This window comes from Cibotium barometz, chromosome 12 (genome assembly GCF_041138505.1).
Source record: "Cibotium barometz isolate CiBa-2024 chromosome 12, ASM4113850v1, whole genome shotgun sequence".
In the NCBI taxonomy this organism is placed as follows: Eukaryota; Viridiplantae; Streptophyta; class Polypodiopsida; order Cyatheales; family Cibotiaceae; genus Cibotium; species Cibotium barometz.
Genome location: NC_141057.1, coordinates 20,981,279 through 21,125,457, shown reverse-complemented (window position 1 = coordinate 21,125,457; position 144,179 = coordinate 20,981,279). Strand labels below are relative to the sequence as shown.

The 144,179-nt window shown below is 37.8% G+C and overlaps 1 protein-coding gene across 1 annotated transcript; it reads left to right on the top strand.

Annotated features, from left to right (window-relative positions):
- Window positions 1-45,900: 45,900 nt before the first annotated feature.
- Window positions 45,901-139,528, top strand: LOC147633166 (MADS-box transcription factor 23-like). Its single transcript, XM_086805696.1, has 5 exons — window positions 45,901-46,394; window positions 126,970-127,045; window positions 139,051-139,112; window positions 139,269-139,368; window positions 139,448-139,528. The coding sequence occupies exons 1-5, from the start codon at window positions 46,024-46,026 to the stop codon at window positions 139,526-139,528; spliced, it is 690 nt and encodes a 229-aa protein (XP_086661822.1). The 5' UTR covers window positions 45,901-46,023.
- Window positions 139,529-144,179: the final 4,651 nt, after the last annotated feature.

The following is a 144,179-nucleotide window of genomic DNA, read 5'->3' as shown; positions in this document are numbered from 1 at the left end:
GTCTACATAAATTAGTCCTAAATCAAAAATGAGGGAAACCTATGCAAGTGGAATTAGCCAGTGGGAAGATTCTTTTCACTCACCTTGAGACTGACCTTATTTAGTTTAGCCTAGATGGGAACGTAATAGAGTGCCTGCTCAAAGTCCTACCCCTTGTAATATATGATGGAATCCTTGGAACGGATTGGCTCCAAAAGAATCAAGCTGACATTCATTGTCACAAAGGAACCATCTCTTTCCTTGACCTTCACGGGAGTAAAGTTCAAGGAATTGGAATTTCCGGATCCCCAATGCTACAATTAGTCAAGGCTTCCAAATTATTAAAAGGGCTCAGAAAGAGGCAAGCTGTGTATGTCGTTAAAATGAATCCAGTAGACATACAATGCAAGGCTAAAGAACCAGGGTGGTTAAGTGAGTATGCAGATGTGTTTCTTGAAGAGCTGACTGAGATGCCTCCATCTCGTGAAGTAGATCATGAGATCGAATTAATCCTCATAGCTCAGCCAGTAGCCCAGCATGCATACAAAATGCCAGTCCTCCCTGAAGCCATAGAACTTAAGGAGCAGTTAAGACACCTATTAGAACATGGATTTGTCAGACCCAGTGTCTCACCTTGGGGTGCGCCCGTTCTCTTTCAAAGAAGAGAGATGGATCTGGATCGGTTAAGTGGGACCCAAATGTTCACAAAGATAAATCTCAAATCTGGGTACTACCAGATTAGAATCAAGGAGTAGGACATCCCAAAGACAGCATTCAATACTCGTATGGGCATTAGGAGTTCACAGTCATGCTCTTTGGATTGACTAATGCCCCAGGGACATTCAATCGTCTTATGCAAGATATTCTCAGAGAATACTTGGATGATTTTGTTCTTGTCTTATTTGATGCTATCTTGGTATATTCAAAGAATGCTGCATACCATGGTGCACAAGGTTCTGGAAATCCTAAGGAAAGACCAACTCTTTGCAAAGAAGAGAAAATGTTCTTTCTCTATTGACCAAGTGGAATACTTGGTCAATAGAGAATACTTGGTCAATAGAGAATCCCATCCTTTGACACTATGAATCCCAAGTGGAATACTTGGGATTCGTAGTGTCAAAGGATGGGATTTCTCCTGATCCCGCAAAGATCCAAGCAGTCGTAGAATGGCCAGAACCCAAGTCAGTAAAGGAAGTCAGAGGATTCCTAGGGTTAACCGGCGGATGGTATAGAATCTTTATACCTAGGTATACTTAGATAGCATCTCCCTTAACTAACCTTCTCAAGAAGTGTACACTTTTTCAATGGACTGCAATGTGTCAAAGTGCCTTTGATAAGCTAAAGACAGCCTTACTAACAAACCCTATCCTTAAATTGCCAGATTTTACCAAACCCTTTAAGGTAGTTACTGATGCCAGTGGGTTTGCCTTAGGCGGTGCTCTGATGCAGGAAGGTCTTGCAGTGGCCTATGAATCCAGAAAACTCAGAACACATGAGAGAATTTATGTCATCCATGACTTGGAGTTACTCTCAGTAGTGTATGAAGTTGTGGAGACATTATCTTTTGGGACAAAGGTTCACCTTGATGACAGATCATCAAAAACTGAAGTGGATCTTCACCCAAAGGGATCTCAACATGCATCAAAGGAGATGGATGCAAACCCTGTAGGAATTTGATTTTGAAATAAAGTATCGCCCGGGGAAAGAAAATGTGGTTGCAAATGCGCTCAGCAGAAAAGCCTCCTTGCTTTGCTGAAAGATCCTTGCCCCCTCCGCGCAACGGATTTGGGGATGCTAGCAGCGGAAGTAGCACTTCTTGTGCAGGGCAGGATCCCTCACTCGGGGCCTCGCCTATGGATATCCGGACAAGAGACTAATCCCTTGGTTCTTCAAAAATTGAACCCGGAAAGACTTCCCCCTACCGGAAAGCACTGGCGATTCTTCTAGATATTTTTACTCTAATGTAGTCAGGGTCATTAGTGACCAAACTAATCTGACTGAACCTGTGAGTCACTTGGTCAGATCAAGGAAGAAAATTGCACTTGGATCATAGAAACCAATGCTTTCTTCCCCATCGAGAGGCACAGCTGTTGATTCTTTTTCCATAGAACAATTACTATCCAGGATTTACTTCATCTATCATACTATAGCAGAATTGAGTCTCATTTTACGGATCCATTAGTCAATCCCATGGGTTAGCCAACTTCCCACTGTAGTGATGGGATCCAATTAGGAATTTGGTTAGGTTTTGTCCCGGGTAGTACCAGGGAAAAGAGTTCCCAGGCCCCCTAGCCAGATATTCATGCAAATTTAAAACTAGTCACACCACTTACACACCTAATATGAAATTACTTTTTTCACAGATTTGAAACAACTGTCTTTAAAATAATCATTTAATGAAACCATAGTGTCACTAATCATAATCCTCCAAAATATCCGGTTGAATCCTAATTTCCAATCATTCCTTCATCGGTGTACCTATGGCATCATTGGCAACCAAAACGCTCACCACCTCTCCCTCATGGGCTTTTTCGATAATTCCTAGCTCATAGTACCCGACAATATATTCACTTATAAAAATCAAAATGGAATCTCCATTAAGGATTAGCAAGATTAACTAATAGATCCATATAAAAGATCCATGCACTCATCCGTTGAGGACCATCAAGGTCAATCAACTAGATCCATGCTCGGTTTCAGAAAATAACTCTTACTCCTTGTTCCAATATCTTCCATGACGCACGTGTGGGTATCTTTACGGTGACCTCGAGCCCGAGCACCGTATGGTAAGCACCCTCTAGAATCCTTCGCAGGTCACCTAGAGCTTCACTCATAGGCCGCCTCCTTGGTCCCTCATCCACCGTACAGGAAGCTCACCATTTAAATCGAATCGGGGCTGGTCAAGATCTCCACTGACCTTGCTAGGCAAGACGTCCTCCATTGACTCTCCATCAACTGTTGCAAGTTTATCAATTAGGTCTCTACGAACTCATTCTCAAGATGGTCAAAATACTTCCCCAGCATTATTGACATAAAACAGTCATTTAAAAACCAGTCCATAAATACAGTTTCTATAATGAACTCTCGTCTTTTACATTGTTCCACATCTGTCCACATTACTTAATCCATATCCAATTCATATGTATTCCTTTCTAATTCATATGTATTCATATTCTCATCCAGTCACATCATTTTTCATCTCATCACATATTTTCTCATTTATCCTCATCACATCTTATCCACTCGCATCCATCTACCCATATTCACATCCCATCACACCTCATTCATTTACATCACATATCATTCATTCACATCTATCTCAATTTACATCACATTCATTTCACATCTCATCTCATTCATTCTTATCCCGCTTCACATCACATCACATCTCATCCATTCACATCCCATATCATTCATTTACATCCAATTCACATGACATCACATCTCATTCATTCACATCATGATTCACATCACATTACATCTCATCCATTCACTCACATTGACATCACATCCTTTCGCATACACATCCACATCCATTCTTTCACATACACATCCACATCTATTCTTCCACATACACATCCACATCCATTCTCCCACATACACATCCACATCCATTCTTTCACATACACACCCACATCCATTTCCATTATATCACATCTTATCACATTCTATTGTCATAAAATGAATTACTAGAAATTTCTCTTTTTTCTAATTAACTATCTATGCATAAACATAAAATCAAAATTTCTATGATTATAATGAGAATCATTCAATTAATCTAGGATGATTAATCCTAGAACATGGTAGGAAGTCCTAGAATATTGTAGTAGGAAGTCCTCTTTCATCTTATGAATGAAAATGATTAATTTTTTTAAAAATTTACCATAGCTTCACTGCTATTACTGATAATTCTCATTAATTTCAAAAATATAAAGTTTAGTAATATCATATGATAGAATATCATTAATTAGATCACTATCCAATTATGGACTTGATTCCTAATTTTTTCATAAATTAAATAGCATAGAAGCATTAAAAAGCCACTTATTTGGCCTCAATTTGACAAGCATAGAAATTACTTTTAGATTAGAGAATTGCTTCATGAGAAGCTTCATTTGAATTTAGAATAGGTCATAGGAATGACCATTCTTTGGGGGAGAGAGAGACATGCTTTAAAACAAACATTTAGTTTAAGCATAAATGGAAATTTATGTGTTTTATCACTACAAATAATTAAAGAACTTCAATTATATTAAAAAGCCATTCAATTGAATGCTTCTCAAGCTTGAGAGGGGTTGAGAAGAGAGCAACTTTTAAAAATTAAAAAAATAGACCATAAACCACACTTTACCTCCTAGATTTCTTGATTCTTTAATCAAAGTAGAGGCCCACAACCAATCAATTGGTTTGGTATGTTGATGAAGACTCCAAGGAAGATTGAAGAGAGAGAGAAACTCCAATCTCTCCAATTTGTAGAGGATTTTTTGAGGATAATAGAAAATATCATTATTTCAATATAATACTGGTCTCATTTTTTTTTATAAATGGCTAAGGATCGATTTATAGGTAAGGTCCAACTAGTTTCTAGAATTTTTTGGGTTCAGTCTGGTTGAATTTGGACAAGATTTGGACCTAGTTTAGCTCCCTTTTGATTTGGTTTGATCTAGGAGAGAGGAGAGATAAAAATATTACAATATTTTTGAGTTTAAAACTCCACCACACATGTGAAATAGGTGCCTCCTTGATGATCCCCCTTCTCCTTTACCAAGGTGTCAAAATTTAATCATTATACCCAAAATATCTCATTTTTTAGTAATATTTATAGTTTCTTACTAATAAACCTTGTACGTAGTCAACTCTTCATCTTAAGTGGGCATTTATCCATTTTTGGGTATTTTTCTTTTATAAATTAGATTTATCTCCTCTCCCCACACTCGGATTGATCCTATTGGCCCATAGGAACCTTAATTGGACTATAATCTCAAATTTTTTGAAAATCTAGACCCTTAGGCTAAGGTCCTTTCTACTTATTTTCAATTAATTCCAAATCTCAATTTTGGATTATCTCTCTCTAGACATTTTCTCTCTCTAAGTCAAAACAGGGTAAAACAGCCTCAAGAGACCTGGCGTACTCTTCGTTGGGTCAAATGAGTGTCCGTTTGTCTTAATTAGCTTAGACGTTACACGCACTTGAACGACCCTAGGGATATTTTTTCGAAAAAAGTGCATGCTAATAACTTTCCATATTGAAGAGGAGATTCTAATACCTATTTTCCATTACTGTCTCAAGATGAAAAAAAAATCAAGAATTTTTTCCTTCTTTCGTAGTACGTTTTTTAGGGTGATCCGAAAGGAATTTGGAGAAACTCTATATGACAGAGTTGTAGCATTTTTGGAGTACTACAACTTTCTCTCTGAGTTATTCGTGATTTTATCGTTTAGACCCTCAAAAAGTAGTCCAAATATGGTTCGAAGTCATTTTCGTGCTGTTTTTTTACGATTTTGTGTTTTTCGAGCTATTTTTTGTCTTGATTTCTAGGTCAAATTTTGAGGTTCTTAGAGGCCAAAACATTTGATTTTGACTTTGGATGATGAAGACCAAATTTAAAGAGCTTGATGTCGGTTTTTCGATGAACATTAGAGCATCTTCATCAAATTCATGGTTTAAGAGATATGAGTCTCCAAATGAGGGTTTTTTTTATCGACGGATCTCCTTTCACATCGTGAACTAGCAGGGTGCAGTTCACGATGTGAAGTGGATTTCACGGATTTTATCAATTTTAATAATTTTATTTATTTTTGGGAGCGGATCCCTAGGCTGTGAAACCTTAAGGCATGAGTGTAAAAAATGGTTCATGTGTGTTTGATTTTTTTTGGGTGTAGATTCCTAGGTCGTGAGATCTTAAGGCGTGAATGCAGAAAATGGATCACGTGAATCATTTTTTATATTTTTGTTTTGAGTCTAGTTGGAAATTCAAATTTCCTTGTTTGGAGGGAATATTTTTTAAATTTTAAATTAAGGAGATATGGGTATTTTTTTCAAAAATGTAAGTGGGAATAAAAAAAGATAACTTTTTTATGACACTCCTTTACATCCTTCATACATGAGTCCCAAAATGGACAATTTGATAACTCATGAGCATATCTACTCATTGAATGCTCCATTAGTCTTAATGAGTTACGTAAAAAAGTGATTAAGAAGTAATCAAAGATTATAACTTTCACTAATCTTTACCTCTTTTACACTAATTAAAAACTCTAATTAACTATTAATCTTTAATTAATTTACACAATTGAGCACATAATTGGATAGAGCAAAAGAAAGCTAAGCTATGTGCATCAAAAAATGTGTAAATTAATCTAAAATAGGAGATTAATTGGACTTGTAATTTTGGTATCTTCTTTTAAGGTAAAATTAAGCAAAAGAGAGTCAAATTTTTTGAATTGATGAAGAAATTAATGTAATTAGGTGTTTTGAAGCATGCATATGTTCTCAAAACACTCAAAAACATTAATTTTAACTACTTACATGATCAATTTGGATCCCAATGAACAAAAAAATTACCTCTTGAACAATATTAATCACCCTTACTGACAAAAATCCTTAGACTTTTTTGAAAGATTAAGTTGCTCTTAATGCTTGCTAACACTCTAATGTAAACGATTTTAACAAAAAAACATACAAATTAAGCTAAAATTAATGATTTTAGTTTTATATTTAACACTAAATAGAGCTAACATTTACTAAAAAATGCATTTTAATGCATTGTTTGATGCAATGGATAAAAACTAAGCCTAATAGACTGTATGTGAAAGGTCTAAGAACATGAAAAATCACATTAACAATAACAAAAAATAACAAATTAAGTAAAAATTAAGTAAAAAAGCATTCTTTATAAAACAAAAAAGATAGCTATTTTCACAAAATCACACACAAATCTCTATCAAATCCATATCTTTTTTCATGGCAAATCATTAATCAAGATAATGGGCAATGGGTAATCCATATATTACAGGAAAAACGATGGAAAAAGTCAAGGGATGGCTCTCCGGCAATGGTGTCAAAAATGTTATGGCTCGTTTTAACCCTCCTTGAAACACATTCAAAAAGAGATTACCTTGTGAACCGTGATTGTCGTGAGGACTTTTCCAATAGTCGAGCTCATAAACCTTGAGGTCTACAACTCTTTGAGATGCAATTTCACCGTGCCTCCTGTGAGCGTTGTCACACCGTCGCGTCGCACTACATGTACTCATCCCTCCTCTCACCTCACTTCACTCAAACACTCACCACTAGCATGTATTAGGAAGAGATTAGCAAGAGAAAGACTCAATTGCACAGTGGGAGAGTATGTTGTATTATGAGATAAATTTACTTATATACATGGCCATAAGTGTTGACACTCACTTAAACTATGGTCGGCCTGCACTTTAGGTCCATAAGAGGCCTAATGCTATTACAATGAATAATCTCATAATATATCCATGAAGTACATCACTTGGGACTTCATCCTACATGCTACCACACGCTCTTGAAGTGGGAATTGCCTTAAGTATTTCTTCGAACTATTACGGGCGCCCATCCAAGTTGTAGCTTTGGACATCATTAGGAACTCAATGGAGTCTTCTTGGGCCCTTTTATTTGGCAGTTTAAGGGAGTCAAACCTTTTCTCTTAAGAAGAAACGTTTTCTAATTTGAAGCTTCAAAACGGCTACTTTATTCGAATTTGAATTTTGGGGAAAAAATGGAATTTAAAATCTAGCGGATAAAACCATATCATGTAACATATCTATGGAAAGCTCTTGATGCGTAGATCACAGATCTGTAATCTCCGCTCAAATCGGAGCTTGTATGTAGAAGTTATGGAGGTCCGAAAATTGTAAAATTGCTCCCTCCCCTTTTTGGGGAAAAAAGTGCACCCTTTGACCACTCTTACACCTCTCTTACAAACCATTGGTTTTTGCTTACATGGCGGGCTCCTATTTGTCAAAAAGTTAAACGTTTCCATAACCTCATGGCAAATTAAAGGGCCCAAAAAGACTCCATTGAGTTCCTAATGCATTGTTTCATATCTTGAATGTATGAACTTTTTGTATATCTACCTTGACTTATTGATATAAGATAATGTTAGTAGTTCTTGCTAACCCTAGGAATGTGTTAACACACATTTACATAGGCAATATATCCAAAAAAATTTGAGATGCTCAATATCTGGCCTAAAACTTGTCATCCTCATCTCAGGAGTACTCTCATGTATGGCAGTTATAGGTGTCTTATTCAAAATGTACAATGTTGTGGCACATGCTTTTGTCCTAAAATACAAAGGTATACTCCTCCCATTCATAAGTGCTCTTGCCACTTCACCTATCACATGATTCTCTTAGAAACTCCATTTTGTTGAGTGTACTTGCATGTAAGTTGCCTTCTAATGCCATGGTCTCTCAAGAAGGCATCAAATGCATGTGAGACATACGCATCATCACCATCTGTCCTCAAGCACTTAATCCAATGACCATATTACTTCTCCACAAGTGCTTTGAACTCTTTGAACTTGTCCAAGGCTTCACTTTTCTCTTTCAGAAAATAGATCCATGTCAACTTGCTAAAATCATTAATAAATGTTTTATAGTGTAGACTCCCATTTATTGATTGGGTTTGCATGGGATCCCATATATCACTGTGCACAACCTCAAGTGGCCTTTTACACATTTGACTATCCCTGGGAAATGGCAACCTTTCTTGTTTCCCAGATTGGCATGCATCACACGTTTGTACTCCCATCATATTGGAATCTAGGTAGACCACCAACATTTCCTTTTATTTGCATAGATTTCATCTTTTTAATGTTTACATGACCAATCCTTTTATGCCACATATCAATGTCTAGTACTATCCTACAACTATGAGAAAACATGGCTATAATAATCCCCAAGGCCATCTTGTTCTTTACCACTTGCATTTTCAGCCACCTGCATTTTCAACACATCCTGCTCATTCTCAGCATCCTGTAGCATTATTCTAACCCTTGCAAGCTCCTCTTCCTGCTTCCTTGCCAACAACATATATTGACTTTCTGCTTCAGTCTGGTTCTGCCTATTTTGAACTTACGATTTCAGGTCTTCCACACCTGGCTATTTTGCCAAACCAAATATTTATGTACTTCGTTTAAAGACCATAGAATACCCTAAAGATCCCTGCATGATGGTTCCATCAGCTTTGCACTATGCTACACTTCCTTATTAGCAATGTCAAGGACTCTTCACCTGTTTTTTCAAACTCCATCCTCTTCTTTACACTATTCAGGTCTTCTTTCTCAACTATGCCCTTCCTTTTCTTGCTGATGCTAAATTGTACCCCTAATTTGCTAGGTGTTTCCAGAGGTTCCAAGTTATCAACAGCTCCTTTCAGCATATCAAGGCCATCTAGGGCATCAAGTGATATTAGCACCTTCTTGGCCTCTTCCCTGGTGTACCTTGCTTTCAACAGAAGAGTATACTTTTCCATCTTGTCCTTCTGGTTCTCAAACCTTATCGGTGAGATCGGTCTGTTGCGTTCCACAGCACTCTCCTCTTTATTTACGGATCTGGCCATCTAAAGAACCCACTAGCTTCTTCTTGTCTTCTTTCACTACTGACAGGGTAGGGTCATCATCCATCATGATTTTTACTCTTGCAAAGATGGCTGCCAAAAAGGCACTCAACCTTGATTTCACTTGTGATTTCCTCTTATCTTTATTCTCTATCTCTTGGATAATTATTTCATGTAAGATTGATGCCCAACTCATCTTTCGTTTTTTCTCTGCATATACTAACAATGCAAAGTTCTCTTTGGACATATAGTCCACCTTGACCAGCTGACATATTCTTTCCAAATACCATTTAAGCTGCTGTCCCCGATTGCTCTGCAAATTCTTCAGTGCATAATACTGTCTGGCTCCCTGTGGGGACCCAAACTCTTTCTTCATTATCAGCTCTGAGCACTTGGCCACCACTGCGTTCTCATCATAATGTAAGAAGAATATGTCTGCTACCAACTGTGGCGTTAGCTTGACATTGGACAACACATGCCCATCCATTTTTCTGATTATCTCCATCTATGTCTTTGCAAAACAATTATTCCTCCATTGCTCCCATGGCAGGCATGCAAAGTCCCACATTCCTATTTCTTTCAACCATTTTTCATTCTCCTCTAATGACTGATCAAGGTCTATCTTAAAATCGGCAAATGGGTCCATCAATGCCCGAAGAGCTTCATAGTTTATTAACTTACCCAAATCAAGAGATACCTCTTCTCTCCAAGGTCGATGACGTTCATTTCCTCTGTAGTCATAGTGTCTGAAATCTCCTTAGATGCTATGGCATAGTGGCAAGGTGTTCTTCTTACGAGCATGCCTTTGTCCCCCACTTTTGAACTGGCACCCTTGCTACGCCCCATCGCTATGACTTGCTGGGAAAAGGGCGTTAAGCTTCTGAAGAGCCTCAAAGCTACTCATGCAGACTCGCAGAAAAACGCAAACCTAAAATTTTTGCCACACCTTTTGATTGAAGTGACCACCAAGTGTGTGGGTGTCATTTTTATAAACCCCAAGTGCTAGAAAATATTATGTCGTACTATTCGACACGTCAATTCTCATAACTTGCACTTATTTTAAAAGTCCGACCGTTGGTGGATTTCTTATGAAGTTCTTTAGTCGCGGAACCCATTAATTGGTTTTTTCACCTCTATTCCAAACATGTCTGCCAATTTAAATGTCCCTTGACCATAGTCCCTCATCATTCTATATGGTCCAATCATCACATAACATTAATCAAAAATAAGTAAAACAATGGAACTTGAGGGAAGACTCTGATTATATTCAATAGCATTATGCTTGACCCAAAACATGTGACTACAAAAGATCTCTATCTATCTATCTATCTATATCCTAAACATCCGAGTACGTCTCCATATATGCTCTAAGCATGGCGTCTTCCCATATCACATGACATTCACATGACTTATAGCCGCTTTTACATCATACATGCCACTATCGGACATTCAACCTAGTCGGATATTGCACTTAATATCGGGTATTCCACCTAGTGCCTAAAGACTGATCTATTAAGGTCCAACAAGTCATTGGCCAAAGGCAAGAAAGAAGGCAAATTATTTAAATTGGATGCTAGGATTCTTGAGTTGAAATCGGCTATGTTCTTTAAAAGCCAAAATGTGGTACAAGACATTAAAATGTGGCATAAAAGAATTGGACATGTGAACATACAAAAGTTAAAGAACATGCAAGCAAGAGGCATTGTTGGTGGACTGCCTAGATTCAAGTACGATGGGAATATGCATGTATGTGATGCTTGTCAATTTGGAAAGCAAGCAAGGTTGCCATTTCCTAAAGAAGGCAACATGAGTAGCAGGACACTTGAGATTGTTCATAATGATGTATGGGGTCCTGCACAAAACCCATCCATTAAAGGCAGCATGTATTATGTGACATTCATGATTATTTCAGCAGAATGACTTAGATTTACTTTCTCAAAGAGAAGAGTGAAGTGTTGGGAAAGTTTATGGACTTCAAAGCTTTTGTAGAGAAGCAGTATGGCTGTTGGATAAAATGTTTGAGGATAGATGGAGGTGGTGAATACACCTCACATGCTTTTGAGAACTTCTTGAGAAAGAATGGCATAAGAAGCTAGCTAACTTGCAGGTACACACCTCAGCAAAATGGTGTTGCTGAGAGGAAAAATAGAGTCATTGGTGATGGGGCTAGGGCAATGCTCAATGAAAAGAGCATGCCAGACTATTATTGGGCAAAAGCGTGTGCCACAATGGTGTATGTACTTAATAAGACACCCACATCTGCCATACATGGAAGTATGCCATAGATGCGTCTTACAGGTTTTAGGCTGGACATTGGACACCTCAAAGTGTTTGGTAGCATAGCTTATGTGCATGTGCCAAATGAGAGAAGGAAGAAGCTAGATCCTAAGGTAGAAAAGTGCATTTTTGTTGGGTATGCACAAGATCGCAAGGCATACAAATGTTACAATCCACAAACTAGGCAAGTGCTTATTTCACGAGATGTGGTGTTTGATGAACTTGCTAGTTGGTACAAGGCAATTGGTACAAGGCAAAGGATGAGGGTTTCATTGATTCCATTGATGCTGATGTGCATGTGCACTTGCCACAAACAAGTTCTATTTCTATGGTTGGGCCAACAGAGTCTGAGAGTAGCACTATACGTCCATGGTCGGGATGCTTAAGACATGAGAGTGTGAGCACTGGGAGTATTGTTGTGGATAAAGAGAAAAATAATCAATTTTGGAATGCTTGCATCTAGCTTGAAGAATATTCCTTTTTTTAACCTTTGACAATCAATTTGTAGCCATGCTTGAAATCCTTAACAAAGCAACCATGTTCATTAAATCTCACTTGCAATCCTTGTTCAACCATTTGTTCCATTGATGCCAAACTCTTTGTAATCGACGGCATATATAACATCTTAGACATACTTTTCACCCTGCAATCATGCATCCTCAATGGCACACTACCAACATGTGTAATAGGATGCTAGAGTATTATCACATGTAGCAACATAACCCTAATTTTATGTTGGCATCATATTATCAAACCTCTCACCATGACATGTCATGTGGTTTGATGCTCCTTAATCCATGTACCATGTTTCATTGCTCTCTTTGGAAGATGTCATAGTATCCATCATATGTTTCATGGTAAACAAATGATCTATATGTTCTTCATTGTTAGATGATGCATAATTTCCATGTTGTGCTCTACCACCACACATATCATTTTTCTTTTTGTAGCAATCTCTAGCCATGTGTCCAAATTTGCCACAATAATAGCACTTAATGTCATCCATATTTTGCTATTGTGGCTGGCATCGACCTCTACCACGAGATCCAAACCTCCCTCTAGCATGATGGCTGTGAATCTTGTTGTGGTTGCCTATCATGGCAACTAAATCCACCTGTACGTCCTCTTGGATTAGCTCTCCCTCTACCTCTAGCACGTTTGTGAGTGTAGAATTCTTGGTCCCTTTCATGTCCAGTTGTGCTAGATAAAGCACCAACAGCAAGTTTCATCTCCTCCATAATAAGCAACGAAATCATCTCATCAAGATTTGGGGAGTCTCCACCTATAACCTTGATAAAGGTTTCAAATGCTTTGTAATCCTTTCCGAAACCATTCAATGCAATGGAAACCAAGTCATCATCTTCCATATGAGCACCAATAGAAGCAAGTGCATCAACGTCTTTGATCTCGTGCACATAACCATTTATACTTATGTTATTTGGAACCACACCATGTATCTTTTGCGTCAATTGCATCTTCTTTGGTTGTGTAGTCGTATCCTACAGCTTCATCGATGTATTCCATGCATCCTTGGGATTCTGTGTGTCCTGAATATGGCATAACATGGTATTTGTTACATAAATCGAGAAATAATGCAACACTTTGGCCCTGTCTATCCAATTCCTATGTGCTATAAGCTTGGTGGGTGTTGCATTCATTGAGGGAACTCTTGGCTCCATCTCCTTGCTTATCACCAAGTTCCATAGTCCTTTGCCTTTAAGGAAGTTTGTCATCAGGTACTTCCAGATCCAAAAGTTGTCTGTCAAGCTTTTTCCCAACAATATTATCTAAACTGTCACTCATTTTTCTATGCACAGTGTTCACTAAGTGTTTCAACCAATCAACTCAAACACATACATACATGTACTTCTTCACTAATGTTGTCTGCATATTTCACAATTTTTATGGTGACAAAATCCAAGACTCCAAACCATTGTTTGCATAAGCTGAAAATAACTTGGCGCTGCTCACAAAATATGAGAAATTCATCCAAAATAGTCCTCCACTTTTCGAAACACTCCAATGAGCTCACACTCTAAGTAGCATTTGAGGTCAACTATGTATGAACAACCCACTATGCCCTGTTGTGATGGGTTTTGCCAAGCCTTCCAATCCTTCAAATCACTTAGAAATGATCAAATAAATTTTAGAATACATATTTTTACATCCATACATTCTCCATGTTGCATATGGGAATCATCCGAGCTCATTACATGCCAAAAACTTGCCAAAGACTAGTGATAAGCTCACAGTGAAATAACCTAAGTCTAATCTCCACACACTTGGCTAGCTGGATGTGGCCATTATTGTCCACACACACACTACTAGACTGGTTTCCACATGCTATCGCTATCCACCATATCTCGATGAGCTTGCATTCTCAACAATTCTCGCTCGGTTCGTTTCTTACATTCTTGTCCAAAATTAGGTCACTATGTCCTTGTCCTCTTGTGTAATTGTGCTTGTGCACTGTTGTTTTTGGCATATGGACAATGAAAACATGGAACTATCCTCTTCAATTTAAATATTTTGTGGAGTAAAAGTTTCTCCTTAAGACCTTGCATGATCTTTCTATGTTTAGGTTTTGAGACGTTGATGCATCAGAATTCAATAGCATCACTAGTGCGTTTCTTAGAGAAGCCAACTAGGCTGGTATCAGAGGCATCTATGGTAGTCTTTACATACCCTGTATTAACAGCTTCTAGTATTTGTTAGGAATTAGAGTGTAAGTTGGTTGAGGAGTCGGACTAATGTTTTCCTTGGAAAAGGGAGAATGTGATGTAGTGCAATGTCCATAATATTAACTTCATTAGTTTGCAGAGCTACAATATTGTTGTTTATGTGTCACTAATAAAGAGCAATCTTGGCCTCATCATCAAACACTCCTTTATTTTGTTGTTTTGGCTGCAAATTGTGCACCAAACTATATCTCTCTATGGGAATTGATGTGAGTATCCAGCTTATGGAACTAGCTTAGGTCAATCTTATGGGGGTGGGGTTGTTTCCCTTAGGCTAAACTATTGGCTTGAACAATTGAGAGGATTTTTTGCCAACTCATCTATGCTAATGTTAAAAGCTTATTTTGGCTCCTTTTGATGATAACAACTGATGAAGACACTTTGGATGATAAATTCCCTATCCCTTGGTTTGGGTGGAGGACTTCTACATCACTATCTTGTAGATTATCACAACTTGTCTACTACCTCACATCAACACTCATTATTGTGCCCTGACCTATGGAAATGTCATAAAGCCTCTTTCTTTTTAAATCAACCCTGAATCAATCAACACTCATTATTTTTCCCCGACCTATGGAAATGTCATAAAGCCTCTTTCTTTTTAAATCAACCCTGAATCAATCAATGATCCATGTATTCTTCTACATCCCTATCTTGTAGATTATCATAATTTGTCTACTACCTCACATCAACACTCATTATTTTGCCCCGACCTATGGAGATGTCATAAAGCCTCTTTCTTTTTAGATCAATCTTGAATCAATCAATGATTCATCTAGTCTTTTTTTAAGATAAAACCTAAATAAATCATCAATGATCTAGCTCGTACTAAGTGTGCTTGAACCTTAATCAAGGATTATGAGACCAGCAAGAATAGAGAAAGCTAGATTAAGGATGCCACAAATGTAGTAAGAGAATGCTATAGTTAATGATGATTAGAAACGTGAAAGGATATCCAACGATGTGGAAAGATATTTCTATTATAGACTAGTATGAATATTGATGATGTGGCAAGATATTTCTACTATAGACTAGTATGAATATTGATGATGCTCAGGATATAATAAATTTCCTCTACTACTAGTTCATCTATCCTTAAAACCCTACAAAATAAGACTAGGAAGGATGATGGTGTGGTCTATGAAGCACTCATTTGTAGCATACATAGTAGCATAAACATGGTTAAGTAGACGAGGTCCTTAGAGGAGTTATTTGTGATAAGGTATATCATGTTAATGCTTATGAATGATGCAATTATTGACTCATCAATTCATCTTAAAAGTGCCTAATGTTAGTAGACGAAACATGTATAAGGTAAGAAATTGACTGGACCTTGGTGTCAAGGATGCTCAATTATCCTTGGAGAATGGTAGACGGAAGAAATGCACAAGTCCAACTATAGATGAAGTGAAGGAATTTAATTTTCCCCCTTGGTCTACACAAATTCGTGTGTCACCAAACAAGAAAGATGTTTGCAAGAATTAGAAAAACATGGATGGAACCCCCCTTGCATCTTATTTGCGATCTTCCTTCGGTGAGAACCTAATTTGGCATTGTCTCTATTTTCAAGACCACTATGCATGACACTAACTAGTAAGTGATCACTATGGTGGTCATTGGTTAACACTGTGTATGGCACTAAGTTGTAAATTTCTTTACTATGACCATCACCAATAATGTGTGTGGTACTAAATTGTTTGTCATTACTATCCTAATCATCACTAGTTAGCATAATGTTTAATACTAACTAGTATGGGATCACTGTATAAATGATCTAGTAGTTAGCACTCTATATGCTAGTAGCTAGTATGTCATTACTATCACTATCACCATTTGGTACTGTGTTTGGTACTAACTAGCATGGGATCACTGTAACTAGTATGGGATCATTGTGTAAATGATCTAGTAGTTAACACTCTATATGTTAGTAGGTAGTATGTCATTACTATCACTATCACTAGTTAGGACTATGTTTGGTACTAACTAGCATGGGATCACGAACTTTGACACTAACTAGCATACTAAATTTGACACTAACTAGCATGGGACCATATAGGAAGCCGCTAGTTAGCACTATCTATGCCACTAGTCAGTGTATCATGACTATGTGACTAGTACTAACTAGTAAGGGACCACTGCATGACATTCACACTAGTTAGCACTCTTGATGCCACTAGCCAGTGTATCATTACTATGTAACTAGTACTAACAAGTAAGGGATCCTTGTGATAATCACTAGTTAGCACTAACTATATTCCACTAGCTAGCTAGTACTCTATATTCAACTCATCCTAGATAGTATGTGAATGTTATCACTAGTATGGAGATAATTTTGACATTCACTCTTTATGCCACTAGCTAGTACAGAGATAATTGTGACATTCACTCTTTATGCCACTAGCTAGGACGGAGATAATTGTGACATTCACTCTTTATGCCACTAGCTAGTTTGGAGATAATTTTGACATTCACTCTTTATGCCACTAGCTAGTATTGTTACCTAGCTAGTACTAACTAGTATGGGACCATAGTGACAGTCACTAGATAGCACTATATATGTCACTTATTTTTAAAAAACATTCCTTGATGTTTGGATGCAATAATGCTCATTCAAGCATCTGAATCCATTTCTTTATGCACAAGTTGAAAGACAAATATACATGTTGTTATGTTAGACATATTCAGATGTTTTTTTAAGAGATGCAATTAATCAAATGATGCATGCTAGATCATGGTTTCATGGGGAAAATTGCATTTGCAATTGTAAGACATGTGCAAGTGTATTGGTGACAATTTTATAGTGAATTTTGAAGCACATAATGATGAAAGTGTAGATTTCTACATTATGCAATGCACTACCATAAAGCAGCATGTTATAAAGATGACAAAGGATGCATGGGGAACCATTATCAAGCCAAACACATGTGTCATTAAGGGATTATACTACCAATAAATGGATGGGTTCTTTTTTCCTTTGCTTGATACTGAGCTAGAGGTTATTCTATAGTCACACTTGGTGCGATCCATCAAGATTCCAATAAAACTTACTAATAAAGCTACAAAACTATATACTAAATGTCTCTAGAAGTATACGAGTCAATGTATAATAGCATGCCTCTTGAGATTTTGAGTTGTACTTAATACTTGTCAAAATGCACTACTATGTTGACTTTTCCATTGTCTTTGTATTTAGGTGAGTATATATGTGTTGAATATATGATATATGACTGGCTATTTAGTTGAGTATATATGGAATGACTGAATATAATTGAGTTTATGGATAAGTACACATCTGTGTGGCTGAATAGTTGCAAGATGCCCTAGACTTTCATGTTTCCACCTGGCTTACATGAAGCTATGTACTTCCTTTTGTATGTGTATCGATTTGCACTAGTTTTTACTATTCATATATTAACAATCACCATTAGTTAGTGATATCCATGTTAATGAGAAACTCTCTCTTCCCTCTCTCTCTCTCTCTCTCTCTCTCTCTACAGTAATTATTTTTACCCATGTTAACACTGAGCACTAGTTAGTCCTAGATAAGTTAGTTAACCTATGCTAGGACTAACTAGTGCTCTATCTCTCCTTCTCTTCTTCTCTCTCTATACTAATTAGTGTTACCCATGTTAACACTCAGCATTAGTTAGTCCTAGATAAGTTTGTTAACCTATGCTAGGACTAACTCAATTCTCTTGAGAAATAACTAGTGCTCTCTCTCTCTCTCTCTCTCTCTCTCTCTCTCTCTCTCTCTCTCTTTATGCAAGTTCTAAGTAGTTCTACTTAGCACAAACTAGTTGCTATCCATGTAAATAATCAACACTAGTTAGTCCTTGCTATGGCTAGAGTATCTACTGTTCAACAGCTTTAACTAGTGCTATCCATGTTAGCAAATAACACTAGTTTAGTGATATTCATGTAAACAATCACCACACTAATTATTCCTAGCTTAGCTAGAAAAGCTATGTTAGTAAACATATGCTAAGACTAAGTAAACCATACAAAGTTAAAATTACAAAATCTGAGGAAATGTTTCATTATACAGGGGGCTAGGCTCTAATGTATGAATAGGGAAATCATTGTATTATATTATAATTATAAAAAAGATTAGATTTTCAATGTAAAAGGTGGTAGCTTGTTTCATTGTAAAAGGGGGAAGTAAAAAAACTATGGCAATATAAAAGTGAATTATAAAGTCATCATTGATGATGAGATTGATGTTGCAATGGTGGACCATTCTCTATTGAGAGCATACTTGATCACTCTGTGTGTCCATATGCACAATGTCATTGGACATGTAATAGAAAATGCAAGGTGGTCTTGATGGTAAAAGGATTTTGGGACTGTGTTGAAAGGGACAATGAGGAGACTTCAAAATGCTACTCCAAATAAAGGCATTTTGAGGTTTGGGGAATTTTCTTCTTTGTCTCGTTGAGAGCACACACAAGCTCGAATCAACAACTATTATGCTATAACTAGGTCACATAAATGGGCTCGTTGTGCGTCACTCACCTCGGATTGCTTGTATTTGAGATTCACGCAAGAATCTCGGTCATTAAGAGCACTCGGGAGTTTGATCCATCGTCCTTGCCTCCACATGCTCCTTGTAGCTCCATCCTCTCACTCACGCACTTCCTCAAAAAACAATATGCGAGCACACAAGAGCTCAAGCACAAGACACAAGGATGTAAGAAAGTAGAGAAGAGCACACTGTATAAAACATAAAAGAATGAGTGGTGAGAGTTACATTTTAGGTTTTGTAGGTGATGTCTAGGGTTAACACTCATGAGTGGCCAAAGTTAAAAGTCTAGTCCTCAGGATTATTTGGCCACCCTAGCTAGTGTAAGCACCTATTCTAAAGCTAGCACTCTCAACCTAGGATCTAGTGGTGCACCTTTATAGACAAGCGATGGTCGCAAATGCATAATAATACATCACAAGATACTTTGATGTGACAATTGGCATTTTCGATGACATCGACCAACTTGGTTCAAAGTTGTAGAACCGCCAACATAGGCTGTGTAGACGTCTCTAGTAGTAGAACGGCCAACATAGACTGTGTAGACGTCTCTAGTAGTAGTTCTTAACATACCCCACTTCTTGATGCAGATTTTGTCCTCAAAATATATTCATGAAGATGATTCAATGCCATATACAAGAAGGTATATTACAATACTTTCATAAAACACAAGTCAACAAGTAAAAGATGTCTTGTAAAAACAAAGAAGGAATGGAAAGAAAAGGATGTGCATGCATGTAGATTGTTTCTTTTTTGGTTATAATTGGTCTAATGTTAATCATGTGCCATAAAGAGGAAAGTTAAGGCCAATGTAACTTAGAGGTCTATAATAAGTCGATCGATACTTGAACTGATCTTAGTCATATACCTATTGTTATGGTTTAGTCTCAAGGTACTCTGACTTTACAAAGTTAGAAGGTATATGATGCTAAGGCTATTGGTAAGATGAAATATGATTAGATTTTATTGAGGTGATTTTTCTTTTTTAATATTATAAATATATAAGAATTAGGTACCAATCCATGGAGACGAATGCAAAGGTCCATAGACCTCCGCCAAGAGTATCAAAGGATCACTAGGAATCTCTAGATTATGGCATTGACATAGCCTCTTATATTAGCTTATTTTTAACACAAGGTCCTATCCCATGAGGACCAAGGCATCGGCCTCAAGGTACTGTGAGGAGCCAAGAGTCTTACTAGGATCCTACATGGCGATCGTTATCATCTTTGTCACTTTTTTTTTGTTTTGTTTTGGTTTCTCTCTCTCTCTCTCTCTCTCTCTCTCTCTCTCTCTCTCTCTCTCTCTCTCTCTCTCTCTCTTTTCCTCATTACTATTGATCTAAAGGATTATAATATACCTAAAGACTTCACTAAATGTTGAGTGGGAGTAGCACATGGCATACTTTATCGGTGTGTTTCTAAGGTCAATCCAGGGAAAGATGGGTTTATTACTAAATCTAAGAAATAGTAGGCCTTAGGGTTCCTCTAAGCTTCAAACATAAGAGACTTTAAAAAATGCATAATTGCACAGAGGTGAAGAGAAGAAAAATTTAAAAGATTAAGTCATAGTTTAGGATATACCTGAGAAGTTGAAAAGTCCGATCCATATTGAGTTTACGTGTGTTGTAACAATGGATTTAGTGTACCATGATGGAAGTATTTAGATTGCAATTTGATAATTATAAAATAGCTTTATCTAGCAGGCTCATTGTCAGATAACCATAGTTCACAAGCTAGCTCGAATTCAATATCACTAGGTGGGTCTTTCTCCTCACTTGGGCCTTCTAAGATATAATCTGATGTTGGATGAGTTGGCAATGGTTTCAATGCGTTTTGGCTATAAAATGGCATAGATAGTACAGGTAAGGTGGTCAAGCATCTCATGTCCTAAAAAGTTGCAATAAACTCCTTTACTATTATCCAGAATGGACATGGTGCACATGGGTAAATGTTTCTTATGAAGTGATGGGGTGAGTACACGACAATGCTCTTGCCTCCATCGCTCGTCTACTTCCTCAAGGGGTGTTCTTACTTGATGAAGTCCATTGACTGCATAAAGAACACTCAGGTCATCATGCATTTGTGGCGTTACTCCTACCATGGATTGGAGTAACATTTTTCTATAGTGTTAAAAATAGGTTCTACATTGCAAGCAAAAGATGGGAGGATGTAAACAGCATACATCGTTCACATGCATGGCATGGAGTGAAGGGTTGAAATTATAGAAAAAATAAGTCAATAAATGCATGTTCACAACAAGTCTCCCCTAAAGATTTTTTATAAAAGTATTGAGAGTAGGTTTGGAAAGATGTTATGCTAGTCACTCTATGATAATACCATTCTTGACAGCCTAGGTCCAACATAGGTGCATTTGTGTCATGCCAAGTGAAATTCATTCCTTGATACTTGAAACATCAAAAGTCAATACATTGAGATTTTTCATTCCCTTGCTCTATTGTTATTGTGCTCCTATTATCTTTCTCTCTCTTTTTCTTTTTTCTTTTATTTATTGGCTATGGAGATTAGTTTTGTGTGTATATTTCTTATAAATTTGTATAGATGTACACTATAAAGAGTTCGAGGGCTCACTCTCTTTTAGCAACTTTCTTGCTAAAGTTTTCCTTAATTTCTTTCCTTTTGGAAAACCATTAGCTAAAAAGTTAACTATTTTCTCTCTCCACTCTAGAATACTCTTAACCTTGAATAGTGTGGCATCTAGCAACCCATCATCATTTTTGATTGGTGCTTCACCATTAGGTATGTATGATAGATGCTCTACCATAACATGTTTTTTGTCAAGCCTCACAACTATGGTAAAATGCAATTTGAGAAGAATGGATAATCACCTTTTGATTCTTCATATGGAGCATGGTTTGTTAACAAGGTATAAGAGGGCTTGATGATCAACATAAAAAATAAATTTATTACCAAGAAGGTAATGCCTAAATTTCATAACACCATATACCATTACTAAACCATCATGCTCTATGGTGGTATAATAATTAGTTTCAGCATCATTTAATTGATATCTTGCAAAAATAATAGGGTATAATCACTTGGCTAGGCTAGGACGCATCCAATTACAAAGTTAAAAGCATGAGTATACACATGGAAGATAACATCTCAGTACTCATAGTATGGGAGCACTAGCCAAAGCTTACTTCAGTGTGCCATAGGCTTGTTAGCATTCTTTTGTCCACTCAAATATAATGATAAGCTCGTATAAAGGTCTAGCTATCTTAGCATAGAATAATATGAACCATCGATAGTAGCCAACATGACCCATAAATCTTTGAACTTCCTTATAGTATATGGAGAGCAGAAGGTCCAAAATGACTTTGTTTTTGTTCTCATTCATATAAATACCATTTTTGGACACTACATGTCCCTATATCACTCCATGCTTGATCCAAAATCGGCATGTGAAAGGGTTCAATAATATGGGATGAAGACTAGACCTTTCAAAGATCTTTCTTAAGCATGCTATTTCTAAGATGAATGAATGCATAAGTCATTACAATGAACGTATGTCTCACCCGATACTTCAACATCTTGACCTTAAGGTTGCATACATTCCCATTGGTTTGGTGGTAGTATCATGAGCCATTTTAGCCACAATGTCTAAGACTTCAGGCCTGGGTTTGATCATTGATTCAAAACATTTTTTGATGATTATATGGACTCTTGCACCGCCATTAAGGACTTCCATTTTTGTGATGTCCTTGGCGTTGATTGGTAACAATGCATTAGATTCATCACCTTAAAAGTATTGACCCAATTTATTCAATGGAATTTTAACCGTTGATTTGGCCTACTCATCCTCTCCTTGGGTTCTTGGATCTTCTATGACTTGAGTCAGCGAAATTTCATAGTAGCGTTGAGTCTTGTGGGTTTCTAGAAATGGTGGTAGTCCTACATTAAATTCTCCATTTAAGAGAGATTTCAATTCTCTAAAGAGTTTCGGATTTCCACACAAGCACATAGTCATCTTGGTCTTTGTTTGAAAGTCCATGAACTCCAACAATTCAAGGATGTTTAAGGGAGTACCCACCATCACGTCTCTACCATATGAGGGTGGTGGTGATATTGGGATTTCCACTTCTTGAATGGGTTCAGGGCTCTCATACTCAGACGTTCTCTTAAAGAGTTCAGAATCCATTATTAGGAGGATAGGTGAGTTCTCACTAACCTCAAGGATGACACTAGGTATATTAAAGGGTTTATGGGGTTATGATAGGATTTAGGTTGTTTGGATGAAAAGTGTCAAAGATGTTTACTTATTTTGGTCTTGGTTTTAACTCCTCCTAAGTATGTGTGACCGTATCCATGAGCTCATGAAGTTGTTTCAATTCTCTTATATAGGTTCAAGGTATGGACCAAGTTTTTCTTTATTTGGTTTCTTGAGGGCTTGCATCCTTTCCTTTTTGGTCTCCTTGGTTTTTGTTTGAGTGTCTCTAATTTTCTCTAAAGTAGCCTCATTTCCTACTTTCTTTTCCACAATAGTTGTGTTTTGAGCCATGAGTCTTGTTATTGCATTCATAGGTGGGTTATGATTTTTCAAAATTTATCTTTGAGTTTGACCACCCACTCCAATCATATTCAGAGGTGTGAAAGTAGGCTCATTATATTGATTTGCAACCACCATTTTCATTGGGCAATATTTGATCCTATGCCACAACAATTACAAGTTATAGGTGCACTTGGGTGACTGGTTGGTTTTTTTGATGGGATACCCAAAGACTCAGTGTGGTCCCCGACAATGATAGCACTGAAGAGGCATTCTCTTAATAGTAGAGTTGTTGATGTCTCGACCTCTTCCTACTGCGACTATAGCTAGTATACTAGCTTGACTTCTTCTCTTGCATGGACTGCATAGTAGTTTGGATAAAGTCATGTGAAGTCCTTAGTGACATGTGAGGAACTATCCAAGACACTTAAAACGTTCCTCGAAACCTATTTGATTCAATGGTGTGATCATCGGGGGTGGAGGTTAAGGTCCCAAAAGGGGTGGAGGTAACGACACATTTTGTTCATTGTAAATTTCCCTTCGAATAGGTTGTTGTGACATTTTCTCAGAGCACTCATGGGTTGAGGTGTTACAGTAGGCATTATTGTTTATGGTTGTGATGGAGCTGGTAAAGCCAATGTTGAGGTCTAGAAGCATTAAAAATTTTGCAAATGCATGTGGGTGGCACTGTGAAACCTCATGACCATAACATCCATAAAAAGTACAAATTTTAATTTTAGTAAGCCCTTAGGACTAGACACTCATGGTCAAATGCCCTTGTCGACAAATTGAGCACCATTGAAGCTCTCTCCTTGGATACATATGTACATTTTTTGAAACTTTATTGGCATTCATTCCCTCTTGGAGTGCTTTCATAAAATCTATGAAATTCATCTCTACTAAAGTGTTAGTCTTAGTAATGGGTTTAACTATAGAAATGCTTTGTCCCATGACTCTGGAAGCAACAGATTTGGAATCCGATGCTTTGTCTCCCATCAGCTTTGGGCTCTTCTATGCTTGATGCTAGTCAACTGTCGGTTGCAAGTGAGGATGTGCAGGTGTTATGTAAGCCAAATAATTGTGATGAGATTGATCCAGAGCTGGAGGCTATTCTCGATGATGCCTTGTTGGACTTTGTATGTGTTGATGGTGTGGATGCTTTGCATACTTTGCAACGGCCTAAAGAGGAGGTATATAATAGCATAGAGGAAGCCAATGAAGACCATGCTTTTTCGTCTTTGGATGAGAAGAATGAATGTTTGTCAGTGGGTGAGCTGGATCCGGGCAAGGTAGATTTGGATGGGATGCTACCAAGTGTGTGTTCCATGCTGATAATGCAGTTGTTACTTAGTGTGGCCATACAATATGTGGTGCAAAGGCTTCAAACATGGCCTGAGGAAAATTTTGAAGAAAATTATTTTGAAGAGCATCCCACTTTGAATGATGAGGGTAATTATGCATATGCAGAGAATCTAAGTGAGGATAGGGCTTCATATGAGCAAAGGATATGGCACATATGCCAAAAGCGATTGGTATTTGATCCAGGTGGGAAAGCAGAACCATTCAGATGTGATTGCTAAGATATAAATATCTTACAGGCTAGGGGGGTAGGCTAAGATGTCATGCTATGTTTCAACAAAGGATAACCCCTTGTGAGTGGCACTATGTATATTCTTCTACTGTTTCATGTTTACTAGGGTGATACCAACTGGGTCAGGTTTGACAGAGTTTAAGACGCCTAGTTGCATGCTTGTACATATACCAATGTTGGTGAGCAAATAATGCATGGACACTGATTTCCAGGACCTGTGTGGCACATACTGGAGGATGTGCAGGTTTAGAGGGGGTGGATGTCGTGCTGTGGCACGTCTATGCAGTGAAAGCATGTTCATGGAACAACTTATGTGGAATCTGGGCCCTGAGCAGCAAGGACAGATATGGAAGGTACCCACTCAGATACAATGGCATCGTGGGTTGCATTTGAAGGTGCGTGGAATGCATGAGAAGACTGTGAAGCAAAGACTGTGAAGAAGCATGGAAGGCAACAGAGATGTGCATAAGGTGATGAATGAGGGAAGGTTATGGATGATTATTGTTTGAACCCTTACTACCTTTGATCCTTGGACGAGGTGTGAGTGGAGAGGTACTCGCTATGGGAAACTCTGTGAAGCAGATACAAGTGGGACAATAAGTTTTAGGGGCTCTACATCCAATAGCAATGTGGGGCACTTATTCTGATTATGCTATCCTTGCAGAAGATCAACTGGTGGTTAAGCCTCCATCTTTAACTCATATGGAATCTGCTACAATTCCCTTCGTTGCTCTCACAGCATGGTAAGCTTTAAAGGACACGGCTCAAATAAAAGAAGGATATTTTTTTTGTATGAAAAGGTGGATTATAGCATGCTACGTGGAACCTAATATGGCTGCCAGCGTGATGTTCTAGAGGGCTGGCGAGCTGGCGCAGAGGACGGTGGGGACTGGGTATTAGCGGCGGGTCATTGAAAAGGAGAGGAACAGAGGGAGAGCAGGAGGACGTGTGTAACCACGGGACCAGGAAAGAGAAGTGGTCGTGGTGTGTGCTAGGCGCAGCTGGAAGCCTTGGAGCAGAAAAAGCCGACGTAGTGAGGATGCAAGGGTTTAGCAGGCTGGCGGCTGGCACGTAAAAAGGCAGCGCAACTGCTGCAGGTGTGAGAAAAAGAGAGACCGCCTCGTGGACAGAAGGCTGGTGAGCTAAAGCCGGTGATACAGAGGGATACAGAGGGAGCAGCTGGAGCTACTGGTTGACGGCTGCCAGCGCAAGAGAAGAGAAGCGCAGTGTGTGTGTGTTTTTGGGAGGGTATGCAGCCATAGGGCAGGAGACAGAAGCCAGTGGGATGGCGTCGAAGGCAATATGTACAGAGAAGCCGCCTAGGAGTTTGCAGGGAAGCTGGTAGCGGTAACTGGAGAACGTCAACATGCTAGTTTACTGGCCGGCGATGACTGGAAGGGACGAAGAGAGCCTATTCATGTAAGGGTGGCGGCCTCTAGGTGGGCGCAGAAGGGAGCCGGTTTGGGCCGACCAGGGGGCTAGAGAGTCTGGCAGAGGAGGACTGTCTCAGGACCTGCTGTGCTGCTGCAGAGAAGACGGAGGACTTAATTTCTGTGCCATGAAGTGTGCAGGGTTTTATTCTGGAACATATAGAATAACTTTTTGTTGATAGAAAATAAGCATCTTGGGGTTCAATCTACTCAGCTGCGCAAGTCGAATCAAATACATGATTTTTGAAAGGTACTCCATAAGGCTGGTCGATTTTTTCTACAACCCTCTGTCTGGTCAACTTTCCATACAGCCCCATACATGCTGGTCGACTTAATTGAGGTCCATGCAGAGGCTGGCTGACTTGCATACAGGCTCTACTAAGCTGGTCAACTTCTTCATACAGTTTTACAAAGGTGAATTAAGGCATACAGGGCTGTCCCGGGTTGATGTGGAAGTGCTGAGGGAATGCAAAGTGAATGCATAAGCCTTGAAGGCTCAGTATTGTGAATATGATGTGATGGTTCATAAAGTTGAGGTCCTATGTTTATGACATGTTATGATGATGTCAGCCTTGTCTTTGATATGAACTATGGTGCCAATGCTGGCCGTGAATCTTGGATGTATATACCTATGAGATGTTTTTCTGGGGTTTGATGTGTTGAGTTTTATGAATCAAGCTATGTTAATGCCAGTTTTTGGCTTGGATCATGAGGCTTTCGTTCGCTTTGACTACCCATGTATGGCTGAGTCTTAAATTTATGATGGTTCTAGCTTTTGTTGGTGATGCCCCTTGAAGTTCAACCACTTACTCTTACAGCCAGAAGTCTCGCACTTTCCTAGCGACACCGCCCACGTCACGACAACGCTATCTTTTCTATATATATGAAAGTAATAAATAATAGTAACTTGTTATGAACAAGGAACATTTCAAAAAACCATGCCTTTATTTTCCTCATGACAAAAAGATACGTGTTAAGATGTAGACCGCAAAAAGAGTGTAAACATAAACTTTACAAAAACATTAAATATAACATTCATATTTGTTTAACTGGTTTGTATCCTTTTTGTTACTAATCAAAATGAAAGTATACATGTATGGATGCTAATGTATTAATAGAGGACGTGTCATTTTTATTTTTTAAAAAAGGCCTTTGTAAACTTGTACTCCAATGTAGTTTGTGATGCAAATGCAAATCCCTATGATTTTAGGAATAATGAGTTATTTGGGTTATACACACCTAGTTTATGGTATCTTGACATTAGGATCTTATTTGAAGTTGTAATCATAATTTAGGAACATCAATCAAAGTTTTCTAATATTTGTTTAGTTATTGAAAGCCTTATCAAATTTATAAATTAAGGAACCATATTCTACCATTGTAACTATGTTAATACTAACATGTATGCATATGTGTCTCACTTAGGAGTTTGGTCATACTTTAATTTTTTTATTATGAAAATTTAAGAATGTTTTCATGAATCAATAATCCCACAACTTGTAGTAGTAGACTAGATTTTATGATTTATGAGTTTTTTCGATTGAAGTTTGTATTATGGGACCAAAATTTTGTTTCACATTAATTAATTAACTAGTTAGTAGTGTACATGGGTAAATCTCACAACAATAAAGGCAAAAAAACATAGTACAAATGGGGTAAACATATACCTATGGAGCCTTACAAACACTTAAGGCCAAAGGCGACAATTAACCTATCTTGGGCAACTGATTAACCTATCTTTGATTTTATATCTTGTTTTTTTTGCAAAAGGTTTCTGAGTTCAATCTTTCTTTCTTTGTTGAATTTAAGAATCATCATGGTCCATGGATCTTGATAATGGAGGCATGCGGTGTGGTCCTCTAGCAATGTAAAAAATATTGAAAAAAGGGCATACAAGAGACATGAATGGTGGTACTGTGGGTGGGTAGAATGGGAAAGTGAAGCAAAAAAAAAAAGCTTCGGTTTTGTTTTCAGGCAGTACTGCTCCCAGAAGACGTCGTAGGACGCTATAAACTAAAGAGATAAAAGTACACAATATAAGGGAAAGTACTCTCCTACTGTAACCTACAAAGGTTGATCCATAACGTGAACCCTACTACTTTCATAAGTTAGCACTATAACTATGCCATAACTTTAGTACACCAAAGTGGTTGTCACACAACCTGTAAATAATTGGCAACATATCACCCTTAATAGCTCCAACCCACAGGTGTTATAACTACAAACGCTATCACTCACGCATGTCATCAAGGTCAACAGCACTAGTTGAGCTTGATTTCTTAACATGATTCACATTGGGCTATCTTGAAAAAGAATAGATTAGATATTTTCTTTATTGGACTTTCTACAAGAGGTCTAGGGTTCAAATCCTCTTGGGGACTTCTTATACTAAGGGTGTGTTCACGTGCAAGCAACATGTGCACTCCTTTTAGGACATCATCATCATTCAATCGTTATGGAGCTTGCTTCCACCTTCCCCTTTGGCGACAACAGTGTGCAATGCTTGCCCTTCAAGCTCACACTCTAGGCGAGGGGTGGTGGTTACCATGGGCATCAAAGATAGTGACTTGACTTATGACACCCAGTTATACCAAAGTTGTGCAGGGTGTTCTCTCCAATCGGCCAAGCGACTAACTTGTGGGGTTCATCCCCGTTGGCTTGTCCACTGCCTATAAAGTAGCCAATATATTTGGAAAGGGTGGTACCCCCTTGTGGTACTTGGGTGTGTGTGTGTGTGTGTAGCCGAGTGAAATTCCCATGTGCAACTAGGAATGTAATAAGACCTCATGGAAAAAAAGGAAAACAAATATGATATTAACGTCTTTAAAGATAATATGTTTAAGAAACCTTATATAAATATAATGAATTAAAAGAGTTATCAAAATATTCTTTTATGATAAAAAACATACCATAAGTCAATCGACCTTTATGTATGTTGTTTTAGAAAATGGCCCACATTATGCTATAAAAGAGGACTACTCTAGTAATTATAAATACCAATAGAAGTATGTTTTGTTACACAACCTAAGACTTGTGATTATTGTGAGATTGTGCACCAAACCTGCAACTCAGACCCAAGACTAAGACATGCATGTTAAAAGAAAGGACTAGTTTAAAAGGATGTACACTTTCTCAGCCTAATATTTTCTTATTCTTCAATCTAGATAAATTATGTTTTGAGATGTGATTATATATGTAATTTACTTTTTTTTTAAAAACATGATTCTTTTGTTTTCATAGCTTTATGAGAAAGAGGAATATATAAATATATACATACATATATATATATATATGTATATATATATATGTGTGTGTGTATATATATGTATATGTATATATATATGTATATGTATATATATATATATGTGTGTGTATATATATGTATATGTATATATATATATGTATATGTATATAGTATGTATACACATATATATATGTATATACATACATACATACATATATAGTATGTATATACATATGTATATGTATATATATATATATATATGTATATATATGTGTGTGTGTGTGTATATATATATATATGTATATATATATGTATATGTATATAGTATGTATATACATATATACATATGTATATGTATATATATATATATATATGTATATATATGTGTGTGTGTGTGTATATATATATATGTATATATATATGTATATGTATATAGTATGTATATACATATATACATATGTATATGTATATATATATATATATATACATATACATATGTATATACATACTATATATGTATGTATGTATGTATATACATATATATATGTATATACATACTATATACATATACATATACAAACATATATACATATATAAATGTATATACATATATATATATATATTCACACACATATATATACTTACATATATATATATAACATGTTTTCTCCCTAAGTTACATGTGATTGAGATCTAGATTATGACTCAGATCACGATTGATTCGCTCATATGATACAAGTGTTAGCGAGACTTAAGTAAAGATAAAGAAGGAGATTAAGATCAAGATAAATATTCTTCTTAGTTATATTATTTTTCTTATGATTATGATTGTACATTTGCTGGGGAGGGGGCTTGATTTCAATCTTTACGAGGGCTAGAATGTGCTCAATTGTTATATCTAATATATCTAAGTCTATAGGAGACATGAGCGCGAGCATGACTGTGCATGCAAGTAAGAGTGTGTAAAACGTCTTTGAAGACAAGATTGATTGCGAAGATTATTATTCTCATAAATCTTCTATTGATTATCTACGAAGATTATAATTATGATAAATCTTCTATTGATTATCTACGAAGATTATAATTATGATAAATCTTCTATGTAGGTTGAAAGAATATCTTCAAAGATGCGAGTGTGAGCGAGAGTGTGACTAATTCTCTATGGAGGTTGAAAGAGTCTTTGCAAAGTGGCCAACTAAGAGTTATGTTGAAATGTCAAGCTCGTATACAGCTGGAGGATAGCACATGGGTGCTGACAGACTGACAGTATGGTAGATAGATATCGTGCAAGCTCGTATACAGCTGGAGGATAGCACATGGGTGCTGACAGACTGACAGTATGGTAGATAGATATCGTGTGGTGTGTTTATGACCGCGTCCAGCTAGTCATGTGTGTGTGGACATTACATTAGGTTTATCTTGTAGTGTGGACATAACACTATGTTGTGTTCTCCTTTGTGTGTGTGTGAGAGATGGTGACTATGGCTTCTCTCTTTCTTTATGGTTGATGATTATGGATTAGGGTTTGCTTCTCTTGTGTGTGCTGTCTACTACTTCTGTTTTTTATCATGGTATCAGAGCCAAGAGCTCATTAGCTGAGTTGTGAGAGTGAGTGAGAGAAGAGGGAAGAAGAAGAAAAAGCTGTGAAGGAAGCCATTGAAGCTGTGGAGCAAAAGAAAGCTGTGGAGCACACACCGGCATCAGATCTGAGAGCTAAGGACCATTGGTGAGTGTAGCAAGACCCCCTCTGCGGATTGCAGGTATCAAAGAGCAAGTTCAGTGAAGATTGAAGTGCATAAAGCAAGCAGAAAATTTCTGGTTTTGAAGCTTTCATGGAAAGCTTGTGAAGGAATGTATTTTGTCAAAAGTATTGGTGCAAATACAAAGTAAACACAGAGGTTCTCATGTATTGTGAAAGGGCACATGTATTAGCAACACTGGAGCAAACCATTGCATGAAAATTGATGCATTATAGGCAATTTGTGAAGAAAAAAATTCTGGTTTTTTGGACTCTACAAAAACAGAGAACATATGCCCGGTGGAGGATCAATTGTGGCAATTCTACTCAAAATTGAGTCAAACCCTTCATACCCATGATATATTAGGTCATTGCTAAGAGACCTATCCACTCATTAGTGATTACCCCTCTCTCCTAGAGCCTCAAGAGAAGGCGGCGTTTTTTGGAAGAGTTTCTTGAAAAGTTTGCAATGAAATTGGTCTAATTCACTCATTTGGACACCAAATTGAATGCTTTAAAGCTTGGAGAGTTTAGCAAAGACATTGCTAAGGCCTTGTGATGCTTGGTTGCAGCTCATTTCATGTATTTGGAGCTCATTGAAGTGATTTATCAGAGGTGTGCAGGTTTGCAGAAATTCTGTCCAGAAACAGAGCATTTTTAATCAAGGCATTAATCTTTTTCTATATCAAATTGGCCTAATTCCTTTGGTACAAGTAAAGTACTATGAGTTGCTAAACTTTTGAATTAAAAAGTTTTGGATTTGGAGAAGATTTGAAGGAGATAGAGCATTTTTAGTGAGAGGTGGTACCTGACAGGTGCAGAAAAATTCAAACCAGAGGTTACAAAAATTGGTGGTTCTCATTCCCCTTGAAGAATTGGATCAAACCCTTCTAGGATATGTTGGAGCAATGTGTTGGGAAGCCATTGCAAGTTGAATCATTGCATTTGGACAAGATTTGAAGGATTTAGAGCATAATCTTGACTGGTTACTGGCGAGAATTTACTGGCGAGAAAAAAACCAGAAAATTTTTTATGAAGGAGTTTCATTTAATTTCAACTTTGATCGAGTGTACATTGTTGGTGAATCATTGTGGGATGTTAATGCACACAATTTGCAAGCATTTGATGTGATTTGGAGAGATTTGGAGCATTACAGGTACTTCATACATTGTGATTGACGGGGTACATCTACTACAATTTTTTTGCAACAATGGGAGATGGTCCGATACAGATTGTTGGCGAGAAGCTTGATCGCACTAACTTTCAAGTGTGGAAGTTTCGAATGAAGAGTTTTTTGAAAGGCAAAGGTTTATGGAGTCTTGTCTCGGAGGAAGATCCGGAGCCATACTTACCTCCTCAACCAAATAATGCTCAGTTACTGGCTCACAAGCAATGGGTAGAGCGATCTTCGAAGGTGTTGCATTATTTTTCAATATGTGTAACAGATGCCTTGCTTATTCACATCCAAGATGCAGATACACCGAAAGAAGCATGGGGTATATTGTGCCGAATGTATGAGACAGACACTGGTGCAAGGAAGATACAACTGAAGCAACAGATTCACAGTGTAACACGAAGGAATCGGAGTATACATGAGTATGTTCAGGAAATCAAGGGTTATGCAGATTCCTTGTCATCAATCCATGCCCCAATGGATGATGATGATTTGGTTGCTCTCACATTGCGTGGTTTAGGCAAAGAATACAAATCTTTTGACACTTCCATCTCAGTACGATTGGGAGGAATGCCAGACTTTAATGAGCTTGTGTCATTGCTCATTGTGGAAGAATTGAAGCTTGGACTTGGTGGTATGAGTCTTACAGGTGGTGCATCCTCATCCAGTAATGATGAGCATGCAAGGAATCAGGCATTTTACTCATCTAGAGGTTTTCGAGGCAGGGGGAGATTTACCCCTCGAGGCCGTGGAGGACGTGGTTGGATTGACAGGTCTACTCAACCACAATCAAATCAGAATTTTCAGAATTCCCAGTCATCATTTGGATCACGTGGAGGTCGTGGATTTCAATCCCATAGGGGGAGATTTGGAATAGGTGCTCGTGGTAGAGGACGATGGCAAGGTCCTCAACAAAATTTGAATGGGATTGAATGTTACTATTGTGGCAAACTTGGACATTTGGCAAAAGATTGTTACAAAAAGCAGAATGATGCGAGGAATGGAAGACCACAACATGGAAATTATGCATCTACCAGTAACAATGATGGGAGTTCAAACCATCTTTTTGCAATGAAGCATGTTATGGGGACAATGGATTCTCAGAATGCTCGAGATGAATCATGGTATATGGATTCAGGTGCCTCAAACCACATGACATGTCATGGTGAGTGGTTTGAGAAGATGCAACCATTGGATACAAATGGTTATGTGGTCACAGGAGATGATACTCAGCATCTTATAACACATGTTGGCAGTGTGCCTTTGAAGATGCATGATGGAAATGTGAAAAATATGTCAGAAGTGTTATATGTACCATCCATCACAAAGAGTTTGGCATCAGTAGGCCAAATGGTTGAGCAGGGATTACAAGTAAGATTCAATGAGAAAGGCTGTTTTGTGGAAGATTTTAAGCATGGCTGTAGATTGGTTGCCAAGGGCAAGAAGGAAGGAAGGTTGTTCAAATTGGATGCAGGCATACCAGAATTGAGCTCAGCCATGTTTTCAAAGAGCAATGGGATTGTGCAGGACATTGACATGTGGCACAAGAGGATTGGACATGTCAATATACAGAGATTAAAGAACATGCAAACAAGAGGCATTGTCAGTGGGTTGCCTCGATTTAAATATGATGGACATATGCATGTTTGTGAAGCCTGTCAGTTTGGAAAGCAGGCAAGGTTGAGGTTTCCTAGAGAAGGAAACATGAGTAATAGACCACTTGAGATAGTGCACAGTGATGTATGGGGCCCAGCACAAAACCCATCTATCAAAGGAAGTCTATACTATGTGACATTTATAGATGACTTCAGCAGGATGACATGGATATATTTTTTGAGAGAGAAGAGTGAAATGCTGGAAAAATTCATGGATTTTAAAGCTCTTGTAGAAAAACAATATGGCTGTTGGATTAAGTGTCTGAGAACAGATGGAGGTGGTGAATACACCTCAAAAGCATTTGAGCATTTCTTGCGGAAGCATGGGATAAGAAGACAGTTGACATGCAGGTATACACCTCAGCAGAATGGTGTGGCTGAGAGAAAGAATCGTGTCATATGTGAAGTGGCAAGGGCAATGCTCAATGAAAAGAGCATGCCAGATTACTATTGGGCAGAAGCATGTGCTACTGCAGTGTATATCCTGAACAAATCACCTACAGCAGCCATTCATGGAAGCACGCCTGAGATGCGGCTTACAGGTTACAGGCCAGATATTGGACATCTGAAAGTCTTTGGATGTGTAGCTTATGTTCATGTGCCTGATGAAAGAAGACGGAAGTTGGATCCTAAAGCAGAGAAATGTGTCTTTGTTGGATATGCACAGGATCGAAAGGCTTACAAATGCTATAACCCTCAAACTAGACAAGTAGTCATCTCACGAGATGTTGTATTCGATGAGCTTGCTAGTTGGTATAAAGCCAAAGATGAGGGAGTCATTGACACACTTGAGGCGAATGTGCCTGTGAACTTGCCATCACAAGCAAGTTCTAGCTCTACTACTATGTCTGGGCCAGCAGCAGAAGCTGAGAGTAGTAGCAGTGTACGTCCATGGTCAGGACGTCTGAGACATGAGAGTGTGAGCACTGGGAGTAGTGCTATGGATAAAGGCAAGAAGAAAGTCGAGGGAATTGGGATCACAGGTTATGAGTCCTCTAGTTCTGAGAGTTTGGATGAGGAGCTCGGCATACCTGTTGTACGCACACCTGGTGCTAGGCAGGATAGATATGTGCCACCACATGCCAGAGTTACAGGTGTACAGAGTGACCCGCATGCATTGCGGAGATCCCAGAGAGTCAGATATCCAGTTGAGAGACTGACATATAGAGATTTTGCTATGCATTATGCATACATGACATCTATGGTAAAGCATGTGGAACCTACATGCTATTCAGAGGCTATTGGAGAGCATGTATGGCAGAAAGCCATGGATGAAGAGATGGATGCTTTGGACAAAAATGATACATGGGAATTGGCTGAGTTACCTAAAGGAAAGAATGCAATTGGATGCAAATGGGTGTATAAGGTAAAGTGCAAGTCAGATGGCAGCCTAGAGAGACATAAGGCAAGGCTGGTCGCTAAAGGATATGCACAAACTTATGGTCTTCATTATGATGAAACTTTCAGCCCAGTGGCTAAAATGGCGACAGTGAGGTCTATCATTGCATTAGCAGCACAAAAAGGTTGGGCTTTACATCAAATGGATGTCAAAAATGCTTTCTTGAATGGTGATCTACAAGAAGAGGTGTACATGGAACAGCCAGAAGGTTATGTACATCCAAAATATCCGACTTTTGTTTGCAGGTTAAAGAAAGCACTCTATGGTTTGAAGCAAGCACCTCGTGCTTGGAGTGACAAGATCAGCAGATACCTTGTCAGTATTGGATTTGTGGTTGGAAATGCAGACTCTTCACTTTATGTGAAGAAGACACATGATGGTATTGTGATGATAGTCATTTATGTTGATGATCTGATTATCACAGGTGATTGTGGGAAAGGCATTGATGAGGTTAAGGCCTCTTTATGCAAAGAGTTTGATATGAAAGACCTTGGTGATTTGAGGTTCTTTCTTGGCATTGAGGTGATTAGAACAGGCAAGGTTATATGGTTGGTGCAAAGGCAATATGCACTTGACATGCTGGCAAAGTATGGTATGACAGCATGCAAACCAATGTTGACACCATTAGAGCAAAACATGAAGCTTAGGGCTGATTTGGGTGATGAGCTTGATGATATCACCATGTACAGGAAAATGGTTGGTAGCCTTATATACATGACCATTACGAGGCCAGATCTCAGTTATGCAGTTGGTTTGGTGAGTCAGTTTATGCAGAGTCCTCGTAAACCTCACTTGGATGCTGTGAGACGGATTCTGAGATACGTCAAAACTACCGCGCATTATGGTCTTTTCTATGAGGCAGGAAAAGACATGCAGGTCTATGGATATACAGATGCAGATTGGGCCGGTAGTGCATATGATAGGAGGTCTACCAGTGGCTATGTTTTCAGCCTTGGTAGTGGAGCTGTGAGTTGGAGCAGTAAAAAGCAACCTATAGTTGCTTTATCTACCACAGAGGCAGAGTATCGTGGAGCAGCCATAGCTGCATGTGAGGCTATGTGGTTGAAGAAGTTGCTAGATGATGTCAGGCTACAGAGTGATATGAGCGTTGTCATTCATTGTGACAACATGAGTAGTATTCAGCTTGCTAGCAACCCAGTTTATCATGCCAGGACCAAACATATTGAGGTCCACTATCATTTCATCAGAGAGAAGGTGCTAGATGGGCATGTTGATTTGACATATGTGCAGACAGATGAGCAGGTTGCAGATATCTTTACCAAAGCACTTGGTAAGGATAAGTTCGAGTATTTTTGTACTCGATTGGGAGTCCTAGAGATGGACATGTCGAGCTTGAGGGGGAGTGTTGAAATGTCAAGCTCGTATACAGCTGGAGGATAGCACATGGGTGCTGACAGACTGACAGTATGGTAGATAGATATCGTGCAAGCTCGTATACAGCTGGAGGATAGCACATGGGTGCTGACAGACTGACAGTATGGTAGATAGATATCGTGTGGTGTGTTTATGACCGCGTCCAGCTGGTCATGTGTGTGTGGACATTACATTAGGTTTATCTTGTAGTGTGGACATAACACTATGTTGTGTTCTCCTTTGTGTGTGTGTGAGAGATGGTGACTATGGCTTCTCTCTTTCTTTATGGTTGATGATTATGGATTAGGGTTTGCTTCTCTTGTGTGTGCTGTCTACTGCTTCTGTTTTTTATCAAGTTATAGATCTGGACTACTCTAGTCTTTTGAGTACAAACATGAGTATAATTTGTTGTTTAACCTTAGGCCTATGAATACTGCAAGACTATGCTCTAAACCTCCAATTTAGACTTAAGATTGAGACACCCTAGTAAAAAGAAAGTACAAGTTTGAAAAGGAAGTACACTTTCTGAACCAAATGTTTTCTTATATGCATGCTTGATAGAGATATTATGTCTTGAGATGTGATTATATGCATGCTTGATAGAGATATTATGTCTTGAGATGTGATTATACATGTAAATTATTTCTTTTTCATAGTGGAAGTGTGGTTCTTTTCTTTTCATAATTTTATGAGAAAGACAAATAGATATTAATAAAAGAGTGAGAGAGACAGAGACGTATATTACATGTGTCCCTATGAGTTATAGGTCATTGAGATCTAGATTGTGGTTAAGATCAAGATTGATTCTCTCATGTGATACGAGTGCGAGTAAGACTTAGAAAATGATGAAGAAGGAGATCAAGATCAAGACTAAGATCAAGATAAAGATAAATAGTCTTGTTATTTATATTATTTTTCTCATAATTATGGTTGATAAGACCTCTACACAGGCAAGATTGACTCTCTATAGAGAATATAATTATGATAAATATGTTATGAAGGTTGAAAGACTCCCTGTAGAGATACGAGTGCGAGTGTTCTAAATCATGTATGGAGGTCGAAAGAGTGTCTGCACAATGACATGAGTATGAGTGTGAATGCGAGTGTGGAGTAAGGTAGTTTGGGGGTGGTCAAGTGGATCGACCTTATTCTCGAGTGTTGTGATGACCTTGGTGTACATCTTCTCGAATGAGTAAAGGCACATGCTTCTTGATTTCTGTTGTTCCCTATTCTTTTATATTTGATTTATGTGATTGTGAATGAGATGCTATCATTTATATATATATGAAAGTAATAATTAATAGTAATTTGTTACGAACAAGGAACATTTCAAAAACCATGCCTTTATTTTTCTCATGACAAAAAGATACGTGTCAAGATGTAGACCGCAAAAAGAGTGTAAACATAAACTTTACAAAAACATGAAATATAACATTCGTATTTGTTTAACTGGTTTGTATCCTTTTTGTTACTAATCAAAATGAAAGTATACATGTATGGATGCCAATGTATTAATAGAGGACGTGACATTTTTATTTTTTTAAAAGGGCCTTTGTAAACTTGTACTCCAATGTAGTTTGTGATACAAATGCAAATCCCTATGATTTTAGGAATAATGGGTTATTTTGGTTATACACACCTAGTTTATGGTATCTTGACATTAGGATCTTATTTGAAGTTGTGATCATAATTTAAGAACATCAATCAAAGTTTTCTAATATTTGTTTAGTTATTGAAAGCCTTATCAAATTTATAAATTAAGGAACCATATTCTACCATTGTAACTCCGTTAATACTAACATGTATGCATGTGTCTCACTTAGGAGTTTGGTCATACTTTAATTTTTTTATTATGAAAATTTAAGAATGTTTTCATGAATCAATAATCCCACAACTTGTAGTAGACAAGATTTTATGATTTATAATTTTTTTTAAAAGTTTATATTATGGGACCAAAATTTTGTTTCACATTAATTAATCAACTAGTTAGTAGTGTACGCGGGTAAATTTCACAACAATAAAGGCAGAAAATGGAGTACAAATGGGGTAAACGTATACTTACGGAGCCTTACAAAGACTTAAGGTCGAAGGCGACAATTAACCTATGTTGGGCGACTGATTAACCGATCTTGGATTTTATATCTTGTTTTTTTTTTGCAAAAGCCTTCTGAGTTCAATCTTTCTTTATTTGTTGAATTTAAGAATCATCATGGTCCATGGATCTTGATAATGGAGGCACGCGGTGTGGTCCTCTAGCAATGTAAAAAATATCGAAAAAAGGGGGTACAAGAGACATGACTTAATTTCTGTGCCATGAAGTGTGCAGGGTTTTATTTTGGAACATATAGAATAACTTTTTGTTGATAGAAAATAAGCATCTTGGGGTTCAATCTACTCAGCTGCGCAAGTCGAATCAAATACATGATTTTTGAAAGGTACTCCATAAGGCTGGTCGATTTTTTCTACAACCCTGTGTCTGGTCAACTTTCCATACAGCCCCATACATGCTGGTCGAGTTAATTGAGGTCCATGCAGAGGCTGGCTAACTTGCATACAGGCTCTACTAAGCTAGTCAACTTCTTCATACAGTTTTACAAAGGTGAATTAAGGCATACAGGGCTGTCCCGGGTTGATGTGGAAGTGCTGAGGGAATGCAAAGTGAATGTATAAGCCTTGAAGGCTCAATATTGTGAATATGATGTGATGGTTCATAAAGTTGAGGTCCTATGTTTATGACATGTTATGATGATGTCAGCCTTGTCTTTGATATGAACTATGGTGCCAATGCTGGCCGTGAATCTTGGATGTATATACCTATGAGATGTTTTTCTGGGGTTTGATGTGTTGAGTTTTATGAATCAAGCTATGTTAATGCCAGTTTTTGGCTTGGATCATGAGGCTTTCGTTCGCTTTGACTACCCATGTATGGCTGAGTCTTAAATTTATGATGGTTCTAGCTTTTGTTGGTGATGCCCCTTGAAGTTCAACCACTTACTCTTACAGCCAGAAGTCTCGCACTTTCCTAGCGACACCGCCCACGTCACGACAACGCTATCTTTTCTATATATATGAAAGTAATAAATAATAGTAACTTGTTATGAACAAGGAACATTTCAAAAAACCATGCCTTTATTTTCCTCATGACAAAAAGATACGTGTTAAGATGTAGACCGCAAAAAGAGTGTAAACATAAACTTTACAAAAACATTAAATATAACATTCATATTTGTTTAACTGGTTTGTATCCTTTTTGTTACTAATCAAAATGAAAGTATACATGTATGGATGCTAATGTATTAATAGAGGACGTGTCATTTTTATTTTTTAAAAAAGGCCTTTGTAAACTTGTACTCCAATGTAGTTTGTGATACAAATGCAAATCCCTATGATTTTAGGAATAATGAGTTATTTGGGTTATACACACCTAGTTTATGGTATCTTGACATTAGGATCTTATTTGAAGTTGTAATCATAATTTAGGAACATCAATCAAAGTTTTCTAATATTTGTTTAGTTATTGAAAGCCTTATCAAATTTATAAATTAAGGAACCATATTCTACCATTGTAACTATGTTAATACTAACATGTATGCATATGTGTCTCACTTAGGAGTTTGGTCATACTTTAATTTTTTTATTATGAAAATTTAAGAATGTTTTCATGAATCAATAATCCCACAACTTGTAGTAGTAGACTAGATTTTATGATTTATGAGTTTTTTCGATTGAAGTTTGTATTATGGGACCAAAATTTTGTTTCACATTAATTAATTAACTAGTTAGTAGTGTACATGGGTAAATCTCACAACAATAAAGGCAAAAAAACATAGTACAAATGGGGTAAACATATACCTATGGAGCCTTACAAACACTTAAGGCCAAAGGCGACAATTAACCTATCTTGGGCAACTGATTAACCTATCTTTGATTTTATATCTTGTTTTTTTTGCAAAAGGTTTCTGAGTTCAATCTTTCTTTCTTTGTTGAATTTAAGAATCATCATGGTCCATGGATCTTGATAATGGAGGCATGCGGTGTGGTCCTCTAGCAATGTAAAAAATATTGAAAAAAGGGCATACAAGAGACATGAATGGTGGTACTGTGGGTGGGTAGAATGGGAAAGTGAAGCAAAAAAAAAAAAGCTTCAGTTTTGTTTTCAGGCAGTACTGCTCCCAGACGACGTCGTAGGACGCTATAAACTAAAGAGATAAAAGTACACAATATAAGGGAAAGTACTCTCCTACTATAACCTACAAAGGTTGATCCATAACGTGAACCCTACTACTTTCATAAGTTAGCACTATAACTATGCCATAACTTTAGTACACCAAAGTGGTTGTCACACAACCTGTAAATAATTGGCAACATATCACCCTTAATAGCTCCAACCCACAGGTGTTATAACTACAAACACTATCACTCACGCATGTCATCAAGGTCAACAGCACTAGTTGAGCTTGATTTCTTAACATGATTCACATTGGGCTATCTTGAAAAAGAATAGATTAGATATTTTCTTTATTGGACTTTCTACAAGAGGTCTAGGGTTCAAATCCTCTTGGGGACTTCTTATACTAAGGGTGTGTTCACGTGCAGGCGACATGTGCACTCCTTTTAGGATATCATCATCATTCAATCGTTATGGAGCTTGCTTCCACCTTCCTCTTTGGCAACAACAGTGTGCAATGCTTGCCCTTCAAGCTCACACTCTAGGCGAGGGGTGGTGGTTACCATGGGCATCAAAGATAGTGACTTGACTTATGACACCCAGTTATACCAAAGTTGTGCACGGTGTTCTCTCCAATCGGCCAAGCGACTAACTTGTGGGGTTCATCCCCGTTGGCTTGTCCACTGCCTATAAAGTAGCCAATATATTTGGAAAGGGTGGTACCCCCTTGTGGTACTTGGGTGTGTGTGTGTGTGTGTAGCCGAGTGAAATTCCCATGTGCAATTAGGAATGTAATAAGACCTCATGGAAAAAAAGGAAAACAAATATGATATTAACGTCTTTAAAGATAATATGTTTAAGAAACCTTATATAAATATAATGAATTAAAAGAGTTATCAAAATATTCTTTTATGATAAAAAACATACCATAAGTCAATCGACCTTTATGTATGTTGTTGTTTTAGAAAATGGCCCACATTATGCTATAAAAGAGGACTACTCTAGTAATTATAAATACCAATAGAAGTATGTTTTGTTACACAACCTAAGACTTGTGATTATTGTGAGATTGTGCACCAAACCTGCAACTTAGACCCAAGACTAAGACATGCATGTTAAAAGAAAGGACTAGTTTAAAAGGATGTACACTTTCTCAGCCTAATATTTTCTTATTCTTCAATCTAGATAAATTATGTTTTGAGATGTGATTATATATGTAATTTACTTTTTTATTAAAAACATGATTCTTTTGTTTTCATAGCTTTATGAGAAAGAGGAATATATAAATATATACATACATATATATATATGTATATATATATATGTGTGTGTGTATATATATGTATATGTATATATATATGTATATGTACATATATATATATATGTGTGTATATATATGTATATGTATATATATATATGTATATGTATATAGTATGTATATACATATGTATATGTATATATATATATATATATGTATATATATATGTGTGTGTGTGTGTATATATATATATGTATATGTATATAGTATGTATATACATATATACATATGTATATGTATATATATATATATATATATATATACATATACATATGTATATACATACTATATATGTATGTATGTATGTATATACATATACATATACAAACATATATACATATATAAATGTATATACATATATATATATATATTCACACACATATATATACTTACATATATATATATAACATGTTTTCTCCCTAAGTTACATGTGATTGAGATCTAGATTATGACTCAGATCACGATTGATTCGCTCATATGATACAAGTGTTAGCGAGACTTAGGTAAAGATAAAGAAGGAGATTAAGATCAAGATAAATATTCTTCTTAGTTATATTATTTTTCTTATGATTATGATTGTACATTTGCTGGGGAGGGGGCTTGATTTCAATCTTTACGAGGGCTAGAATGTGCTCAATTGTTATATCTAATATATCTAAGTCTATAGGAGACATGAGCGCGAGCATGACTGTGCATGCAAGTAAGAGTGTGTAAAACGTCTTTGAAGACAAGATTGATTGCGAAGATTATTATTCTCATAAATCTTCTATTGATTATCTACGAAGATTATAATTATGATAAATCTTCTATTGATTATCTACGAAGATTATAATTATGATAAATCTTCTATGTAGGTTGAAAGAATATCTTCAAAGATGCGAGTGTGAGCGAGAGTGTGACTAATTCTCTATGGAGGTTGAAAGAGTCTTTGCAAAGTGGCCAACTAAGAGTTATAGATCTGGACTACTCTAGTCTTTTGAGTACAAACATGAGTATAATTTGTTGTTTAACCTTAGGCCTATGAATACTGCAAGACTATGCTCTAAACCTCCAATTTAGACTTAAGATTGAGACACCCTAGTAAAAAGAAAGTACAAGTTTGAAAAGGAAGTACACTTTCTGAACCAAATGTTTTCTTATATGCATGCTTGATAGAGATATTATGTCTTGAGATGTGATTATATGCATGCTTGATAGAGATATTATGTCTTGAGATGTGATTATACATGTAAATTATTTCTTTTTCATAGTGGAAGTGTGGTTCTTTTCTTTTCATAATTTTATGAGAAAGACAAATAGATATTAATAAAAGAGTGAGAGAGACAGAGACGTATATTACATATGTCCCTATGAGTTATAGGTCATTGAGATCTAGATTGTGGTTAAGATCAAGATTGATTCTCTCATGTGATACGAGTGCGAGTAAGACTTAGAAAATGATGAAGAAGGAGATCAAGATCAAGACTAAGATCAAGATAAAGATAAATAGTCTTGTTATTTATATTATTTTTCTCATAATTATGGTTGATAAGACCTCTACACAGGCAAGATTGACTCTCTATAGAGAATATAATTATGATAAATATGTTATGAAGGTTGAAAGACTCCCTGTAGAGATACGAGTGCGAGTGTTCTAAATCATGTATGGAGGTTGAAAGAGTGTCTGCACAATGACATGAGTATGAGTGTGAATGCGAGTGTGGAGTAAGGTAGTTTGGGGGTGGTCAAGTGGATCGACCTTAATCTCGAGTGTTGTGATGACCTTGGTGTACATCTTCTCGAATGAGTAAAGGCACATGCTTCTTGATTTCTGTTGTTCCCTATTCTTTTATATTTGATTTATGTGATTGTGAATGAGATGCTATCATTTATATATATATGAAAGTAATAATTAATAGTAATTTGTTACGAACAAGGAACATTTCAAAAACCATGCCTTTATTTTTCTCATGACAAAAAGATACGTGTCAAGATGTAGACCGCAAAAAGAGTGTAAACATAAACTTTACAAAAACATGAAATATAACATTCGTATTTGTTTAACTGGTTTGTATCCTTTTTGTTACTAATCAAAATGAAAGTATACATGTATGGATGCCAATGTATTAATAGAGGACGTGACATTTTTATTTTTTTAAAAGGGCCTTTGTAAACTTGTACTCCAATGTAGTTTGTGATACAAATGCAAATCCCTATGATTTTAGGAATAATGGGTTATTTTGGTTATACACACCTAGTTTATGGTATCTTGACATTAGGATCTTATTTGAAGTTGTGATCATAATTTAAGAACATCAATCAAAGTTTTCTAATATTTGTTTAGTTATTGAAAGCCTTATCAAATTTATAAATTAAGGAACCATATTCTACCATTGTAACTCCGTTAATACTAACATGTATGCATGTGTCTCACTTAGGAGTTTGGTCATACTTTAATTTTTTTATTATGAAAATTTAAGAATGTTTTCATGAATCAATAATCCCACAACTTGTAGTAGACAAGATTTTATGATTTATAATTTTTTTTAAAAGTTTATATTATGGGACCAAAATTTTGTTTCACATTAATTAATCAACTAGTTAGTAGTGTACGCGGGTAAATTTCACAACAATAAAGGCAGAAAACGGAGTACAAATGGGGTAAACGTATACTTACGGAGCCTTACAAAGACTTAAGGTCGAAGGCGACAATTAACCTATGTTGGGCGACTGATTAACCGATCTTGGATTTTATATCTTGTTTTTTTTTTGCAAAAGCCTTCTGAGTTCAATCTTTCTTTATTTGTTGAATTTAAGAATCATCATGGTCCATGGATCTTGATAATGGAGGCACGCGGTGTGGTCCTCTAGCAATGTAAAAAATATCGAAAAAAGGGGGTACAAGAGACATGAATGGTGGTACCGTGGGTGGGTAGAACGGGAAAGTGAAGCAAAAGAAAAAAGAAAAAAGAAGAAAAGCTTCGGTTTCGTTTTCAGGCGGTACTGCTCCCAGACGACGACGTAGGACGACTATACAGGGAAAAATTCAATTTATAAATAATGGAAAACCGGAACATGGATTCAATTCCAAGTAAAGAAGCGTCCTTTAATTTGTTGACAAAAAAAGGTTCTGTAATAATGCGCGAGGCTTAATTTGTTTTTCCTGTGGAGATGGGGCTTGCGCTTTTAAGCCTGATCGTTCCTGGCGTGTTAGGTTTCTTCTCCTCATCTTCTAAGTATAAGTAGATTAGGCGTTGTGCACAGGCCTTGCTGTGAATAGGAAGCATAGCCTGTATCTTCTCGGGATATAATTTCTCCCTGTGCACGTTACCGCTGAGAAGAATGGCGGCCGGTGCAATGGTTCAAGCTCCAGCTGAAGATGCCCACGCAACAGTTCCTCAAGCAGTGCAAGCACAAGAGCGCGATCACGCGGAGACCCAGTACACACACGACGACGACGACGATCGTTGCCTGGACCTGCTGCAGCAGTCGTTCCATAAGATTAATGTTCCTGCCCCAGCTCCTGCTGGTGTCCCTCGCGGCAAGATCCAGATCAGACGAATCCATAACACCACCAGCCGCCAAGTCACCTTCTGCAAGCGTAGGAATGGGCTCCTCAAGAAAGCCTACGAGCTTTCTGTTCTTTGCGATGCCGAAATCGGCCTCATCATCTTCTCCACCACCGGCAAACTCTTCGAATACGCAAGCTCCAGGTACGATTTCTCCAAATTGAAGCTTCTCGTATACTCTTGAAGTTGTCCTACTGCGACATTCATTCGCTGAAGTTTTTCCCACTTCCCACGTGGAAGCAAGCACGCACGCACACGTGCACGTCCCACGTGTATATGCTCAAGTTTTCATTGTTAAATGTGTTTGACCTCTTGAAATTTTCCGCTTGTGTACGTGCATATTGCATGACTGCACAGTGGCACACATGCACATCCTGCGTATTTATAGTGTATATACATGTATTTATAGTGTATATACATGTATTTATATGTATATTTACATACATACTTTTACTACTTACATGTATGTATGTATATCTGTATGCATTTATGTGTATTGTAATGTGACCGAATCGAACCCTTGAGGACAAAAGATCAAGACGGCTTTTCATTTCAAGAGGGTGAGTATAGAAGATGTACAGAGGAAGACAAACCAATCATCCTTCCTGTCATGATTATCACATACCTTACATTCATGTGCTTTGTCCCACCTTCTTGCCATGTAGTCATCGTTGTTTTGAGAAGTATTTCCACTCTAGACATGGCTCTAAAGTCGCCTTTGTCTTTACCCATGTAAGGATCTTCCATAGGCATATCTCCTTATTTATCTTAAGCTATAGCTGTAAAGGCTCTCTAAGATTTATAGAGGCAATGATAGAGTCAATGCAAAGATCGAAGGTCTTGAAATTTCCATCAAGGATTCTCAAAGGCAATAACAATGGCTACCCATCCTTGTGAAGCATGCTAAATTGTAGGATAACCTCGTGGACACATTAGCATCTCATATACCCATGGCTCTAAAATTCTATTAAAGTGTGTGTCTACCTAGCAATCATACCAGAAGGCTATAAAATAAATTGGCTGTATCAAAGAGCTACCTTACCATTGAGTAAGATTAAAAATTTACCTTTTTCAACAAACAAGATCCATATCTTGTGGAGCACTTTAAATTTGATATTTTAAGGAGCTAGAGAAAAAAACACTTGAGCCTAAGATATATCGTCTGAATACCCTTTATAAGTAGTATGGTCATAACCAATTTTCTAATTTGGGTTTCTTATGCTTAAAAGTAGTTGTTAATAGAAGTACTTGATTAGGAAAAACTCCAAAAAATAAGAATCAGATTGCTTGAAAGTAGAGCAAACTTGATCTTTTAAAAGAATTTCAGATACTCCTCAAACACTTAATTCTTTCAAATAACTACTCTGGCATGTATGTAGTGCACATGCATTGACACACCCACATATGTATGCATCAATATACACGTGGAGATGCGTTAAACCTCAAGTGTGGTTTTTTATTTTGGAGGCTATTGAAAAAAAAAGGATAGCTAAGATGTGTGGCTGGCCATGACTCCTAACACAAAAGGTCATGGTTTAGCTTTGCAGAATGTCTAAAAGAAAATATGAATATTCTATTTGCCTAGCCTTTTTTCTTGTGATCATTCTATATGGATCATGAAGAAGCTTGAAGGAAACAAAAGAGCACAGTGCTTTGATTGTGAACTTGATAAACACAAAGTATGCAATGTGTAATATGTAGCAGTGCAAGTCAATATTAGATAAAGTGGAAAAAATCCCATTCCCATGAAAAAAGTGGGGGTATGGTAAACTCATCCAAAAGTTTGTCAAAACATATTCATGTGACATCGTTTGGAAAGAGCTTGAAAAGTAGAATCTAGATCTACTTTGTCCGACAAATTTGGAGTTTGCATGTTCAAGTTATGGCCAAAACAAATTTTTTAAATACATTCCCATTTTGAGGGATTTTTTCCATTTTATCTAATATTGACAAGTTGGTTAATAAAGATATTTCACCTTCATCTTTGCAAGGTAGATCCTAACCTTGCTAGACATCTAGGTTACAACATGATTTTGCAAAAAACATTTGAGACTAAGCTTTGATGAGGATGAATAAATCATAGTATCGGTTAACTCACCATTATTTATATGGATATCCACACTGTAGGAAATTTAGGAATTGAAGTAAGAAACGTATTTTCTATCCAACTTAATGGAGCCCTGGGTCTCCTTAATATCTTTGATAACCTAGCTCATATAACTTGATGTTTGATTACCTTAATGACGCATATGTTTCCCACAACTAATCTTTTGATAAGGGTATCAAGGAAAAAAATTAATATCATGAAGAGCCTTGGTTATTACTTTTAAAACAATAAAAGAATTTCAAATTTTGGTTTACATTTAAAAAGTTAACTTTGAAAGGGCTCATAAAAAGTTATATACTTTATCAAAGTAAGGATGAAAAATAAGGTAAGACTTAAAGTTTGAGTGCAAGTTCCTAGTAGCCAGTAGTAGCCATACATCTTTGATTTAAAATATTTATCAAAATAAGGTAAGACTTGAAGTTTTAGAGTGCAAGTTTCTAGTAGTCCCTAGCATTTGTGATATATGGTGTTTTTTAATGTTAACAAGTCTATCTTTTCCTCCTTCCAAGATTGTGAAGTATTGTTAACATATATGAAAAGAGAAAATCCATGTCTCTCAAATAACATTTCTTATCTTTATCTAAGAGTCTCTAGGTCGAGTTACTCTGTCACAGTTGAAACAAATCCTTTATGCTACTTATGCATTATTCCTCTATTTGATGTATAAAATTGATATATCCAAGGTAACCTGGCATTTATGGATGGACAAAATGTTGTTTGCTTGATGAAGCCACTTCCATGTGTTGGTAGATGACCTTTACAGCATGATTAACATATCCATGCCAGCCTTGCATTTGTGGATGCACAAAATGGTGTTTGCTTTACTGAAGCCATTTCCATGTGCTAATAGATACATGGATAAAGAACATTGACTGACAACACACCGTAAAGACAATGATCACTAAATATTGTTTAAAATTTATTGATATATGAATATATGTCTATGAATAGATTACAATTTGTGCTTTACTAGGAAGATAACATCAAGTGTCATACAAAAGCGTCATTCTATTATTCGATAAATTGTTAGTATCTACAACTAGAACGAATACTACGAACAAGGTATGAACTAACATATACTATTATGAGCTATTTATGAAGCTAACATGTGGCACACTGTGCATTGATCATTCAGATCAGACCCACAAAACAGCAAGAGGTGGATCGTGAGGATAACTAGTTACAAATTTAGATGGTAAAACTAATTGATATGAATATTCTAATCTAGTTCTATCTTGTGGATTGTAGATATGCACTTTTATTACTTGTGCATTCAAGCAGACATCTCAATACATTTGAATCTAGCATAAAGATGAGAGAATAATGGATTCTCCTATCTGAGTACTACTACCGGCTTTGTATCTATGATCTCTTTAGAGTCATACAGGTAGCTAAGACTAAGACTGCTTTGTATCTATGATCACTTTAGATTCATGTTGGAAGCTAAGATTGCTTTGTATCTATGATTTGTTTAGAGTCATGCTAGTAGCTAAGATTTCTTTGTATCTAAGTACTGCTACCGACTTCATATCTATGATCTCTTTAGAGTCATGCTAATAGCTAAGACTTATTTTTATTTAAGTACTGGAACCGACCTTGTATATCTATGATCTCTTTAGAGTCATGCTAGTAGTGAAGACTGCTTTCTATCTAAGTATTGCTATTGAATTTGTATCTATGATCTCTTTAGAGTCATGGTAGTAGCTAAGACTTCTATGAACCTATAATCATTTGAATGGTCTACAATGGCACAAAAAGCATGGTGGAAGTTGAGAATAAACCAATGTTGAAGCGAGGAAACCCCTTGCGGTAGAGAATATGCATATGGCTCTCTAATAGTTGCTAGAGACAATGACCTAGTTGCAAGAGGATCAATAAAAGACCAATTTGATAGGTAGAGTAGGTTGTGAGCTACCAAGGTCTCAATACATGGATGTATAAATGTACAACATGTCTGCTTATGATCTCCAAACTTCTCCTGTCCATTTTTGTGAGTTTCACCTATTTTTGCACGTTGGCAATATGTTGTTTAGATAAATACAAATCTTCTTCATGTTGTGCTTGCATTCTCACCATGGTGGCCTCATATCCATCTAGCTTTGTACCCACCATGTGTAATTCCTTAATTGATTTTCTTTTGATCCTTACTATAAGGCTTCTTTAACTTCTTAATTTTCTTTCAATCCACTTGTTTCTGCTTTTGTATGTCGACATCGTTCTCCTCAAGCTTCTAATTGGCTAACTTTATTGCTCAAGTCCTTAGTCTAATATCGTGCACAAACTATCACTTACTCCTGGGGAATAGACATACCAATATTTGGAAAAGTATACAATCCAGGAATAGAATTGGCACCTTTGATTATTGTTTTTCCTTTGTTTATGGAAGTGTAAGATGGATTAGGAACCAAAATACATGGAGGAGTGATGACTAGTTTTGTAGTTGAGTTTGGATTACCAAACCCGCCACCTTCTTCTCCTCTTTTTCCATCGCTAGATCAGTCTTCTCTGCCCTTTTGATCGTTTATTGCATTAATTTTTTATCAACTTTCAAATTTTACAATTGCTATCAAAGAACCAAGATATCTACCAAAGTTGTAGGTGCTAGCCCCACTCTTTTCGTACATTATTTGATGGTTAAAACTAAGCATAAAATTGTACGAGCGTTACTCTTTGACCTTAATGGGGCATCATAAGAGGTATTAGACTCTCCAATTGGGATTATTTAGGTCCTCTTGCTATGTACTACTATGTACTGCTATGTACGCAATGTTGTAGGACTTAAAGTATTTAGAAACATGTCTTGGATCTTCCTCCTCTCAAAGCTTATAGATTTCTTTGAGATTAGCTTCTTTCTATGCATGTACCTTGATCATGTTGAGCTTGCATCTAGTGGTGTGGTAGAGCTTGGCTAGCTTGGAGTTACTAAGTTTCTTGTCACCTTTTGGGGTCACTAACTTGACCAAAAGGGTGATCTTATTGAGGTTATCTTAGTGAAGGAGGGGTTTTTTTATTGGGGGGAAAATTTTAGTTAAGGGGTTTTTTAAATACCTCTTGAACGCACGTGATACCTAGGGCTTTTTGGTAGTGCACCCCTTGAGAGTTCTAGACATATAGTTTGTCTACATATCATGTAAAATTTCACATTTAATAATGCATAAAGGTATTTAAGAAGTTGAAAGCCAATAATCATACATATTACAAATACCATGACATACTACTGTAGATAACATCATAGACTTTGAGTAAGACCGTAAACATTTTACTTTCACCCAAAAAAGGCTCCATAGGAAATTTAATATATCAGACAAGATGGAAATACAATATCACCATAGGCATATTTTCTAGCAATTTGTAGTCATAGTCATCTACCTTTTCACATAGTAAAATAACATATGACCCCATTATAATAGTGTTTTCCTAACCGTCCCTTTATGCTATTACATAATGCTCTTTAGTTGTTATCTTGGGGGTTTTACCTAAAATATGTAAGTGTATCATGTGAATTCATTAGGAGTGGTATATTAATTCAAAAAAGTCACAGAATTACATTTATAGGAGGGGTTTTTAAACCAATTTTTAAAAAAATCGTAATTTTATGAAGAAAAATGGGTCATTTAATTCATAAAAGTATGTAAGTGTAAGGGGTTTTTTAAATACCCCTTGAATGCACGTGATACATAAAATTTATTAGAGGTGAATCCTCCGAGAGTTGTTATAGGTAGAATTCTGCACATTCACGGTATTGACTACAAAATTACTTCCTAGGCAAAGTGCACTAGATAGTGTATCATGATGTGACCAGTATATGCAGGTGCTTCTATGGCCTCTTCATAACTAATTACATCATCTGTAGGGACCAAAAATGTGATAGTCCCAGCTTGGCACGTGTTTTATTGATGCATCTTATCCACAACCCTTACATAGAAGCATTACAATTTCATAATATCCATCTCAATGCTAGTGCATAGCTATCATGTGGTGAATGCCCATGAACAGAATGCAGGGAGTGCACCTTGGGGATAGATTTTTAGTTCCACTTTGTCTCCCTATCGACATCTCCTTCCTTGATCTCCTAAAAAACACAAGAAATATTCATATACTTGGATGGGTAGAAAGTAAGAGCTCCATGAGAATTGTTAGCTTTAAGAAAATCTATCATTTCTACTATGCATTGTAATGTAGATTCTTTGACCTTCAGTTGCTCATGTGTCAAAGTTATCTTCACAATTGCCTGAGCCCCATTGTGCTCTTCTTTGCCATGGCCAAAGCCAAAGAAGTTCCATGTTATAAAAAAGCCCATGATCCCAGTATATCTTACAATAAAATAGAAGGGTTTCTTGTCCTTGAGTTGAGAGGTAGTCTCATCTAAAAAAACCTAATTCCCTACCCTCAACCATTGGTGATGCTACATGAAATAATGCTTCACAAAGAGTGTGTCACATATTTTATCATCTCATATGAAGAAGTGAACTGTCTTATTAATTTTCCTTTCCCATACAATAATATGTGATGTGGACAAGTATTGTGAATTGGCTAGAATGTTAGTGCATGGATTGAATCAGAATACACTATTTGAATTATTCAGCCTACCATCTACTAAAGACAAAGTTGTGCATAATGAATTTTTGAAGGTCATTCTTTAGCAATTGAAGTAGCTCACTACATTGTATCTCTTTGAATGTTAGGTCATTTCTTTTTTTCATCTTACCATTTTTGTCACTTCTTGTCTCCATACCTTCAGATAGTTTCATTGAAATCCTTTTTGTGAATCATAGGTATCCAAAAATACATTTCCAATTATGGTAGGTATCTCTTACACTTTTCAGGCATATGACTGATTCACAAAGTCTAGTAACACTCTTATGTGTATGCTAGAAACATGTGCACCTATGCATTGCTTCTATACCTGTACATATTTGACAACTGCATTTGCAAATTCTTTATAGAGGCTAGAATTGTGATGGTGAATTTGATTGAATGAATCCTTGAGAGAAAGCACATCTCCACATGTGTAGCTTCCCTTTAGTTTTTAGACAAAGTAGGGATTCAGAGACTCAAATGCTTGGAGTTGAATTTTAAGCTCCAGATAATAAACTTTGAACTATTGAAAGTGTTCAGCTTGCAATGGTATCAAACTTTGAACTATTGAAAGTGTTCAGCTTGCAATGGTATCAAACTAAAAAAATCAATCATAAAATAATCTATATGATTGACGTAATGATAGAAGTTCTAGTAAAGCACTACTAGCACTAAGTAGTGATAGTAATGTGGATATACCTAATGCTAATAGTGCTAGTAAAGCACTATTATTAATTAATCATAAAATAATCTATATGATTTATTTAATGGCACTAGTGCTAGTAAAGCACTACTAAAAAAGGTATTAAGAAGGTCTAGCAGTGATATTAGGTAGTTTTAGCAAGCAATGCTAGTAAGTAGTAAATTAATGCTAATTAATAGAAGAGTAAGTGGCTCTAGTAAGTAGTATTAGTATTAATTGGTAGAAGAGTAAGTGGTCCTAGTAATGCTTAGTAATGCTTATACTACTAGAAGTGCTAGTTAGCAATGGTACTCCTAGTTAGCATTGAAAGCAATTCTATTAGTGCTAGCAAGCATCAAAAGTATTGTGAGTACTATGAGTTAATATTGAAAGTAGTACTAGTAGTTCTAGTACTACTAGCAACCACTAAAAGTGCTAATAGTAATGGTAGTTAGTAGTTAAGGCAATACTTACAATGCTAATAGTAATGGTAGTTAGCAGTTAAGGCAATACTTACAGTGCTAGCCACCAGCACTGAAGTAGCCACTACTAGTTAGTAGTTAAGGTAATACTTACTACTAGTTAGCAGTTAAGGTAATACATGCACTGCTAGTTTAGCATCAAAGTAGCAATGGTAAATCTACTTAGCACTAAAATCAGTAATGGTTTTGTAGTTAGCATTTAAAACAGTGCTAGTATTGATAGTACTATTAGTTAGCATCAAAAGAACCAGTAGAAAAGTCAGGTACCACTAAAAGTAGCAATAATAAAATGTACATTTAGCACTCAAGTATAGAGAGATGAAATAGACACAAGTATAGAGAGACAAACTCTAATTAGCTCTCATTATCTCAAACCATTAACATCTACATGATAGAGAAGCTCCATAGCTTTCCTTTATCGCACACCACAAAACACAGCACACAACAGTTCACACCGAAATAACCTACGTCTAATGTCCACACACTTGGCAAGCTGGATGCAGCCATTATTCTCCACACACGCTGCTAGACTAGTGTCCACATGCTACCACTATCCACCAGATCTCGATGAGCTTGCATTCTCAACACTCCATCTCAATCTCACCATATCTATCTCATGTACTCCAAGTCTGTCTCTAAAGTATCCAAACTTCTCTTTACCAAGTGGTTTGGTAAAGATATCTGTAGCCTGCTCTTCAGTCTTTACATATGTCGACTATATCTGTCCATCCATCACTTTCTCCCTGATGAAGTGAGAGTGGACCTCAATGTGTTTGGTCCTCGCATGATAGACCAAATTGCTTGCAAACTGTATGCTGCTTATGTTGTCACAATGTATGACAACTTTCCCATCACATTGTTTTCCCAAATCTGAGAGTAACGTTTTTAGCCATACCACTTCATATGCAGCCATAGCTGATCCTTTATACTCTGCCTCTCTGTGTTAGATAAAGCAATTGTGGGTTGTTTTTTGTTACTCCAACTCACCACTGCACTTCTCAATGTGAAAGCATAGCCACTAGTAGATCTTCTATCATAAGAACTACCTGTCCAATCTGCATATGTATATCCATGAACATCCATAGCGTTGTCATACTCATGGAGTCCATAATGTGTTGTAGCTTTCACATATCGCAATATTTTTCTCACTATATCCAAATCTGGTTTCCTTGGGATTTGCATAAGCTGACTCACAAGCCCAACCGCATAGAATAAATCCGGTCTAGTGATAGCCATGTATATCAAACTATCAACCATCTTTGTATACATTGTCACATCCTCAATCTATTCACCACAATAAACCTTTAACTTCACATATTTCTCCAATGGTTTGCTCACTTTCTTACAACTTGTCATGTCATACTTTGCATAAACTGACTCACAAGTCCAACCGCATAGAATAAATCCGGTCTAGTGATAGCCATGTATAGCAAATTATCAACCATCTTTGTATACATTGTCACATCCTCAATCTATTCACCACAATCAGCCTTTAACTTCACATATTTCTCCAATGGTGTGCTCACTCGCTTACAACTCATGCCACACTTTGCTAGTATGTTCAATGCATATTGTCTTTGAACTAACCAAATGCCTTTCTTTTTTTCACCACTTCAATGCCAAGAAAGCATCTCAATTCTCCTAAGTCTTTCATATTGAATTCACCACATAATGAAGCTTTCACTTCAGCAATATCCTTGCTTGAATCACCTATCACAATCAAGTTATCTACATAGATAACAATCATCACAATAGCATGTGATGTCTTCTTTGCATATAGTGATGAATTTGATGTTCCCACATGAAAACCAATGCTAATGAGATACCTTCTTCTCTTGTCTGTCCAAGCACATGGTGCTTACTTCAATCCATACAAGGCCTTCTCAACTTACATACATGTGTAGGATATTTGGGATGCACATAATCATCTGGGTTTTCAATGAACACTTCTTGTAATTCATAATTTAGAAATGCATTCTTAATATCCATTTGATGTATTTTTCAACCATTTGATGTAGCCAATGCAATCACAAATCTCACTGTTCCCATTTTAGCCATAGGGTTAAATGTCTCACCATAATCCAAACCATGTGTCTTTGCATATCTCTTTGTAAAAACGAGCCTTGCTTTATGCCTTTCTATTGATCCATATACCTTATATTTCACTTTATAAACCCATTTACATTTAATGACATTCTTTCCACTTCGTAATGCAACCAAGTTCCATGTATCATTGTGTACTAAGGCATCCATTTCTTTCTCCCATACATCCTTTCCAATAGCTTCTCCAAAACATGATGGTTCCATATGCTTTATCATTGATGTCATGTATGCATAATGCATTGTATACTTATTATATGTCAATCTCTTCACTCGATACCTAATCCTTTGTGACCTTCTCAAAACGTATGGATCACTTTGTATGCCCTGTGCTCTAGCATGTGGAGGAACATCTCTCTTGCCTTACATCTAGAGTACGTAAGGTTGGGATGCCAAGCTGTTCATCTAAGATTTTTGAGCTAGATGACTCATAACTTGTTATACCAATTCCTTTAACCTTCTTTTTGCCTTTGTCAACAACACTTTCACTTGTGCTCACACTACCATGTCTCAACCTTCTTGACCATGGACTTACATTATCACTTCCACTCCATGTTTCACTTGGCTCAAATAATGAAATAGTACTCTCTTTTTGCAAGTTCACATACACATCTGCATCTATGTCATCCACCATAACATCATCTTTGTTTTTGTACCAACTTGCCAACTCATCAAACACCACATCTCTAGAAATGAGCACCTATTTAGTTTCTGGATTGTAACATTTGTAAGCTTTTCTATCGTATGTATAATCAATGAATATGCACTTCTCATCCTTTGGGTCCAATTTTCTTCTCTTCTCATCTGGAACATTGTTATGGTTTGTCCTAACCCCACATCCAACAAGAGATTACCTAGTGAACTGTAACTATCATGAGGAACTTTTCAATGGTCAAGCTCATAACCCTTGAGGTCTCCAAGCTCTACAACTTCTTCCTCCTTGAGAAGTACTTCCACCATGCTCGCAAGCGTTGTCATATTTTCGTGTTACACGTGTACTTGTCCCTCCTCTCACCTCACTTTACTCACACACTCACTAGCATGCATTAGGGAGAGATTAGCAAGAGAAAGACTCAATTGCACCATGGGAGAGTATGTTGTAATATGAGGAAAATTCACTTATATACATGGCCATAAGTGTTCACACTTACTTAAACTATGGTTGATCGGGCGCTTTATGCTCATAAGAGGCCTAATGCTATTATAATGACTACTCTCATTATATATCCATGAAGTGCATCACTTGGGACTTCATTTTGCATGCTACCACATGCTATTAAAGTTGGAATCGCCTTAAGTATTCCATTAGACCATTACGGGCGTTTATCCAAGTTGTAGCTTTGAACATTATTGCTTCAGATCTTGAATGCATGAACTTTTGGTGTATCTACCTTGACTTCTTGATGTAAGATAATGGTAGTAGCTCTTGTTAACCCCATATGAGAATGGGTTAACATTCTCCTCTTCCTGATGGCGATTGCGTTCTCATGATCGCGTTAAAAACTATCCTTGCACGAAACTCCACTCCGCGATCTAATCCAGTAATGCATTTATCAAATTTATAAAAAACAAAACCTTAATACTTCATGGTCAAAAAACCCTACAAACTCATGGCTACCGCCAAAAACCTTGCAAACTCACGAAAATCCAACTCACGGATTTTCAACTCGCAAGTTTTCAAGTCACGGAAATGCAGCTCACTTGTTTCCAACTCACGAATTTCCACCTCAGAAATCCAACTCATGAATTTCCATCTCATGGAAAGCTAACTCATGGATTTTAACCTCACGAAAATCCAACTCGTAGATTTCTAACTCACGAAAATCCACCTCATGGAAATACAACTCATGGATTTTCAACTCACAGAAATCCAACTCACAGGTTTCCAACTCACGGAAATCCAACTCACAGAACTAGATCTCAATGGTTTACCTTGTTTCATGGGATTATCCCTCAAGGGCCTGCATTTTCACGGTACTTAATTTGACCCTATCATATCACAGCTAACATACTCCGTTAATTTCTAACACCACTAATACACTCCATTAAAATTAACCTTCTTACCATAAAAAAGAAGAAGAGAAAAAAGACAACAAGACATGGCACATATCCCACCAGTTTATGGATTAGTCTTTTTTTCCATGTATAGATGTCAACCTCAGACCTAGAAGTCGCAGAGACCTCCGCGATGACACAAGCCAGTGCAATGGGATCCCTGGTGAGCTAAAAGAAATGACCAACACGGGGCCCGTAGATGAACTACCTCGGTCTATATGCCTAGGCTTTCCATGCTCCCATCATCAGCAAAGAGATCCACATGGCCCATGGAAAGGTGGCTTTGTAGTACCATAGCCCGGAGTGCCTCCAGATTCTAGAAGAGGCAGAAGTTAAAGACAAGATGAAGAAGGTGGGCCTCGGGAGGATGGCATAGGTTCTCCCTCGGAACATAGACACAGAACTATGTGCAGAGGATATAAAGACATACGACAAAGTCACCAAGAGGGGGACAAGGATAAAAGTAGATGGCACCACTGAGCAAGTATTGGTCACATAAGAATCAATACGTGAGGCTCTGTAGCTCCCACCTCCAGTAGTAAAAATCCATATACATGCCTTTGACATAGGTACTAAATCATGTGGCTCAGAGGCCTCTCCCAGAACTAGAATCAAAAGAGCAAATGCAATTGGCACTCCATAGAGAGCAACCAACGCTAGCTGTTGCTGCAAAAATGCAAGAAGGACAAGCTGTACTCATAGAGAATAAAGTGATAATGAAGGAGATCAAGAGGAAGGAAAAAGAAGATTAAAAGGAAGATGAGAGGCTTTCATACGAGATGTTGCATAAGAAACATATAGAATTGAGGTTGAACTCGAATAGAAAATGAAATAGGCTTTTGTGGACGGTGTTGTGGAGGGTTGTTGTTGCAAGATCAGGGTGTCCAGTTTTATCCAGTTTATGCTGGACTGGGACAATGCTTGGAGAGCAAATTTTGGGGGGTAAGGTACTTAAAATGAGATCAAATAAATAATAGAAAATACGCTTGTCCTTAAATTAACCCACTATAACTTAAATTAATATAAATTAGTCTAATTAATTAAAATTAATCAAAAATATGATGAAATGATAAACAAATGATCTTTCCATACTTAGAGTGATCCAATTTATTTTGCCATAGATGCACCATTATAAGTACACTAGTCCTTATAGGTTTTAGATGATTCACATAAAAAATGTAATTTTAGTAATTAGATTATTAATATTTGCAGGCCTTCTGATAGTCTGGAAGAATTTTGAAAAAGAGATCATTAAAAATCCAACCATTGGATTTGTAATTTTTACTAAACCACCACATTCTACTAATGTCTCAGTATCTACCCACTCTTTTGATCTACAAGATTGAGGATTTTAAGTGGTAGCTATTGTGGATACAAAAAGTGGCGTATATTATAACACTTTAAAGACCTTGAAATATTTAAAGAAAATAGACAAATATCTTAAAATTTTCTCAAAAAATCAAGTTAAGCTCTATATTATGTGAAGATCTAAGGTACAAAGTGGGAATCTCATATGAGTTTATATGTAAAAGATATTAGCATTTTATGGAATCAATTCAAATTTGGGATAGGATATATACATTGACTTTGTACCTAAGAAAATGAGGACTTTTGACTATCTAATGCTTAATCAAATTATGCAACTATATTTTCAACTTTGAATATGATGTTCCAACAAAAGAACTTGAAACAAAATTCCTTCATTTACTAGGAGAGATAAGCCACTAAAGGTAAACAAATGCCTGTTTTTTTACTGTTTACATAGTGCATGAGTGGACAAAACTGGCACCCTGATCTTGCAACCACCCTGGAGTATTTTTCTTTTTTCTTGACCTTTGAGTGCTATGTTGAGGAAGAGGTTTTGACTGTCGAGGCAACCAAATTTGATTGGTATTTTCGTAGTAGTCTTTAGCAACAAGTAACTTCTTATCCACCTACATTTTTATACCATTAAGATACCTTGATTTTGTTGTCTTCATAGTCACTAGAAACATTTCGAGGTTTTTGACGTTTTGGGATTTTTTAGGTTTCAGGACAAAACGTTTTGTCTTTCGGCTAAGGAATGCGGAGGCTCCATAGTTTTTTCTATATAAATACAATAAAATGATTTAGAACTTGTAGTTTGTAGAAATATTTGTAGGCCTACCTAGTACTATCTAGGCACTTAAAATATGGTAAAAACTTAGACAATTGTGGTCACAATTGGACAATTGGGGAGTTGTGAAATTGTGATGTGAGAAATTGGGCAATTGAGAATTTAGGAAATTAGGAATGTTGAAAAATTTGTGAGAAATTAGGGGAGAGAGGAGCAAGAGGAGAAGGAGAATAAGAAGAGGTGACTACAGATTGGGTGTAAGAGACAACATGCAAGAAGAGGTGATTGCAGAGAGAGAGAGAGAAAGAGAGAGAGAGAGAGAGAGAGAGAGAGAGAGAGAGAGAGAGTCCAACATTAAAAAAAACACTTAGATTTTTTTAAAAAGATAATTTATTTTTTTTAGAAACGAAAAAAAAAATCGTTTTTGAAACGTGTTTGCGGTGTTTCGGTCGTTTTGGGGTTTCGGAGTTTCTCAGTCCAAAAACACGTTTCTATGTGGTTATGGTTGTCTTAATGTATTTTTATTTTTGGTTGAAGTGGAAGGTTTGGGGCTCTCCTTGATTTTGGTTGGTGCTAAGGTTATAGGTTTGGGACTCATGTGCATTGTTGACAATGATGAGGCTAGAGTCTCTTGTGGAGAGGTATTCAATGATGAGGCTTTTCAGCATGTGGTTGTCTTCTTTGGTGAGGTTTGTCAATGAAGAGGCATAGGCTTCAAGGATTTGCCTTTGAGTTCTTTGTTAGATAGTTGCGCATGGGGAACTTCTTTAGGAATGGAAGGGGATTGCGAGATTGTGGCATTAGACTTTGTTGGTGAGGATGGGGTTGAAGAAGTAGATGCTTTATCGAAGTTGGTCATTGATGTAAATGGTAGGTCATTGTGTAGAGGGGTTTTTCTGGAAGACGCTTGTAACTTTTTTTATTTAGCATCATAGAAATCCGTTAGGGTTGTATCCTCTTCCTTGCAGTATGGTATTATCAACTTTGTGCCGTTGATCATCATGATGATCATATCACTTGTACAGCACAGTGGTGCTTGAAAAACAACAATCCATTTATTTCCCAAAATCAAATCTGCTTCCAACACATACTCAACCGTAAAAAACTTGAAAGTAAGGGGGTTAGTTTCAATATACATTGTATGTTCAAAGTATCCAAACATGGCATGTTCAAGTCTTGTGTGAACGAAATTCTTTCAAGATGTGTCGTGAGTGTTGGTTGATCTAATAAATCCCATAACTCGGAGTCATTAGATTGTGTTCTCATGTTGGATAAAGTTGTGCTTGGACTGTGGTGATTTTATTGGAAAGATTTAATCCATCCATAATTCTTGGGATATTCTTAGTAAGATGTGTTGGAAGTTCTAGTTCCTCCGAGGTCTCTTTCTCCCGTAAGAGAAATTTCACAATGCCTAAAGGAGTGTTCAAGGTGACTGTTTGCATGGATTCATCAAGTGAATATAACGAGTCATGTATCTAAGTTCCACTAAGTACAACATCATACTCAAGGGGATCTATGATAACATGGAATCTAAATTTCACATCTCCACCTATTGTTTGAGTAGCATAGCTAAAATAACCTGGAACTTCAGTGTTTTGACCATTGGCTGCTCTTACAAGACCATTGTCTTTAGGGATGAGTTTAGGTTGTCCAAATGACATCCAAGTGTCTATTGTCATGATGTTATGACTAGCTCGAGGGCTAATCAATGCGCATTTGCACTTAACATCATTGCCTGTAGGAAAATCTAACCATACCATAATAGAATCTTCAAGAGGAACCATGGATGTTTCAGTTTGTGTTTTAGCTTGAGATCCCGTTTCGGTTTCATATTCCCATTCACTTTCATCCTCTTTTTGTCTCTCACCTTTTTCAAGAGTACCCAAAGTGTACAATGACACACTTGGTCCTTTGACAATTCTGACTGAGTTCTGTTTAGAAACTTGCGAATACTCATAGTCGTGTCCTATGTTGCTCTTTATGTCTTGGTATAACTCATGTTTAGCCACCATTAAAGGGGCAAGTATTGATGTTATGCTAGCTTCATCATGAGATAAGAGCATTCCTCTCCCAATGAGATTTTGAGAGACTTCTTTAGTTTCGTAAGGGATTCATCAAATTCCTCTTGTTATTTTGTGACCGCATAATTCGTGCAGTCTGTTTCTAATGACTCTTCTGTAGAGAGTATGTCTGTTTCTAATGACTCTTCTGTAGAGAGTATGTCTTCATCCTGAAAGGGGAAGAGGTACTCCTTTGGGTTTTATATTTTGGTTGATTTTTAGGATTGGCTTTATGAGGTTCAATTACAACTAGTGATCCTGTGAGACAATCAACCATGCTAAGCATGCTCTCCCGAGCTTGTTTTTTGCATTACTCATATGTCATGTGATCATGATTTTCAATTTGGGGTGGTTGGGTGGGTCTACTCTCTTAATTGGTCTATTAAGTGCATTGAGTTTGAATCCAAACTTGTTCTATCCTCATTAAGTGACGTACTAGAACTTGTTTCATCTTTTGACTTTCTTTGGATTGTTGGGTTTTCATTATGTTTGCCCATGCAACGAGATTGAATTTTCTTTTGGGCTTTTGTATCATGTGTTGCACATAAGGGTTTTGTGGTTTTTGTGGTAACTCTTGAGGTGGATGCTTCTGCATCATGTGTCGCTTTTGGCTCTTTTGGGGTTCTGTCCTTTGCAGGCTCTTTATCCATGTCCTTAATTTCAGCTTTGGTTTGGATATCTTGTTGTTGCTTGCTTTTCTTGGGTTTAGAAGGTTTTGCTTGCTCTTTTGGATTTTGTTGTAAAGCATGATCTTCTACCCATTTCGAAGTATTTCTTTTGTATTATTTTTTACTTTTTCTCATGCCTTGGCTTGCAATTGCATAAGCACATTCAAGGGTATTGTGGACAATTGTTGGTTTTTAACACTATTTAGGGTTGTATTCTGTGAGACAAGTTGTAAGCGACTCGCCTTGGGCAATCTTGGAACATGTGGTCGATGCCACAACGTTTACACAGGGGTTACAAAGTGTCAGTGATTGTGGGCATAGAAGACTATGCAATTTGTCACCTTGTGTGGTCCACGATAATAGAAACACTGAAGTGTTTGCTTAACTGCTTCTTGAGTGGTTTTTACCCTTTGGACTGTTTCTATTTGGCGCACGGGAGATGGAGGTTTTGAGTCAATTGTTGATGAATTGGGACACTGGGTACTATCATGACCAAAGGTTTTGCAATATATGTAGTACAGAAAACGAGGCACCTTGTATGCACAATGGGGATTGGAATGGCCATAGTGATTGCACTTAACATAAGGTATTTTTCTCATCACTTGGAGAGGCATTAAGGATGTTTGGTTTTGAAGGATCTCATCCTCTCTTAGAGATGTCGATTGAAAGCTTTTAAAGAAAGGTTGCATAGAATTCGAGGAATGATAGTTTTGAGATCGATCATTCTTTAACCATTGTTTCACTTGGTTTAGAAAAGGAACAAACATCTCGTATCATGATCATCTTCCATCATGTTGTCATCTAAACGTATTGCTTCTTTACAACATTGATCAAATGTTTTTAGATTGGATATGATCAAGTTGTGTAAGTTGTTTTTCTTTAAGCCCATCATGAAACATCTTTTTAATTGAGAATCGTTTAATTTTTCCATGACTCACATTGTGAGTCCAAGAGTTTTATTCGAAGGATAAAGTCTCTAATGGTTTTGTTTGGTTTACGCTTAATTGAATAGAGTTCTTTTGCTGTTAGGATCTGTAGAAATGTTAGGTAAAGGACCAAAGCTCAGTGGAATTGAAGTGACGGGGTGCAAAACCCAATGACACTCTTTTTGTTGGCATGGAAAATGGTCTTGGGAGGTGTATTGGGGCATAGATCTCAATGGCTCAAAGATATCAACCATTGGGTTCGGTGAAGATGTTGGCTCACGTAGTCCCTCTATCGTTGTTATATCTGATTGCTTAATTGCTCCTTAATGAGCAAGTATGTGTTTTTTTTTTGCTTTTTATATTTTCTTACAACTTGTTTATAGCCTCAAGAGACCTGGCGTACTCTTCGTTGGGTCAAATGAGTGTCCGTTTGTCTTAATTAACGTAGACGTTACACGCACTTGAACGACCCTAGGGATATTTTTTCGAAAAAAGTGCATGCTAATAACTTTCCATATTGAAGAGGAGATTCTAAAACCTATTTTCCATTACTGTCTCAAGATGAAAAAAAAATCAAGAATTTTTTCCTTGTTTCGTAGTACGTTTTTTAGGGTGATCCGAAAGGAATTTGGAGAAACTCTATATGACAGAGTTGTAGCATTTTTGGAGTACTACAACTTTCTCTCTGAGTTATTCGTGATTTTATCGTTTAGACCCTCAAAAAGTAGTCTGAATATGGTTCGAAGTCATTTTCGTGCTGTTTTTTTACGATTTTGTGTTTTTCGAGCTATTTTTTGTCTTGATTTCTAGGTCAAATTTTGAGGTTCTTAGAGGCCAAAACATTTGATTTTGACTTTGGATGATGAAGACCAAATTTAAAGAGCTTGATGTCGGTTTTTCGATGAACATTAGAGCGTCTTCATCAAATTCATGGTTTAAGAGATATGAGTCTCCAAATGAGGGTTTTTTTTATCGACGGATCTCCTTTCACATCGTGAACTAACAGGGTGCAATTCACGATGTGAAGTGGATTTCACGGATTTTATCAATTTTTATAATTTTATTTATTTTTGGGAGCGGATCCCTAGGCTGTAAAACCTTAAGGCATGAGTGTAAAAAATGGTTCATGTGTGTTTGATTTTTTTTGGGTGTAGATTCCTAGGTCGTGAGATCTTAAGGCGTGAATGCCGAAAATGGATCACGTGAATCATTTTTTATATTTTTGTTTTGAGTCTAGTTGGAAATTCAAATTTCCTTGTTTGAAGGGAATATTTTTTAAATTTTAAATTAAGGAGATATGGGTATTTTTTTCAAAAATGTAAGTGGGAATAAAAAAAGATAACTTTTTTATGACACTCCTTTACATCCTTCATACATGAGTCCCAAAATGGACAATTTGATAACTCATGAGCATATCTACTCATTGAATGCTCCATTAGTCTTAATGAGTTACGTAAAAAAGTGATTAAGAATTAATCAAAGATTATAACTTTCACTAATCTTTACCTCTTTTACACTAATTAAAAACTCTAATTAACTATTAATCTTTAATTAATTTACACAATTGAGCACATAATTGGATAGAGCAAAAGGAAGCTAAGCTATGTGCATCAAAAAATGTGTAAATTAATCTAAAATAGGAGATTAATTGGACTTGTAATTTTGGTATCTTCTTTTAAGGTAAAATTAAGCAAAAGAGAGTCAAATTTTTTGAATTGATGAAGAAATTAATGTAATTAGGTGTTTTGAAGCATGCATATGTTCTCAAAACACTCAAAAACATTAATTTTAACTACTTACATGATCAATTTGGATCCCAATGAACAAAAAAATTACCTCTTGAACAATATTAATCACCCTTACTGACAAAAATCCTTAGACTTTTTTTGAAAGATTAAGTTGCTCTTAATGCTTGCTAACACTCTAATGTAAACGATTTTAACAAAAAAACATACAAATTAAGCTAAAATTAATGATTTTAGTTTTATGTTTAACACTAAATAGAGCTAACATTTACTAAAAAATGCATTTTAATGCATTGTTTGATGCAATGGATAAAAACTAAGCCTAATAGACTGTATGTGAAAGGTCTAAGAACATGAAAAATCACATTAACAATAACAAAAAATAACAAATTAAGTAAAAATTAAGTAAAAAAGCATTCTTTATAAAACAAAAAAGATAGCTATTTTCACAAAATCACACACAAATCTCTATCAAATCCATATCTTTTTTCATGGCAAATCATTAATCAAGATAATGGGCAATGGGTAATCCATATATTACAGGAAAAACGATGGAAAAAGTCAAGGGATGGCTCTCCGGCAATGGTGTCAAAAATGTTATGGCTCGTTTTAACCCTCCTTGAAACACATTCAAAAAGAGATTACCTTGTGAACCGTGATTGTCGTGAGGACTTTTCCAATAGTCGAGCTCATAAACCTTGAGGTCTCCAAGCTCTACAACTCTTTGAGATGCAATTTCACCGTGCCTCCCGTGAGCGTTGTCACAACGTCGCGTCGCACTACATGTACTCATCCCTCCTCTCACCTCACTTCACTCAAACACTCACCACTAGCATGTATTAGGAAGAGATTAGCAAGAGAAAGACTCAATTGCACAGTGGGAGAGTATGTTGTATTATGAGATAAATTTACTTATATACATGGCCATAAGTGTTGACACTCACTTAAACTATGGTCGGCCTGCACTTTAGGTCCATAAGAGGCCTAATGCTATTACAATGAATAATCTCATAATATATCCATGAAGTACATCACTTGGGACTTCATCCTATATGCTACCACACGCTCTTGAAGTGGGAATTGCCTTAAGTATTTCTTCGAACTATTACGGGCGCCCATCCAAGTTGTAGCTTTGGACATCATTGTTTCATATCTTGAATGTATGAGCTTTTTGTATATCTACCTTGACTTATTGATATAAGATAATGTTAGTAGTTCTTGCTAACCCTAGGAATGTGTTAACACACATTTACATAGGCAATATATCCAAAAAAATTTGAGATGCTCAATATCTGGCCTAAAACTTGTCATCCTCATCTCAGGAGTACTCTCATGTATGGCAGTTATAGGTGTCTTATTCAAAATGTACACCGTTGTGGCACATGCTTTTGTCCAAAAATACAAAGGTATACTCCTCCCATTCATAAGTGCTCTTGCCACTTCACCTATCACATGATTCTCTTAGAAACTCCATTTTGTTGAGTGTACTTGCATGTAAGTTGCCTTCTAATGCCATGGTCTCTCAAGAAGGCATCAAATGCATGTGAGACATACGCATCATCACCATCTGTCCTCAAGCACTTAATCCAATGACCATATTACTTCTCCACAAGTGCTTTGAACTCTTTGAACTTGTCCAAGGCTTCACTTTTCTCTTTCAGAAAATAGATCCATGTCAACTTGCTAAAATCATTAATAAATGTTATATAGTGTAGACTCTCATTTATTGATTGGGTTTGCATGGGATCCCATATATCACTGTGCACAACCTCAAGTGGCCTTTTACACATTTGACTATCCCTGGGAAATGGCAACCTTGCTTGTTTCCCAGATTGGCATGCATCACACGTTTGTACTCCCATCATATTTGAATCTAGGTAGACCAGCAACATTTCCTTTTATTTGCATAGATTTCATCTTTTTAATGTTTACATGACCAATCCTTTTATGCCACATATCAATGTCTAGTACTATCCTACAACTATGAGAAAACATGGCTGTAATAATCCCCAAGGCCATCTTGTTCTTTACCACTTGCATTTTCAGCCACCTGCATTTTCAACACATCCTGCTCATTCTCAGCATCCTGTAGCATTATTCTAACCCTTGCAAGCTCCTCTTCCTACTTCCTTGCCAACAACATATATTGACTTTCTGCTTCAGTCTGGTTCTGCCTGTTTTGAACTTACGATTTCAGGTCTTCCACACCTGGCTATTTTGCCAAACCAAATATTTCTGTACTTCGTTTAAAGACCACAAAATACCCTAAAGATCCCTGCATGATGGTTCCATCAGCTTTGCACTATGCTGCACTTCCTTATTAGCAATGTCAAGGACTCTTCACCTGTTTTTTCAAACTCCATCCTCTTCTTTACACTATTCAGGTCTTCTTTCTCAACTATGCCCTTCCTTTTCTTGCTGATGCTAAATTGTACCCCTAATTTGCTAGGTGTTTCCAGAGGTTCCAAGTTATCAACAGCTCCTTTCAGCATATCAAGGCCATCTAGAGCATCAAGTGATATTAGCACCTTCTTGGCCTCTTCCTTGGTGTACCTTGCTTTCAACAGAAGAGTATACTTTTCCATCTTGTCCTTCTGGTTCTCAAACCTTATCGGTGAGATCGGTCTGTTGCGTTCCACAGCACTCTCCTCTTTATTTACGGATCTGGCCTTCTAAATAACCCACTAGCTTCTTCTTGTCTTCTTTCACTACTGACAGGGTAGGGTCATCATCCATCATGATTTTTACTCTTGCAAAGATGGCTGCCAAAAAGGCACTCAACCTTGATTTCACTTGTGATTTCCTCTTATCTTTATTCTCTATCTCTTGGATAATTATTTCATGTAAGATTGATGCCCAACTCATCTTTCGTTTTTTCTCTGCATATACTAACAATGCAAAGTTCTCTTTGGACATATAGTCCACCTTGACCAGCTGACATATTCTTTCCAAATACCATTTAAGCTGCTGTCCCCGATTGCTCTGCAAATTCTTCAGTGCATAATACTGTCTGGCTCCCTGTGGGGACCCAAACTCTTTCTTCATTATCAGCTCTGAGCACTTGGCCACCACTGCGTTCTCATCATAATGTAAGAAGAATATGTCTGCTACCAACTGTGGCGTTAGCTTGACATTGGACAACACATGCCCATCCATTTTTCTGATTATCTCCATCTATGTCTTTGCAAAACAATTATTCCTCCATTGCTCCCATGGCAGGCATGCAAAGTCCCACATTCCTATTTCTTTCAACCATTTTTCATTCTCCTCTAATGACTGATCAAGGTGTATCTTAAAATCGGCAAACGGGTCCATCAATGCCCGAAGAGCTTCATAGTTTATTAACTTACCCAAATCAAGAGATACCTCTTCTCTCCAAGGTCGATGACGTTCATTTCCTCTGCAGTCATGGTGTCTGAAATCTCCTTAGATGCTATGGCATAGTGGCAAGGTGTTCTTCTTACGAGCATGCCTTTGTCCCCCACTTTTGAACTGGCACCCTTGCTACGCCCCATCGCTATGACTTGCTGGGCAAAGGGCGTTAAGCTTCTGAAGAGCCTCAAAGCTACTCATGCAGACTCACAGAAAAACGCAAACCTAAAATTTTTGCCACACCTTTTGATTGAAGTGACCACCAAGTGTGTGGGTGTCATTTTTATAAACCCCAAGTGCTAGAAAATATTATGTCATACTATTCGACACGTCAATTCTCATAACTTGCACTTATTTTAAAAGTCCGACAGTTGGTGGATTTCTTATGAAGTTCTTTAGTCGCGGAACCCATTAATTGGTTTTTTCACCTCTATTCCAAACATGTCTGCCAATTTAAATGTCCCTTGACCACAGTCCCTCATCATTCTATATGGTCCAATCATCACATAACATTAATCAAAAATAAGTAAAACAATGGAACTTGAGGGAAGACTCGGATTATATTCAATAGCATTATGCTTGACCCAAAACATGTGACTACAAAAGATCTCTATCTATCTATCTATATCCTAAACATCCCAGTACGTCTCCATATATGCTCTAAGCATGGCGTCTTCCCATATCACATGACATTCACATGACTTATAGCCGCTTTTACATCATACATGCCACTATCGGACATTCAACCTAGTCGGATATTGCACTTAATATTGGGTATTCCACCTAGTGCCTAAAGACTGATCTATTAAGGTCCAACAAGTCATTGGCCAAAGGCAAGAAAGAAGGCAAATTATTTAAATTGGATGCTAGGATTCTTGAGTTGAAATCGGCTATGTTCTTTAAAAGCCAAAATGTGGTACAAGACATTAAAATGTGGTATAAAAAAATTGGACATGTGAACATACAAAAGTTAAAGAACATGCAAGCAAGAGGCATTGTTGGTGGACTGCCTAGATTCAAGTACGATGGGAATATGCATGTATGTGATGCTTGTCAATTTGGAAAGCAAGCAAGGTTGCCATTTCCTAAAGAAGGCAACATGAGTAGCAAGCCACTTGAGATTGTTCATAATGATGTATGGGGTCCTGCACAAAACCCATCCATTAAAGGCAGCATGTATTATGTGACATTCATGATGATTTCAGCAGAATGACTTAGATTTACTTTCTCAAAGAGAAGAGTGAAGTGTTGGGAAAGTTTATGGACTTCAAAGCTTTTGTAGAGAAGCAGTATGGCTGTTGGATAAAATGTTTGAGGATAGATGGAGGTGGTGAATACACCTCACATGCTTTTGAGAACTTCTTGAGAAAGAATGGCATAAGAAGCTAGCTAACTTGCAGGTACACACCTCAGCAAAATGGTGTTGCTGAGAGGAAAAATAGAGTCATTGGTGATGTGGCTAGGGCAATGCTCAATGAAAAGAGCATGCCAGACTATTATTAGGCAAAAGCGTGTGCCACAATGGTGTATGTACTTAATAAGGCACCCACATCTGCCATACATGGAAGTATGCCATAGATGCGTCTTACAGGTTTTAGGCTGGACATTGGACACCTCAAAGTGTTTGGTAGCATAGCTTATGTGCATGTGCCAAATGAGAGAAGGAAGAAGCTAGATCCTAAGGCAGAAAAGTGCATTTTTGTTGGGTATGCACAAGATCGCAAGGCATACAAATGTTACAATCCACAAACTAGGCAAGTGCTTATTTCACGAGATGTGGTGTTTGATGAACTTGCTAGTTGGTACAAGGCAAAGGATGAGGGTTTCATTGATTCCATTGATGCTGATGTGCATGTGCACTTGCCACAAACAAGTTCTATTTCTATGGTTGGGCCAACAGAGTCTAAGAGTAGCACTATACATTCATGGTCGGGATGCTTAAGACATGAGAGTGTGAGCACTGGGAGTAGTGTTGTGGATAAAGAGAAAAATAATCAATTTTGGAATGCTTGCATCTAGCTTGAAGAATATTCCTTTTTTTAACCTTTGACAATCAATTTGTAGCCATGCTTGAAAAGGCTTAACAAAGCAACCATGTTCATTAAATCTCACTTGCAATCCTTGTTCAACCATTTGTTCCATTGATGCCAAACTCTTTGTAATCGACGGCATATATAACATCTTAGACATACTTTTCACCCTGCAATCATGCATCCTCAATGGCACACTACCAACATGTGTAATAGGATGCTAGAGTATTATCACATGTAGCAACATAACCCTAATTTTATGTTGACATCATATTATCAAACCTCTCACCATGACATGTCATGTGGTTTGATGCTCCTTAATCCATGTACCATGTTTCATTGCTCTCTTTGGAAGATGTCATAGTATCCATCATATGTTTCATGGTAAACAAATGATCTATATGTTCTTCATTGTTAGATGATGCATAATTTCCATGTTGTGCTCTACCACCACACATATCATTTTTCTTTTTGTAGCAATCTCTAGCCATGTGTCCAAATTTGCCACAATAATAGCACTTAATGTCATCCATATTTTGCTATTGTGGCTGGCATCGACCTCTACAACGAGATCCAAACCTCCCTCTAGCATGAGGGTAAAAAACTCTACCACCACGTGCACCAAATGATAGCTGTGAATCTTGTTGTGGTTGCCTATCATGGCAACTAAATCCACCTGTACGTCCTCTTGGATTAGCTCTCCCTCTACCTCTAGCACGTTTGTGAGTGTAGAATTCTTGGTCCCTTTCATGTCCAGTTGTGGTAGATAAAGCACCAACAGCAAGTTTCATCTCCTCCATAATAAGCAACGAAATCATCTCATCAAGATTTGGGGAGTCTCCACCTATAACCTTGATAAAGGTTTCAAATGCTTTGTAATCCTTTCCGAAACCATTCAATGCAATGGAAACCAAGTCATCATCTTCCATATGAGCACCAATAGAAGCAAGTGCATCAACGTCTTTGATCTCGTGCACATAACCATTTATACTTATGTTATTTGGAACCACACCATGTATCTTTTGCGTCAATTGCATCTTCTTTGGTTGTGTAGTCGTATCCTATAGCTTCATCGATGTATTCCATGCATCCTTGGGATTCTGTGTGTCGTGAATATGGCATAACATGGTATTTGTTACATAAATCGAGAAATAATGCAACACTTTGGCCCTGTCTATCCAATTCCTATGTGCTATAAGCTTGGTGGGTGTTGCATTCATTGAGGGAACCCTTGGCTCCATCTCCTTGCTTATCACCAAGTTCCATAGTCCTTTGCCTTTAAGGAAGTTTGTCATCAGGTACTTCCAGATCCAAAAGTTCTCTGTCAAGCTTTTTCCCAACAATATTATCTAAACTGTCACTCATTTTTCTATGCACAGTGTTCACTAAGTGTTTCAACCAATCAACTCAAACACATACATACATGTACTTCTTCACTAATGTTGTCTGCACATTTCACAATTTTTATGGTGACAAAATCCAAGACTCCAAACCATTGTTTGCATAAGCTGAAAATAACTTGGCGCTGCTCACAAAATATGAGAAATTCATCCAAAATAGTCCTCCACTTTTCGAAACACTCCAATGAGCTCACACTCTAAGTAGCATTTGAGGTCAACTATGTATGAACAACCCACTATGCCCTGTTGTGATGGGTTTTGCCAAGCCTTCCAATCCTTCAAATCACTTAGAAATGATCAAATAAATTGTAGAATACATATTTTTACATCCATACATTCTCCATGTTGCATATGGGAATCATCCGAGCTCATTACATGCCAAAAACTTGCCAAAGACTAGTGATAAGCTCACAGTGAAATAACCTAAGTCTAATCTCCACACACTTGGCTAGTTGGATGTGGCCATTATTGTCCACACACACACTACTAGACTGGTTTCCACATGCTATCGCTATCCACCATATCTCGATGAGCTTGCATTCTCAACATTTCTCGCTCGGTTCGTTTCTTACATTCTTGTCCAAAATTAGGTCACTATGTCCTTGTCCTCTTGTGTAATTGTGCTTGTGCACTGTTGTTTTTGGCATATGGACAATGAAAACATGGAACTATCCTCTTCAATTTAAATATTTTGTGGAGTAAAAGTTTCTCCTTAAGACCTTGCATGATCTTTCTATGTTTAGGTTTTGAGACGTTGATGCATCAGAATTCAATAGCATCACTAGTGCGTTTCTTAGAGAAGCCAACTAGGCTGGTATCAGAGGCATCTATGGTAGTCTTTACATACCCTGTATTAACAGCTTCTAGTATTTGTTAGTAATTAGAGTGTAAGTTGGTTGAGGAGTCGGACTAATGTTTTCCTTGGAAAAGGGAGAATGTGATGTAGTGCAATGTCCATAATATTAACTTCATTAGTTTGCAGAGCTACAATATTGTTGTTTATGTGTCACTAATAAAGAGCAATCTTGGCCTCATCATCAAACACTCCTTTATTTTGTTGTTTTGGCTGCAAATTGTGCACCAAACTATATCTCTCTATGGGAATTGATGTGAGTATCCAGCTTATGGAACTAGCTTAGGTCAATCTTATGGGGGTGGGGTTGTTTCCCTTAGGCTAAACTATTGGCTTGAACAATTGAGAGGATTTTTTGCCAACTCATCTATGCTAATGTTAAAAGCTTATTTTGGCTCCTTTTGATGATAACAACTGATGAAGACACTTTGGATGATAAATCCCCTATCCCTTGGTTTGGGTGGAGGACTTCTACATCACTATCTTGTAGATTATCACAACTTGTCTACTACCTCACATCAACACTCATTATTGTGCCCTGACCTATGGAAATGTCATAAAGCCTCTTTCTTTTTAAATCAACCCTGAATCAATCAACACTCATTATTTTGCCCCGACCTATGGAAATGTCATAAAGCCTCTTTCTTTTTAAATCAACCCTGAATCAATCAATGATCCATCTATTCTTCTACATCCCTATCTTGTAGATTATCATAATTTGTCTACTACCTCACATCAACACTCATTATTTTGCCCCGACCTATGGAGATGTCATAAAGCCTCTTTCTTTTTAGATCAATCTTGAATCAATCAATGATTCATCTAGTCTTTTTTTAAGATAAAACCTAAATAAATCATCAATGATCTAGCTCGTACTAAGTGTGCTTGAACCTTAATCAAGGATTATGAGACCAGCAAGAATAGAGAAAGCTAGATTAAGGATGCCACAAATGTAGTAAGAGAATGCTATAGTTAATGATGATTAGAAACGTGAAAGGATATCCAACGATGTGGAAAGATATTTCTATTATAGACTAGTATGAATATTGATGATGTGGCAAGATATTTCTACTATAGACTAGTATGAATATTGATGATGCTCAGGATATAATAAATTTCCTCTACTACTAGTTCATCTATCCTTAAAACCCTACAAAATAAGACTAGGAAGGATGATGGTGTGGTCTATGAAGCACTCATAGACTAGGAAGGATGATGGTGTGGTCTATGAAGCACTCATTTGTAGCATACATAGTAGCATAAACATGGTTAAGTAGACGAGGTCCTTAGAGGAGTTATTTGTGATAAGGTATATCATGTTAATGCTTATGAATGATGCAATTATTGACTCATCAATTCATCTTAAAAGTGCCTAATGTTAGTAGACGAAACATGTATAAGGTAAGAAATTGACTGGACCTTGGTGTCAAGGATGCTCAATTATCCTTGGAGAATGGTAGACGGAAGAAATGCACAAGTCCAACTATAGATGAAGTGAAGGAATTTATTTTTGCCCCTTGGTCTACACAAATTCGTGTGTCACCAAACAAGAAAGATGTTTGCAAGAATTAGAAAAACATGGATGGAACCCCCCTTGCATCTTATTTGCGATCTTCCTTTGGTGAGAACCTAATTTGGCATTGTCTCTATTTTCAAGACCACTATGCATGACACTAACTAGTAAGTGATCACTATGGTGGTCATTGGTTAACACTGTGTATGGCACTAAGTTGTAAATTTCTTTACTATGACCATCACCAATAATGTGTGTGGTACTAAATTGTTTGTCATTACTATCCTAATCATCACTAGTTAGCATAATGTTTAATACTAACTAGTATGGGATCACTGTATAAATGATCTAGTAGTTAGCACTCTATATGCTAGTAGCTAGTATGTCATTACTATCACTATCACCATTTGGTACTGTGTTTGGTACTAACTAGCATGGGATCACTGTAACTAGTATGGGATCATTGTGTAAATGATCTAGTAGTTAACACTCTATATGTTAGTAGGTAGTATGTCATTACTATCACTATCACTAGTTAGGACTATGTTTGGTACTAACTAGCATGGGATCATGAACTTTGACACTAACTAGCATACTAAATTTGACACTAACTAGCATGGGACCATATAGGAAGCCGCTAGTTAGCACTATCTATGCCACTAGTCAGTGTATCATGACTATGTGGCTAGTACTAACTAGTAAGGGACCACTGCATGACATTCACACTAGTTAGCACTCTTGATGCCACTAGCCAGTGTATCATTACTATGTAACTAGTACTAACAAGTAAGGGATCCTTGTGATAATCACTAGTTAGCACTAACTATATTCCACTAGCTAGCTAGTACTCTATATTCCACTCATCCTAGATAGTATGTGAATGTTATCACTAGTATGGAGATAATTTTGACATTCACTCTTTATGCCACTAGCTAGTACGGAGATAATTGTGACATTCACTCTTTATGCCACTAGCTAGGACGGAGATAATTGTGACATTCACTCTTTATGCCACTAGCTAGTTTGGAGATAATTGTGACATTCACTCTTTATGCCACTAGCTAGTATTGTTACCTAGCTAGTACTAACTAGTATGGGACCATAGTGACAGTCACTAGATAGCACTATATATGTCACTTATTTTTAAAAAACATTCCTTGATGTTTGGATGCAATAATGCTCATTCAAGCATCTGAATCCATTTCTTTATGCACAAGTTGAAAGACAAATATACATGTTGTTATGTTAGACATATTCAGATGTTTTTTTAAGAGATGCAATTAATCAAATGATGCATGCTAGATCATGGTTTCATGGGGAAAATTGCATTTGCAATTGTAAGACATGTGCAAGTGTATTGGTGACAATTTTATAGTGAATTTTGAAGCACATAATGATGAAAGTGTAGATTTCTACATTATGCAATGCACTACCATAAAGCAGCATGTTATAAAGATGACAAAGGATGCATGGGGAACCATTATCAAGCCAAACACATGTGTCATTAAGGGATTATACTACCAATAAATGGATGGGTTCTTTTTTCCTTTGCTTGATACTGAGCTAGAGGTTATTCTATAGTCACACTTGGTGCGATCCATCAAGATTCCAATAAAACTTACTAATAAAGCTACAAAACTATATACTAAATGTCTCTAGAAGTATACGAGTCAATGTATAATAGCATGCCTCTTGAGATTTTGAGTTGTACTTAATACTTGTCAAAATGCACTTCTATGTTGACTTTTCCATTGTCTTTGTATTTAGGTGAGTATATATGTGTTGAATATATGATATATGACTGGTTATTTAGTTGAGTATATATGGAATGACTGAATATAATTGAGTTTATGGATAAGTACACATCTGTGTGGCTGAATAGTTGCAAGATGCCCTAGACTTTCATGTTTCCACCTGGCTTACATGAAGCTATGTACTTCCTTTTGTATGTGTATCGATTTGCACTAGTTTTTACTATTCATATATTAACAATCACCATTAGTTAGTGATATCCATGTTAATGATAAACTCTCTCTTCCCTCTCTCTCTCTCTCTCTCTCTCTACAGTAATTATTTTTACCCATGTTAACACTGAGCACTAGTTAGTCCTAGATAAGTTAGTTAACCTATGCTAGGACTAACTAGTGCTCTATCTCTCCTTCTCTTCTTCTCTCTCTATACTAATTAGTGTTACCCATGTTAACACTCAGCATTAGTTAGTCCTAGATAAGTTTGTTAACCTATGCTAGGACTAACTCAATTCTCTTGAGAAATAACTAGTGCTCTCTCTCTCTCTCTCTCTCTCTCTCTCTCTCTCTCTTTATGCAAGGTCTAAGTAGTTCTACTTAGCACAAACTAGTTGCTATCCATGTAAATAATCAACACTAGTTAGTCCTTGCTATGGCTAGAGTATCTACTGTTCAACAGCTTTAACTAGTGCTATCCATGTTAGCAAATAACACTAGTTTAGTGATATTCATGTAAACAATCACCACACTAATTATTCCTAGCTTAGCTAGAAAAGCTATGTTAGTAAACATATGCTAAGACTAAGTAAACCATACAAAGTTAAAATTACAAAATCTGAGGAAATGTTTCATTATACAGGGGGCTAGGCTCTAATGTATGAATAGGGAAATCATTGTATTATATTATAATTATAAAAAAGATTAGATTTTCAATGTAAAAGGTGGTAGCTTGTTTCATTGTAAAAGGGGGAAGTAAAAAAACTATGGCAATATAAAAGTGAATTATAAAGTCATCATTGATGATGAGATTGATGTTGCAATGGTGGACCATTCTCTATTGAGAGCATACTTGATCACTCTGTGTGTCCATATGCACAATGTCATTGGACATGTAATAGAAAATGCAAGGTGGTCTTGATGGTAAAAGGATTTTGGGACTGTGAAAGGGACAATGAGGAGACTTCAAAATGCTACTCCAGATAAAGGCATTTTGAGGTTTGGGGAATTTTCTTCTTTGTCTCGTCGAGAGCACACACAAGCTCGAATCAACAACTATTATGCTATAACTAGGTCACATAAATGGGCTCGTTGTGCGTCACTCACCTCGGATTGCTTGTATTTGAGATTCACGCAAGAATCTCGATCATTAAGAGCACTCGGGAGTTCGATCCATCGTCCTTGCCTCCACATGCTCCTTGTAGCTCGATCCTCTCACTCACGCACTTCCTCAAAAAACAATATGCGAGCACACAAGAGCTCAAGCACAAGACACAAGGATGTAAGAAAGTAGAGAAGAGCACACTGTATAAAACATAAAAGAATGAGTGGTGAGAGTTACATTTTAGGTTTTGTAGGTGATGTCTAGGGTTAACACTCATGAGTGGCCAAAGTTAAAAGTCTAGTCCTCAGGATTATTTGGCCACCCTAGCTAGTGTAAGCACCTATTCTAAAGCTAGCACTCTCAACCTAGGATCTAGTGGTGCACCTTTATAGACAAGCGATGGTCGCAAATGCATAATAATACATCACAAGATACTTTGATGTGACAATTGGCATTTTCGATGACATCGACCAACTTGGTTCAAAGTTGTAGAACCTCCAACATAGGCTGTGTAGAGGTCTCTAGTAGTAGAACGGCCAACATAGACTGTGTAGACGTCTGTAGTAGTAGTTCTTAACATACCCCACTTCTTGATGCAGATTTTGTCCTCAAAATATATTCATGAAGATGATTCAATGCCATATACAAGAAGGTATATTACAATACTTTCATAAAACACAAGTCAACAAGTAAAAGATGTCTTGTAAAAACAAAGAAGGAATGGAAAGAAAAGGATGTGCATGCATGTAGATTGTTTCTTTTTTGGTTATAATTGGTCTAATGTTAATCATGTGCCATAAAGAGGAAAGTTAAGGCCAATGTAACTTAGAGGTCTATAATAAGTCGATCGATACTTGAACTGATCTTAGTCATATACCTATTGTTATGGTTTAGTCTGAAGGTACTCTGACTTTACAAAGTTAGAAGGTATATGATGCTAAGGCTATTGGTAAGATGAAATATGATTAGATTTTATTGAGGTGATTTTTCTTTTTTAATATCATAAATATATAAGAATTAGGTACCAATCCATGGAGACGAATGCAAAAGTCCATAGACCTCCGCCAAGAGTATCAAAGGATCACTAGGAATCTCTAGATTATGGCATTGACATAGCCTCTTATATTAGCTTATTTTTAACACAAGGTCCTATCCCATGAGGACCAAGGCATCGGCCTCAAGGTACTGTGAGGAGCCAAGAGTCTTACTAGGATCCTACATGGCGATCGTTATCATCTTTGTCACTTTTTTTTTGTTTTGTTTTGGTTTCTCTCTCTCTCTCTCTCTCTCTCTCTCTCTCTCTCTTTTCCTCATTACTATTGATCTAAAGGATTATAATATACCTAAAGACTTCACTAAATGTTGAGTGGGAGTAGCACGTGGCATACTTTATCAGTGTGTTTCTAAGGTCAATCCAGGGAAAGATGGGTTTATTACTAAATCTAAGAAATAGTAGGCCTTAGGGTTCCTCTAAGCTTCAAACATAAGAGACTTTAAAAAATGCATAATTGCACAGAGGTGAAGAGAAGAAAAATTTAAAAGATTAAGTCATAGTTTAGGATATACCTGAGAAGTTGAAAAGTCCGATCCATATTGAGTTTGCGTGTGTTGTAACAATGGATTTAGTGTGCCATGATGGAAGTATTTAGACTGCAATTTGATAATTATAAAATAGCTTTATCTAGCAGGCTCATCGTCAGATAACCATAGTTCACAAGCTAGCTCGAATTCAATATCACTAGGTGGGTCTTTCTCCTCACTTGGGCCTTCTAAGATATAATCTGATGTTGGATGAGTTGGCAATGGTTTCAATGCGTTTTGGCTATAAAATGGCATAGACAGTACAGGTAAGGTGGTCAAGCATCTCATGTCCTAAAAAGTTGCAATAAACTCCTTTACTATTATCCAGAATGGACATGGTGCACATGGGTAAATGTTTCTTATGAAGTGATGGGGTGAGTGCACGATAATGCTCTTGCCTCCATCGCTCGTCTACTTCCTCAAGGGGTGTTCTTACTTGATGAAGTCCATTGACTGCATAAAGAACACTCAGGTCATCATGCATTTGTGGCGTTACTCCTACCATGGATTGGAGTAACATTTTTCTATAGTGTTAAAAATAGGTTCTACATTGCAAGCAAAAGATGGGAGGATGTAAACATCATACATCGTTCACATGCATGGCATGGAGTGAAGGGTTGAAATTATAGAAAAAATAAGTCAATAAATGCATGTTCACAACAAGTCTCCCCTAAAGATTTTTTATAAAAGTATTGAGAGTAGGTTTGGAAAGATGTTATGCTAGTCACTCTATGATAATACCATTCTTGACAGCCTAGGTCCAACATAGGTGCATTTGTGTCATGCCAAGTGAAATTCATTCCTTGATACTTGAAACATCAAAAGTCAATACATTGAGATTTTTCATTCTCTTGCTCTATTGTTATTGTGCTCCTATTAACTTCTCTCTCTTTTTCTTTTTTCTTTTATTTATTGGCTATGGAGATTAGTTTTGTGTGTATATTTCTTATAAATTTGTATAGATGTACACTATAAAGAGTTCGAGGGCTCACTCTCTTTTAGCAACTTTCTTGCTAAAGTTTTCCTTAATTTCTTTCCTTTTGGAAAACCATTAGCTAAAAAGTTAACTATTTTCTCTCTCCACTCTAGAATACTCTTAACCTTGAATAGTGTGGCATCTAGCAACTCATCATCAATTTTGATTGGTGCTTCACCATTAGGTATGTATGATAGATGCTCTACCATAACATGTTTTTTGTCAAGCCTCACAACTATGGTAAAATGCAATTTGAGAAGAATGGATAATCACCTTGTGATTCTTCATATGGAGCATGGTTTGTTAACAAGGTATAAGAGGGCTTGATGATCAACATAAAAAATAAATTTATTACCAAGAAGGTAATGCCTAAATTTCATAACACCATATACCATTACTAAACCATCATGCTCTATGGTGGTATAATAATTAGTTTCAGCATCATTTAATTGATATCTTGCAAAAATAATAGGGTATAATCACTTGGCTAGGCTAGGACGCATCCAATTACAAAGTTAAAAGCATGAGTATACACATGGAAGATAACATCTCAGTACTCATAGTATGGGAGCACTAGCCAAAGCTTACTTCAGTGTGCCATAGGCTTGTTAGCATTCTTTTGTCCACTCAAATATAATGATAAGCTCGTATAAAGGTCTAGCTATCTTAGCATAGAATAATATGAACCATCGATAGTAGCCAACATGACCCATAAATCTTTGAACTTCCTTATAGTTTATGGAGAGCAGAAGGTCCAAAATGACTTTGTTTTTGTTCTCATTCATATAAATACCATTTTTGGACACTACATGTCCCTATATCACTCCATGCTTGATCCAAAATCGGCATGTGAAAGGGTTCAATAATATGGGATGAAGACTAGACCTTTCAAAGATCTTTCTTAAGCATGCTATTTCTAAGATGAATGAATGCATAAGTCATCACAATGAACGTATGTCTCACCCGATACTTCAACATCTTGACCTTAAGGTTGCATACATTCCCATTGGTTTGGTGGTAGTATCATGAGTCATTTTAGCCACAATGTCTAAGACTTCAGGCCTGGGTTTGATCATTGATTCAGAACATTTTTTGATGATTATACGGACTCTTGCACCGCCATTAAGGACTTCCATTTTTGTGATGTCCTTGGCGTTGATTGGTAACAATGCATTAGATTCATCACCTTAAAAGTATTGACCCAATTTATTCAATGGAATTTTAACCGTTGATTTGGCCTACTCATCCTCTCCTTGGGTTCTTGGATCTTCTATGACTTGAGTCAGTGAAATTTCATAGTAGCGTTGAGTCTTGTGGGTTTCTAGAAATGGTGGTAGTCCTACATTAAATTCTCCATTTAAGAGAGATTTCAATTCTCTAAAGAGTTTCGGATTTCCACACAAGCACATAGTCATCTTGGTCTTTGTTTGAAAGTCCATGAACTCCAACAATTCAAGGATGTTTAAGGGAGTACCCACCATCACGTCTCTACCATATGAGGGTGGTGGTGATATTGGGATTTCCACTTCTTGAATGGGTTCAGGGCTCTCATACTCAGACGTTCTCTTAAAGAGTTCAGAATCCATTATTAGGAGGATAGGTGAGTTCTCACTAACCTCAAGGATGACACTAGGTATATTAAAGGGTTTATGGGGTTATGATAGGCTTTAGGTTGTTTGGATGAAAAGTGTCAAAGATGTTTACTTATTTTGGTTTTGGTTTTAACTCCTCCTAAGTATGTGTGACCATATCCATGAGCTCATGAAGTTGTTTCAATTCTCTTATATAGGTTCAAGGTATGGACCAAGTTTTTCTTTATTTGGTTTCTTGAGGGCTTGCATCCTTTCCTTTTTGGTCTCCTTGGTTTTTGTTTGAGTGCCTCTAATTTTCTCTAAAGTAGCCTCATTTCCTACTTTATTTTCCACAATAGTTGTGTTTTGAGCCATGAGTCTTGTTATTGCATTCATAGGTGGGTTGTGATTTTTCAAAATTTATCTTTGAGTTTGACCACCCACTCCAATCATATTTAGAGGTGTGAAAGTAGGCTCATTATATTGATTTGCAACCACCATTTTCATTGGGCAATATTTGATCCTATGCCACAACAATTACAAGTTATAGGTGGCATGTCACTTGGGTGACTGGTTGGTTTTTTTGATGGGATACTCAAAGACTCAGTGTGGTCCCCGACAATGATAGCACTGAAGAGGCATTCTCTTAATAGTAGAGTTGTTGATGTCTCGACCTCTTCCTACTGCGACTATAGCTAGTATACTAGCTTGACTTCTCCTCTTGCATTGACTGCATAGTAGTTTGGATAAAGTCATGTGAAGTCCTTAGTGACATGTGAGGAACTATCCAAGACACTTAAAACGTTCCTCGAAACCTATTTGATTCAATGGTGTGATCATCGGGGGTGGAGGTTAAGGTCCCAAAAGGGGTGGAGGTAACGACACATTTTGTTCATTGTAAATTTCCCTTCGAATAGGTTGTTGTGACATTTTCTCAGAGCATTCATGGGTTGAGGTGTTACAGTAGGCATTATTGTTTATGGTTGTGATGGAGCTGGTAAAGTCAATGTTGAGGTCTAGAAGCATTAAAAATTTTGCAAATGCATGTGGGTGGCACTGTGAAACCTCATGACCATAACATCCATAAAAAGTACAAATTTTAATTTTAGTAAGCCCTTAGGACTAGACACTCATGGTCAAATGCCCTTGTCGACAAATTGAGCACCATTGAAGCTCTCTCCTTGGATACATATGTACATTTTTTGAAACTTTATTGGCATTCATTCCCTCTTGGAGTGCTTTCATAAAATCTATGAAATTCATCTCTACTAAATTGTTAGTCTTAGTAATGGGTTTAACTATAGAAATGCTTTGTCCCGTGACTCTGGAAGCAACAGATTTGGAATCCGATGCTTTGTCTCCCTTCACCATCATATTATATTCTAGTTGGATGGCACTTATTATGACTTCATCCCATGTAGTAATCCCTCTAATGACTAAGCGATTTTATAGATCACTTCATGTTTAAGACCATTGGATGAATCTATCAAAGTAATTGATTTTTCAAATAGCATTCATGCAGAAGGCAATGACAGTTCAAATTCTTGACATGGCTAATTAAATATTTAATCGACTCCTCTTCTTCTCTCTCTGCTTTATGTAGCTCTGAAGCTACACCCCATAAGACCCCTTTATGCACAAATTTCTTTAAGAACTATCTCCTTAGAGCGGTGAAGTACAAGCATTTCTTGACCTTAAGTGTTCTATACCAACCCGAGCCTTACCATCTAATGTTAGACTAAAGGCATTGGTCTTGGAAACCTCATTTCGTTCTTCTAGTGCCTCACACACTTGATCAAATATCCCCAAATCTCTTCCAAGATCACCATCTCTAGTGAATTTATGAGTTATCTTGTCTATCCAGGAAGCCTTTCCATGGCTATGTTGACCACCATCTCTCACAACAGGTGCTATGCTCTCTGCTACCACTCTTCCTAGGGTGTGTGCAAAAGCAACTAGGTCTGTGGGGTGGGTAGAGTTGGTGCTGGCACAATAAGAGCATTGATAGGAGCAGGTGGAGATGCAACACGTGGCACTACATGAGGATACATCGATCTATATCTTGGTAGGGGTGGATGTTGTACATAAGGTATGTGTCCTACTGCCACCCCAATAGGTGCTTGTCATGTGGGCATTAAGTGTAATCGGTCTAGTCATAATGACTTGGTGAGCATCTATTTCAATAGGCTTAACAAAGAACACAAGCCATTCAAGATCTCTATTGTTGCAAGAGAGAATGCTTCCAACGTTCGGGATTTGGTGTGTATATTAATCATAGAAAAGAAGTCTTTGGGTGAATATTATTTCTCCCAAAGTAAGAACACATCAAAGAGAACAAGCCTTCTACTCAAATTTAGGTAAAATTAGAGGTAGAGGTCACAGTCTCGAGGCCAAGGTGGTGGCCATTTTGGAAATAAGACTTATGGACAACATCAATCCAATAACTCATAGTAGTAGAAGAATTAAACACACACACACAGGTGGAAGAGGCCAGTCTTAAGCTAGGGGGAGCCAAAGAGGTGAAGGTAATTAGAAAATATAGAAATCAAGATTAGGTTCAAAGGATTGATTTTATTATGGTAGACTAGATTACTTTGTAGTAGAATGTTGAAAGAAGAAGAGTGACATAAAAAGTAGCAACAAGTTGTAACAAAAAAATTATGCATCTTCAAGCAAGAAGGTTGAATTAAATGTATTTTTTCTTATACAGCACATGTTGAATTAAATGTAGATGTATCCATAAACGATGATGATATATGGTAAGTGGGTGGATACATGACCTATCATGGTGAGTGGTTTAAAGATGTCAAAATATGGTGTTACTAATATGAAGAATAGACACATTGTAGAGGGTTCTCATGTATTTATGATTGAGAAAAGCATGCCTAACCATTATTAAGCTGAAGTAGTTGGCAAGTGTACTTTACATTATGAACAAGACCTGCACAGTGTGACTCTAGAGGAGTACGCTAGTACAAAATCAGTTTTGTTACACATGAAAGTGTTTGGATGCATTGCATATGTACACATTCCTGATGAGCTACATAGTAAGTTGGATCCAAAGGCTAAAAAAGTGTGTTCATTGGTTACTCCTTTGAGAAAAAGGGGTACCGATGTTATAACCTTGTTGCACGTAGATGAGGGTGAGCAGGGATGTTATCTTTGATGAGATGAGTAGGGACGTTATATTTGATGAGATGAGCAGTTTGTATGCTACTATAAAAGTCTCGATTGGGATCGATGCACAGCAGGAGCTAGTAACGCAGAATACATGTCAATCACTGTTGAAAGAACATGGAGTGGAAAGCTACGTCATAAAATGAGTCCTTCAAGTTCAGCAAGTGCATCATGTAAAGGTAAAGAGAAGATTGATGAGTCTCTTGGTATGCTTGGCTTTTTATAAGGGCATTCATACATTGATGTGGAGAGTCTATTGGCTCAGAGTAGAGCCTTGATGAGAACACCTTATGTAAGGAAGGCCAAGCCTATCACAAGGACACTAAGGATATATCCAAGACCATTCAAGTTAGGTAGGGTCAGAAATCCTATTCAAAGATTAACATATGAACATCACCATTATGCATACATAGCAAAGGTTGTGCAGGAGGTTGAATCCACATGTTTTGGAGGATGTTCTTGGGCATGTACAGTGGGAGAAAGCCATGGATAAAGAAATGGTTTCATTGGATACAAATGTAAGAATATGGCACAATGACAACAGATACAATAAGAGAAAGTACACTAGACAATGCAATAGAGAGAATGGATAGAACTTTTAAATTCTGATTATACCAAACAAGAGATAGGTACAATATGATATCTAGATAGACTCTGGATGGAGGGCATACTGAGAGTATAGGGAATATATGCTCACAAGCATAGGATGCCTTTGCTTGTGCCAACTATGTCCATTTATAGTGCTATAGGTAGTGCAATGGATGCATCTAAGACACGGCTTACCGCCTGCGTATTCATAATGCGTCTCCACCGACCATCGCCCACAGTAAGGATGAACTTAGTTCTCAAGGGAATATTCCTTGGACCCCAGCTAATGCTTGTACCCCTCATCATCTCCTAATCATCAATGATCACAACTATGATCCCTTCAAGCGTATAAGCTGGGGTTCCCACTGAAGATATGAGCATCAGTCTATACACAATCCCACTAAGGAGTCACCAGATATGTATGTGATTCCATACTCAAAAGTACCTTTGATGTACCTGAGCACACACATTGCTGTATTCCAATGGTGTTTCCTTGGTTTGTTGGAGAACGTACATAATACACCAACTGCATATAGCAAATGTCTGATCTAGTATTGTACAAGAAAATCAAATTCCCAATAAGCTTCATGTACATCTTAATCTCAACTAAAGGTGAAGTGCCCTCAAAAGAAAGCCTAAAGTTTACCTCCATTGGTGTACTTATTGGCTTGTAGTTTGTCATACCAAATGCCTTCAAGATCCCTATTGCATACTTCTTTTGAGAAATGAAGATCTTTTCAGAATCCTGCCAAACCTCAATCCCTAAACAATAATGCACGAGCCCCAAGCCTGTCATCTCAAACTCAGAGCCAAGCCTTTCTCGTGTTTGTTGAATCAATTCTTCATGGCTGCCAGTGATAATCAAGTTATCTACATACAGAACAACTATCACATATTTGCCATTCTTTTTGGGTACATACAAGTTTAGCATCAGATGCACTTCTAGAAAAACCAATATTTTTGCAAAAAGTATCTATTCATTGGTACCATGCCCTTGGGGCTTGTTTTAGACCATATAAAGCCTTCTTCAACCAAACCTTATTTTTTGATTTGGGCAGCTCAAATCCTGGTGGTTAAGCAATATACACCTCCTCCTTGAGATGTCCATTCAAAAAAGTTGATTTTATATCCACTTGAAAATCTAGCCACTTCTTATTAGCAGCCAAGGCAAGTACTATGTGAATAGCGGTCATTCGAGCTGTTGGGGCAAAGGTTTCACTGACATCAAAACCTTCAACCTGTGAAAAACCTTGTGCAACCACCCTAGCTCTGTATTTCTCTAATAAACCATCAGATTTATACTTAGCTTTCCACACCCACTTGGTGTCAATTACCTTTCATTTTGGTGGCTGATCTACAAGCTCCTAAGTGTTGTTTTTGATGATGCTTTCATACTATGACTGCATTGTTGCCTTCCACTTTGGATCTTCCAAAGCTTCTTCTACATTTGTGGGATCCTTCACTAAATCCATTATCTTAGCCATCCAGGCCATATTGACAATGTGTTCAGAAGACCTTCTCTATTACTCTATTCTCTTTGATCTATGTAAGCCATATGCTAAAGTTTCTGCAACATCAAGTTGGGGGTTACGATCATCAAAGAGATGCCTTACTTAGGTAGGAAGTGGCTGTTCTTTAGGTGCAGGGGCAGGTTGGTGTGATTTTTGAGAGTCTTTATCATCCAAAAACTCCTCCTCCTCCTTCAACTTTCTAGTGCTTGGACTAGGCACATGGTGGATTATTTCTCCATTTGATGATAAAGTGGACGGATCCCTATCCTCTACTGAATGTGGATGCTCCACAAACACCACATCTCGGCTAACCATTATCTTCTTAGCCTCTGGACCAAATAGTCTATAAGACTTCAACTATGTACTGTATCCAAGGAGCATACATTTCTTGCTTTTGGCAGCAAGCTTAGTTCTAATTGCATCTAGTATATGCATTTAGTATATGCATGAAACATTCACAACTGAATGTTCAAAAATGAGAACATGAAGGATTCTTACCCAAATAGGTCTCATATGGTGTGATTCCTTTGAGCACCTTTGTGTAGGATCTATTAAGAATGTAAACTGTAGTGTTGATTGCTTCATCCCAGAAAGAGTCTGGCAACCCTTTCCCTTTCATCATGCACCTTGCCATTTTCATGACTGTGTGGTTGTGACGTTCCATAACTCCATTTTGTTGAGGCGTATATGCAGTAATGAGCTGGCGCTTGATGCCATTCTCCTTGCATTATTCATTGAATTTGCCTGAAGTGAATTCTCCTTCTTCTCGATCCGTCCAAAACTTCTTCACCTTATGTCATGTCTCATTCTCCACAAATTTATGCCACTGTTTAAACTTACCAAAAGCTTCAGCCTTATCACGAAGGAAATAAACCCACATCTTCCTACTATAATCATCAACTAACATCATGAAGTAAGAAGATCCTTCCAATGCAACAGTAGACATCTTACCACAAAAATCAGCATGTACCAGCTCTAGAGGAGACTTTGCCGGATTGTTGTCTTGTGGAAATGCCTTCCATTGTTGCTTGTCCATCATACAAGCCTCACGTGGTTCCTGCAATTTTGCAAATGCTGGTAAATTTTCCACCATCACTATTTTCTGCATCTCCTTTAGCACAACAAATCCGATGTGATCAAATTGCTCATGCCAAAGTTTGCTTGTGTCTTTGTCTACAATAGTTGTAAGAGCACTCAACGCGTACAAATTGTTATTCCTGACAGCTTTGCCAACTGTCTTCCCCTCAACATCTAGAACCTCTGCTCTTATTTACTTAAAGTATACTTCAAGGCCACAATCTATTTTATTGCAGTAACTGAGAGTAATGTCTGTTTATTTGAGACATATAGAGCACATCATACAACTTCTTTTCTTCACCTGTAGTTGCCACAAATGAGATGGTTCTAGACCCTTTGATTGGATATTTAGCATTATTATCGAGAATAACATTGATGGATTCTTGTAAAGGTAGCCAGGAACTATATTAGTTCTTTTTGTTGGTCATATGTTGGGATGCCCCACTATCCAAAATCCATGAACACTTAACAACTAAAGCTTGAGCAGATGAGCATACCTCTTCTATGGCAACCCAAAGTTCCAACTCATCTTGGGCGTTGTTGGGTGACTCCTTTCCCTTCCATGAAGTCTTCATGGTGCCGTTCTTCTCATCTGCCTACTGCTTGTTTCTGCATTCTTTGACAGTGTGATCCTTCTTTTCACAGTAATAGCACATACTAGAAAACTTCTTCTTCTTGGAGGCTTTTTCTTCTTGTCTTCAGAAGTTGCCCAACCTTTGCCTTTTGCATTAGCTGTAAATGTAGTGTCACCACCATCACGGGTCTTGAATCACATCTCCTCCTCAAATATCATAGCACTAAATTCTTCAAAAGAAAAAGGGGTACTCTAACCTGGGTGTTTAGTGTCGTAACCAAGCCATCATACTTTGATGGTAAAATTTGGATGTAACTCTTTGCTGATCTTTATGATTCCCATAGAAGCCATTTGGTCTTGCAGATTTTTTCTCCAAGAGAACACTTTTGCAGCCTCTCTTGAACAAACTTTTCAGAAGCAAGCTGATTCTCTAGGTTTTGAATCCTAGTCTGATTTCGGGTCTCATATTGATTTCTCAGTATGGTCCAAGCCATGGATGCCTTGGTTTTATGTTTAATCACAGTAAGAATGGAATCACTTACACTGGTAACAATGGCACAAAGTGCATCTACATTGCACCACTTTCATGTGCAAAGAAGAGCAGCATCTGGTGGAATCATTCTTGTGTTATCGTTGGGGTCAACGGTTTCCATCAGTTCTTGGTCCGTTCCTAGAACTGTCTCCAGCAGCTCATAGGAATCAAGGACGGAATTGATTTTGAACTTCCAAAGAGTGTAATTTGTCCCATATAAGTTTTTTTCAGTGAAGGCAGGTGGACAGATGCGCATCACTAGAATAGCAGCAGTAACATCGAACCTTGAAGTAGACATCACTCTAAGCTACTTCTATGCAAATAAAGATGACTTTGTGTACTATTGTTGCTAAGAGCACCTAGTAATCTAATACCATGTAAGAATATGGCACAGCAAAAACTGATACAGCAAGAGAAAGTACACTAGACAATGCAATAAAGAGAATGGAGAGAATTTTGAAATTCTGATTATATCAAACAAGAGATAGGTACAATATGATGGTACTGTCCACCCGTGCGCTCTAGTGTAGAGTTTAGATGGCGATCTAGATAGAATCTAGATAGAGGGCGTACTTAGAGCATAGGGAATATATGCTCACAAGCATAGGATGCCTTTGCTTGTTCCAACTATGTCTATTTATAGTGCTACAGGTAGTGCGGTGGACGTGTCCAAGATGTGGGTGGCTACGTTGCATTAATGCGGCTCACCGCTCATGTATTCAGAATGCGTGCCCATTGACCACCACCCAGTAATGATGAACTTAGTTCCTAAGGGAATATTCCTTGTACCCGTCATCATCTCCTAACCATCAATGATTGATCACAACTACGACCCCTTCCAGTATCTAAGCTGAGGTTCGCACTAAAGATATGTGCACTAATAGCTTCTCTTCATAATGGGGGCTGTACATGTTAGAATTTGTGGTGCTCATGCTAGGTCAAATATGTGGAGGAGAGAGACTCACAAAATACAAGAAAATATCTTGCTTATTAAGTTGCTCAAATACAACTAGGCTTTTTGCTCCATACCTAAAAGCCTTCTAGCTCCACCTTTAAATAGGTGAGCTAGTGGACCTTAAGTCCCTTCACACACACACCCTTCTCCTACCCTTTTACATGACCTTAGTCTTTTAATACCCTCCCTCAATACCAACTATGAAAGAATTGGAATAGGTGGTATTGGACATAGGTTGCCTTTATAACATTAGGCGTACAAGGATGTCATGGTGGTGTGGTTATCTAGGACTTACAACTATGTTCCTTGAGCCTTAGAGGCTAATACAATGATGCCATCTAAGTCTTTATTTGATGTCGATGAGTGAAGATGTACACCTTAATGATGGTGCACCCCACTCTTTTTGCTTACTTGACCTCTTGGAGTTGACATGCTTTAGACATACATGCCATTGCTTCCACATGCTTTCCACCTTGACCATTCTCACACAATGATCAAAACAAGGCTGCCACTCTTCTAGCTCCACCTTTAAATAGGTGAGCTAGTGGACCTTAAGTCCCTTCACACACACACCCTTCTCCTACCCTTTTACATGACCTTAGTCTTTTAATACCCTCCCTCAATACCAACTATGAAAGAATTGGAATAGGTGGTATTGGACATAGGTTGCCTTTATAACATTAGGCGTACAAGGATGTCATGGTGGTGTGGTTATCTAGGACTTACAACTATGTTCCTGGAGCCTTAGAGGCTAATACAATGATGCCATCTAAGTCTTTATTTGATGTCAATGAGTGAAGATGTACACCTTAATGATGGTGCACCCCACTCTTTTTGCTTGCTTGACCTCTTGTAGTTGACATGCTTTAGACATACATGCCATTGCTTCCACATGCTTTCCACCTTGACCATTCTCACACAATGATCAAAACAACAGCGGGTGGTTTTGCAGTGAGCTGGTATGCGTGTCGTTTTTTTGGGAGCAAATGCTCGAGATTGGGAAGTTTTTATGGCAGCAATTATGGTGTGCGGATGGTTACTAAAAGCAGGGCACCGATCGGGAAATTCTCTTGTTTGGTAAGTTGAGATGTAGCTGACGAAGGGATGTGGGCAGCTCTTGTCATTTTTGGAAGTATGGGCACTGCACGTGAATCAAATGAAGCAAAATAAAAGGAGTATTGGTGGTGGCCATTTTGAAGCTTTGAAAAAATAATAAAAATATAATAAATAGTGTGGCCAACTTGCAGGCCATGTGGAAGGGTTGTAGGCTTCCAACGCACCATCGAGAAGGTGGCAAAGGCGTGAAGGAGGAGAGATGGCCGCTTCGAGAAAGGGAGCCGGGTCCAGAAGAAAAAAACTCGCCTTGCGCAGGTGCTGCAGCCGAACACGTGAAGCTAGCCAAGGGTGCTTGAAGGTCGCCGATTGCTGAGGCGCTGCAGAGAAGGTCGCCGGGTAGAAGGTAGGATTGGCCTTGCAGAGGTGTAGCCTACAGTGCTGGAGGATGCCTGGCGCAGAGCTGCATAGAGGGTGGCTGGTGGGTGATCGAAGAAGGGCTGCTGGGGTGGCCTTGGTGTGGGTAGAGCCCGGCTGGAGGTGATCGTGCGAAGGGAGAGGCGCGCAACGTGAAGAGCCACCTTGAGAGCAGTGGCCTGGAGCGAAGGCGCAGCACTGGAGAAAGTCTGGTTGCCGCCTTGTATACGTGAGGTGGTTGGTAGGCCACCGTGTCTGGGCGCGACCGAGAAGCTGGACAGACGTGAAGCAGAGCCGGCTGCTGCTCACGGTGACTTAAGAGGCGAGTGGCTGGCGCCCGGGGAACAGTGAGGTGGCCGCTCTGAAGCATGGAGTCGGGTGACTTGTAGTGAAGTTGTCGCTTGGTGGCTGAATACTAGACCGCAGAGGCTGGTACTAGAGGCGACTGAAGTTGAGTGAGAAGGGCTGGCGAAGAGCTGCAGCAAGAGAAGGGTGCACAGCCAGGGACCATGATTGCTATCGGGTGATGGTGGAAAGCTAACAAGGTGGTGGCTGCCTCATTGTGGAGAGTACCCTGGTGATAGCTGCAGAGGGAGACAGTAGGGCTGGTAATTGGAGACGCCAATTCAGCGAGCAGAGGTGGCTAGTAGGCCACCGTTGAGGACCTTGGGTGATACAAGTGGGCTGGATGCAAGAGAAGGAGGGTGCTGCGTTGAGCAGTTGATGTTGGTGCTGAAGAGATTGTGCAGAGGCTGTGGTGGTTGGCGAAGCTGCTGGTCTCGACACACAGAGAGTGGGAGCTACTGAAGTTGAAGTTTAGTTGGTGTGGGCGCCTTCTGAAGAGAGAGTAGCTGGTTTTGTGTGGGCGACGATTTTGTTGCAGGCAGAGAGTGGATGCTGACCAGAGAGAGAGCCTTGGGTTTTGTGTGTTGGCTGCAGTAGAGATGCTAATGTGTGGGCTGGAGATAGTGGGGCTCGCCTACGACACTTGGCAGGTAGCAGCTGGACAGAGAGTAGCCAGGCTACAGACGTGAAGTGAAGAAGGGTTGCTGGTGGGGCGCCCTCTGCTGGAGAGTGCAGAAGACCGGGAGACAGAGGCTTGGTTGTCAGACGCAAGGGTGTATTCCCTTGGCAGTAAATCCTGGCCAGAGTCCTGGTTTTTGGTGTAATTACTGAGTTGTACATGGTTGTTGCTTTGTATGTTTTTTACTGGATAATCATCTGTTTATTGGGGTTTTGAGCTGTCCTTATGGTGTGGGTGGGTGGTGAATTGTGGAGAGTGTTCTAGCTGGTGGCTGGTGGTGCCCCCGTTCGTGTTGTTATATCCAAGTTTGGGAGGTGAAGGGCTATAGAGGCAGGGTCTTTCTTCTTTTTGGTCACCTCACATTCTTCTGGTGCCCCCACTGAGGATAGCTCAGGGATTTCTCTTACGAGGGTGTATGCCCCAGAGTGAGAGATTGAAGGAAGGTTTTCTGGTTTTTCTTGGGATTTGAGGTTTGGCTTGGGGATTAAAATGATGTCGTATCCAGAGTTTTTTGGTGGTCCAAATGAAGATGTGGCAGATTTTCTGGAAAGGATGGAGGTTGCATGCATAGGCAACCACATCAATGAGCTAGCACAGGTATTGTGGCTGCTGAATATCTGCTTGAAGGGAGATGCAAGGGTGTGGTCCAGAACTTATGAGGAGTCGTTGAAGGATGCTGAGCCATGCATTCCTATGACCGAGGATGGATTGAAGACTACACTTTTGAACAGGTTCAAGAAGATTGAGGATCCAGATAAAGTTTGGCATGAAGTGCAGGGATTGATACAGGGTGAATTGGAGCCGATCGATGATTATGTGAAGAAATTCTCTTTGCTGTGGAAGACTTTGTGCAGGGCTTTGGGAGATGATCAGGTACCTCCGGATATGATAAAGAAGGATCGTTTTATTGCGGGATTGAAAGGAGGCATTCGCTGGAAGGTTGAGTTAAAGAAGCCCAGGTCTTATGAGGATGCGGTGGAGATAGCCAAATCAAAGGATTGGAAATTGCAACGGATGAACCAGTTGGGGATGGTTCCAGTGGCAGTGAGGCCTGAAATGAGAAGGGTAGAAGCGGTATCGATGAGAACCGTGCTGGAAAGAGTGCAACCAACAGAAGTTCAGATGAATAATGTCGCCCCACAGGGGATAAAGGTAGCACCTACAGCTGTTACAGCTTCTGATGAAGGGCTTAAACAGGAAATGAGGCAAATGGTGGATTGTATGAAGAATCTGAGTTTGAAGATGATGGAGAACACAGGTGGTGGACGTGGCCGAGGCAGAGGTTATAATCAGGAAGGGGTTGAAGGTCAGACAGGTTATGGAAGTGGCCGTGGTTTTGGCAAGGGTAGACGGTTTATTCCTACATGCTGGAATTGTGGTGAACTTGGACATCTAAGTACAGACAGTGATAAGCCGCAGCGAATGGGAGGTGATATGTATCCCTTACCCTCTCAGATTCCTAATAGGGCAAATGATTTTGGGATTGAAATTAAAGGTGAAGCAGGGACCAGTGGGTTGACAAATGAGGAGAAGGGTAAAACTAAGGTGATAGATGTGGTCACCCTTGAGAAGACGAAGGAAACAGAAGAAGCTGATGTGATGCCATTGGGAAAATGGATGCCACAGGAAAGGGAAGGCAGGGATGCTACAGGGCCTAGCAAGAAGAAAGGTAAAGTGAAAGAAGGAGGAGATGTAAAGGTCAAGCAGAAGAGAAAGTCTCGTAGGAAGTTTTAGGTGACTGTGATTTTCCACTGGGGGTTGGGCAGGTGGGGGTTGGGCAGGATAGCTATAGTTTACAGGAGGACATGGCTGGAAGGAAGGCTAATATTACTTTTGGGCAATTGATAGAGTTAGCTCCGAACTTGAAGCGTCAATGGAAAAGACTTGTGAATCCGAGAGAGAAAGAGCCTGCCAAAGGGATAGTGACTTTTTTATCTGTTCAGGAGTTGCCTGATATATGTCCTGTGGTGAATGTTTGGTACAAAGGGAAGAATCTGGGAGAAGAATACATAGATGGTGGTGCACAAATTTGTGTGATCACACTAGCAGCTGTGCGAGAGGCTTGGTCTTAATTTTACTGAAGCGTCTGGATTCCGTATTCGGCTGGCAAATCACCAGAAGGTCAAATGCCTAGGTATGATTAAAGAGTTAGAATTACAGGCTTTTGATGTAAAGGTGCTTGTGGATTGTCATGTTATGCCGGCAAGAATGGGTGCATTCCCCTTCATTTTGGGAAGACCATGGCTGAGAGCGGTGAAGGCTGTTCAAGATTGGAGGAAAGGGGTCATTACTCTGTATGACAGGAGAGGGGATAAGAAGCAATTTAATATGGATAACCAGAAGCTTGTTCGTGTGATGAAGAGGAAAGTGAAGCTGATTCAAGTGTTGATGATACGACCAGTAGCACCACTACTAGTGAGGGAACAGAAGACACTTCATCCAGTGAGGAGGATGCAGAGATGGATGCCTTGGTTATTGATGAGGAAGTGCTTGGTGATGAGGTTGCTCAACAAGAAGAGGCCATACAGGAAGAATGCGAGGAAGTACAAGTGAATCATGAGAAAAGGTATGTATGTGATGTGAAAGAGTCTGCTTTAAAGCCTTTGGATGATGAACCTGTGTGGGATGAGTGGGATATAGAAAGTCTGCAGGATGATGAACCAGATTTGGAGTTGGATGATCAAATGTGCATTAATGCCATGATCAGAATTGATGCTATGAAGGAGGAGCAACGCAAGCAGACTATGAATGATGCTGATGCTATGGATGAGATTATGGATGCTGTAATAGATGAATTTCTTACTGGCCTTGATGAAGGTGAGCATACAGGAGCTGAGGTGGATGCTTTGGGAATGGTGCCTTTTGAAGGGGAGTTTGTTTTGCCTGAAGTGGTTGGCTTTGATGGTGATGCTTCTTATGTTGATGAACAAGAAAGTGTTATGGCACAGCAGGTTTTTCTTGATGAAGCTTTCATCAGTTTTTACTCTCAGCAGGAGTTGCTGCACTGGTTCTCTAATATTGGTGTTGGCTACATCAGTGATTTTGGAATTGAGATGAGGCAGGATGGTATGTATGTCAGAAGTTTTGTTTCCAGAAGTTCTTATGATATGTGGTGGGATGTGGGATGGCAAACTATGCCTGTGGAAGATGACAGTGTTTCTTTGATCACATGGAATAGAGATATGTTGATTACATTGTATGATGCTCAAAGGATTGACGGAGGGAAACGTGGTCATATGCTTTCTGTTGATCATAAATGATTCAGCAGGCTAGGGGTTGGGCAAAGTATGTCACGTTAAAATCTGAAAGGTGTTTTGGGTCTGTATACATATGGGATGCGTGGTTTGCGAATAAACTTTGCCCTGAATGCCCTGGCAAATGTATAGAGCGGGTGGTTTTGCAGTGAGCTAGTATGCGTGTCGTTTTGTTGGGAGCAAATGCTGGAGATTGGGAAGTTTTTATGGCAGCATGTGGCCAACTTGTAGGCCATGTGGAAGGATTGTAGGCTTCCAGCGCACCATCGAGAAGGTGGCGAAGGCGTGAAGGAGGAGAGATGGCTTCGAGAAAGGGAGCCGGGTCCAGAAGAAAAAAACTCGCCTTGCGTAGGTGCTGCAGGCGAAGACGTGAAGCTAGCCAAGGGTGCTTGAAGGTCGCGATTGCTGAGGCACTGCAGAGAAGGTCCCCAGGTAGAAGAAGGTAGGATTGGCCTTGCAGAGGCGTAGCCTACGGTGCTGGAGGATGCCTGGCGAAGAGCTGCATAGAGGGTGGCTGGTGGGTGATCGAAGAAGGGCTGCTGGGGCGGCCTTCGTGTGGGTAGAGCCCGGCTAGAGGTGATCGTGCGAAGGGAGAGGCGCGCAACATGAAGAGCCGCCTTGAGAGCAGTGGTCTGGAGCGAAGGCGCAGCGCTGGAGAAAGTCTGGTTGCCACCTTGTATCCGTGAGGTGGCTGGTAGGCCACCGTGTCTGGGTGCGACAGAGAAGCTAGACAGACGTGAAGGGGAGCCGGCTGCTGACGGCGACTTAAGAGGCGAGTGGCTGACGCCCGGGGAACAGTGAGGTGGCCGCTCTGAAGCATGGAGTCGGGTGACTTGTAGTGAAGTTGCCGCCTGGTGACTGAATACTGGACCGTAGAGGCTGGTACTAGAGGCGACTGAAGTTGAGTGAGAAGGGCTAGCAAAGAGCTGTAGCAAGAGAAGGGTGCGCAGCCAGGGACCATGATTGCTATCGGGTGATGGTGGAAATCTAACAAGGTGGTGGCTGCCTCGTTGTGGAGAGTACCCTGGTGATAGCTGCAGAGGGAGACAGTAGGGCTGGTAATTGGAGATGCCAATTCAGCGAGCAGAGGTGGCTGGTAGGCCACCGTTGAGGGCCTTGGGTGATACAAGTGGGATGGATGCAAGAGAAGGAGGGTGCTGCGTTGATGTTGGTGCTGAAGAGATTGTGCAGAGGCTCTGGTGGTTGGCGAAGCTGCTAGTCTCGACACACAGAGAGTGGGAGCTGCTGAAGTTGAAGGTTAGCTGGTGTGGGCACCTTCTGAAGAGAGAGTAGCTGGTTTTGTGTGGGTCTCGACACACAGAGAGTGGGAGCTGCTGAAGTTGAAGGTTAGCTGGTGTGGGCGCCTTCTGAAGAGAGAGTAGCTGGTTTTGTGTGGGCGACGATTGCAGGCAGAGAGTGGATGCTGACCAGAGAGAGAGCCTTGGGTTTTGTGTGTTGGCTGTGCATTAGAGATGCTGGTGTGTGGGCTGGAGACAGTGGGGCTCGCCTACGACACTTGGCAGGTAGCAGCTGGACAGAGAGTAGCCAGGCTACAGACGTCAAGCTACAGACATGAAGTGAAGAAGGGTTGCTAGTGTGGCACCCTCTGGAGAGTGCAGAAGACCAGGAGATAGAGGCTTGGTTGTCAGACACAAGGGTGTATTCCCTTGGCAGTAAATCCTGGCTAGAGTCTTGGTTTTTGGTGTAATTGCTGAGTTGTACATGGTTGGTGCTTTGTATGTTTTTTACTGGATAATCATCTGTTTATTGGGGTTTTGATCTGTCCTTATGGTGTGGGTGGGTGGTGAATTGTGGAGAGTGTTCCAGCTGGTGGTGGCTGATGGTGCCCCCGTTCGTGTTGTTGTATCCAAGTTTGGGAGGTGAAGGGCTATAGAGGCAGGGTCTTTCTTCTTTTTTTTTCACAACGTGATATAGAGGGTTTACATATAGTGAACCTTCTGAGGGTGCACACTATGCTATGAGAGGTAGACAATGGATTGTGGCCTCTTTTTATGAGACTGGTGTATATCTTGCAAGTGTATGGATACACTTATGTAGATTGGGTTGGTAGCATCTTGGACAGAAGATCTTCTAGTAGCAAGTTTATGTTATCATTTGGGAGTGGTGCTATTACATGGAGTAGCCAGAAGCAACTCTTAGTTTTGCTAGAAATCCTATATTCATTGTATGATTCATTGTGAATGAATGCAATAGAGCTATTGTTGAGTGTGCAATCTCTCTCTCTCTCTCTCTTATGGAGTTTTAGTGTGATTTAATCCACCTTTATTATGTTGCTTAATCATTGTCTATCACCATGATCAATCCCATTTTAGGATTATTAACATTGGTTATGTAAGCTACTTGGAAATCTAGGATTATGATAGCTTGGGGGGTGTACTTTTAGGAAGACCTACATACAACGTGCATTTAAAGGATATTAAAAAATACCCTTTTGTGAATTTTGACTTAATAATACCATTTGAAACCCCCTTATATAAGTAGATTTCTATAAGCTTTTGTTAAAATCTTGGTTAAAAAACCCTTAATGATCACACACATAGTAGACTTATATCTTTTCAAGTGGATCCCCTCGAGTGTAAGAGCTACTTGGAGATTTGATGCTACATGTGGACAAGTACTTTATCATCTATTTTTGTGACAACCTTAATAGCATATAGTTGTCCACCAGGAACCCAGTGTTTCATACACAAAACAAATGCATAGAGGTCTATTATCACCTTATCAAAAAAAAAGGTCTTGGCAAGAGATGTTAATCTCGTTTACGTCAGCATAGAGGAGTAGGTAGCTGACATTTCTACTAAGACCTTAGGAGGAGGAGTAGAGAAGATTCAAAGATTTCACACTATACTTGGAGTCTTGGAGATGGAATTGAGCTTTATGGGGAGTGTTAAGATGTCACGATCAACACAAACTGACACTCATGACATGCCAAGGTTACCATTTCACCTTTACACCACTGGTGCATTTGGTAGTTGACACGACAAATCTTCATTAGTGACTATATAGCTAGACTACACCTACCTAGTCCAACCAAGTTATGGCATGCTTATCTTGCCAGTTCACCTACTTAGCATGCTCACATTATGAACCACTTGTACATAGTACTCTAGTTCACCTTTGATGTTTAAGTATTACCCGGGGAGGGGGCTAAGATGTGTGGATGCTTACAAATTCCTTGTAATGTATATAGGAATTAGCTTGCAACATTTATGTGGATGAGGTTTGGTGACTATCATCATCAAACTTGCTAGAGATCAACACCAATAGCCATGTATGTGTTCTAGAGTATACAACCTACTTCTTTTTGGGCACCTCTTGGGTTCAGTAGGAATAGCAAACGAACTTAAGAAGTGTTAGGACATTTATTTTAGGGAGAAGAATCAAAGAAAGAACATAGAGAGTAGACAGTGATTACACTTTGGGACTTATGTTCGAGTATTCTTGTAGATTACATCTCTTTTTACATAGTAATAGGTCGCCTTGGGAAGGGGGGGCTGAGTTGGGAACACCAATACACCAAAGAAAGAGCAGAGAGTGGAGGAGAGGTGGTAGGTTTGGTTGGTAGCTTGCAGATGTAGAGGCTGACCATTCCTACAAATACAAAAACAATGAGAAGGGGAAGAAGTTATAGTAATCAAGATGCCTCAATCTTCTAGGAGAAGATAATAGCTTCATCATCAAGAGTGGAAGGAAGAGAAGATTATGAAGACAATAGATGAAGTACCCTAATCAATAAGGTGGATTAGAAACAACACCCAAACAAACACAAGAACCAAGCATTGGAGGGGAGAAATACTAATCATCGAAAGGATAATCCTTAAGTATATGTTTCTTCAATGTCAAAGAAATTTGTTACATGATCAATAAACACTTATCTTAATACTTTCTTTACAAATGTTTATCCACCCACCAACTCCTATGTAGTTTTGATCTTTGTAAGTTGAATTCTATGCTTGTACCAAATAAAAGTTTAAAATCATTCTATATATACACATCCACCTTCGGTGTTTAAGTAGATGAGGAAAAGTGTGAACATTAATTACAAAGGGGTTAAATTCAAGCTTGTCTTCAATACAAGCCCAAATTATTGTATATACACTTGATTTCTCACATTTTTTAGTAAGGAGGTCAAGGTGAGAACTTACGTAATATGTTACCTTCAAAGAAGACTAAGATGAGGGTGGTCACCAATGTAAAGAAGGCCCAAGCTTACAATGCCAAGATGTTCCCCTATATATCCCTAAATGAACCAAAACTCACATAAAGTCTCTAAAAGTCAGTGGTGGTGAAACAATTTCAACTTCAACCTCCACAAAGAAGGATTCTTGTATACTCATTTTCATGTCGCTAAATATATTTACACTAAGGTATTATATTCTAATTTATTCTACTTAGCGTCACTAATGGGAATATTCATGTCACTTATCTTCATTTTTAGTATCACTAATGGGGATAATATTGTGGCATAGCTACATTTTTTGGACCATTTCAAGCTATTGGTGGGGTATTGTCTGTTGTTGATTAGGAGGTCACACTTTGAAATACATTTAATTTTGGAGCTTTGGAAGTGTTAGATATTTGATATCAATACACCACCATCATATTATATTTCCTAGGAACTAGCTATACTGCCTCTATTATGAGGAGTAGCCATGGTTGAGCAACATTCACATATTTACTTCAGAAGTAGGCTTGGGAGAGGCAAGATGGTCTAGAGACTACTTAGAGATTTGGCATACTTCCAAATAGCCTACATCTCATAGTGGATTGTTATCTCATAATGATTCACATACATTAGGTAGACTTTACTCTTCGGATACCCTATCCTAACATTGTGGGGTCTGAATAGGGCATAAGGTAAGCTTGGATTGCTATGGGAGGGGTGGAAATCACTTTTTAATTTTTTAGTTTATCGTTAGGGTTTATTCTAAACCACAGAGGGTGCCACCAGCTACATCATAGATGGTGGTGCCGTGGACCTACACGATCATATTATCGTCGCTAGGTAAATAGGCCTATATAGATACGTGGCCAATCCCTTTTTGACACTATTCAATGTGATTTTACTTTGTAGATTCTACTAGCATATAGTATCTATCTTAGCACTTCTAGATGAGCCATCAAAGATCCGTTTAAGGAAGCACATGCATGTGGGGCTTTGCCATCTTTCACTTCAATATTACAATATTTGAGTTTTTACATTTTGTGTTGGGAAAGATTCTACTCCTTGTGAGTGTTTTCTTATAAACAACACATGTTGTATCCTCTTGCATGGTAGTAAAGCTTGATCATGTACTAATTAATGTCTAGAATTCCCTCTTAGGAAAAATTACATCTTCCTCACTCAAGACATGTGTTGGTGATGTAAATATTAACAACACCAATTACACTCTCTAAACATTCAAGATTAAGGCTATTATTTCCTCCTATGATTTTTGGGACAATACCATCATTGGTGTTGATGTTCACCTCCCGCCAAACAAGGGATGTATATTGTACCACCTACTACTGCCGAGCTTTCCCAAGTTTAGAGTCACAAGGATTCAAATCCTCTCTATCCCATTGTAACTAGTGTGGAAGAAATCATGCTTACCATGTTTACCTCATGGGCTTTATTGTAGAGCTAGTACTCGACCACAAATCCCTCATGGATTCAGAATCTCCATCAATAAGAGAGTGAAGGTGAAATGGTGGAGGTGTTTCTCAAATCTCTCATCTAATGAGAATGAATGTTATATACATGTTCTAAATACTAAGAGGACCAAACTAGATGCCAAATCCTAGAAATATCTAATGGATTTGAAGGGTTGTCTGCTCTATGACTCTTAGGAAGATCCTAGGGGATTGACTCACAATAAAGGGGGACGTCACTTTCATGCATGAACCTCAAGAAAAACCCCTATATATGATGCTCATAAGATGATAACACCCCCCCTATTTAAGCTTATAAGCATACCTTAAAAAATGTCTGTCACTCCCCTTCCTTATATCTATGTTTTTCTCTCACATTTACACACTCCCTCTCCTTAGATTAAAGTATGTCACTTTGAACCTTAGGAGAAAACATAAGTACTTCATACATGCTACTACAAAATAGATGTTTAGTAGGAAATGATCACTGTAAATCACCACAATGTACTTGAATCATTATTGAATCATGTTGTGATCATTTCTTGGTATCATTACGATACATGCACCATGAAAGGGATGTGAAACCATGACACAACATACATATGGTGTGCAAAACATCTTGTCAAGAAATCTCCAAAGTAGAGAGAAACATCTCTCCCTCCACCCTAACTTAAATTTAAGATTTAGTTTTCACTCCCCTTCCTTATCTCTATGTTCTTCTCTCACATTTATACACCCCCTCTCCTTAGATTAAAATATGTCACTTTGAACCTTATTGGAGAAAACATAAGTACTTAATGCATGCTACTAAGAAATAGATGTTAAGTACTAGGAAATGATCCACTGTAAATCACCACAACGTACTTGAATCATTATTGAATCATGTTGTAATCATTTCTTGGTATCATTACGATATATGCACTATGAATGTGATGTGAAACCATGACACAACATACACATGGTGTGCAAAACATCTTCTCAAGAAATTTCCAAAGTAGAGAGAAACATCTCCCCCCCACCCTAACTTAAATTTAAGATTTATTTTTCACTCCCCTTCCTTATATCTATGTTTTTCTCTCACATTTACACACCCCCTCTCCTTAGATTAAAGTATGTCACTTTGAACCTTACTAGAAAAAACATAAGTACTTCATGCATGCTTCTAAGAAATAGATGTTAAGTACTAGGAAATGATTACTGTAAATCACCACAATGTACTTGAATCATTATTGAATCATGTTGTGATCATTTCTTGGTATCATTATGATACATGCACCATGAAAGTGATGTGAAACCATGACACAACATACACATGGTGTTGTGCAAAACATCTTCTCAAGAAATTTCTAAAGTATGAGAAACATCTCCCCTCCCACCCTAACTTAAATTTAAGATTTAGTTTTCACTTAAATACATGGCCTTACCCTTATCTTATAAGCTTATGCCTCATTTCAAAAAACCCCCCTCTTGTACACTCACGTGATATCAAAGGTTGTTCAAGAGTGAATCCCCTAGGAGGAAAATAAGAACATAGTGAGCCATGATGTGGTATTTTTAGGAACAACCACACTGTCGGATGAAGTTATAACTTACTTATTCTACATCATGCAAGAAGGAAAACATCAAAGCACATAATCTATGCACTATGGCTTTCTCATATTTTGATGGAGGACAACCAACACCATTTCCTTTGGAGATGGATTGGATTTTGGATATGAAAAATAAGAGCATGATGTGCCACAAAAAGCTAAGCCATTCTATAAGTGGTAGAGGAAACTTTTGGATAAATAAGAGCCTCAATTTATTGAGGATGTGACTCAAGATGCTCACAGGTACTCGTGATTTGGAAGCCTACGACCTTTGTTGAGAAGCACAAGCATATCTGGAGGTGGATGACATCCATGCAGGAAACATATTACTCCATCTTGAAAAAATAAATTTGAGAACTTGTAGAGCATCACATCCTCCAAGATGCAAGGTAAAATGGATTTACAAAGTAAATTATGAATCTCAAAGTACTTTGGGAAAGTACGAGGCATGACTAGTACCAAAGGTTTTGTATAGATTGAAAGTTTTGTACAAGTTAACCTTTTGTAAGGTTAAATATTTTGACTTGAGGAGACTATTGCTCTACACCTAGATTTGAACCATAATCCACATCGTTCTTACTTTGGCAATACAAGGGGAGTGCACTTTGGAGAAGTACAAGGCACGATGGCACCAAAGTTTTTGCACAGATTAAAGGTTTTACACAAGTTAAAGGTTATGAATGTTATGTAAATGTTCTAAATACTACGAGGACCAAACTAGATGCCAAATTCTATAAATATCTAATGGATTCGAAGGGATGTTTGCTCTATGACCCTTAGGAAAATAACATCATAGTGAGCCATGATGTGGTATTTTTAGGAACAAACACATCGTGGATGAAGTTAGATTTTACTTATTCTACATAATGCAACAAGGAAAACATCAAAGCACATACTCTCCATATGCAGTATGGGCTTCATCATATTTTCATGGAGGAAAACCAATACCATTTCCGTTGGAGATGGATTGGATTTTAAAGATGAAAAACAAGAGCATGATGTGCCACAAGAAGAGAAGCCATTACCTAAGTGGTAGAGGAAACTTTTGGATAAATAAGAACCTATACTTATTGCGGATGTGACTCAAGATGCTCACAGGTACTCAAGATTTGGAAGCCTACCACCTTTGTTGAGAAGCACAACCGTATCTAAAGTGGGATGACATCCATGCAAGAAAAATATGACTCCATCTTGAATTAATAAATTGGGGACCTTGTAGATCATCACAGCCTCCAAGATGCAAGGCAAATTATATTTACAAAGTGAAATATGAATCTCAAAGTAATTTGGGAAAGTAAGAGGCACAAGTACCAAAGGTTTGGTATAGATTGAAGGTTTTGTACAAGTTAAGCTACTGAAAAGTTAAATATTTTGAGTTATAGGAGACCATTGCTCTACAGCCAGATTCTACAGCCAAATTTTAAGCATAAATCACACCATTCTTACATTGGTAATACAAGGGGAGTGGTATGCACTTTGGAAAAGTACAAGGCATGACGGCACCAAAGTTTTTATACAAATTAAAGGTTGTGCACAAGTTAAATGTTTTGCATAGGTTAAAGGTTATGGCCTTGTACTTTGGAAAAGTTCAAGGCATGACTGGCACCAAAGCTATGGATTATGTCCTTGTACTAAACTACAAGGCATGACTAGTGCCAAAGGTGTGAATTATGTCTTTATACTTTAGAAACGTATAAGGCATGATTGGTTCCAAAGTTTTCACATAGATTGAAGGTTTTGCACAAGTTAAAGGTTTTGCACAAGTTAAGGGTTTTGACTCTCAGGAGACCTTTTCTCTCTACAACTAGGTTTTAACCACAGTCGACACCATTCTTACATTGGTAGTGCAAGGGGAGTGGCATGTTGTTAATATGGATGTAAAATATGCTTGCCCTCAAAGGGAACCTCAAAGAGGAGGTATATGTGGAACATCAACCTCGTTTTGTGGTTCTTGCTTTCAAAAACAAAGTTTGCATGTTAAGAAAGGCAATATATGGATTGCAATAGACTCAACTAATATTGAACCATAGGTTTGATGCTTACTTTATAAGTACTACTCTCTTATAAAGTCCTTTAGATGTAAATTTATATGTCTTGTGAGAGGGGAAAGTATTTGATCAATGCTCAACTAACATTGAAATAGACTCAACTAATATTGAACCATAGGTTTGATGTTTACTTTATAAGTATCGGTCTCTTATATAATCCTTTAGATGTAAATTTATATGTCTTGTGAGAAGGGAAAGTATTTGGTCAATTCTCAACTAACATGGTACCATAGGGTTGATGCTTGCTTTATGAGTATTGGTCTCTTATATAACCCTTTAGATGTAAATTTATGTCTTATGAGAAGGGAAAGTATTTGGTCAATGTTGTCTATGTAGATATCATTTTAACAAGGGATCATCATAAAACAATGCTTGGTGAAAAGTTTGAGATGATGAATCTTGGTCTCATGCATTATTTGTTAGGGATTGAGGTTTGGTAGAAGCTAGATAACATTATTATCTGTGGATAAGAAATATATAGATGAAGGTAGTTGGTACCCCAATGGAGGTTGATTTGAAGTTGTTCCCGTTAAATATAATTTAGATCTTGTGGAATAGACCTTACACAATAGGAAAGTGGTTTGTAGTCTTAGCTTCTCATGTAATACTAGATCAGACATTGTTAGTGCTTTTAGTAGGTTCTCTAACTAAGAGAATCATTATAAAGGAGGTATGTGGGTGTTGTGATGTTGAGCTACATAGTGAGCCTATTGTTAGAAATCTAAGGTGGTTCAAATGTAATTAGAGACATGAGATTAGTATAACAATATTGCTAATGAAAGGAGATAAATATTTAACCATATAAGCAAGATAATGAGATCATAAGTATGTAAAATGAGAGAGTCAATTTTGCATTAGGTATGTGTCAATTTATAGGCAAGTACAAAGCTGATTAGATCAAGCTAATTATGTTTATTTGCTTAATAAAGTTCCATGATTCTCTCCCTTTAATATCTATATGATTCTCTCTCCATAATCATCTGCTTGATTCTAGCTCAATGGTTGATCTTATGTGCTTCATGATTCTGTCTATTTGAGTGATTATAGTAATGAGAATGTGGGGGAGAGAGAGATCTTAAGTTACTTGCAAGCATTTAAACATGCACACATGGGAGAGTTTAAGACACGATAGAGATGGATGGCTGAATTTTCTTCTTTCTTCTTCTCTTCTCTACAACCATATAACTAAAAGATAAGAGTACATACATAAAGGGAAAGTACTCTCCTACAACAACATACAAAATGGTTGGTCTATAGCATGAACCCGATTACGTGAGCTGGTGTTATAACTATGCTATAACTCTAGTTCTCCAAAGTGGTTGTCCCATAGCCTGTCATCCACTGGCAGCATAACTATGCTATAACTCTAGTTCTCCAAAGTGGTTGTCCCATAGCCTATCATCCACTGGCGGCATATTGACCATAATGTCACAAACCATGCCAGTGGCATAAGTGCAAAAGCTATCACCCACGCAGGTCATCAATGTCCATTGTAGCACTAGTTGAGCTCAATATCTCAACAATCCCCCTGGAGCTCAGCTCCACACACTACACTGCAAGTAAGGTCCTAAACTTGTGGAGCTTCTCTATGCCTAATGTCTTCATGAAGATGTCAGAGCCACCTTATCTCCTATGCTGACATATACCAAATCTACATCGGACAAAGTGATAGTTCACCTCAGTGTGATTTGTTCTAGCATGGTATACTGGGCTTCTAGCCAATTGTATGCTACTCATGTTGTCACAATAAATGGTGACTTTCCTATCTATGGGCTCACCCATATCACCAAGTAGCTTTTGAAACCAAGCTACCTCATAAGCTATCATAGCAGCACCCTTGTACTCTTCCTCTGTACTCGACAAGGCAATTGTTGGCTTCTTCTTACTACTCCAACTCATAGCAACACTCCCAAATGAGAACATAAAACACTGGTAGATCTCCTGTCTACAACACTACTAGCCCAATCAGCATCTGTGTACCCATGTAGCTGTATCTCTATACCAACCTCATAGAAAAGTCCATAATCAACTATGGACTTTACATACCTAAGAATCTGCCTAGCCGCATCCAAGTGTGGCTTGAAGCCTGCATAAAGTGGCTCACAGGTGCACCAGCATAACTCAAGTCCGTTCTAGTAATGGTCCTGTAGATTAAGCTATCCACTATGCGCATATATGTAGTAGGGTCCTTCAAAAGATTACCTATTGTAAGCTTTGTGTTTTGCTCCAATGGCACTGAAATAGTCTTACAGCTTATTATACCATAATTGGATAACATGTCCAAGCCATAATGCCTCTACAATAATAAAATTCCATGAGGTGATCTCACCACCTCTATGTCCAAAAAATATCGTAGCTCACTTAAATCCTTCATCTCAAACTTTTTCTTCAAAAGCCTCCTAACATCACGTATGTGAACATCACTATCACCTGTGATAATCAAGTCATCCACAAATGACTAATAGCATGATTATCTATCTATCTTTTTCACATAAAGTGAAAAATTTGGATTGGATATCTGAAATCCAATGGTAACAAGATACTTCCCGATCTTGTTTAACCATGATTTGGGTGCCTGATTCAAGCCATACAAGGCTTTACATAACTTGCACACAAAATTTGGGTGTGCATTACTCTCATAACTTGGTGGTTGCATCATGTAAAATTCTTCTTGCAAATCACCATGCAAGAAGGCATTCCTTACATCCGTCTGATGTAAAGACCAACCCTTTGTTGTAGCCATAGCAATGATAGGTCTCATGATTGCCATTCTTGCAACTGGGTTGAATGGCTCTTCATAGTCAATGCCATAAGTCTGCAGATAGCCTTTGGCCACCAATATTTCCTTAGATCTTCTCACTAAACCATCATTGTTATGCTTTTATTTATACACCCAATTACATCGAATTGTATTATTTTCCTTAGGAAAAGGCACTAACTCCCATGTTGCATTTAAATCCAATGCTTTCATCTTCTCATTCATGGCATCTTTCAATTTCATATTTCCAAGTGGGCTCCAATTCCCATATTACTTTAACCATGTAAGCATAATGATGGGATATATATCCATCATATCTTAACCTGTCAACAGGGTACCTAACTCTCGTAGACTTGCGTACACCTCGATCACTGCCAAGTGTCCTTAAAACATCCCTTGTTCTACTTACACCAAGAGTAACCGTAGATGGGATGCTAATCTCCTCATTTGCTCAGAGCTAGTAGAGTTACAATCCACATATGAGTGACCTTCTCATGACAGATCAGGCACAAAAGGTTGATCTATCTTTTCCTTCCCTCTACATGATACATGTGTACCTACATCTATCCTCAACTTTCCTGACCATGGGCTAACATTCGATCCATTGTTAGAGGACTCTTCAGGTCCATTAAGCACATGTGATTGCTTCTCTACATGTGGTGCAACATTAGCACTTCTTACATATGCATTTCTATTGCCTTCACTATGGGTGCATACTAGCTACTCATCTCATTAAAGACAAAATCTCTGCTTACTCGCATCTCATGAGTTGTAGGATTATAACATCTATAACCTTTCTGCTCCATAACATAACCAATAAAGATGCATTTCTCTGTCCTCTTTGGATCAAACTTTGTTCTCACTTCATCAGGAAAATGCACATATTCAATACACCCAAACACTTTCAAGTGAAACATAGCCGGTCTTATGCCTTTAAACTTCTGTTCAGGCATCATGCCATGAACAGCTGCAGCAGAGCGGGTGTCCTATTCATAATGTACACAGTGGTTGCTACTGTTTCTTCCCAAAAATAATGTGGCATATTCTTTTGAAGAATCAAGGCATGTGCCACGTTTACAATGTGCGTATTTTTTTCTTTCTGCAGCAACATCATTCTGCTATGGAGTGTACTTGCATGTAAATTGTCTCTTGATTCCCTGTGCTTTCTCAAGAAATTACTGAACTCATTGGAGAAATATTCTCCCCCACCATCTAATCTAAGGCATTTTATTTTCATTCTTTTTTTCTTCTCGACCAAGGCTTTAAATCTTTGAAAGTGAGGAAACACCTTACTTTTCTCCTTCATGAAGTAAACCCACACTTTTCTAGTGTGGTCATTAACATTTCAACTTGAGATTTACAAATAAGACATTCTTTATTAAGGTATATGCTATTGTTTAAAAGAATAAAAACTTTAACTAGTAAATCAATCAAATAGATCACTATTAAAAATTAATAGAGAAGCCGGGGCCATAGCAGCTCAACCCCTAAGAATGATATATAATTGAAAAATAATATATATATATATATATACCTTGTAGAGATTTATCATTTATTGCCTTTGCTCATTAATAAGAGATTCAGAACTTGATATATGAGAATAGAGAGTCTTCTAATACCTTCTCTTACGATTAAAATCATCCAATTATCCCCAAGCTTTATCTCCTCTTACTCATACTCTGACTTTTCTCTCTTTCCAAGGTCTATAGCAAAGTAGCCTTCTCTTGCAGGGCTACAACAAACTATTCTTTCTTTAAAAGAAAAGCTATGGAGTAGTAGTCTCTTCCTCATAAAGATCATAGCAAGCTAGCTTTCTTTTTCAAGAGATTAGATAAGAATGAAGGGATATATGCATCTCAAGGTCTAGAATCGCTACTAGCTACATTTTTACAATTTTCTTGTGTAGAGACCTTGACAGAACCAGTGAATTGTTTTGGCCATAGCTCTCTGATAAAAACTTAGAATATGTTTATGTAATTACTCAAAAGAACCGGAACGCATCTAGTCTACAAGTCATCGTCGTGACGAGTAGAATAGGCAAAAATATCTATATATAGCCGCAAATGCACCATCTTTAGAAACGCATTGCTTTTCCACATTTTTAGTGTGCATGGACTCTAAATATGTAAAAGTACTCTATATACGACCTCCTATCACCTAAATTCAAATTTTTATTTTTGGAGATACTTATCTCTTGATAGAACTATTCTTGTCTTCTTATTTCTTTTAGGATTTTTGGAGCTAATATTTTTATTCTATCACTTTCCTAATGTTTCTAGCCTTATTGTCTCACTCTTCTCTAAGTGCACTCTCTTTCCTTCTTGAAATCTATATTAAAAGAGACACATACATGGCTTGGGAGGATGGACCTTACATGCAACAATATTTTGGGCCTCCATAGACTTCAGTCGCTGTACATTCACATGACCAATGTGCATGTGCCATATGTCAATATCTATATGAAACCTATTCCAAGCGCAAACATGATTGCTTTTACTGTAGGCATGTTCATATCCAAAGTAGACATCCTGCAATTTTTGTTATCCTTTGCAACCGAGCAACACTGATTTTTAAAGTCTTCCACAAAACATCCTTGAGGATTAAACCTCACTTGTATACCCTGTGCAACCATCTGTCCATGGAAACCAGGTTCTTTGTAATATTTAAAATATGAAGTACATCTGGCAAGTACTTCATTTTTCCATCCTGCATAGACAATGGCACTTTACCAACATACACAATGGGATATACAGTATCATTATTCGTTTCTACATAACTTGGTTTTTTCATTTTTTGCATGTGTCTAAATCACTCAGCATGACTGGTCATGTGGTTAGAGTACCAGAATCCATATACCATGTATCTTGATATCCTAACACATCTTCTATTATGGAACTGAGCATGTGCTGCATCATACAAAACTACTCACTTCTATTATCACTTCCATGTTTACTAGATGATGCATAGTTGCCTTGTTACAACTTTATGTCATTCTGCTTTTTATAGTAGTCTCTTGCCATGTGCTCGGGTTTGTCACAATAATAGCACTCTATGATATTTGTATTTTGATTTCTTTGCCAACGTCATCGGTCTCTTTGGCTCCCCCTGCCTCTAGACTCACCTCTTCCATCTGTGTATGATTGCTGCTGTGAATCATTAGACTGTTGTGTTGTCTAGAATTATGATTTCCTTGTCGAGGCCACCACCTTGACCATGACCTCTACCTCTGCCTCTACTTGAAGGTGTTCTTGCTTTATGAAGAAGAGTCCTCACCTAGTAACTTTTCTTCTATTATCAACATAGACACCAAGTCTCAAAAGTTGGTAATATTCTTTCTAACTACAATGTAGATCTTGAATGACTTGTACTCTTTGGAAGCCCATTCAACCAGACCCTCACACCAAATCATCATCTTCCATTGATACATTGATTAACCCAAGAAATTCAACAATGCCCTTGATCTTTGAAAAATACTCATTAATAGACATGCTTTTCTTTTCGAGAGTATGCAACTCTTTATTTAGCTACAATTTCCTTGCCTTTGTTTTGGTTTGGAACATTTGCACCAATTTTGCCACGATGTTTTATATCAATACACGACTATCATATTATATTTCCTAGGAACTGGCTATACAACCTCTATTATGAGGAGTAGCCATGGTTGGGCAACATTCATGTATTTACTCTAGAAGTAGGCCTAGGAGGCGAGATGGTTTAGAGACTACTTAGAGATTTGGCATAATTCCAAATAGCCTACATCTCATAGTGGACGGTTATCTCATAATGATCCACACATAGGTTAGGTAGACTTTACTCTTAGAATAGCCTATCCGAACATTGTGGGGCCTGAATAGGGGACAAGATAAGCTTGGAAGGCTATGGGAGGGGTGGAAATCACTTTTTATTTTTTAATTTATCTTTAGGGTTTATTCTAAACCACAATGGGTGCCACTAGCTACATTATAGATGGTGGTGCCATGGACCTACACGATCATATTATCGTCGCCAAGTAAATAGGCCATATATAGATACATGGCCACTCCCTTTTTGACACTATTCAATCTAAGTTTACTTCGTAGATTCTACTGGCATATAGTCTTTATCTTAGCAGTTCCACCTGAGCCATCAAAGATCACTTTAAGGGATCACATGCATGTGGGGCTTTACCATCTTTTTTATCACTTCAATAATACAATATTCTTCTCTATCTCTATTATTATATAATTTGAGTTTTTACATTTTGTGTTGTAAAAGATTGTATTTCTTGTGATGACTGTTTTTTTATAAACAACACATGTATTTTCTTGCATGGTATTAGTGCTCCAGCTTGGTACAAAATTTCATTTACTAATTGATGCCTAGTATTCCCTCTTAGGAGAAGTGAAATCTTCCTCAAGACATGTGTTGGTGATGTAAATATTATCAGCATCAGTCTCTCTAAACATTCAAGATTAAGGCTATTATTTCCTCCTATGATCTTTGGGACAACACCATCATTGGTGTTGATGTTCACCTCTTGCTGACAAGGGATGTGCATTGTACCACCTACTACTGCCGAGCTTGCACAAGTTTAGAGTAAAAAGGATTCATATTCTCTCTATCCCATTGTAACTAGTGTGGAAGATAGCATGCGTACCATGTTTACCTTATGTCTTCATGGGCTTCATTGTAGAGCTAGTACTAGACCATAGATCCCTCAAGGATTCAAAATCTCAATCAATAAGAAAGTGAAGGTGAAATGGTGAAGGTGTTTCTCAAATCTCTAATCCTAATGAGTATGCATGTTATATACATGTTTTAAATACTAAGAGGACCAAACTAGATGCCAAATCATAGAAATATCTAATGGATTCGAAAGGTTGTCTGCTCTATGACCCTTAGGAAAATACCACGGGATTGACTTACAATAAAGGGGGACATCACTTTCATGCATGAACCTCAAGAAAACCCCCTATATATGATGCTCAAAAGATGATAACAACCCCTATTTAAGCTTATAAGGATACTTAAAATGACTATGTCACTCCCCTTCCTTATATTTATGTTTTTTTCTCACATTTACACACCCCCTATCCTTAGATTAAAGTATGTTACTTTGAACCTTACTAGAGCAAACATAACTACTTCATGCATGCTACTAAGAAATAGATGTTAAGTACTAGGAAATCATAACTAAAAACCACCACAACCTACTTGAATCATTATTGAAGCATGTTGTGATCATTTCTTGGTATCATTACGATACATGCACCATTAAAGTGATGTGAAACCATGACAAAACATACACATGGTGTGCAAAACATCTTCTCAAGAAATTCCCAAAGTATATAGAAACATCTTTCCCCCCTCCCCTAACTTAAATTTAAGATTTAGTTTTCACTTAAATACATGGCCTTACCCTTGTCTTATAAGTTTACGCCTCATTTCAAAAAAAACCCCTCTTGTACACTCATCTAATATCATAGGGTTTCTAAGAGTAAATCCCCTAGGAGGAAAATAAGATCATAGTGAGCCGTGATGTGGTATTTTTAGAAACAACCACACTGGGATGAAGTTAGAACTTACTTATTCTACATCATGCAACAAGGAAAACATCAAAGCACATAATCTCCATATGTAGTATGGGCTTCCTCATATTTTGATGGGGGATAACCAGTACCATTTCCTTTGTAGATGGATTGGATTTTGGAGATGGAAAAGAACAGCATGATGTGCCACAAAAAAAAATAAGACATTCGCTAAGTGGTAGAGGAAACTTTTGGATAAATAAGAACCTCAACTTATTGAGGATGTGACTCAAGATGCTCAGAGGTCTTGGGTGTTGAGAAAACGTGGTGCTCATGCTAGATCAAGTGTGTGGAGAGGAGAGACTCAAAAATTACAAGAATAAACTCTTGCTTATTAAGTTGTTTATTATTACAACTAGGCCTTGCTCTCATACAAAATGCCTCATGGCTTCACCTTTAAATAGGTGAGCAAGTGGACCTCAAGTCCATTCACACTCACACCCTTCTCTCACCCTTCTACATAACCTTAGTCCCTTAATACTCCCCCTCAATACCAACTATGAAAGAATTGGAATAGGTGGTATTGGACATAGGTTGCCTTTATAACATTAGGCATACAAGGATGTCATGGTGGTGTGGTTATCTAGGATTTACAAATGTGTTCCTAGAGCCTTAGAGGCTAATACAATGTTACCTTCTAAGTCTTTATTTGTTGTCGATGAAGATGTACACCTCGATGATGGTGCACCCCACTCTTTGTATTTGCTTGACTTCTTGTATATGACATGGTTGAGACATACATGCCATTGCTTCCACCACATGCTTTCCACCTTGACCATTCTCACACAATGATCATGACAAGGTTGCCACCCTTGCTTAAGTGGTTTGCTTTTAGATGGTCCTCCAACATGCTTTATGCTTCCTTGAATAATATATCTCCTCCATGAGTAATGAGGTAGATTTAAATAGGGAAGGGAAAGGGAGGGTCTTACCACTTGCCTTATGGATTGGTCAAGGGCAGTGTCTACTCTACAATTACAATAGCTTTTATGCATTGGTTAAATAATACCCTTTAGGGTTTGAAGTTACAATCTTAATGAGTAATTGGTTGAGGTAAATACTCAAACAAATAAGGTTTATCATCTTTGGCTCAAGAAGGAGAGGACATGGCTCATAATGTTGCCAATGCCTCTTACAAAAGTAATGCCAAAAGATGCTTAAAATCATGACTACCAATAAGGTAGAGCACTTAGGGATGCTATGCTCAACCTTAAAACTCATCTTAGATGATGAAAGTGCAGAATATGCCCGTCAAGCTTCAACATCAACATCAACTTTCAAGCTTTCAAAGCTTTCAAAGTGTGCATTTAAGCACTAACTGTATTGTTTAACACTAATTAAGCTATTAATCCAGCAAAGGGAGGTTATTATAAAGTGTTCTTAAACACTAATAGTGTTATTAAACACTAATGGTGAACTAATCACCAAAATAAGTGTTATTTTATAAATGTGCTTTTTAGCACTAATTGTGTTTTATACACACTAATGGTGATATTAATCATCAACCAAAGTGTTGCTTAACACTAAGGTGGTCTTAACCATCAAAGGAGGAGGTCATTTACATTAAGAAGGCTCTTCTTCATCAACATGGAGGCCGGGCACACACCATAAGTGCCACATTCAAGTCTTCATCGTCAACCCGTTTCTTCCAAGGAGAAATGGTGCAACCATAAACCAATTGTCTTCATCTCATGAGTCAAAGAGGTTGAAGATCTCTGGTTTTTTCATCAACAAACTCAATACTTGAGTTGTTTAAACTTGAACACATGTACACTAAGTGTTCATTTACAATGTTGTTGTGTATTACCCTTGAGACTCTTGTTTGTAAGAGGCATAGGCATGTAATAAGCCGTATGCTCTCGTTTCCCAAGCCCAAGGCATTTCTCATGTGGTTGGAATCTTTTCAAAATCAAGAGAAATCTTAGCAACAAACATTTATTTCATCACTTGATTGCAAGGGAGTTGATGATGTGAGCAAGAAAAAACTCCAAAAATGAAGCTTTAAGCTTGAGGGGAAAAAAGAGAGGCGACTGGTTTTTCTCTGATTGCCGGCGCATTGCTGCATGGTTGGAGCTCAAATCAGAGCTATAGCACCTCTACTCAATGGGCTACCATAGCCCTAAATGATGGAATCACCAATCTGTGCACCCCATGTACCTCAGAGGCTAAAGTCCGAGCATGGTTTAGAGGTTGGAATGAGCATTGTCATGGCTCTACGTCCCAAACATGACTGAGAGTCTCGCATGGCTATATGACCACCTCATAGGTGTGGGGAATGCATTAACATCTTGGAACTTGGCTAGGCCTGATAAATAGATCCTTCAATGCCAATAACAAGGCTCCCACATTACATCCCCCCTGCTTCAGATCAGGATTGTAGAAAGCCACACATGACAAAACAAAATCACTTTAGGAGGACAATCCAAGGCTGAGAACCTTTATTGACTCAAGAACACAAGACTATGGGATTATTACAATCATTTTTGGGGGACTACCCAAGGCATAGTACCCAATTACATCAAGCATATATAATAATATCTCTCTCGGGATGAGAGATGTCCTCCAAGCAGGTGCCGGCACACAGATGAGTGCCCATTCTTGCATGTCAATGAAGATGTTAATGAAGCACTAGGCAAGAATTCCTCAGAGAAGATGTCAGTAAAGTCCATGGGGCAACTACATGGAGCACTCACATGGTGACTCTCAAAATGTGGAAGTGGAAGTCACCAATGTCGAGGAGAAGTCTCAAGTTGGGTGAATTTTGTTTAATGGAGCAAAATCCCCAAATGAATATACAAGTAAGTGATGAAATTGTAAAATTTTATGAATTTCCCAAAAGATTTACATAGCAGATGCTTCAATACAGCTCATGGGACTCTAAAAACATAAAAGCCCTAAATTTACAAAATTAGGGTTTAGCAAAAAATTATGATTTTTTGAAATTTGGGGCTTTTCTAAATTACTTGTATGTAGGACTTCTGGCAATACGCAAGAATTCCTCGAGCATAAAAATCCCAAAAAATACCGAGTATCCAAGCTGAAATTTCAAAATTTGACTTTTAGGTCAAGAAACACAGTTTGGACAGGTAGATCTTCAAATATCCATACCTTTCCGTAGAGATGTCGGATCAACAAGCTATAAAAAAGGAAACATGTAGCCCTTGATGAGATCTACATTTTATTCTTCTAGCTTGACTTCAATTTCGATGTCGTTTGGCCTGCAGAGGCGTCGTAAATATTGTGACCCTTTTTCTTTGCCATTTTTTGACACGGGAAGCTCCTTCGAGAGGTGACCACCAGCAGAGGCAGGGCTGATCAAGTGTACAGGCAAAAGATGGTGATGTAAAGATGCAGCATGGGCAGAAGATGGCGGTTGAACAAGGGAGAAATGGAGAGGGAGGTGAGCTAGGAGAGTGGAGAAGGGTTGTCTTGGGAGGAGGAAGTTCCATTTTCGGGCCCCCTTACTTCTAAGGTATGATGCCCAAGAAGGGGGAAGCTAGGTTAGAGCATGGCTCTGATACCACATGAAGGCACATGGTATGCAGGAACTGAATGGAAAGACAAGAAATGAAAGAACAACTGCAAAGCAATGATAACCAAAGTACTCACATGATATAAAAGCTTGATGTTGACTATATGACAAGACTAGACAAGTACACATATATAGTGTGACACTAGACTCTAGAAATCCATAGTGTATATGCGATAACTCCCAATATGACACGTGTCATGTCTAGGACTCACTAGACCAAATACACAGATATCACTCACTTTGACTTCATGTTCCAACATGGAGTACCTCGTTCCAAGCTTGAGAATTGCAGTGCAAGAACGTTTGATGGAGAATGCATTAGCTGCTATTGCTAAAAGGCTAAGAGATTTAGAGAAGCTTGATGAAACTAGACTTATTGCATCACATGGACTTATGGTCAAAAAACTATGAAGAAAACATTGGTTTAACAATAACTTAAAACAAAAGGAACTAGAAACAGGGGACCTTGTTCTCATGTATGGTGTAGAGAGCACCAGAAAAAAGAAACTCAAGTACAGAGGATTACGACCTTTCCGAGTGTCCAAGATCACACCTTAGGGGTTGGTTAGAATTGAGACAATTGAGGGCATACAAATGGAGGGTTATGTAAATGGGAGCACTTAAAAAGTATTTTGGACAACTGACCCAAGAGATGCTCTTGCAAGAAATCTTTTAAAACAACGAAAGGAGCTTGCAAAAGAAAAAATCCAGTAAGCTCAAGAAGAGGCTAAGGCCAAACAGATACTCCAGAAGAGGATGTTGCATGTGAACATGGCTTCACTAACTCTCCTTGACAAAGATGAACTAAACACCAAGCCAGCACGGCGTAGGGTGGAAATCTCTACGGCTAAATGTCATGCAACGAGCACTGCATTGATAGATACAGGATCAAGTCATAATCTGATCTCATATGAGACATGGGTAGCTCTAGATAAACCACACCTTGAGGCCACCAATGCACAAGTACAAAGTGTGCACTTGACAACTATGAAAGCTGAGGGATTTCTAAGTGTTAATGTTCCCTTCATAAATAATTCCTTGGTTGGAAAGGTGCTTGTTATGCTTAAAGGGTCAATGGAGGAGGAAATGATCCTGGGACGATCTTTGATTTACCAATAGCTGTAATATCCAATGGGAGAAAAGGATGGCACTACAAAACAAGGAAAACAACATCATTTCCGTGCCCTTATGGAGCTCGATAAACATAGGAAAGCAAGCCATGATTGAGGATATGGAAACACCAAGCGCGGTAATAGCAACTCATGTACCAGAGAAGGCATCAACCCCACAATCCATATGCAAAAAACAGCCAAAGTCACAGGGTACTCATCAGTGGGTGTTTAAGGGTCAACTTGGAAACCAACCATACAAAGATAAGAAGGGCATCAATAAGGAGTCAAGGAAAAAGGTTCAAAGAGTAGAGAAGGTACAGAAATGCTCTTTATATGTAAGTTGGCAGTATTCCAAACAAAACGGCATTCCACAAAGCCTTTGTAAGAAATGGGTTTGAAAGGACTTGCTAATGACACAAGGTTATTACCAGGGCAATACAACAATATGGGTGCCTAAACTCCACCCAGTGGCCACTATTGCAAATACCTACAAATACAAAGAAAAGGGCAATAAAAGGCATTCAGAACCAACTCCCGACTAAAAAAATGCTAAGAATGCACAAACATTGGTGTGGAGGAAGAAACCAATCCAACAGGATGGGCTAAATATAACAAAACCACTACTCGTAACCACTACGATCGGGGAGCTAGACAAGGTTATTGAAAAGAAGAAAAAGAAGGTGCAACAAAAGGACATTGATATAAACCCCAATCCACAAGGCTTAGTAGCAAACTCTTCAGTTGGATGGAGGGAAGGATCAAGCACACTCACATGGAGTTAAAACGCTTGCAACAACACCTATCTAGAAGTACCAAAGTACCACCTTGGTTTCCATGGCAATAAAAAGATAAAGGTATCCATTATCCAAAAATGGATACAAGGTAAAAATGGGTATCATTCACTTCATCCAATCTTTGAATGCATGATTGAGTGACTTAGCATGAAAGGAACATAGGGTATCAACCTTGCACACACTTGGTTCAAAACAGTTCACGTCGTGAACTGGTATAAAAATGTTCACGTTGTGAAACATTCTAAGTAGTTCACACCGTGAACTGGTCCTAAACGGTTCATGCCATTAATTGGTCCTCAAAGGTTCACATTGTGAACTGGTCCTCAAGGGTTCATGTCATAAAACGATCATATTTTCTTGACCAATCATGAGAAGCCATGTGGCATTCTTCATTAAGGCATCCTCTCAATCCAACGGTTGCGCCATAAAATTGAATTTCTTTCCTTTTTTGTCATTTTTCATTTGTCGTCCTTCATCGTGTGTGCAACCATCGAGCTTGAATCTTATTGATTTCAGTTTTCCTCATGTGCAAAATCAACATATACGGGTTTGAGGTGGGAGCTTGTACCTTACTTTTGCATTTTCTTTTCGTGTTTTCATTTCTTTTCTTCTTTAGCATAAAGTGCATGATCGGAAATGGTTGATTGCCTCCTTGTAGTCAATCACATTCATTATCATCATTTCACAAACCCCGCACTCTATGGGTAAATCACATCAAGCATTCATGAAAACGGGTTATTTAGACATGAATCAACTTCACTATTCATAAACAAGGTAGAAAACCTGCACTTTCATGAAAACACAACCTGCAACTTCACAGATCCAAGCCATTTCATGGGATTACCTTTCACATCTCCAAGCCATTTCATGGGGGATTACCTTTCATGGCCCCCAAGCCAAAACCTGCACTTTCACAAAACCACAACCTACAACTTCATGGCTTCAAGCCATTTCATGGGATTACCTTTCACGGCTCGAAGCCATTTCATAGGATAACCTTTCATGGCCTACACTTTCACGAGTTGAAACCATTTCAAGGGATAACAATTCACAAGTTTAAACCATTTCACAAGCTAACCTTTCATGGCCTACACTTTCACGGGTTTAAACTATTTCACGGAATATCCCTTCACGACCTAAACATTTGCACTTTCACTGTGCTTAACCAACTCATGGGTTCTGGACCCTGTACTGTCATGTCATAGTACTTGCACCCTCTCAGTTACTCACACCACTAACATACTTCCCATCAAATTTAACCTTGATACTTTCCCAAAAAAAAGAAGAAGAAGAAGAAGAAGCTCCACTCAATGATCTGAGCTTCTTCTCAATGTAATAGATGTTGACCTTAGCTACATCTGACCCGAAAGCCTTAGAAACTTCGGCTGTAACCCAAGCTAGTGTGACGAGACCCCCAATTAGCAAAAAGAGAAGACCCACATGGGGCTCGAAACTCAGCTATTTGGGTCAGTATGCCCAGGTGTTCCATGATGGTGCAATGACCTCAACAAGATTACCCCATGAAGAATCAGTACCCAATGCCTTGCATTGATGAAGTCTTAGATGAGCTGAATAATTCTCACTATCTGTCAAAGATAGATGAAAGAAAGGGACAAGTTTAAAACAATTTTTACGACAGAAAGAGGGTTGTTCTAATTCATGGTTATGCCATTTGGTCTTTGTAATGCATCTGCTACTTTCCAAGCCTTGATGAAAAAGTTGTTGCAACCCATTCCTCTACAAGTTTGTTTGGTATTTTTTGATGATATCCTCATCTTTAGTAAGATGGAGGGGTTATGGGGCTCACCCTAACCCTCCTTGAAACACATCCAAAAAGAGATTACTTGGTGAACCACAACTGTCTCGTGAGTGAGGATCTTTCCAATGGTTGGCCGAGCTCGTAACCCTTGAGGTCTCCAAGCTCTACAACTCCTTGAGAAGCAATTCCACCGTGCCTCCCGCGAGCGTTGCCACACTGCCCTGTTGCATTATGAGTACTCGTCCCTCCTCTCACCTCACTTCACTCACACACACTCACTAGCATGCATTAGGAGGGAGAGATTAGCAAGAGGATTAGTAAGAGCAAGACTCGATTGCACAATGGGAGAGTATGTTGTATTATGAGAGATATTCACTTATATACATGGCCATAAGTGTTCACACTCACTTAAATTGGGGAAAGTCGGGCACTTTAGGCTCATAAGAGGCCTAATTTTATTACAATGACTACTCTCATAATATATCCATGAAGTACATCACTTAGGACTTCATCCTATCTTGCTAATACACACTCTTGAAGCGGGAATCGCCATAAATACTTCGTCACACCATTACGAGTGCCTGTCCAAGTTGTAGCTTTGGACACCACTGCTTCATATCTTGAATGTATGACCCTTTGGTGTATCTATCATGACTCCTTGATGTAAGATAATGGTGGTAGATCTTCTTAACCCTAGAATTGGGTTAATAGGAGGATGAGCATCTTATGCATGTGGGGAATGTACTTGAGGTGTTGATGAGCAATTAATTGTTTGCCATGCAAAGAAACTACACATTCATGGCAAGTGAAGTTGAGTATCATGGTCATATTGTAAGAAAGGATGGCATAAGGGTTGATCCCAAGAAGGTGGAGTGTGTAAATATCACTCAACTTAGAGGGTTTTTGGTGTATCCTCTATCTATAGGGAGGTTTATTGAGAAGTATGCTAAAGTGGTGGAACCACTCAACATGATAGGCTAAAGAAAGGGTCTTGGGATTCCATTGCTAACAAAAGGTTTGCAGAGCTGAAAAGGTTACTCACTTCTCCTCCTATCTTGGTGTGTCCAAATTTCTCAAAGCCATTCACTATTTATGCAAATGCTTGTGGAAGGGAAATTTTTCTTTATCAAGATCATGGTGTCATTGAATTTGAAAGCCAAAATCTTTATGATAAGGAAATGGCTATGCATGTATATAAACAAGAAATGATTGCCATATTGCATTCAATCAAGAAATGGCATCATTATCTCTATGGTAGCCAATTCTATGTGAGGAGTGATCATAGAATATTGAAGTATTTTATGTCTCAAGCCACTCTCACGCCCAAGCAAAGTTGGATACACTTCAAGGGTATGATTTTTGATATCACATACACCAAGGAGAAAGAAAATTTGGTGTGGCAAGGGATGCACCCTTAGGAATGTGGGCATGCTTGGTTTCAACCATTAGTGAGGTGGATAATGATTGGATTGTAGAAATAAAAGAGGAGTACTTGTTGAATGAGGAGATGTCTCAGATTTTTAAAAAATTACATGATGAGTTGCCACATTGACTTCAAAATGGTCTTATATACTACAAGGAAAAGGTCTACTTGTTGTTGGTACTCATTCATCATACAAGAAAAAGGTTTTGAAAGAAATGTATGCAACCTATATGGTGGGCCATTGGGGGAATTTTCAAAACCTATGATAAGGTTAGAAAGAGTGTCTTTTGTAAGGGAATGTGGAAGGACATACATTCATTTGTGTCAAAATGTATGCCTTCTCAAATTAACAAAAATCCTTCTCATCATACGTCGAATATTTTCTTGCAATCTTTGCCTATTCGTGAAGGTAAACGGACTCACATTTCTATGGACAAAGAGGGGATGGGATAGTTTGTATGTGGTTGTAGATTTATGCAAAAGGTTTCTCATTTCATCCCTACCAAGATCAAATATACGACATCTAAGGTTACCAAAGCAATTTGTGGAGCATGTATGCAAGTTGCATGGCATGCCTTTGGAGATTGTGTGTGACCGGGATGTCAAATTCATGAGCTTATTTCTAGGCACACTGTTTGCTATCATGGGTACTAAGTTGACGCATAACACCACTCATCATCCAGAGACCAACGGTGAAATAGAAAGGGCAAATAAGTGGGTGGAGACCTATTTGAGGCACCAAGTTGACTCCTAGCACTACTTACCGTTTGGAGACTGATAGTCAAATAGAAGGGGTGAAAGTGGGTGGAGACCTATTTGAGGCACTTTTGCTATGAGACCCACAGTGCATGGGATGAGTGGTTTCCTCTTGATGAATTTTCATACAATAGCACCCATCATGAGAGCATTGGCATGTCTCCTTTTGAAGCATTATATGGGTACAAAGTGAGTGTGCCAATGATGGTCATCAAGCAAGATGTGGTGAATTAAAACACAAAGGAAGAGGTTGAGAAAATTTAAGCTTTGCTTCAACAATGCAAGATGCATATGAAGCAAGCCCAAGAGAGTATGAATTATTATGTATACAAGCATAGATTACACTTTGAGTTCAACAAGGAGGGTGACTATATGTTCTTGAGGTTTCAAAAATCAAGATATGGATTTCTCAAAGGCAATACCAATACCAAATTGTCTCATAGGAATTATGGACCCTATAACGTATTAAAAGAGGGGTTGGTGAAGTAGCCTTTCAATTGTTGTTACCTTCATCAAACGAGGGCTCACGATGTCTTTCATGTGTCACACTTGAAAGCTTATATGGGGCCGGAAATAGTTATTCATAAGAGGAATTGTCTCCCTTGGATAAAGAAGGATTAGTTGAATATTTTTCAGATAAAATTTTGGGCAAAAGCAATAGGTTTCTTCATAATCAAAGTCTTGTGGAATACCTTGTAAAATGGAAAGGATTTCCCAAAGAAGAGGCTTCATGGCAACACACTTCTATGATGGAGCATCACCAAGGGTTTCTGGATGCTTTTGATGAAGAAAATGAGGATATTTTACCTTAACATGCTACATTCACATTTGGAATTGAGGAGATATCATGTTCTCCATAATGTTATACCCAACCCTCATGATTGTGTGATTCTAATCGAAGGTTTCAAGGACAAGACCATTCGGGTGGGGATGATTTATAATGAAGGGGAACATATTAATTGGGCAATTAGACATGGCACTCAGAGATGCAAATAAATAATGGAAACCAAGGCCATGTTAACACAACATGGAACATATAAGTGAGTTAGGGGAGATGGAAACTTATCATTTACAATCATTAATATAAATCTTGACCCAAGCTCTTGGCTATGGTTGTACTCCACTTGAGTATATCTCTAACCCTAACCCTAATTTTTCTCTTGGCTATGGTGGTACTCCACTTCAGTATACCTCTAACCCTAACCCTAAATTTTATCTTTCTTGCATGGATAGTAAAAGTGAAGGAGATACAAACTAATTTAAAACTAAGTTGGATCATCAAGTTTCACCTTATTAGATTAATCTACAAACTAACTTTCAGAGCTTCGCACTAAGGAGCTGAATGGTAACTAGGAGCTAGCTAGGCCTAAATCTTTGAAGAATTTTTGTCTCGTTGAAGTTAGCCTTAGTAAGAAAATAACATATATGTTAAGCTTGCCAAGGATGTCCTAGCGGTATTGAAAGAGTTACAAAAAGCTCAATAATGAGTGGGAAACAAATTATGCACCTTTTGTTGTGAAAGTTGTTTTGCCTTCTACTTCTTACACTACCATGAGTTGAACTTGAGTGGCTAAAGAATGCAAGCAGCAAGCAGGTATGTAAAAGAGAAACAAGCAGTTTCCAACAAGAATTTGAGATAAGAGTTTTTTTTTGTGTGGCTCAATGCATACCAAAAGGGATAAACCCTTAGAGCCTCAAAACTACTGAGTGGTAAAAAAACTATGCACCTTTTGTTATGAAAACTATTTTGACTTCTACTTCTTACAATGCCATGGGTTTAACTTGAGTAGCTAAAGAATGTAGTAGCAAGAAGGTATACAAAAAAGAGAGGCAGTCTCCACCAACAAGAATTTGAGATAAGATCATTTTTTTGTGGTTCAAAGAATATTGAAAGGAATAAATTCTTAGAGCCTCAAAACTGTTGCTAAGTGGGAAAAAATTATATACTTTTTGTTGCGCAAGCTATTTTGATTTCTACTTCTCACATTGCAATGAGTTGAACTTGAGCAGCTAAAGAATGTAGCAGCAGCAAGCAGGTACACAAAAAAGAGAGAGCCAATCTCCACCAACAAGAATTTGAGATAAGATAATTTTTTTGTGGCTCAAAGCATATCAAAAGGGATAAACCCTTAGAGCCTCAAAACTATGGTGTAAAAAGGACCTCTTTAAGGGTTTTTCAAATGGGGCCTATAAGCAACTCATGCATGGTTTATATGTGGCTAGTTTTCATGATGTAGTCTATGAAATTATGTTACATGATTTCTTTTGTATATGTATGAGGGTTCCCTACCAGGCTATGAAGAGCCTTAAAATGAAAATTTTCCCAACACAGGCATGTATATGTGTGTTGATTTGCATCCCATGAGAGAGGCATGTTTAGTTCATGTGAACATAGTAGGGGAGAGTGCAAATATAACACCAAGAGGGGTGTTAAAAAATCAGTGAGAGCAAGAAAGTTATCGTAGATTTGTGGAGTGTGACACCAAGGGGGAGCGATACAGTATATGGTGTCACAAATCAATGTGGGGAGTGTTTAGAGACACATTTACACACATGATGCAGTGCTAAATTATGTGGGTGAAAGGCTTCATATTAAATTTTAGTGTGACAAGATATTTGGAAAAGTGGAGAGTGTGTGTGGTGTGAAGTGAACACATGGTGTAAAGATGGCAAGGATAAGAGTGCCAGATGTCAAATATATTGGGCTTGAGGCTGTCTATATTAGAAGCCTCTCACTTTCTATGGTTGACACAAGCAATTGCAATACATTACTATTTAGTGTTCTTATTGGTGTTCTTATTGGTGTGTCCACATCTCTTAATCATGGATTATCTTGATTATTTTGAGCCTCCCTAATCTAATCTCTCATTATGTGCAACACTCTACTAAGGCTATCCCTAGCACCATAGATTCTCAATAGAAAGTAGCAAAAAGAATCAAGGCTTGGATGCCATAATGACTTCATGAAATGAAGGAAAACCATGAAGGTTTCTCTCAGCATGTATGATCATGAGATGTAAGTATTTGTTTCTTATAATATGGTTGTTATAATGTCATCAGTAGAGAACAATTCTTTAGATTCATATAATTGTCAAGATGATACATGCAAGGTACAAGATTTTAATATTTATTTCTTATAATATGGTTGTTTTAATGTCATCACTAGAGAACAATTCTTTAGATTCATATAATCATCAAGATGATACATGCAAGGTACAAGATTTCAATAAACTTATATGTATCTCTAATTGACTAATTAAATTAAAGATTGGGTCTATGTTGTCTACACTAAATGTAAGCTTGAATGCTAAAACCTATCCACTTATAAACACTTACAATAAAACAACATCTATGTATAGTCGAGTAAGAGAGAAAATTTCAATAGTACTAATGTTCCATGAGTTCCCTCTTAACTCCTTGAATCACCCGATATAGGGTCTAATTAGAACGAAAGCTCCTTTAGTTAATCTAGAAATGGATATCAAGCGACAAAGTTCGAGGCCTTTTGGATATTTTACAAAATAGCAATATACTTTTAGATATTTACAAAATAACAATGTATCTTTTTCTTCCATGCCCTTTCCCCCTCAATAAGTTAGGGAAAAGGAGTAGAGTAGTTTCTCCTAAAGTATGCCTATAGCTATGTAGAGAGAGAGAGAGAGAGAGAGAGAGAGAGAGTAAATTTAACAATTTTATTTTGACAGGATGCAAAAGATATTTGAAAGATATGAAATGTGCTCAACGATAAAGAGTGGAAATGTTATAGCATCAAATATTGAGGTACACAAAATGTTACTTATACAGAGTGATTATGTTTTAACCATAATATGAGTATATTATATTAGAAAATATATTTTTCTCCCACTACACTATCCCTATCCAAATGCAATGAATAATGCTTCCCTTAACATGTTGTGGGGAACTTGCTGGCATCCAAGCTCGTATCTTTGAGGACTCCAAGCTAGTGGTAGCTAGATCCATTCATTTTCCTCCTTCCTCAAACTATCATTATAACAATTTCTCTCCTCATACAAGGACACTCACTCCTCTCTACTGTCACACTCATGAGCATAATCATAAGAGGAACATGTACCAAAATAATGAAGCTTTGTCACCTCTTAACTCTCTCTCTCTCTCTCACACACACACACCATAGACACAAGAGAGCAAGGAGATAAGACTAAACTCAATTTGGCATAAAGGGGGATTGTATCTTGCATTATGAGAATTTTTTATTTATACAACTAGCTTTATTTACACTTGGTCACCCAAAACTTTGAAAAATATGAGCTAAATGATTACAAGATACATATATTTGGCATTGCCAACCATTCTCATAATTATAACAATTATAGTGCCATTTCATGACACTTATTGTGATATATCTCTTATGTAATGGAGAGATGCTAATCTCAAAGTGGGATTAATATTTTCCCTGTGTTGGATATTATGTCCTTGGAATCTATTGTCACATGGCCTATTTCCCTAGATATTCTTTGTAGCAACTCTTTCTAGACTAGAGGATGTAAAGAGTTTTGTTGTGGAGAAAGTAGAGATACCTCCAGGAGCTGGTATCAATCATATCCTCAAAAGTAGTATGCGTATATGATGGTAGACAGTGTAGCCTATGGTAGTAGTACATGATACCACTATCGAAAGGCTCTGTGTTAAGATCAAATCATATCCTCTCATTGGTTACAGTTGTGGACATAATCATCTTGGATATCAATGAAAAGAAGATAAGTTACAAAAATTGCACAGTGGCTACTACAACTGGATCTAAGATTGCTCTCCATCCATGCACTGTGGTGAGCATAAACTACCATTTTTTGTTTTGAGAGTCTCAAATTTTCTATGCTCAAAGTAAGGAAAGTAGTAAAGGAAGGGTGAATCCCAAGATCGCCTTTATTTGAATTATCTTTCAATGAACCTTATTTTAATTGGCATGTACAATGGATCAATGCAAAGGTGCCATGGGGATGTCCTGTAGATGTTAGCATATTGCTTTAAGGCAAGGAATGACACTCCCATCAAGCTGGCTTTTATGGCAAGGAATGGCACTCCTGCCAAGCTTGCTAGATACCAAAGTTTTCTATTGGAATTTGGCCATCAGTGTCCATCTAGATTTCTTCAAAACCTCCCCTTGACTCTATTAAATTTTGCTTCTTTTATCATTTATAAGCATGGGTAATCATAAATGTGTCAGTGCAGATTTCAAGAAAATTAGCAAGCCATGGGTTAGTGAGCCTTGAGATTCTTGCCACATTTGTCCATAATGACTCATGCTAATCCAATTACACAAGCTCTATTGCTTCTAGTTGGTCTTGCCTAACTAAAGGATATGGTATACCTATAGCGGTTGGGTCACCATTGCATATGCTTCTACTTGTATAAGAATCATGGGATCAAAAGGTGTTATCTGTAAGAGTGCTTGGTACGTAAGATGGGGTTAAGTAATGGATTCCTTGTGATAAATATTTTCTCATACTCTGCCTACTAGTAGATCCATGATTGGGTCGATAGGTCTGGCCATCCAGGGGTTCTTGGGGGGTCGAGAGTGTTAGTGGGGAAATCAAAGGAGGAAGAGGGAAAATAACTCTTAATTAGTGGTACATTAGTGTCATTCTTATTTTTACTATCATATATATTATATAGATAAGAGGTGATTAGACTAAACACCAAGTAGGTGTAATAAACAAATCATGAAGTGCATGGAGGTCTTCTTCCTCAAGGAATGAGAGGTATTAAATGATGTGCACTTTCTCAAAATAATTAGGTTCTGAGTGGTGATGCCATCTCTCTTCTTTGTGAGAATATCCACCTCTATTTCTCTTTGTTGGTGGGCTTCATGAATTATAGTTTTTAAGTGGCAAGGCCAACTCTTTCCTTTGAAAGGATCACCATCTCAACCTATATACCTGCTCTAATTATGTGTGCATCCAAATTTTGTTTATTGAGATGTGAGATTTAATGGATTTGTAGCATGTTTACCTTTTTATATTTCAAGCCCTAAAAGGTTCTTGTTGAGATCTGTGGCTTGGATTTCATAATTCTCATAACTTATTTCATATATTTCCTTTGCCTGCACACTAATTGACCTTCTAAAGGTGCCATTTACACCTTTAAGGTTGTTTAGCCTGCAACTCCTCCTTTTCTTCTAGTCTTTTTTCAAGGGCACAATAGTTATCTTCCTCATTAGCTAGTTTGGCCTATACTTCTAGAATTTTAGTACATGCCTTGGCATGTAAGGTGATGAGTTTGAGCTTATGTTGTTCTGTGAGGCTCTCCACTTGGATTTGCAACTGGTTTTTTTCATGTATTACCTCCTATTTTTCCTCTCATCCCCAGCAACTCCATTTTGCTGCAGAGTGTATCTACATATAAATTGTCTCTGAATGCCATTATTTCACAAGAATTTAGAGAAATAATTGGAGAAGTATTCTAGAGGTTAATGAGCATAGATTTCAAGGATTACTTACCAAAGTGGTTGGAAGTTTTCATTGACAAGACCTCTATGTGAATTGGCAAAATGGATGGAGCATTTAGATTGCCTAAAAAAGTCGTTGAAAGTTTTCCATTAGATCCTATATCTTTAAACCCTTTGAGATGCCAATTTTGGGTAGAGCATAGAGTGATATTGGGGTATATAATGTCCAAGAATGGGATTCCCACTGATGATAGAAAGGTGAAACTCATATTAGAGTTACCACCACCTGCCAAACAATCACAAAGGAGTACAATTATTTTGGATCATGTAGGCTATTATTTTGGAGGTTTATCATGTTCTATGCTGATATTTCCAAGCCATTGTATAAGATTTTGACTATCTTATAATGGAATAAGGATTACAATGAATTGAAGAGGGCATTAGCAAGTTGGGACCTCATGCTCCATGTGCATATTAATTGGGTGTGTTTTGGCATAACTAGCAAAGCATAAATTAGACTACCTAATCTGCTTTGCAAGTCGACAACATGAATTATATCACAAATGAGAGGGAAGTGTTAGTCATGGTGTATATAGTTAAATAATATAGACGCTATCTATTAGCTAAATAAGTTCATCTTCTTTGTGGATCATCAATCCTTGATGTACCTTATCAACAAACCTTACATGACTAGTAAAATTGCCCTTGGTTTTTGTTATTGATGGAATGACTTAAGTGTTACTATAAAAATTTTTCACATGTATTGGCAGGTTACATGTCAAGAATACCTGGATGAAAAACCTGCCATAGTAGTACTGACAATGAACTACCAAATGCTACACTGTACAAACTAGATATGGCACTGTAATGGAGTCAAGAAATATCTAAATATCTTGCTTATGTATTTCCATAGGATAAGCCATTGAACACAGATAAGATGTGGGTGACATTAAGTTGGCACCACCTTACCAATTGTTAGCCGGTCAATTGTATAAGCTAGGAAAATTTCACCTACTTAAACAGTGTGTCAGGGGAGGATGAGTTCCTGATGATTATTTTGGAAGAAGCTCATTGTGGGATGCTAGCAGACATTTTGCGAGCAAGGTAGCAGCTTGCCAAATCTTGCAAGCAGGGTTATGGTGACCAACTACATTTGGTGATGCCATGGAATTTTATCAAACACTTTGATGAAAGACAACACTTTAATATTCCTCATGGTGGACAAGATAGAGTTCTCATCATTATGCAACAATCTTTTGAAAAATGGAGAATCGTTGGACCTATTAACCCACTTGCAAGTCAAACACAAGCCCTATATATAATTGTTACCACACATACTATTTTACTAAGTGGGCAAAGGCAAAAGCCACACAAAAGGTGGATGCTTATACAATTGCCAAATTATTATATGAGCATGTCGTATAATTTATATCATGAACAGGACTCCTACTATAGCCATACATGATGTAATGCCAGACGAGAAGTTTACTGGCAAGAAAGAGAAGTTTACTGGCAAGAAGCCTGATTTAAGTTACACTATTGGCTTAGAGAGCCAGTTTATGCAGGTTCCACGACACAAACCACATCTTGACAGTGTGTGACGCACACTTTGGTATTTGAGGGCCACTGTTGATTATACATTGTTTTATGCAGCAAGTGTACCATTGGGACTATATGGGTACACAGATGCAGATTGGGCAGGTAGCATCTTAGATAGGAGATGTACCAATGGATTCATGTTTTCATTTAGGAGTACTGCTGTGACATGGAGCAGCAAGAAGCAGCCCACAGTTGCCTTGTCGAGTATAGAGGCAGAGTACAGAGGAGATGTGGTGGCAGCGTGTGAGGTAGCTTGGTTATACAAGCTACTTGTTGCTAATTTGGGATTGCATGTGGAGAGAAAGGTTGTCATATATTGTGACAATCTTAGCAGTATATAGTTGGCCATGAACTAGTTTTTCATGCGTGGACAAAACACATTGAGGTACATTACGACTTTATCAGGGAGAGAGTCTTGACAGGCGCGACATCGACTTGGCCTACATCAACACACAGGATCAAGTTGCTAGCATCTTCACGAAGGCCTTGGGAGTTGAGAAGCTCCATAGATTTTGAGATATGCTTGGAGTTCATGAGCTAGAGTTGAGCTTGAGGGGGAGTGTTGAGATGTCAAGCTCAACATGAGCTTACACTCACAAGGCGCCTGTGTGACGGTTTGACATTTACATGACTCGCGGGTTTGGTAGTTTGCACACCGACATATCTTCGCCAGAGATTCTATAGCTGGACTACATTGACTAGTCCACACCTGCCCACTCCACTTAGCATGTTCACATTTTGGACCGCTTGTATATACTCTATTATGTGTTTTAGTCTTTTATCTTATTTGTAGACTTCTTTTTTTGGAAGAAGAAGAAGAAGAATTTTCAGCCTCTAACCTTGTGTGTTCTCTCCTAGGGTTTGCATGAGTGTGTGTGTGCTTGCAAGAGCTCAAGCTCTCTTCTCCCTTGCATCTTTTCACTGTAGAATCATGACGACGTGATTCTATAGGCTTCAACCAAAAATCAATGGCTTGGGGATGCAAATCTTAATTTTTTCAATTTAAAATTTCTAGATTGTTCCTTTACAAAATGATAGCAAGGAATAGGATCAATGGCTCTTATTTTTTTACTTTTTAAGATTTTCTTGTAAAATACAGAAAAGGAGTCTTTCCTACATAATCATGGCATGATTATTAAGTTCCCACCATGCAAGTACAATTGACAAATTATTTGTTTTGTTGCTCTTTTAACTTTTAAACAATGCAAACAACCATTTTAGATGCTAAAACCATTGAAAAATAACCCTTCTTTTTCTCTTTTTTTCCTTCTCTCACAATCTTATCTATAACTTATCATCTTCTAAGCCAATCACACAGCTTCAAGAAGCCATATAAAGGGAAAACAGACTTGTAAGAAGATGACATGGAGTGCAAACAGTGCAAATAGTCTAGAAAGAGACCAGTGGCTCTTTGATAGTAGTGGTGGTGCCAAAATTAAAAAAAAAAAAACAAGCCTTCTTTTTCTCTCTTTTTTCCTTCTTTCACAACCTTATCCATAATTTATCATCTTCTCAACCAATCACACAACTTCAAGAAGCCATATTAAGGGAAAAGGGACCTGTAAGAAGATGACAAAGAGTGAAAATAGTGTAGAAAGAGACCGGTGTGTCTCTCCGATAGTAGGCAGCACCAAAAATGTTACAAGCTATACTATTTCTCTCCAAATGTAACCTTCCAAACACAACCAATAATGATCACCTTAACACATCATGGGAAACTTGCCGACATCCAAGCTCATATCTCTAAAGACTCCAAGCTTTGCTAGAGTGAGCATAAGCATAAGTGGAACATGCACCATGAATGTCTTCTCTCAACTCTCTCTCACACTGTAGACATAAGAGGGCAAGGATATAAGACTAAACTCAATTGGAACAAATGGGATTATGTCTTGCATTATGAGAATTTGTTATTTATACAACCGGTTCTTCTTCACACTTGGGCACCCAAAATTTCAAAAAAGATGATCTAAATGATTATAAGATACATAGATTTGGCATTGCCAACCATTATCATAATTACAACATTTATAGTTCCATTTCATGACATTTATTATGCTATCTCTCTTATGTAATAGTAGTGGTGGATAGATGCTAGGTTAACCTCAAAATGGGGTTAGCAGGCATCCTTATCTTTTATAATTATTTTATCTTGGATTTTTCTTGTTGTTTCATCTAAAGCATCAAGTTGAAATGGCACATAAGTGTGCACATCTTATAATATTAGTTTGTTCTTTATACCTTTGTCTTGGTGCTTCACTTGAAAATAATCATGTTTCAATGGCACATAAGTGTGCACCCCTTGTAATATTGATTTGTGCTTTAGATATTAAGTACTAAAGTGTTGGAGGAGATAAGATCAAAATGTCTAGATGAATTGAGAGTACACATTTATCTAGTTGAAGAATAGTATTGGTATAAATGTGCATACTTACATGGGAAGATGCATGTGGAGATTACCTACCTTACTCTCTAGTTTAGTATTGCAATTTAGTTAAGCTTTAAGTCTATATAAAAAGGGCTCCAACCTTTCTAAATATCATTCATAAGGTTCAATATAGAAAGGGCTTTGGGAAAATATTTTGATACAAAGTTTTAAATGTGTTTTATTTTCCCTAATGAAATTTGCAATCCCTCCATAATCAAGCCTTCGTCTCCTACATTGGTCCTAGTCCATCATAGTTTTTATTGATCTAACTATTTTTCTATGGCTTTCTAACAAGCTATATCTTTAAGCTCTTTTTAATTGTTTTGTTTGTTGCAAGGAAGTCCTATGTGTATATTTAGATCGGTCTCAAGGATATGCACTCTGCATACATTGATATGCATTACAGTATGCTACCCAATCCTCAAGTATCTTTTAATGCACATGTCATGATGTTAAGCAGTCCTCACCACCTTAATCATTTTTGTTAGTTATTATGTAAGATCTTTTGGGAGAGTGGGAACTTGTTGCATATTAAGGGCTAGGTGTAGCAGTAGAGTATCTTCATGAATCTTAATAAGGGTACGTGTGGTAGTAGAGCATTTAACAATGCATTTAATAATTTTGCATAAAGATATTTTATCTTTTTATTTTTAACTCGTGTTCCGATCTATCCCTTGCATCCCTATCATGCTTCTACAATGTACTTACAACCACATAGCAAGTGTTGTTTGCAACCTAAGGCATACTTTTTGTAAGTTGTAGATTTCAAAGAAAAGCTACATATAAGGCGTTCTCTTAATTTCCATACCACCCCATTAGTGCAAGTTCTTACAATGAGCTGAGTGCTTTTGGATAGGTGGTCACAATATTTGTAATTGTGACATCTTGTTGCTAGGTTAATGAAATTTCTCATGGAACTTCCATGGCCACACTACTAAGTGCATGCTGCATGCCTTGCGTGCAACTTACCTCATATTCTACATCCTTATTTGCCTCTACACCTTTTGTGCTTAATTTTTATATTGCCCTATTAGTGATTTCAATGAGATAATTGATTTCGGATAGGTGGTCACAATATTTGTAATTGTGACATCTTATTGCTAGGTTAATGATGGAATTCCTCATGGTACTTCCATGGCCACACTACTTGTGTGTTACCTCATGTTTCTAGGTTAATGGATTTTCTCATGGCACTTCCATGGCCACACTACTTGTGTCTTATCCCATATTCTACATCCTTATGTGTACCTCTACTCTTTTTATCACAAGCCCTTGCATAAACATGTTCACGAATTTTGTAGTTGTCATAGAAAAACTTGGAAATCTAATTGGTCCACAATCTTAGACATTGTATGCCGACCTTGTTTGTGATGATTGATTAGGCATCCACATGAATAGATGGTACATTGATTAGTCTACAGTTTATAACATATCAATGATATTGAACACTGGTTATGTCACTAGTACTTCTATGTACCTCAACATTGTTTATATTGTAGATGGTTCAACATGTGTTGTAAACAAAGACTAATTGGCAACACAATTAGTGGAGAAAAAGGTGGCATGTTATTTGGGATTTTATCTGTTTTTCTTTTGTTTTTGTTGTGGTTTGGTGGGTTTGTTTAACCATAAATTTGTGATCGTTCTTCCAAAAAAAATGATAATGAATTTACATGTGAAAATGATTTGTATGAGAAAACTTAGGGTATTATGTGTGACATCTTGCTATACTCAGTAAAACGATCTTGATGTAAAGTATCAAGGAACCTAGCTTATAAAGAGGATTAAGAGGGATTAAGAGTATTTTCTATGATCATCTAGCTAGCTAGAGATCCTTATTATCTAAACACAAAAGTAACAAATGAAAGTATTTTTACATGCATACACATATACATACATATGTGTGTGTATACACACACACACACACACACATGTATACATACTTACATATTGACATAGACATGTAGATAGATATTTTTTTATATGTATGTATATATGTATATACACACACATATACATAATTTAAATATTTAAATATGTGCACACGTGTGTATGCATATATACTATGTATGTATGTATGTATAGATATATACATGCCATATAATATATGCATACATACATACATATATATATTTACATACATACATAAATACATATGTATATACACATAAAAGTATACATACATATATATACATTGATTTCCTTGGATTTGTGGGGGTCTCTCAAAAAAGAAAGAAACACATATTGTAAGGAATTGTTGTTGTTGTTGACGTGAAATAATATAAGGCCTTTGAAGACACCTTTGTTGGATATCAATGCTCCATCCTCATTTTGTATTTTGCAAGCACCGGTTAACTTATGTTTGTACCAACCCCCATTATAAGTAGCATGGACCAACGTGATTAGCCTCCTAGAAGCACACACATGAGCATGGGCCTATAAAGGCTCTAGCATGCTATGGTAGGGTCTTAGTCTACCTAACTAGCTTCCCATTCTTTCACAAAAGGCAAGCTTCGAGAAGTTAAAAATAGGAGGCCCGGTCCCTTTAGACTATATTTATCCTTTTATTTTCCACACTACCTTTACAAGTGGGACTACCTGGAATCCCTTTTCCCATCTTGCACCCTCGACTTCCTATGCGATATTTTCACCTCTAAAACCTTGATCCAATCGAGCATGGAGGAAAGTGGCCCAAGACCATGAACCGAGGCTGTAATACATCTTGAAAACCAATATTTTTCACACCACATGATATATCATGGTCCACATGATATATCCAAGTGTTTTTAAACCATTCATGCTGTACCATGGTTTACACACTAAGTTTGGATGTAGTGATAGGCCAACATTTGTGCCCACTAGCATGCTTTCTAGAGCTGCTTCTAGCACCCAATCACACACATCTGCATGGTCCTATAGAGGATCTAGCATGATAAGGAAGGGGTCCCCACTTTTGATTAACCAACCCTCCAATCTTCCACAAACAAAAGCTTGGGGGAGTTGAAGATAGGAGGGGTCCCTTTAGACTATATATACTCTTTCATCTTCTACAGTATCTATGCATTCTGCATTACTTGACATTCCTTTTCCCATCTTACAGTCTCCATTACCTCAAACATCCACATGGATGGTGGAATGGAACTGACTATGCCTATGAACCTACATGGTCATGTCATGGCCACACCACACATATACAATCCTATATAGATAAACTTGTAGCAATCCCCTTCCCACATAGTTCATCAATCATCACTTTACTTCCTAGATCCTACTAGTATAAAACCTCCATCTTAGAAGTTTGATATATGCCATCAAAGATCTCTTCACTAGAGTACAGTGTGTGGGGATTTACCACATCCATTTTATCACTATTACATTATTATTCTCTATCTCTTTTTACAACATAATTTGAGTTTTAAAGTTTTATGCTCTAAAAGACCCTACTTCTTGTGAGTGTTCTCTTGTATATAGTGCGCGTTGTAGCCTCTTACAACCTTCACACATATCATCCTCACCAATGTAAACTAGCATAATGTAAGGCATGATTATTCTTTTTAAAAATTCTTTCACTTTTTTTCTTTTACATTCGATAGCTTCACATGGGCATGTAGCTTGATTTGGTGTGTACGAGAAATATATGAACATGTCCCTTTTTTATTTGAAGTATTTAGATATCAGGTGACAAAAAAGTTCTTGTCAAGAGATGTAGCTTGATTTGGTGTGTACGAGAAATATATGAACATGTCTCCTTTTTAGTTTTATTATTTTATTCGAAATATTTAGATAGCAGGTGATAAAATGTTCTTATCAGGTGATGCATTGATATAGTTTTGTATTCTAACTATAGCTATATATAAAAAATGGGAATTTTATCTTAAGGATTTTGAACAAGGTTTAGAAGTATTTAAAATACAGATATGGTATGGCATAATAATATCTTTGATTTTACAAAGAGATTCACTAGATCACTTTAAATATAAAAATTGGAAAAGGTGTATGGTTATTGGGAATGCATAGTGGCTCTATCCACAGCTCAACAAGGTCCATTTCAACCTCGAGACTCTACCAAGTATTTTCATTGAGTTGAATCATTTTTTCACCTTATTTGATTAAGTACTTTCAAAAGTCTAGGGTTAAAGACTAGATAGTAATAGCGAGGAGAAGAAGACTAAGTTTGGAATCTTTTTTATTGACTCGTGTGTCTTCTCCTTAATTACAAGGTGCTCTAAATGTGAGATGCCTCCATTTTACTTTATTTTATGAGTGACTTAAAGTAGGATGCCATATGAACAAAACAAGAAAAACAAGTTCAAAATAGAGGAAGCCTAGACTTCTTATTGGCCTCATTTATGAGGTTTTTAAAATGTACATATGTAATGGTTCTTATAGAAATCTGTTGCTTGTGAAAAAGACTCAATGAAAGCTAATGCTAGTCATGTGCCAAGGTTAGTGGTGGGAAATCCATGGCTTCTTTAAGGTCATATAAGCTTTCAGATGGGTAATCTCCTCGCCCTTGGATATACTAAGGGGGGTTGAGGTTGACGCCCCTACCAAATGCTCATCCCCCATGGACACATCATTGAATAATCATTTTTTGACCTACTAAACAAGAAAGTGTGGAGCTGAAAATATGTTATTTAAATTCAAAACAAGGGTTTCAAGGAAAATTATGTGGTGGAGTGGCTAGAGTGTGTGATTTGGAATTAGGAGGTCCTAGGTTCAAGTGAGTACTTGCTCTAACAGGCACATTTTTTATAATGTGTGCACGATGATTTCAATCCCCCATGCAACATCTGTGTCCCTACCGATGCTAACGATGGTAGGGAACATCATATGAATAGGACATTATACCATCACCTTCCTCCTCCTACCCGCCCCACGTAAAAATAGGCCAATCTCCTCGCCCATGTGCCATGGGTTGGCAAGGATTGACACATTAAAGTATGAAAAGTTCCAACTACTAAGACACAAGATTATATTGAGTGCATGTGTGGTTTCAAAAAGTATGTATGTGTAAAGTTATATGCCATCGACCAAGAGAAGACTTTTCGAACATCTTTTTATGAGTAGTATACTTGCAGTTTCATGTCATTGAAGGGAACACTTCTTTGGTTATTCTTTTTATAGGTGGTACGTGTGAAGTTGCATGTTATTCAAGAGAAGACTTTTTTGAATGTTTTTTTGACTTTTTTTAATGTTTTTTTTAATGGACTATGAGAAAAAGTATTTTTCCCAATGAGCCAAGAAGGACAACATGTCTTGACTTTGGCAAATTTTGTCTTCACGCGTACAATTGGTAAGACCACTAATAATCAATAATGTTGTGTTGTTTAGTATTGGAGGCATGAGGCTGTGCGAATGAAGAACCAACTAGAAGTCCTAGAAGAAATGCACAGGTAAGAACACTTTTCCTGGATTGAATATATGTTTGTGCCAAATTTGTCACCTCAAATGCTTGTAAGCATTTCATGGTAGCTTGAAGTGGGTATACAGCGTATATACTATCGAAGCAGTATACTAAATTTTCTCTGTTTTTTTATCGGTTTTTAAAGAAATATGTCAGGTGAGAATCTAGACAAATTGCAGATTAGGAGCTTGCAAAAGCTTGAAAACAAACTTCAAAATGGCCTATCTCGTGTGAGAGAAAGAAAGGTAATTGTCGATACTTTGTTAAATGGATATGACATTTCTATCCTAAACTAAATACATTTTATTTTATTTTCCTGAACAGACACAACTGCTCATGCAACAAGTCGAAGTTTTGCGTACAGAGGTGCGTGTTTCATGCATTCTTTTTATTTTTTCTATATAAAGGCTACGAGTAGGATAGATATTTTTTACAAACTAATTTTGTAATCTGAGCAAAGCACACATAATAAAGAGTTTTAAATTGGTCCATTACATTCAGGAGAACTTGCTTCTAGCGGAGAATGAGTCCCTAAGATCCAAGGTAATCAAACCCCAAGGCTCAGCTTTTGTCTCACTAACTTTGTTGATTAATCAGTTACACACTATCGACTCATTAATTTTTTCTCAACTTTTGGACATAATCGTCATAGATTCATGCATGCCAAGCGCCTGCTGGACGTGTGTCTACAACAACAGGCCCCATAGACAGGGTGAGTGCAGCTAAGGCGTCCTCAAAGGAAGAAGAATCAAGCATCATGAGTGTTGCTGAAACCACCCTTCAGCTGGGTTACTCTTCCTAAAACAACCATTCCGAGAGCCCTACTTGTTTAAGAATCTATAAAATATTTTGTATGCTACTCTTGGTTAGGCACAAAAACGTTGCTTTGCTAATCCCCAACCTCTTATATGTGCACAATCTTCCAAAGGCCCAACAGGGAGTCCGGAGTCTCCATTCTAGCTCTCATGGTTAGCTAGATTTCTGACCTATTTGCATGTTGTTGAGATGATCTCCTCTACTTTGTCCTTTGTTTTAATCATGTCTAGACTCTATAACCAACATTCCCTTCTTGTCTTCACTGAGCGTTGTTCTCATCTCCTTCTCCTTTGTGTACCATTCTTGAAATTAATTTTTTTGTTTGTCCTTCAGCTCTAGTTCTACCTTGTGCTTGTCCTTGAGCTTCTAGATTTGTACTTCTCTTTTGGCCAACTCGGCTTGGACATGCATGAGTTTTGCATTCTGCTCCTTGGTTGCTTCCTTCTCTTTAGAACTTATCCGTGATGGTCTTGGTGAATTGTCCTTCACTTTCTTTTTGAGCTCCTTGATGGTATCTTTATCCTTATCGTGGTACTCTTTGTGGATCTTTGACCAACCAGTCTAGCTCTTCTATGTATGCCTGGAGTGCGTGTTCTTCATTTTTTTTTTCCTTTTAATTACTTGGGAGTGGCCATGACATGTTCTCGAAGCTCATTCTCAAGTATTGTGTCTATTGACCTGCTGGCCTAAGCACTAGCTCCTTTTTAGAGAGCTTCTCCTACTGTGTGCAACAGTTACCTTTTTCCTAAGTTCTTCTCCATTGAAGCTCTGGAATTTCTCTTTCCATTCTTCTACTGCTTTTAGAAGTTGCTTGTTCTATTTCTTGAGATTATAATATTATGGGTTTCTAGTGGCAAATACTCCTTGGAAGTTGGATGCCTAGTTTTCTCTAGAGCATTCTCCTACCTCTAGATTCATGGGTTGCGGCTTGTCTTGCTATCCTTTGTCCCCATCCAAGGATTCTTGTCATCCTTCTTAAATATCACTAGTTCTCTACAGATGGGAGTGGGGGTGGGTGCTCCTTTGTCCTCATCCAAGGATTCTTGTCATCCTTCTTAAATATCACTAGTTCTCTACAGATGGGGGTGGGGGTGGGTGCTTCTAGCATGGCTTTGAACTTGCCTAAATATTTCTCCCACATTGCCTTAAGTTCTTATATGCATGCTCTTTCCACTCTTCCATCTTGGCTACATCAATATCATAAATTTCTAGGGTATTCTCGGCATCATATACTACTGCCAATCTAGCCTCCACTTGGGCCAAATTTACCTTGTCTTTGTTGGATCTCTCCTATATTTTTGTGGGAGGTTTGCATGAACCCAAATTAATGATTGCAACAAAGTAAAATATCAAGCACAAATAGAATGAAGAATTACTCAAGACACAAGATTGGGTCCAATTTGCCCCAACACAAGAGTGAGCCCACGCGTCCTCTTTGTGTACTTCAATCTATTGTTTGAGATAGTTTTTGGGGTTCAAAATAGTGTGCTTTACAAACATGTAGACTTCTTCAAGAATGGCTTGCTTCAAAAGTTTATAAATAATTCTCAATAGGTAAATAATTTTTAGAATGCAGCTTCAACCATAGGTTATGAAATTCAAGATCATTCTCATATGTATCTTTCATAGCATGAAAAGAATGCATGTCAAGAATAGAAAGTAGAAGGGCATCTACTTAGTGCATCAGCTACTATTCAATGAGAGGATGAAAACTTTGAACAAATTATGCCCATGTAATGTGACAATCAGAAATCAATGGTTGGTTAAGACTTAGATGTCGTATACTTTTCTGTTCTATTTTAATCAAAAATTGAGAACCCATTAAATAATGTTTTCACATATAAAGTGTGTGAACAAGAGTAAGAAGTTCTTTATTATCATAAGTGATGTATTTAGTTTCTGAAGGTTTAAGTTTACGACTTTCATATGCAAGAGGATGGCCATCCTATATAAGGACTACACCAATACTCGATCCACTAGCATCGGTGATGACAAGAAAGAAAGGTCTAAAAAAATAGGTAATTAAAGGATGGGGGTATGTGTCAAAATATGCTTAAGCATATCGAAGGATTTTTATTGGTATTCATCCCAATGGAAGATAGTTTGCTTATGAAGAAGCATAGTCAAGGGTAATGCAATCAAAGAAAAATTACAAAACGTTTTTCTATAATAACTACATAGACCTAGAAAAGAATGAACCTTTTTCTTTGGTGTAGGCCAAGTCTTAATAGTGTGGACGTTTTTGGGATCTACTCTAATACCTTCAGCTGAGACATCATTTTTCTTTTAAAAGAAAGATCTTTTCTTTGGATTAGCCTATAATTGATTTTCTTTCAAAATTTGACAAAGGTAAGATATTGTACTAAATGTTGCAGGTGCATTAGTGAGACCAAAAGGCATAACAAGAAATTCATAGTGTCCAGATAGAGTGTGTGAAAATCTATCTTATATATGTCAGATGTATGGATAGAAACTTGATGATATCTAGATATAAAATCTATCTTGCTATATACAGATGCACCACAAAATTAATCTAGCGAGTCATCAACATGAGGAATAGGATATCTGTTTTGAACAGTTATCTTATTCAAAGTTGTATAATCACCCGGGGGGTCACTTATAAATATGTAAGTGTAGCATGTGGGTTCAATAGAAGGGGTTTTCAAAATCTCTTTTTTACACATATTTTACATACAAAAGGGTACCATTTAAAGGGGGTATTCACAGGCTGAATAAAAAAAGGGTATGTTTTATTCATAAAAATTTCATAGATAAGGGATTTTTAAAATAGGCCTTGAACATACGTGATATAGAGTGTTTACTTATAGCGAACCCCCGAGTATAATCAATGCACATGAAGTAGGTTTTGTTCTTTTTTTGAACTAAGAGTACTGGGGCACCAAAAGGAGGACTACTGGGTTGTATGAATCCACAATCTAAAAGTTCTTCTATTTATCGTTGGATTTCTTTTATTTGATTTTGTTTATAAGGAGCCTTATGACGTGGTTGACTACCAATGGGGAGAATCTTAATTGTGTGGTCTTTTGGATGAGATGTAGGTAGTCTTGGGGGTAGGTCGTTAGCAAAAGAGTCTTTGAGTTGATCTAGAAAAAGTTGTTGTGACTAGCTAGGAGATAAATTATGTTCAGTTGCTTCAATTTCATTCACATATATCATGTAAGCTTTGTCTCATTTCCTTAAAAAGCACGTTTAGCTTGAGTGTGTAATATTAAGAGACTAAGGTTATGTAAAAGGGGAGGAGAAGGGTGTGTGTATGAATGGACTTATGGTCCACTAGCTCACCTATTTAGAGGTGGAGCTAGAAGGCATTTTTTGTATGGAGCAAGAAGCCTAGTTGTATTTTGAGCAACTTAATAAACAAGATATTTTCTTGTATTTTGTGATCCACACCTTTGATCTAGAATGAGCACCACGAAATTTTATCATGGTATCTAGAGCTTGGCAAGATTAGGTCACTTTTGTGGTATAGAATAGGTCAACTTTATTATCTTTTTCTTTGTGGAGCTGAACCTCCTGCCAGTGGAGTAGCTCCAGCAACTCGTAGAGGCAATAACTCGGGGAGCTTTCAACTAAGAACTTGAAGAGGACCTGTAGGCGCTCAGGGTCGTACAAGAAATCAAGCGAGTTCTCCTTCCTTTGCCGTGGCATTGCCGTCTAAGCAGGCCGGCATAGTTTTCTAGCTATCATCGATGTCGTACACACATTCACCATGTGTAGGCGATTGTAGGCTGTGTGGGCTTAGGGCTTTTGAAGCCCATAACCTCAAGAGTCTATAGTCAAGACCTGAGCCCTAATGGTGGCTTGATGCACTCGCAATAAGAGAAAAACCAGGCTGCCCCTCGTCATTTAGTTGGCTGAGATTCATGCTGGTGTGTCTACAACAACAGGCCCCATAGACAGGGTGAGTGCAGCTAAGGCGTCCTCAAAGGAAGAAGAATCAAGCAGCAAGAGTGTTGCTGAAACCACCCTTCCGCTGGGTTACTCTTCCTGAAACAACCATTCCGAGAGCCCGGCCCACCAACCTCACTTGTTTAAGAATCTATAAAATATTTTGTATGCTACTCTTGGTTAGGCACAAAAACGTTGCACAATCTTCAAAAGGCCCAACAGGGACACTATCCATGAGCAAGGAAAGTTAGTTTTTTTTTGAAATGGTAATACATCAACAATAAGAGCAGCCATTGATTGGCTAGGTGTGAGCAACGTGGAGACGTTGGAG

Excerpts from the sequence above, each read along its gene's own strand:
- LOC147633166 (XM_086805696.1), top strand. The coding sequence starts at position 46,024 with ATGGCGGCCGGTGCAATGGTTCAAGCTCCAGCTGAAGATGCCCACGCA. Across the intron at positions 46,395-126,969 it reads TTCGAATACGCAAGCTCCAG|GATGCAAAAGATATTTGAAA; the intron begins GTACGATTTCTC and ends TTATTTTGACAG. Across the intron at positions 127,046-139,050 it reads TTATAGCATCAAATATTGAG|TATTGGAGGCATGAGGCTGT; the intron begins GTACACAAAATG and ends TGTGTTGTTTAG.